Genomic DNA, 144,179 nt, shown 5'->3' with positions numbered 1-144,179 from the left:
ATAAATGCCAAAAGTATCAATGCCATAAGTCCAACACTTGAAAACGTCTCCACCTATCTAAGGACCTGAAAGTTGCAGCTTGCTCAAAATCGAGTGTACGCAGGGGGTGACATTGCCGACATGTGGGCAAAGCCAAACGTGCAGAACTTAATTAAATGCATTGTGGAAATTATCCATTTTGGTGGGGTTTTGACTGCGTTATGCGTTATGACTTAGCAAGGTTTTTATATGGGAGGTGGGCGAATGTGAACCACCCAATTTCTCACGCAAAAATTTAGACAACACGGAGAGAAATTGCCAGCCGGATACAACACAAGCTTTTGTTGATACGGCCTGCAAATACGCAGTACCCATATGTTGTAGATAATTAGCCCTACTCTCTGTTTTAACCCTTATTATTATCACAACCCTGTAATGCTCAACATATTTTTTCTACGCTGAGTTTGATACCTCAAAATTCGGATTTAGGAGCAGGGAACTTAATGCATAGCTTATAGTAGTACAGCTCATAGCAGTGTTATTGATACATTGGAACCAGTTTTCAGTTTATATAGTCCAGCAAACAATGACTAATTATTTACTACACCTAATTAACAAAATTTAATCCAAGAAATATTTCACTGTTATTTTCTACAAATGTACTCTTCATGGCCAGAAATAAAGGTGAACAAGTTTTTCTAACTTTTCTCGATGTTGAAATGTGTTTGAACACAGCAGCGTTAATTAGGACAGTACATTTTTCACATATTCGTAATCCCATAACAGAAAATTAAAAGCTCAAAATTAAGGAGTGACTGAAGCTGTTAAGATCACTCCAATATGGCCCATTACAAATAAGAAAACCATTTTCACACAAAATAGCTTTAAAAAGTTCTGTGCTAACAATTTCCGCACAACACAGAAGTTTCTCAAAAACTTTGTTCTCACTACACCATGTACGTCGGTACAACATTACTAAGCGCATAGTCAGCCAAACCACACATACTTGGTGTGAAACTTCACCAGGAAGCCCCTTTCATCAAAGTCCACAGCCAATGCCTCCTTGGAGATGCTCTTGACGAACAGTGTGACTGTGACCGTGTCGCCATTTGCCTGCGAAAAAAGAAAATCGACCAGCACGGCAACAGCGCATGCCACCATCAACACTTGCACTCTCAATTTGATCAGTAAACTGCTGTCAAGGTTACTATGATATACAGTTGAACCCGGATATATCAAACCCACATATAACGAATTATTGTGTATAACGAACAGCAGTTAAATCCCCTTGAAATTTCTTGTATAAGCTTTTTATTTTATATATCGAATTACCTATATATCGGACTTTTTTGTGATTCCCTTCAGATTCGATATATCTGGGTTCGACTATGCCCCCATTAAAGCCAACTGCAAAAGAATGTTGGACAGTGTAAAAAGACTGCACTCCGTTACATAGCAGGCGAGGCTGTGGAAGCTATTCAAATAGTGCAGTCATAAATGTCTTACTCCACGCATCTCGCAGTGCAGCTGGTTTCGGCCTGCGACATATCCTGCGGATTAACTACTTCATATATTACAACTACAACTTGCGAATGCAAGTTTAGATCAAAGCACAGATTACTTGTGCACATTTGTACTTTCTTCCAGTAGGCAACATGCCACGTCCTGGTCACAAGCGCAAGCGATGCACTGTGGCTGCTCGTCGCAGAGACATGAGAGACTGTGCATTTCGTAATAAATAGGTTCAGATCTCGGACGCCTTTTATATAATAAATACGTCGTATTCTGCGACATATAAGTCTACGAGATGTAATTTTACATCAACTTTAATGGCGTGTACCAATAGGCTTTTCTTTCAAGTGATGCACTATTTTTTCGTCGCAACAGCAAGCAGTAAGAGAAGCCCTCTCTAGCCTTTGTATCGTAGCCTGCAACGTATGAAATGCAGTACAGTTTTACATACATATAGAGCCGTCTCCCTGCAAAATTTTATGTCAGACATACAAGTGAATGCACCATGAAAAGTTCGCAAGAATGGATGCCTTTTCATACTGAAACTCAAGAATTTGTCATTACCTTTCACCAGAAATGACACAGAACACATTGTGAAGCAGTAGTGCAACCGGGCAACACTGAGATTGGGCAGTACCCGTTGGTGTACTGAAAATCGGATTTACATCCTACCTGCTAACCACCAAGGACATCTATCGTCTGCCTAGCTGCTATTAAAAGGTAACATAACCAGTAAATACAGTCATGAACCGGTTTTTTGAACGCCTTCGCGCCACCACTACGTAGCCCATATATGTCTGAAATTTCGGACACAAAACCCTTTGCCGCCCAAGTTCCCCGACTTTTCGCTGCGACTGCAGGTCTGAAACAGCATTAATCAAAGCCACTATCACGCCATTTCGATTATCTCGCAGCCTTGAACCAGTGCTCTCGCACGCCAATCTGCTGGCAGCTGTAGCCACCACTGTGGCGACTCTAGGCCTAGCTGCTATGGCATTCGCTACCAAGCTTGGTACTCAGGCTGGTGGCTGGTACTCAAGCTTGGTACTCAGGCTGGTGTCACCGACCAGCGAGGCTGGTCGGTGACAATGTTTTTCATTAAAACCAAAGCCTTGCCTTGCCTTCTTTTTTTTTTTTTTTAATGACGTTCACTCACATTACATTCCAGCGCAATCCATGTTGTCAAACAGTTCTACTAAACATAGCAAGCCACAACCCTGAGGCACTTCACAGCTCGAGTATAGGCACATCGATGTGCATTGTGGACAAGGGACGACAGCAAAAACGAGACACACAGGAAGGGCACTGTGTGTCTTGGGTTTCTACTGTCGTCCCTTGTCTACATTGCCCTGTAATTTACCTGTATTTGTCCAAGACCAACTAGTATTCACTGCAGCGGCTTAGCGGCTATGGTGTTGCGCTGTTAAGCACGAGGTCAAAGGGATCAAACCCCGGCCGCGGCGGCCACATCTCGATGGGGGCGAAATGCAAAAACGCCCGTGTTCCGTGCATTGGGGGCACGTTAAAGATTCCCCAGTGGTCGAAATTAATCCAGAGTCCCCCACTACGGCGTGCCTCGTAATCAGATCGTGGTTTTGGCACATCAAATACCAGAATTCGATTCAATTCAAGACCAACTAGCCCGACTTTCCCGTTGTGATCGATTTACTCCTCACCACAAAGTACAGCGAGAAAACGTAGGACAGGCTCACCCCACTCTCGTAGTAGTCGTACTTGGGATTGACAAGTTCCACAGGTGGATTCACATCTTTTGACTCTTCATCGGAAGACGGCAGCGACGCTGGCGCCCCTTCCACTTTCTGCAAGGCGGAAACAAAAACGAAGGTGAGGAATGAGAGCCAACATACACATTTCCCAACCTTAAGGACAATGGGGCAGCCACACGCTCCATTACTCGTTTTTAGTCATTCCACACAGCTGTGTTCAAATAGTGTTTTTTTCTTTTTTTAATTTCACTACAGGAGAACAGGATGGCCTGGCTCTATGCATTACCAGAAGTGCGCTTATAGGCCGGTTGTCATTATTTATTTTGTAATGAAGAACAAGAGCGCACGGACAAGTGCAGGCAGATTGTCTATTCGATGCCTGCAGTGCAATCACTGAGCCAGCCGGATTGCCAGTGCTTGACACGAGTGTGAGCCGCTCAGGCATCCAGTTATCCTTGCTCTGCGTCGCCCGACTTCTCGGTTACGCTTGATGCGACACCTCTTTACAATTTATTTATTATCTATCATTAGCAGGCATTGCAGTGGAAGCCATGCAAGTAATGCAGTCATAGAAGTTCCACACCGCATGTTTCGCAGTGGAGTTGTTTCTTTATCTGTAATGCTTTCTACAGAATAACTACTTCATATATTGCAACCACAACTTAACATTGCATCAAATGGTGTATTACTTGTGCACCTTTGTGCTTCCAGTATACGACATACTATGTTCAGATTGTGGCCACTCGTCGCAGAAACATGCTCCTCTGCTCGTTTGGTGGTAAATAAGCTTGGCTTCACGACCATCTATTTATTGAATTTATTCAAATATAAGGTGAGGTTTTTTCCCAGCATCCTTAGTCTCGAAGTAACCTCCTGCTTCATATGCTAAGAACAGTAAAGGCAGAGTGCGGGTTATATGCTAATTTTGCCTTTAGTTGAGCCTTGACGGCAGCGCGAATTTCGCCTTATAGTGTCGCTTAATGGCAGCGCACGTCGCAATGGCGTGAAGCCACATTATAAGGTGAAAATTCACATGTAACTCGCATTCCATGCGTTGAAGCTACTCCCCCCCCACCCCTATTTCATGGTTGCCATTCTGCCATTGGCTGTGTTAGTAATTCAGTATTTCAGGCAATCCCTGCCGAGTCTGAATAATCCCCAAACTGCACCCTAGCATTAGAATTGTGAATGCCTTTTAATACAATCAATAAGGGACATCATACTTTGTGACATAAAAGTATGAGACTTTATTTTATATCAAGTTATATGACACATACCTATGTCTTCGTGACACACTATTCACAGTCACGAATGCACGCAGTGAGAAAAGTTTCCCAAGTGTTTGTAACGTTGCCTGCTAATTAGTATAGCTGAGAGCGATTCACTTGCCTTGCAAACACCGAGTGTTATCTTTTTGTTGAAATTCATTGGTGTCTTTTATCCTCTATTTTTTCTATTAACAGTGGCATTTTGTATTGTGTGGCTGCTCTTTTTTTTTTTTTGGTGAACTGAAAATGACTTGAATGGCTTGCAGCCGGGAGGGAATTGAATGCTTTTGTCTTGTAATGTCTCCCCTCACAGAGTCATCTTTTTCACTCGAGTATATTTACAGCATTGACCTTTGTGTCACTTCAAGGTGTTAGTCGGAATGTTCATGCTGACCTGAAAACTGCATTACTTCAATTATGCAATGCCTTTGTTGACTTTGTACATACTTTTTTTTTTTTTTACTTTTGCGCGCTTCCTGTTACATACCTGCCAAATTGCAAACTTTAAAATTTGCATAAATCCTGTGGACACAATATCGATGGCGATAAAGGGTGAGGAGAGTAGATCTCATTTTTCTTTCAAGCCTGAGCATACACTGGCTTTTGTGGAATACATACACACTTCATATAAACAATGATTTACCATTAGCCGCAGCGCACAAGCAGCAACAGCAAACTAGAGACAGCAAAAGTTTGCAAACAACTTAGACACTGTTTTTAGATTACCGTAAAACACCGCGGAAGCGCACAATTTCGCAGAAGCGCCCAGTACTAGCATTTCCAAAACTTGGTGATGGGCTGAGTTCAAGAGGAAGGGAGAGAAGACTCCTAAAGCGAACCTCCGGAAGCCTTCGCGCCAAGACGTGCTGAACTTTGTGTCGACGGCTTGGGCTGCTGTGCCTGAAGAGATGGTCGCGCGATTTTTCAAAAGGTGTGACATCAGTGTCGTGTTGGATGGCAGCGAGGACGGGCACTTGCAGGCACCAGAGAGCCCGTGGTCTTTTCAAGTCGCGAAAGTGTCAGCAACGAATGCATTGATTCTCCTATTCTGCACCAACTCGGAAGAGTCGGTCATTGGGTTCAGCGATGATGAGCAGGCGCTAGTGTACCCCATCATTTAACATTTGAAAATAAACATGCTTTCTTCGATTCAGTAGCCCTGCCTCGAAGTTTTTCGTTGGCTGTCATCTTGATTTTTGCTGGTTCAACCAGACAAGCTCCCCCCGTATCTCGATTAAACCAATTTTCAGTGAAAGTGGGGTGGGCGCTTCCGCGGCATATTACGGTACAGTCACTTTTGTAGAAACTTTGCTGTTGCCGATTTTGGCTGCTTCATGAACCTGAGTCGAAATAAACTTTCTCGAAGCGGGAAGCGGGTATCGTTCTTTCCCCATCAGAAGACTTCCATCAGAAGACTTCCATCAGAAGGTTCAAAGACACACCAAACAAAACCTTTTCGCAACATAATTTATTCTCGTAAACCTTGATGCAACATTAATAATATTGTAGAACGAGCCGAACTTCGTAAACTATCCTATGAAAAATTCAGGAGCGTTGGCAGGTATGCTGCTATGTAATTTTTCTTGGGATTCACAATATAAGTACAAAATAAATAATCAATATAATCGAGAACACTTGGCCACTGTGGACCCTGGCCCCAATTCAGCACAATTACACAACACAAAATGCAAGACTCTGCCTACTGCTTGAGCCATCAAAGTTGAGACTCCTGGCCAGTTTGAACTTTGATCGAATACTATGTCAGGTATGATGGTCGACAGTAACATCCTCCGATTTTCACTTTACTACCACTTAGTATTTCCTGGTTTGTGAGCATGCTGTCCTTCCTGGGCAGCAACGCAACTCTATGATCGAGTAATCTTTCAGAAGTATAAACATCAAGGGCAGGCGTGATTATGCTGTCGAGGAAGACTTGAATGCCCGGAAGTGGAGGAACGACACGAGTGAACAGATTATGGAGTGAAGTCGAAGAAGCTCTTGGAAGGAACTCCTCCAAAGAGTGCTCCGCACTTACCTCAAGTTGCTGCCAGTCGATGTTGGGATCCTGCTTGACCATTTTCACCACCACTCTTTTGGATCTCTGAACCAGACTGGTACATTCGGCCACCACTGGGGCATACAGCTCACACTGCCACTGACGACCATCTGCGCAAGAACGCGCGCTTAGGGAAGACTACGGACACATTTTTTTTCACAGTTGCAGGATCTCCACCACGTTTCTCACGCATATAGGAACGATGCTCAGCAAATGTGAAGTCGGGTCTTGAAATGCCAGCCTGGTGTCATCGACATTATGACCACAGAGTTTCATACAATTAACTAAAGGTAACTGCGACAGCAATGCCTACGGGAGCTGGTGGTTCAGAAGGCATGGCAATAATAGTACATGAATTTGCCTAAACTTCATTCTTATGGAAACAGCTTCACGACTTTGCAAACTTGTCGTTTTCAAGAGAGTACTGCCTTATAAATAATTAAGCAAACGTTATCAAAATTTTTCGATGGCAGAATTGGAACACAGGATATCTAGCATAGAAGTCCGATAGTGAAACCAATATGCCATGGACGCATGGACAAGCGGAACCACTGCAATTAGCAGCGATCATGCGTGTTCACAAAGTATCATTGCCTTTTGCATTTAAAGAAAGTATAAATTGCTTAGAAATTCAGGCCAATGAAGGCAGATAAAATGTAATAAACGAAGCCACAAGTGCACGAAGATTACACAAATGAATGTACTAGCCATTATTACCATGGTGGCTGAAGGACTGCAGCACAAGAGTTCCCTCTAGTAATTATTGTAGGAAACTCTATGATTACAATGACACGCGAACCAAATTTGCTGACGTTGTGTTGCAATAAGACTAGGTATGACAGTGTTACTGATAAAAATATAAACAAAAATGCCAAGTGCGTTTTTCCAGGCTGCACTCCTGTGTGACAGCCACAGCGATCACAGGCACTGAACTAGCCAATGTCTTGACGTGACCCCCAGGGAACTGAACCCATAACTGGTTTGTAGAAATAAGGATTATAGCAAATATTTTAGACGCTGTGATGCTTGCCAGTATTATTTCTAAGATTTGGACCTTCCTTTATTGCAACAACAAAATAAAAGACAAGTCGAAAATTTATTGCAGGCTTCTTTCGAGGCTGCTGCTATCAAACCAAGGAGGTTGTAAATTCTTAAGGAGTGCTGAGGCGATGGGCACATGTATATTTATGGGTGAAAGAAAGTAATGCCATTGTGAGGCTCTGTAGAGTGATATTCTTCTGAAATTTATTTTAGATTATATGGGGTACAAAAACAGTTCTGACGGTTAAAACGCTTATTCTGGACAAATACAGTCATTGACCCAACGAATCGTGCACCAAAGCACTTGGCTGCCCACCACTGCATCACTTATGCCATCAATTTTTAAAGCAAGAAATTGCTGAAGATCGAAAAATTCAAGGGCACTAATGGTCATCAAGTTTACGATGCTAACTCAGCAATAAAGGATATCACAATTCTAGCAGACAGAATTGAAGCGGTATAGTAAAGCTGCAATTGGGGCCATTTGTTTGTTGCATTGTTTCGGATAAATGTACCATTTTATATCGGTATCACATGGCCACTTTCTATTGCGATTGAGCCTGACCTGGATCCAAATTCTAGATCGCGATTGGGTCTCTTGCACATCTTGTAGAAAGGAGCCAATTGCAACCAAGAAATTTGATCCCGATCGGGCTCGATTGCATGTGTCCTGACCCATTTTAATGTCATTCTTGTTTTTGTGCAAAACAGTGCATTCGTTTGAACCAAAATGATGTGGTATACACCGCTCTGAAATAACACATGAATAATGTAATAACTCCACATGAGCTCATAACTAATACATTATCTTTGTCCACTTCAGACATGGCCACTTCAGACGTGACTTGTTCTTGTGCTTTCATTTTCTTGGAATTTACCAATTTTCTGTAATTTTTACAAAGCAAAGCTTGTCGCCTAAGATTCTGCTCTTTACAATTTGTGTATTTAGCGTCCTTCCTCAAATGCAATCATGTTATTAAAACTCTTCAGTGGTTGTCTGATATGAGAGCATTTCGGAGTTTCAAATGTATTTGAATTAGGAAATCAGAGATGGCCCTCTTAAACACGTAAAGCAGGAAGTGCAATACCCGCGCATGAAACAAAAAACTACACCCTGCCTCATTTATTCATTCGCTCCAAAAGGCCACACCATGCGACGTCGCACAAAAGCCCGTGTGTGTGAGCGAGGAAAAAAAAAACTATTTAACACGGCCCCCTGTCCGGGGCTCGAGTTAGCGTGAAGTAAAACGCTGACTCACCTGGCAGTGTGACCGAACACTGGCAGTCTGTGCATTCAAGGGTCACTTGGTTGGAATCCACGGGAAAGCCCACATCCAACGTAGCGCTCACTTCAGCGTGCGTCTGACTCCAGTCGTGTTTCAGAAGACCTTGAACAAGTCAAACATGCAAACATTTAAACGCCTGCCGTTGAAAACGCGCTTCCGCAACTAGAGATGATGTCAACACATGGCCTGTTTGTTTTTCAGTGCAAGCGCGGATTCTGGCCATTCATTCGCGAGAAGGAACGTGTGCGCTCACGTTGAAACGCCGCCTACATTCGCTACGAAGGGCAGCTGCAAGATACAGCTGTTGAAGCCGTATGTCAACAAAAAGCACGTTTACGTCAAGACAGAGTCGGCACAAAGAATGGTGAACTCAAGCCTCCCGGAAAGGTTGTACTACAGCGCAACGCGATAGAAAACTCACGCTTCTTCTCAGCTCGACTGTCGACTTCCTTGCCGGAGTTTTCTTTTTCCTTTCGCCGCTTGTTCTCAAGTCGCTTCGCTTCCATGTTGCATCGAATCCGCTTGAGACGCCTGCGCGACGTTGTCCGAACGCACCGACTGCAGTTGTCTCTCGGCCAAACTTGTACGAGAAGGGGAAAAAATCGAATTTACGTGCAAATACGTGACCCGTAAATCGACAGGGTCGGCCAGAGGCTGGCTCACTTGTTCGCCCAATGATCGGAGGAGCAGAAAATTCTCGACTAAAACACAAGCAGGCAATTTTTTTTTTTTCCTAGTTTTCCTTCGTTCGGAGCTCAAGCACAACGCCGTCGAACGACCAGATGATTCTGTACATTCTGTACATTTCTATCGTAGAGCGGACGAAACTCGGCTGCAGGTGGTGATGATGATGGTGAAAGCGTAAACAGAGATGGACTCCGAGAGCCTGACCCTGACTATGGTTAAAGATAACGTCCGCAATCTGCTACACCCGCTCGAGTCGTTCTGATACAGAACAAAGAGACGCTGCCGATCGTATTTCAGCCCCACAAGCCGGGAACAATATTGGTTTGTTGCGATTTCACGTGTCTCTCGAAGGAACGAGTATCGGGACGCAGGAGGATGTGTGCTTTGTTCGCATTCCACATTCACACGCGCATAGTTTCTGCGGATGCAGGGACTGCTTTGATAACTGGGCCGGCATTCATTTATGAAGAGCATGCGGGATTCTGCAATGAATACCCAAAAACGTTCGTGGAGCATGTGTGTGTGTGTGTTTGATTTACAAGGGCATTCTAAAGCATGCTTTTGACAGTGCAGATTCAACTCAGTGCAGATTAAGCGTCGCAATCACTTTCAAGCATGTTTAACTGCCTTCGCGCATGCATGTTCGGGTGCATCGATCGACTTCAATGAGAATCGGAACCGACCACGTGACCCCAGCGCACACTCCATGCTTTGCAGCGTGATGCCTCCATTGGCGTGATGAGGGTCATATCGGGCCACATTCATTATTGTACTCAGGGCAAAGAACTACTGCGTACAAAATGCGTTCCCGCGGCTTGCAAATAAATAAATGAATACAAATACCATCACTTTCACCATATCTCACTCAATACCAGCTCAAGGACCTCAGGACAAAAACAATGGACAAATCGGACATTGTGCTCACGTGATCGATTGTGAGCCAATGGTGGGGAAGGTTTAATGCACGTCCAATCAAACCGCCTCTTTCATTACGTCCCTGACCGGGACAAGATGGCGGACGCAGGTACACAAACCGCTAACATGTGCCGAAATCGCTTGTTTCTTTGCTGTATTTACATCATCTATTTACAGACGACGGTATTGTAGGGTCTCCCAATGAGCCTGCCAGCTTTTCCTCTCTCTTACACATAAATATTTTTTGTCTACTAATTGCGGAGCCACTTTCGAGCGCGCTCGCCAGTTCGTACGTAGTAGTAACGATTTCATATTTCCTCAGACTCATTGCGAAGCTGCTGTTCGCCTTACGTGAACCGCAGCTGTCAAAACACGGCGCACTTTTTTTTTTTTCTTCTTCCACGTCACCGCGCCTTGCGGCGCGTTCTTTTCTTGTAGACGTAAAGCTGGCAACAGCTGCGCGAAAAACCGGCGATCGCTGTTCGCCTAGTAACCCAGCGCTTGCCACGATTTCCAGCAACAACGGCGAAGAAAACGAGCAAATCCAAGGGCCGCGGGCGCGGTCGGAAGAGCGCGCGCGGCCGCAAAGCCTCGTCCACTGCTGGCAAAAAGACCACCGCCGCCATCGAAGAGGAGGAAGAAATCGAGCAGAATCTGTCGGCCACCGAAGATGACGCCGAGAACCACGCAAAAGGCGAGCCCTCCCGGTGCAACAGTATGTCATCGCTGTCTCATCTCATCACCGATCGTTCACGGGCGTCTCCGCGCGTTAAATGTGTCGGGCCTGAGTGTCGCTGAAGTTTTGAAGCGCGCCGTGTTCGTCGCCTGGCGCGAGCTTGCTCGTGCCGATCTAGCTCGCGCCACGGAGCCTCTCTTTTCTTTTCTTTCTTCAGTACGATCAGCGCGTTGGTGCTTCAGTGTTCACGCGCTTTCATTTCTGTCCCTTTTCTTTCTCCGTGCATCGCCTGTGAATGTCGAACGCCGCGCAGTTCCAGCGATCTTGCTCGCTTTGAACGGGCCGTCCCGCGCTATGAAGCATCGTGCTGTAAACGCGTACCGCGTATGCTCCAAGGACCGCAGCGGGCATTAACGGCTACAATGTACTTGTACCGCACGCCGCCGCCGCGAAGATTCTTGTTTCGCGAGAATTCGGCGTCCAGCAGAGGTCAGGCTCGCGATGTTTACCAATTCACCACTGCGGGCCCGAATCGGCACCTCTTTTGTGGACTGCCGACCGGCGACGCGACTAGAGCGAGTTCGATACTTTCCCGTTACCACCACGCCACGAGCGCGGCGTGTGCTCCTGATCCTTTCAAGCGATTACGAAACTGCTTTGGCGTGATCATAAACCGACCGCATAGCAGGGGTGAGTGAGGTTGGGCTGGGTATCAATCACGGCATGCCCATTTTGTATGTTGTGCTCGAAAGATGTGTTATTATGCTGTTTGTCGCCTGAGACATGTGTCTTCCCTGAACACTCTTGCAGAGTTTGAGGAGGAAGATGATGAGCGAAGCCTGTTGGCCGACACGATTGAGCCCCCAACATTCTCTCCGTTGGGTCGAACGGGGCCACCGGAGCCGTTGCACCAGAACAAGAAGCTCAGATGGGACCACAAGGTGCGGGAAATGACTGCTTAAGGAAAGCTTTGCAAGGAATGAAATGCTGATGCCCGCGCTGAAGAACTTGCGATGTGCCGAAGGTCCTAAGCCGGCCCTATTTTTTGTGGATGCAAAGAGTTCTCGTGCAGTGCTCCTGGCGCAATGTGTGTGCTGGCCTAAACTTGTCGGAGAGTGAACTCGGGGGAAAATGTGGTGCGCCTGCTCGAGCTGGTGGAACACAATACGCACACCCATAATGATGAGGTTTAACACCCGTCAGCAGAGCCCTGGCTTTGAGAAGTGCCATAGTCTTGTGTTCTGGGTTAATTTCAACTAGCTGGAGTTCTTTAACATGACCTAAATCTGAGTAAACAGAGTTTTTGCATTAAGGTTCCATAGCCTATGACCCTGTGTTTAAAGACGGCACGCCAAAGCCCTGAGCCACCACAGTCGGTCGCTTTGTTAAGCAGTATCAGGTCACAGTTGATGTAGCCCATCATGAACTCCTAAGGTTTTTTTGTTCTTGTACTGAATGTCCTTGTATACAAAGTTGGCATTTATCCCTGAGTATGAGCTTGCATGTTGATGTCCTGTCCACCACATGTAGTTGATAGCACCTCTTAATACCTTGTGTAAGGATCATTGTGCCTTTTGCGCTCATTGCCTCGGTTCTGTTGCAGGTGAATCTGATCGGTGAGAAGCTCATCAATCCGATGATCCACTGCTGCGACAAATGCACCTTGCCCATTTTGACTTATGGTCGGATGGTAAGCGATTTCAGAGCGATAACTCTTCCATGAGTGCAATGGTAGGAGCGTTTACACTACAGAGGAAGCAAAGAAAGCAGCCTAGATGACACATCATGTGACGACATTGAAGGCACCCAGTCGTGTGAAAGTCGTGTGACATGCTATGTTAACAAAATTTAAGGCAGCCAATGTCGGCTCACCACGTGATCGTGTCATGTGAGAGCAGAAGAAATGGGTGAGGGACAGTGCGCAATGCCACACCTGCATGTTTGTGACAAAAATGAGCATGCTTTGGCAACAGAACAGTTCCGCAAGCATACCGTGAAAAGACGTGTACCGTGCTTGGTAGCTAATTATGCAAATTCGGTTAGTCAAACAGTTAATTAGCGATTGTCATGCAATGTCTTATGTTTCACATTTTCTTATGTAATTAAAAAAAAAGAATATTTCATGCCAATGCAATGGAAACCTGCATCGAATGCCAGATGAACTTACAGCACTTTCCTTCTCTTTCAGATACCGTGTAAACATGTGTTTTGCTATGATTGTGCTAAGAAGGCTGACAAGACGTGTTACAGGTACGTCAGTTTTCAAGCTAGTGTGCATGACTAGCCACATTACCTGTTCGTGGAGCAGGTTATGTGGTATCCACACACCATACTCTGCAATGCCAAAACATGGTGAGGTGCCTTTCAAAGCCCATTGTTTATTGTTTGTCTACAGGTGTAACGACAAAGTACAGCGCCTTGAGCAGAGCAACCTTGGGACGGTGTTCATGTGCACTTATGGTGGGAGTCGCCAGGGCAAGGATTCTTGTCGACGGACATACCTGAGCCAGCGGGACTTGCAGGTAAATGCTTGTTTGCCGAGTTGGCGGCAAGTTTGTTGCCTGGGGGAACTTCCTTTTCACTGCTTTGTAATGTATATCGTATTTACTCCATTCTAACACACACTTCACTGGAAGAATTCACTAGAATATGACATGCACAATTAACTTGTTTGGGCCAGAACTCATCACAGCTTATGCTTACATGTTGTTGCATTACTTTCACTCATGAAAGCAGGCTTGTATTGTTATATTGGATTTCATCAGTTCTATTCGGTTAGAAACAGTAGCTGATGATTAAATTATACTTGTTTTGTAATGACGCTATAGGCACAAATCTTGAACAAATGAAGTGGATGCTAACATCTGCTTGAGCTGTCAGGAAATAACTGTTGTCAAGTTCTGCTGAAATAGCCTGCTTAGATGCTACCTTGCAGTGATGTGTAACAGATAATGAGTGACACTGCTAAACTGCAGGTGCGGTAAACTCTACCTGCAGCCACAAGCTAGTTTACGTGGCGCTTACACTGTGGTGGATAGTAGGAGCCATTAACTCTCGCGATTGGCTGTGAGGCAGTGCAAATTGCATTAGTGCAACTCTGGTTGGTCAGCTACAGTGCCGCTTCTGGTGTAACTGCAGGCCCACATCACCCATCGCCACCTCAAGGGCGCAGCCTCGGCAGCAGCTGCCGCTGCAGCAGCCTCGCAGTCGTCTGCGTTGTCGCACGGCCTGCCCTCTCAGCAGCAGCAGCAGCAGCAGATGGCAGCAATGGTGGCCAGCCACCCGCCGCCACCACAGCATCTCATGGTTCGCGACCCCCGGCAGCACCCGCCACCGGTGTCACAGCACCCACCCCCGCCCCTCGAAGTGTCTCGCGCCAGCGTCCTGCAGCAGCCACAACAACAGCCTCAGCAGCAGGCACCGCCCCCACCCCCCCAGAAGACCCTTCCACCCGAGTACCGAGACATGCCGCCACCCGTAATGGCAAGCCAGCAGCCGCCGCCGCAGCAGATGGTGGCGCCGCCACCCCGGGCGTACCAGAGCCAGCAGAACCCCGCCGTCAGCCGACCCAACCTCATCACGGTCCAGATTCAGGACGACAGCCACAAGAGGGCTGCCGCAGCAGCCGCGGTGGCTGCAGCGGCGAGTGCCGCGACGACAAACATGCCACCTCCGCAGATGCCTCCCCCGCCACCGCAGTATGCCCCACAGCCACCGCACATGAGCCAACCGCCCCCACCCCAGCAGTCGTACCCGCCGCCGCAGGCTCCCGCGGCTCCGCCCATGGCCTACAATCCTTCGCAGCCTCCGTACAACCAGAGCATGCCGCCGCCTGCCACGTACAACGCCTCGGCTCCACCACCTCCGCCGCCCCCGGCTCGTCCGCTTCCGCCGCAGTTTGTGCACCAGCCGCCACCCCAGTTCGCACACCCGCCACCCCCGCAGCCGCCACGATTCACGACCGCCATGCCGTATGAGGAGCAGAGCCACCCACCCACGTTTCACTGGAGCAGCACGACCAGCATGCCACCTCCGAGGCCCTCGTCGGTCATGCCGCCCCGGCCCATCACCGGACCACCGCCCCCGTCGACACCTCCAGGAGCCATGATGCAGCAGCGGACATGTGCGGAGCCACAATTTCCTTACTACAGCCAGTGAGCACACACCAAGGGCTGTATGTTAGAGGTGTTCATTGATCCATAATGCCACTGCATATGTGAAAGGAAGCCATAGCTTCCCCGCTGGAGCTAGTGAGTGCGCAATTAAAAAAGCTGTATCATTCAGCGGTGCATCTTGCTCATTGGTGCCATTTTCTTGGTGAAGGCAGCGCTTTGCAGTACATTTTCTCTATTACACATGCAAGAACCTTTCTCTTAAAACGCATTGTAGTTGTTTCGTGAAGGACCTTGAATGCCCCGCTACGCTTGGAAGGACATGCTGGAAATGACCTTTGTAAGGGGCTTTGCGAACTTTAGTAACTTCATTCAAAAGACTTCTGTTTTATGCTTCTCATAGACCCATTGCAGACTTTGCCAAAGAATGTGACTTTCTCTTGGAAGAGCGTGCTTTTCTTTCAAGTGAACTCTGACTTGTGCTAGGCTGAGGGCATGAAAGTGTAGTGCATGGTAGCTGTTACTAAAATAGATATTAAAACCGGTGGGAGCATTCCAACACATTGAAGCGCCAGTGAGGCAAAACAGTGACTGTCACATCCTGCACACACACATGCACAAGAATGAATGTGTGATAAGAAAAGATGACCTGTTGCAAACAGAAACAAGGCAATTCAAATTGCAGTAACTGTTAATATTTGTTTGCATCCTTTACCTCATTGCCATCTGGTGTATGACACAGTTGCCATGAACTATTGAAGGTTGTATTTGTCATCACGGTTTTATCTTAAAATGGTGACAGTGTGTTTTATTTTTCCATGCACAAAGTTTCATTGTTGTAAAGCATTCGCTGTTTGGGTGAGTTGTACATAGCGCCCATAGACTGATGACGGACAAAATATCACGCACAAAGTTTTGTTGTAAAGCATTTTGCTGTTTGGGTGGTTTGTACATAGTGCACAGACTGATGACGGACAAAAGACCACTTTGTGAACACAAACAAAGGTATATATTGCTGTGACTTGACGATTGATGCAAATTGAAACACAAAGGTATGCTGTACATTCATGGCATGTGCATGCAAAGACTGGGCATGGCTACATTTGGGACAGTAATGGCTATATGGTGTGAACTTATGCAACTAGAGCTCTTAGATGATAGCATCAGTTGTGCTGGAATGTTGCAAGTGTGCAAGAACAGCTGCTAAAACAAAGAACCTAGAAAAGAAATGTGGTCTGAAAATCCCATGCAATTCTGTGCAATGTAAATAGGAAGCTGTGTGCTGTAAAAGAGTTAGCTGCAAGGAAAGATGTCTCACTCCTTTTTGGAACAACTTGCATGCTTTTAAATTCTTATCCATTCATGTGTGAAATTGTGAACAGACATGCATTGTGAAGTCCACGACGCCCAAGGTATTTGAAATTTTCAAGTCAAATCAAATGCTAGTAAGAGCGAAAGGGATCACGGACGATTATGATACTCCCTAATGCGAAATTTGACCGTAGCTCTCCATGTCTTTTCATTTCGCAATATATTGAGGCATCGCACCAATCACCGCACCGACTGGCAGAGCCGAGACTTGCTATAGATAGGACCGGCCACACAGCTGCCGCTTCCTGGCAACTGCAGCTTATGCAACCGCAATGTTTACCGGGAAACGCTTGTGCCGAACACTACGTGTGAAGGCGAGCTCTCTGGTACTTTTCTTTCGTTCCCCCCAATGGCCGGTGCTACAAAACCTGTGCGCAGCTGTTTAGATGTTTTAAATTCGCGTTATGTTGAGGCAAAGAGCAGAGGCACTGAGCCTCTGCTCCTGCAGCTTGTTTAGCCGCAGCGGTAGACGAAGCTCTTCCACCGGGTTGCATCGTTCATTGTTCAGAAAGAAAGAAGGACACAGTGTCCATGGCTCTTGTGGAGCGCATGGGGTCGGTGCAGGCGAAGTAGCGCATGCGCAGTGTGTCGCCGTTGTGGCACTCCCCTTTCCTCCTCGCGCTTTTGCAATGCTCTCCTCCTCCACTTTGCTCCTTGCACCCTCTTCGCTATCGCCTTTCTTTCACCCCCCGCTGCGCTCCGTCTTCGCTCTTTCATCCTTCGCTGCGCTCAGTTACGAGGGACGCCGAGGCGCGCCGACGCTCAATGCAGGAATGGGCGCCCAAGAGCTGCGCTCTAAAATAACCTTTGAATATAGAATAGGTAATCGAATATGTTCTTATTTTCTAAACAAAGTGAATTTAAGGTTGCATGAAGTACCATCTGGTTAAAAAAAAAACTTATTTACATAATTAGATGCATGTAATGATGTTCACACCTAAACTTTGGGTCAACGGAGCGGCTTGTGAATGACAAACTGAACAGATTATCGTACCTAGTGCACCATGATAATGACAGTAATAAACAGCAGGTAAGATTTCGAATAATCGAAGGGACACTACAGCACTACACATTGCCTCAAAGTGATGCAAACTTGGCGAGATGTAGAAATAACAAATTGGGCCTTGCCAAGAAAAAAAAAAATCGCAAGCTTGCCTAAAGGCAAGGCATCCTCGTTGAATGACCAGAAATTATTAAGCTACTCTATTCGTTTACTCAAAAACTGGTGCCTTTGCACAGCCACCATGATTTTCCTGCAGCAGAATTATTGGAGACAGTCGCCACTTGCATCTGGCTTTCTCACTGTTGGCTTCATTAAATGTTATTCCGTATACAGTCGAACATAGTTATAACTCCAATATAACGAAGTAATTCTAAAATGTTTCTCGCCGGTTCAAGCATTGTTAGTACATGCCTATAACAGATATAGGATGCAGTGGTGTTTTCATGTATGTGGTTTCGTCATGAGGGTTATGTTCAAACTGAAATTAATATTCAATAACTCTAAATAGCGAATTCTCAATATTTGATTCTTATTCGAATGCGAAATATTTGCACACCACTTATCTTTACGCATCTGACACAAACTCCATGCTATGAGCAAGTTTAGGATCTCTCTACGTTCTGAGCATGCACGCGCTTGCCTTGCGGAAGCCATGGTGCAGGTAGTTCTCGCCACATCTTCTGTTTAGGTTTCATGGCAGCCTTGAGGGCAATGCTGAGGTAAACAAAGTGGCTGAATAACAAAAAGAAATGACCATTCTGTGCGGCTAAATTCTTTAATACTGAAAGTGCATGGCAGAAGTATTACGCTCCGGAAAAAACATTCGGATCGCTTTCCCGGATAACTAAACGCACTTTTTTCTCATCAACTCTTCCAAACAAGCTTCATAATAACCCAATACAGTTCTGGAAACTTTTGAATCCCAATCGCTCACAACCACTGGTCCCATACGACAACCAAAACCAGCGTATTCTTGAGACTGCCGAAGCACTTAAATGCTCGTGTTTTTACTAATGAACCTGATGATCTACCTAATTTTCCTTCTAATGACCATCACACTATGCCCAACATCTCCTTTCGCCCTGCAGGCATCACAAATATAAATGATTCCATAAAGCTAACTATATCAGGTGTTCAGGCATCAGTTGAAAAATTCTAAAAAGCACATTCAGTGAAATCCTATGTCATCTCTTTCAATGGTCATTATCATTAGGAGTAGTGCCAGATGATCGGAAGGTGGGCAAGTTTATTCCAGTAGACGCTCTGTCATCATACTGAAGTTACTGCCTTATCTCCCTAACCAGTGTGTGTTCTAAACTAGTGGAACATGCAGTTTACTCACACACTATAAAATCTTTATTGTCCATGAACTTTTTCACTCCTAGTCAGCATGGTTTTTGCAATGTTTATCTTGTGACCCATGATGCTGTTCATTAACAACATAAGCTCTAACTTTGACCTAAACATTCCAGTCGACGCCCTGTTCTCGTGTTTCTTAAAAGCTTTTGACAAAGTCCTACATCAATGGCTTCATCTAAAACTTTCTCGTTTAAACCTTGGTCCTTCAGTCTTAGACTGGATCCCTAATTTCTTGACTAATAGAAAGCAGTTCGTTTATGCTAACAATCATTCCTCTGCTAGACGTTCTGTTCTCTCCGGGGTACCTCAAGGCACTGTCATGGGACTCCTCCTTTTTTCTAATTTATGTTAACGATCTTCCCACTACCATCTCTTCTAACATACTTTTGTTTGCAGATAATTGTGTCGTTTATTGTTCCACCTATAGTGACGACTTCCCATCACTCAAGAGGATCTCAATGAAATAACTGTTTGGTGTAGTCAATGGCTGATGTCACTGAACACTACTAAAATGTTACTAGTTTCTTTTACCCGCAGAAAGTATTTTGTCAACCAAAGTATGTCATTTGAAACACTCAGATATCTTCTGTCGACACATGCAAGTATTTTGGCATCACCCCTTTTAGTAATCTTTCTTGGTCCTCTCAAATATCTCTAAAGAAGCCAACTGCACCCTTTTGAATACTTTCGACAGCACTTGCATCTTGCTCCTCCCTCCGTGAAAACTACTAGCCCATCAACCAGTCCGGTCTAAGTTGGAATATGCATGCTCCATTCGGCTCCCACACCAATCTAACCTTTTTAATGCACTTGAATCGGTTCAATATCCCGCAGCTCCCTACATTTACTATGGTTGCTCCCATCACAACAGCGTTGCAAAACTAAAATCGGAAATGGATCTTGATAACCTGGACTTGAGGAGTCTTAGACACAGGCTATGCCTTTACCACAAGTTTTACCATTCCTCTCCTAGCCCCTCGTTAATTCTGCTAGCTCACTGTCCCTCCTGCTGCGCGAACCCTGCAAAGGCAGTCTACCCTCTGCTGATGCAGACTGCTGCTCACCTGCGCTTCTTTCTTTTGTGAAAACTGCAAGGGACTGGAGAACTCCTCCCAAAGGGGCTGTGCTCTACTTCGACTCGCACATTTTCATAATTGCCTTAAGACTGCCATCTAATCATTTTATCATTAAATAATGACCCATCCCTCATGGGTCCGTGGGGTAATTGAGGTATTGGTAAATAAAAAATAAGAATGCCATTGTAAGTTTTCTAGCAAATTACTGGATATGATTCTTTTGAACTCTGCTCCTATCATAGAAATTGGCATACTTTCGCCACAGGTGAGCCAGCCACAGGGCACCATCTGCTATGGATGTGCCAGCCCATTGGCACTGTGAAAAACCCGCCTTGCTGGGCTACATAGCCCAGTAGTTAGGTTAAACGACTGTATCTTTACAAGGGGGACCCCTGACCACTGGAAAGCCGCATACGCCAGCTTGCTGTTATACGCATTGAGGGGCGAAGCAATCGACCTAATCTAGGCCATTTTCCAGTAGAACCACAGGGGTTGCCTTTTATTTGTTTTACAGCAATAGCTGTTACGGGCTCACGCTGCTGGTCATTTTGATGTCCATCAGTGCTGTCCCTGGAATCCCGAAATCCCTTGCAAGAAAATTGCAAAGAACAAAAGAATTCTCATTTTGTTGCGAGTATTTGCGAGGATTCAAACTTATGAGCAAAGATTAGCAATCCAGGATTTTACCTCTCGGCCATCTGCCAATGCTACAGCAATAGAGAATCACTCGTCCTAGAGAGCGCGATCATGCCAGCAGCTTCCATGATAGACTAATGCCTGCTCAACATCTGTGTACTGGATAAAGCTGGCGTACATGCCTTCTTCCTGTTCTAGCTAACTTGGTGCCCAATTTTATGCAGATGTGCAACCTAATATGCAGGGGCGGATCCAGGTTTTTTCTGAGGGGGGGGTCAGCTTCTGTCAATGATGATGATGATGATGATGATAGTAGCCTTTCTTATTTAGCGAAATTTACCGTTTTTGCTCACGATAAACCCGCGTTTTATACGGCTAGAGCAACACCTGTAGCCCTCCGTGGTGGCTCAGTCAGCTCAGGCGTTGAGCAAGCGATCGCGGGATCAAATCCCGGCCGCGGCGGCCGCATTTCGATGGAGGCGAAATGCAAAAACGCCCGTGTTCTTGCGTTGTAGTGCAGGTTAAAGAACCCCAGGTGGTCAAAATTAATCCGGAGCCTTCCAATACGGCGTGCCTCATAATCAGAATTGGTTTTGGCACGTAAAACCCCAGAAAGAGGAAAAAGACCTGTAGCGAAGCCAGGTATCGGTTTCTCCGAGCTTATAGGAAAAGGGCATTACCCAATACAGCCATGTGCTTGGCGGCTGCGCCTGATAATACAAGGTGTTCAAAACTAAGCTTTACGGTTTTCTTAAAGTTAGGCACTGGGAGGCATGCGAAGACCACCTGCGCAAATAAGTTATGTGTCTAAGGGGGCACAAAGTGAGATGATAATTATCGCTGTGAGAAGCCCAATTAACTAAAATTGAACAATTATTTTTGGTTGACTGCAGTAAGTGGGTATGTTTGTATTGAAAACTTAGAGACAGTAGTGTTTCTAAACAGTATCAGTCGGAAGAATTATTCTAGCGTGTCCGCGTGCTCCAAGATGTCCGACTCCAAATTTCAATTGTACTGCGCAGAGTTATCGAGTCGACGCGAGAGCGGTTTATGCCTTGCGTTGCTGTGGAAGGGAGGCATTTTGGACATTTTTAGGGCATTGACATCTTGATGGGTGGAATGTTGTCATATTTGTGCACGACAACACCAAACTTAAAGCGGCAGTATGAAATATTCGTTAGCATAGCTAAAAAGGTTTCTGCTGTTGATGGTGCAGTTGTTGCTCTTGATTTCAAAAATGTCACAGTTTCGCCCTAAGGGCGAAGCAATTAATGCGATAGCAACACAGCAATGTCATACGAAGTAAGGTGAGCGGCTTTGGTAGCAACAACACGCAGAACTGTTGTCGACGCCATCGGCGTTTTGCCCGCGTCAGCTCAAAATGCGTGCGGCGTTGGTGACTGTTGCTGGAGCCTCTGATATAAATAGGCACTTGGTGCCGCAGCTAAACGTCGCCTCCCTTCCCTCCCCCTCCCCCACGGCCTGTCGCGCGTCCGAAGAAGGCGCGTTTGCTCTACATATATGGTGATTGTAAAGGAGAAAAGAGACGCCTACTTCTGCAGCCCTTAAGCGAGCACGGCGCAGAACGCGCGTTTGTTCTCCGCCGTGCGTTCACTCCCCGTGAAAGACGCGCCCCTCGCGCCCTTTCACTCGCACATACAGCGTTCGGCGCGCGGCGACGATTTCATCTCCAAATGACGTCATACGGAACCTCACGGCGACGGCGACGGCGACGGCAGAAATCTGCTTTTGAGTGTCCATATAATTGCTATCGCAATAATAAAACTTACAATACTTGGAAATCACCAGTCTCTTTATTTGCGTAGGCCAGACAAGGACCATGCCCGGTCGTCTAGTCACCATTACGCACGCGTACTGCCCTCCGGCTTCTCCGCTCGCGCCATTATCTCGGCATGACAGCTGCCGCCATCTTTACCGGCTGCGCGGTCGCGTGTTACGACAGCGGTTACGGGTTCTTAGATTTTTTTTTCATTTCGCCAGCCGTGAGGGCAAGGTGGACAGTTATTATCTTTGCCAATGCCTCCGCCCCGTTGTCAGACTAAACGCCGCACGCAACAGCCGCGTCACATCAGGGAGGAGCTTATTGCGACGATCCTCACTCTCTTGCATGCGTAATCATGCGAATGACAATTAAAATTTGGAGTTGGATATCTCGGAACAAAGACACGCTAGAAGAATTCTTTCAAGTGAAACTGTGTAGAAACACGACTGCCTCTAACTTTTGAATACAAACATACACACTTACTGCAGTCAATAAAAAGTTAATTATTCAATTTTGGTTAATTAGGCTGCTGACAGCGATAATTATCATCTCACTTTGTGTCCGCCTGGCCACATACCTGATTTGCGCAGGTGGTCTGCATGTGCTTCCCAGTGCATAATTTTAAGAAAGCCATAAAGCCTAATTTTGAACACTCGCTATATCTAGCCTGTATTGTTTCTTAAAATAAAAAAAAAATGTCACAGTTTCGCCCTAAGGGCGAAGCAATGAATGCGATAGCAACACAGCAATGTCATATGAAGTAAGGTGAGTGGCTTTGGTAGCAATATGAATTGTAGTAAACATGAGCTGATTAAGTAAGCAGGTGTGCTGCGGCGTAAGTAGACCGACATGAAGAGAGACTCGATGACCACGAGAAGGCGCGTGTGAAACCGTGGTGTTGATGAGAAGCGCTTCCCGTGGGCAGCGCGTGCGAAGGGACACACCTGTAGTGCTGCACTGCCGATCCGGGCAGCATTGCATGTGTAGCGTGCGTTGGAAAATGTGGCCCGACTATTACTAACTGAATGAACAAGCGTGGTGTGAGCGCGCACAAACAAACAGGAATAGATCACACTGAACGACTGCAGACAACGACTGTGAAAACGCTGGCAGTGAGCGTATATACGCCGCAGCGGGCGAAGGTACGTGCGGTCTATCGCTTCAACGGAAACTGAGCGGCGAATGCACGGTGCATAAAGGTCAGAGCCGTGTGGAGATAAGAGACGGTGCGGACGAGCGACGAGCGCGGTTGTTGGCAGCGTAGAAGTGCTCCCCCCCCCCCCCCCCCCCCGCGCTCCCTCCGGCGCTGGCTTCCCGCTTCCTTGCTTGCGCGTGGGTGATTGAGTGCGTTCGCTCTCCGTGATAGCGCGCGTCCCCACGCACGCTTCCGCTCGGGCATACGGCGCGCGGCGAAGATTTCATCTATAGGGAACCTCACGGCGACGGCGACGGCAGAAATCCGGTAGAAGTGTCCATATAATTGCTATCGCAATAAAATTTGGGATGATCTTTTGCAGGTTCGTTATAAATGCGTAAGCGCGGGTCCGTCTTTGGAGTTCTGTTGGGACACCTTGATTTCCTTAAGGAGATTCTTTGTGTTCGGCTGAGACACCTTCGTTTGCTTTGGAGGACTAACTTCCGTATTCTCAAACAGCCCTCGACTCGAAGCTCTTACTCCACTCTACCTTGTTGAGCACAGCGCCGCTTCTCTACTGATAAAGACGCGACCAGTCTCAAGAATTCCCGTGAATGATCATGAAGCTCAGTGACCACTTCTGTGGAGGGATGGCGGTGCCATCTTCTCTCTTGAGTTGTGGTGGTGTGTTGACTAGAGGAACGTTCTTGAATACGGGCGTAACGCTCCGCTCCAACGCAGCAACCACTACGCTGGTTGTTTACGATATGCGAATCACCGCGTCTGAAGACTCACGACGCCACCTACAAGAATAACGATGTGGTGTAGTAGCCGAGAGCGCGAGCCAGCGTCTTCATGTATTGTTTCCCACGCGACGTCATCCTTTTACACAAGGCGCGCATCTGCTCCCGTTTCTCTAACCACGCGACGCCATCCTTGGCCCGCGCACTAGCGTTGGCCGCTGACGTCACGCTCCCCCACTTTGCAGCCGCGGCTCTAGGCTTCGCCCCGCTCCGCGAGAACGCCCACTCAGATAAACGGATCCAGCGGGCTTGAGCCTCCTATGCTTAATGTAGGACAATATAACTGCGAAGTTACAATGAAAAACTTGTAGCGTACGAACTGCACTGTGCTCGTACTGGATATTGTCAACGTGTAACTGTGATCACAATGAGTGCTACAGTTAAAGAAAAGTTGCATATGCGTAGTTCTTAGTTTAGCTGTTAGTTATTATTTATATATGAACACTTCAGCGAGAGATCTCTTTCATTAGGCGGGTTGGTCGCGGAACCGATGACAGCCAATGAGGCAACCGTTGACACCCCAAGGGGAAACTAAGTTAATCAGGCGCGAAGGCACTCGAGCGGACCTTGGCGTGCTTGGCAAAAGGGACGTCCCATTGTTCATTCGACGCCACCGACGGGACGAGTAAGGCACGGCAGGCGCCAGGAGGTCCAAGGTGTTCATGAGAAAAAATAACTACGGCAACTTCCCGTCACCACATTCCTACGGAATACAACTAAGCTTTTGAGCGAGCTAGCTTTACTTCTACATAGCTGACACCACTGGTACTCGCGAAAAATACTTTTGAAGAATGCTGGTGGTCATTTTTTTTGCGACACGGCCATCCCCCTGTCAGTGAGGGGGCGATGCAGAAATCTGAGGGGGGGGTCAGGACATCCGGACATCCCCCCTGGATCCGCGCCTGCTAATATGATATTACGAGAGCAAGCTTCAAGCAAATTGTGTCATATAATTTCTGAAAAGTATTAAATTAAGTATCCAAATCAACGCTATCTATTTGTTTAAAATTCCTTACAGGCCTCGTATGAGGCAGTGGGTAAGGGGGGCGCCAAAGTAAAAAAAAATGTAAATGGAAACAGAGCACCTTGCATGGTATGACAAGACCAAGCGACATGTCAATAACGTGTCAAATAATTCTGAATCAACGCTATCTATTTGTATAAAATTCCTTACAGGCCTCGTATGAGGCAGTGGGTAAGGGGGGCGCCAAAGTAAAAAAAAATGTAAATGGAAACAGAGCACCTTGCATGGTATGACAAGACCAAGCGACATGTCAATAACGTGTCAAATAATTCTGAATCAACGCTATCTATTTGTTTAAAATTCCTTACAGGCCTCGTATGAGGCAGTGGGTAAGGGGGGCGCCAAAGTAAAAAAAAATGTAAATGGAAACAGAGCACCTTGCATGGTATGACAAGACCAAGCGACATGTCAATAACGTGTCAAATAATTCTGAATCAACGCTATCTATTTGTATAAAATTCCTTACAGGCCTCGTATGAGGCAGTGGGTAAGGGGGGCGCCAAAGTAAAAAAAAATGTAAATGGAAACAGAGCACCTTGCATGGTATGACAAGACCAAGCGACATGTCAATAACGTGTCAAATAATTCTGAATCAACGCTATCTATTTGTATAAAATTCCTTACAGGCCTCGTATGAGGCAGTGGGTAAGGGGGGCGCCAAAGTAAAAAAAATGTAAATGGAAACAGAGCACCTTGCATGGTATGACAAGACCAAGCGACATGTCAATTAATTCTGAAAAAGCATCAAATTTAGTGCCACATTTGAGGCTGATATGCAACCTAAAATGGCATGACATCAGCAAGGTCCATGTCAATTGTGTGCCACCTAATTTCTGAAAAGCATCAAATTTAGTGCCCAATTTGATGCTCATATGTGGCCTAATACGGTATGACATGCTCAAATTCATTTTAGCAATAAAAATGTGAACCCCAGCAGCCAAGGTCCATGAAACAATGGAAACCAGATTTCTTTTTGAAACATTTTTATTAGCAAAAAAAAAAAAAAAGAAACTTGTACAAGAGGTGGAAAAACATGACTAGCACAACTTGGGCAAAAAGTGAGCTGCTAAGGCAATAGAGTTTTGTTGTACAATGTGAAGAACTCTGCGAATAAAAGAAGAGCCTAGCAGTAGTAGGGTGATGCAAGTGGCTGTTCCAAGGTGGCATATATATTATGACTAGATAAAATGCAAGTTACATTGGTTCATGGACGGGCATTCTCCCTTGAAAGTACTGTACAGTGAAGTGCACGATGACGGGGAATGCGGAGTTAGAATTCAAAAGCTCCCTGGTGCTGCTTTGAACTTGAAGAAACGACCATGCGAGTTATTCTTTGCATGGGAAAGATACACACGTGGATAACCAAGCAATGGTCGCATAGTCTTGGAGAAAAAGAAGCCCAAGACAGTAGAGACTCTTTGACGTCTCAATTACTCCAAAAAACGGTTCCACAGAAAACATTTCCCGATCATATTTTTACCCACTTTATTCCATGTTTACTGAGTAATGTCGTAAATCTATATGATACCTAGTGCAAGTTTTTGTTTTAGCCGAGCAGGATTCTTCATGCTTGTACCATCCACAGAATCTCGTTCGCACGCACAATATGGCCAAGACGAATTTCAAGAATGTTAATTTCACCGTTTCTGGCAATTTCCAACAACGAAAAGTGATTTAACAAAGCGCGTATTACCTGTTTGCCTATAGCTGCGTCGTAGTGTTTGGAACGCTTGGCTTGAAACCGCAGCCTCATCACTGTTTCACAATCCGAGGTATACTTGCTCAGGCATAATTTTTCAAGTTGCGTGATGCCAAGCCTCAACCAAAGAGTGAGGAATAAACGTTGAACAGAATCGAGCCATTTCCTAGTGTATAAATGCCGTTAGCAGTAAAAAAAAAAAGAATCATTGCTTGAATAAATAATTGGGTTTTCCATGCAAATTGATGATCCACACTGTACAAGTAAAGGCCATGCGGAGAGGCATCAATGGACACAGTAGACTACGCTACAAGGAATTGTTACACCAAAATGGGTGTAGCTCTGTCACAAAAGGCTACTCGCCACATTTGACGCACCTCTCTGTTGAAGATAGTTGACGCATTTCACTGTATTGAGTGAAATGCAGCAGGAGGGGGTGGGTACTCTGTAAGTGTCCACCTAATCGACATGTCCATTTTATCTGCTGCTGAAGTTCTGATTGGCTGGGCTAGGGTACGCATCATAAGGAGGCAGGCACTCCAGCCAATCAGCACTTCAGCAGCGGACAAAATGGACATGTCCACCAGGTGGACACTTACAGGAAACCCTCCCCCCCCCATGACTACTGTGGGCAGTCCAGGATTATAGCAAGACACACGCATCCTTTTTATCCAACTCCTGGACTTTCGAGACTTTGCATTTGCCTATCGCTGATTACCGATTTTGGCTTGGAAAAGGTTGTCTGACCCAACGTGCAAGTGAGGCAAAGGATGCCATCATCTTGCACTGTCATCCACGGGAGGATAGCACAAAACTACAGAGAAACCCATACAGGTTTCTCTGAAGGAAGACATTGTGTTTCCTTTATAACTTTGTGCTACGTTTGGATGGACGACAATTTTCTTCCCCCTTCATGAAACTTTCTCTACCTTGTGGACTTCCACAGAACTTATTTGCTTAATAATAATAAAACTTTCTCATGAGCACAACTAGCACTTGCGTGAATCCTTCTGCCTGAGGCACATGCTGTGAAGGTTGGGACATTGTCAAGGGTTTGCAGTACAGTGATACCTCGATAATAACACAACAAATTATTAGTTATGTAAAGATGAAATGCACAAGTCAGCATAGGGAGTGAGAAAGAAAAACCAAACCAAACCATGCATACGGAGGGACAGCCTCTGGTCTCTCTATTACAGATATAACAAAGTCTAAAATTTGCTGTCAGTGTGTATGCTTGCCAGATGCAACTTCGTTGTAATGAGGCCCGATTTTAATTGCATAAATCAGCAAACACAAAATAAATAAGAAAGCAGTGCAAGAAAGAGGTGTAAGCTCAGTTGGTGGCGAAAAACGAAACACCACCCATTTTGGATGGCTGAAGCGATAGCATGCTGTTCTGCTATTTTCTGGAATGCGGCCGCATCGCGAATGATCATTTTCGGGGATTTGATCACTTTCGCGAGATTTCATGCAACTCATATTTCAACATCTTCGATGCCAAGTCAAGCAAAATCTTGCAATGATGATAGTATTCCCGAAAGACATTGCTCGAGAGTATTGCCCCTGATTACTGGCAATTGCCAATTTCCATGAACCTTTCTATGAATTTCCATGAATTCTGCAGGGCACACCATGTGGGTGAGACAGACATCTCACTGCATGGCCTTGTAAAGGAAATAGTGTGGCATTCTATCCACTGTACCAGTACGAGTGCACTACATAGGATGAAAAAAAGGCTTAGTACAAAATGTCTGGTGCCAGCAACACACCAATCTTGGAGCAACTTTCCTTTCTGCATCATACATTGAAATGCTTGTATAACAAAACACAAGCAAAACAGCAAAAGTTTGTTATACAGGTCACTTCATTATGGGAAAAACTTCCCTACTATGTCTGACAAGGCAAGGTGAGCGCATTGAAACATTGTACAGAGGTCATTTCATAGAACAGGTGTTTTAACTCAACTACACTACAGGTGGAGTAAGCACGTCTGGACGCACGGAACTTGAGAGCTTGCAGAGAACTGTAGAAATAGCTGTGCTTCGGGCGATGGGCGAAGTGAACTAGTTTTGGCCTTCAGTATTTCTAAAACCAGAGCATGTCTGTTCAACTAACGATGCTCTGCTGTTGTAGCCTCCAAGCAATGACGTGCTGGAAACTGCAGTTCAATCTAAAGGATCAACATTTCTATTCACTCCACAAAGGTTTCTCCCAGACTTGTTACGATTTTAAAGCAAGTGTGTTGGTCCACTTCCATCACAAGCCTGGAAACTTGGTTGGGTCCCAGGTAAATTTCCTTTTGGTAGTTATTGACAGTAATCTCATTACATTGCAATCACACCCTTATTTGGATGGTGCCACCAATGCAAGAAGAACTTGCTTGCAGTGTACATAATTCAAGGAAAAACATAGACATAACAACATCTACTGGCATTGTTCCGTGACAATAATTTCAGTGCAGTGTTTCTTACAGAAAGTAACAGTCTGCTGCAGAAACTCATCCCGACAACTCTTCTTAGAGTAAACACAAGCATGCAGCAAGTCTTGATTGAGTTCCTGCAACATCCACAGCAACAAGCTTGACATATTGATCAGCCATATGCCCCACAAATTCATTGCCCAATCACAGTATAGACGACTATAGCTAGCTTTGGCGGGGCTATTACACAACAGAAATACACCACCCATATGAAGCAACTGTCCTGTCGGCACCCAAATTCTAAGCACTAGCTGCTGGTACGCCAATAATATGTGTCGCAACATCTCTGCGGGAAAGCTTCACAACAGTTCAGATGTTGTGTAAAGCTGACATCTCCAGGGGCCACATTTTTGCAACAATTCTTTCCAATTTTCCAATCTATCTGCACTTTATCATTGGCTAATGCAAGGTGTCATAGGGATCAGCGACTTGGTGCAATGAATTACAATATTGATAGAACAGAATTTAAAAAATTGTTACAAAATTCAGCTGCAGGTTGCACACTTTGGTGGCTTATGAATACACATACATCAACAGGCACATTCGACTCACATTAGTTTAGCTATCAATGTTTGTGAATCCATGCAATTTGTCAACAGTGCATGAACTCATGTTTCAATCCTCGGAGAAAACAATGTCGTTTGCAACAGTTTTCAGTGGCACATGGTTATAACCAGAGTTTACTACAGATGGCTCGGTCCAAAGTGGTTTGCTATAAAGGTGCATTCTGCACAACCTTTGAAGATCGGCTCCATACAGCAATGCACGAGAAGTTAGCTGTACTAGTTAAGGTTAACACATCCAGTTTCTCACTTAAGCCAGCACCTTTCTCTGCCACTCAAACCACCACAAGATTTCGCGTGGTTACAAATATCACAGCCATGCTCAGGCCTAAAGGAATGCAATGAGTGTTGCACGGCAAAGCATTTAAATCTTAAAGGGCCACAAAGGACAAGCGCTAGGTGAGGCTAAACTGGTAGGCTACTACAGGCTTCCAATATAATTCAAACGAACCTCGAGATTTTGGTTGGCGGGCTGTATTTACAATGCATTTTAAGGCTCCTTACCACAGCTTGCGTCTCAGCTGAACAACTGTTCGGCTTTTCTGTTGAACTACAGAATGCTCATAATGTTTTAGAGCATTAAACAATCAAATTGCTTTAATCAAGCTTCAACATTTCCAACAGCTCCAACATTTCCAGGATTTGTGACATGTCAGGAAGTTCCTTCGGGAGTTGGAAAGTAATGTCACCATCAGTCTTTCACTTTTGCGCCTTATTCTGGCACATCAAGCTTCTGCTCTCACTGAAAGTAGTTGATTAATTTGCGGCATTTAATATCCAGAAGGAACAATGGGGCTACGAGATGCATCGCAGTGGAGTGCTGCAGATTCATTCTGACAACTCAGCATTTTTTAAACCTGCATTAACTCTAAGTGCGCGAGTGTTTCTGCCATTTGCACCTATTGGAATGCAGCAGTGACGGCTGCGAATAGAACCCTTGACCTCATGCTGTGCAGCAGGAGCACAGTGAAAGTATTCAATTCACTGTCTCACAAGCGCAGTCTACCATTCTATCCCAACCCAACACTGTCCTTTCGTAACCTTCCATGCATAACATTCTGCAGCAACATACAAAGGGCTCATTTGTGTAAAAGGCAAATGTGCACAGCAGATACAGCCAAGCTCTTAAGTGAATAAAGCCTGAACTTGTGAACTGCCTGGACAAAAAGAAGAAGAAAAAAAATGAAGATCACAATTAATCCACTGATAGTTATCAAGGGTGCACTAACTCATGGCTCCCTTGAACTCTGTGGCTTCAAAGCACAGCTGTACAGTCTAGCCCATTGTTAAATGGAACATCCACATAGTACTTGGCTGTGAACTACAGTTGAATTATAACGTGAAGGCATGCAGACTATATTTTAGTGCTTAGATGTCAGCCGAATATGTCCTATCAGCCGTTTTTTTTGTTTTTTTCTTTTTCCTCTTGATAAACTAGATGTGTATCAGTTATATTTGCTTGAATACCTGCTGGACGTTCACTTTAAAGAGGACAGTACTGTACCATCAGCATATATTGAAATGCGAACTCAAAATAACTGATCAGAATGCCTGTTAAGCGTAATTACATGGAAGTGTGACGTCTAATTGCTCTGTAGCAGGTTTCTAAGCCGAGAGTAGCTGCAAATGTACAATTTGGAATTCGAATTAAGCCACAAATGTAGATGAACCCGGAAACAAAACAACACAACGGAGTAGTTTCAGAGTTGTTTGCGTCTGAATTTATGCTGATACTAGTACATGTCTGATACTAGTACATGCCGGGGTGCAGCCTACAGCTGCACCCCGGCAATATGCAGTAATGCATAGAACAGTTCTAAGATCACTTGTGGTACGGAAAGCACAGCAACGTCAGTGCAACAAACTGGTCCATGCCAAAGGAGTCCTGACAATTATCCTTTGGGTGCCCTTACAATTTGTCAGACGTAGCTGTGACACAAAACCTCCACCACCAAATCAATGCGATGCAAGAAGCTATGGTAATTCTGACAGTGTTTGCAAAAATAGGTTTCAGCTCTGATCACCAGGAGAGTGTGATGCCGCGTGATGTCACATTCTCGGTTGAGCTGTGTTTTTCACTGTAATGGAATCTCGCTTAGCATGTTTCATGTGTTGCAGGTCATCCGACAATTCTGATTACTGGGGGCACAGGGTGCTTCTGCAGTCTTACAGCCTATTAATACCCAGATTAGTGCACAATTTTTCGTCAACTACTTCCATGAATGGAAGATGCCATGAAAATGTGCACGTCTCACTATTTCACAGACTTCCGTGAGTCGTTACGTCAGCACATGGATTCTCGCGCTGACCAGTCTACACAATCTACGAAATCAAATAAGCACGTTTTAATGCAACAGCAACGTTTGAAACGTGGATACTGAATCCTAAGGACAGCTTGACTATGATTTCTCTCATCAGGACTCCTTTGACACAGAATATATGAGCAGCAAAAGTGTACAAGGCAAAGTATATGTGTTGAGTCGCACATACAGATGTCGAGTTTACTACAAAAAATACTAGAGAGTGTTCTGGTGCTGTGTCATTAGAAGCTGTAAGTGCGGTGGTTCAGTAGGCAAGGGAGTGTGAGTAGTACGTAGGTTTACCCAAGTTTCATCTTTCTGGCTTAAAACGGTTTCATGACATTGCAAATCAATCATTTTCAACAAAATACACTGCATTATAAATTCAGTAATTTGCAATGATCATACATGTGCGCAAAAACCTATTGCCTTCATGTATTTAAATAAAAATATAACTGCTTGGAAATTTAAATAAGATAGAGTGCAATAAATAATACCAAAAGAATGTCGGAATCCAAAAGCATGATTACTAGACAAATACATGCACTAAACATCATTCCCATAGTAGACAAACAATGGCAGGGCCAAGAGTTTCCTCTAGAAATTTTTGTAGGAATCTCAGATATCAGAACACGAAACCGTGCCACCTGTGATGGCAAACACACGGCACTATCACACATAAGTTATGTTGCGCCATGAAAATGTGTTTGCGGTTTCCGGATTCGGAAGCAAACGCCTGCCCATTAATAAAACACACCCACACGGAGTGACCTCCAACAACAGCTCCAGAATGATTCACTTGCTCAGTAAGGATGGAATGTGAGGACAGCAGCTCCCAAAATCTCCCAATCTGAGCGCTTCGGCTTCCAGAATGTCAACAACACACAACGCATCTTGGAGGGGGAGGCACCTTGAATAAGTTTTCCAGCACTGACCGCAGCTAAGGCTAGATACAAAAGTCTGCTAACTAGTCTTTCATAGATGCTTGGCTAACAGGCCACACTGATCACTTTAGGGAAAGAGCTGAAATGTAGGTTCAATATATATCGTATAAATGTTGTCGATACGTTTTGGGAGAAGAAAAAAATTGACAGAAAGAAAACGACGATCTGGGAAACTTCGAAATCAGAATAAGTCATTTTACATGTTCACTGGTGTAAATGTTCAAACAAGGGAAGTCACACAATCTGCGAATGCATAGAGCTGGTTCTACAGTACTACCTCCAAGAATACCATACACTGCACAGTGCAGTCCACTGGTAAAAGGAACACACTAGCGAGTGGCTATCACTTCACTGGCCCTCTAGCTGCGAGTGCCAGCTGAAGCTATGTCACTGCACTGCATAGGTGTGTAGAAAGGCTCGAGTTCCACCTAACCACAAGTAACCTTCTGCAAAGTCGGGTGACAGTACACTTGCCAGAAGGAATGTGCTCTACGCTCAGGCGTTCCCTTCAACATTGGACCACACTGTACGTACTTATCTTCAATGTCTGTGGCTGATGTTAAAGGAAGCCACAAGTTTAGCACCGAAAAATCGCATCAGTCCTCTACAGTCATGAATTGACACCCCAGAGGACGTCCTTCACTGCAGTTATAGTCCAGACATTTCTGTGTGGAAATTGAAAAAAACAAGAAAACATTTCCTGTGCTTATGGAGGATGGAGTTGTTCTTCCCTTACAGATGTGGCCCACACTTGCAAAGCTGCACCACCACCAACAATTCCACTTCAGAAAGCGGAGCGCCGCCCTGTGTGCCTCCGGGAAATAAATTTGCAGCTGTGGTATGGACAGACAATAGCCAACAGCACTTCAAAACTTTCTGTAACCTGGCCACAGTGCTTTCTTTTTAATTCATTTGGCAAGCTTCTGCTTACCTCCTACTGCCTTTAGCTTATCTGCAAAAGCCTCTGCATTGCTTTCGGCATGCCCGCAGTTCATCTTTGGATTGAACCATGATGTAACTAACTTAGATACATAATGAGGTAAACCTAAAATTTGGTTTGAGGTAAACCTAAAATTTGGTTGGCCATGCCTTATTTAAATGAGTATTCTACTGCCAAAACGAAAGCGAAAATGCAAGACCCAAGACAATATCGGTTACAGCAAAGCGAATATTTGTTCTCTTGCAGCTAAAAATATTTAGTCCGGTAGCGAAAATGTCAAATACTGAGCAAGAGCAACTTTAAATGGCAAGTTCTGAATGCACGTGAATGTTTTAGCTTGCAGCTTGGCTTGGCTGGCCTGCAGCTGGCAAGCCAACAAGATCGTATCACACGTTTGCATATTAATGACGGTGTGAAGCACGTTTATAATTTAAAGTTGTTGAGGTGCCACACATTGGCCTGGCAAGTCGCTGGTGAACTGTCAAAATCCTGGCCTGTGGCTGGCCTGTGGGAGGCACCACGTTTGTGTTTATTTCGCATAGACCCAATATATTTATAATTTTATCAGCGCATACACTTATAACGAATATTGGATATAACGAAGGCACTTTCATACGAGATGTGACTTCATTATAACGAGATACTACAGAAAAAAAACTGCAACAACATTTAGACATGCTTCAACCCTGCTTTATCTACAATAGCTTTATTGTGAAGCAAAGGACCAGATATACAAAAAACACGAGATGAGCTCTAAGAGCGCTTGTCTTAATTGTGTGTCTTTGAATGTGTGGTCATCTGCTTCGCACTAAACTCACTGAAAGAAGTTGTGCTCCAACTAGCCCAACTATCAGTTCTTCTCAAGCATACTGCTTTACCATTCAACCTGCCATCAATTTCAAGTCCACTGAGGAGTTCTGTTGAAGCATGGCTTTACATAAAGACTGTATGAGTGAATTCCGTTGTCATCGAAGTGCACGCAAGCCTTACTGCATAGGCATAACAGGTTGCCAAAGGCATAACATGCAAAGCCTTGACATTTTACAACTGTACTACAAGCAAGTTATTTGCTCAACACTTTGGCTACTTCCTTTGAAGTGGGCTAATGAAGGGTGCAACTCAGCTGCTCTAAATTTTTGAGCTTAATAATGGCTTTGAAGTTCTCATTGGAATAACAACGTAAATGGCTCTTAAAAGCGTCAGCAGTTCCGACTCGCCTGAACCAAGGACAGAATATCAGACTAACATGACTCAGCAGAAGTGTCAGCACGAGACAAAGCACTGTCCAGAAACTTCCTTGATACTCTGGAATCCTCTCTGCAAAGAAGCACCAACTCAACTAGTTAACTACTTGGTTTCCGCAGGCCAGCTCTTTAAGAGTAAGTAGTGCACGTTTTCTTTCATGTGTCACTCTTGTGGGTTCACTCTCACAAAATATGATACAAAGTGTGGGGCTACTCAAAGTTTAGTAACCTAATCTGAAGAGTGATTACTTTTAACTTGACTCCTACCAGAAGCAATTCAATATAGACACGACTATTACCACAGACAGTTGAAGGTTCTACACGAAGCTGTACTTATCACGATCTATGACTGAATTAGTCACAATAAATGAAGTTCAACCAATGTGTGATCATTGTAGAACAGTTACCTCTTTTTAGCGCTATGTTAATGACTTCTGTAGAACCTAATCTTGTTTCAGTAGCAGGTTAGCAACCTGTAGCAAAAACAAACAGCAGCAGCAAAAACTGATGCAAACAGAGAGTGATAGAGATACCATCTAAACAAAGGGCCAGAGTTCCAAGAGTCGTGCATTCATAAAAGGCTATCAAGCCACGCATGTTGTTCCAAAAGGCAGGCAAGTGGAATTTCTCAATTGTGCAACTGTTCTTAAATTATTTTTTCTTTCATAATGTCAGTGCTGCCAAAGCTGACATAACTTTATTTTGGCACTTAATTATGCTACCTCCGGAGTCACACTTTGAATAAGTGTGCTTTCCTTCCAAAAGACTGGCCGAGTAAGGACTGCAAAAATTTTGCAGCTTTCAGTGACAGTAGTATAAACGAAAAAAGAAAGATACTCCCATACAGATACCACAATTCATTCGAACTTTCTGGAAAGTCACAGCCCACCTTACAGTTGTTTCCACGCCACTGGAAAAGCAGACCGGCCCTGACAGTGATGACAATCTCAATTCCCTGGCTAAAGTGTTCACGGGCACTTGGAGACATCAAAGTAGGTCATTCAAATAGCCACCCACGACGAGAATTTTTAACATCCACTCCGATGACATCAGAAACACTACGAGTCCATCTTTCCCGAGAAACATGATTACATGCACTGAAAGAACACAGGGCCTTCTCACACACAAGTGCGATACCTTGCACTGCGCAGGAAAGTTGCTACATTCGATGAACAATTCAGCGCTCAATAAATGCGGGCACAAGTCCACAGATTGACACCCCAAGTGACAATAAAGAAGGAGCCAGTGACACATGTGCTGTCATGATCAACAGCAGGCCAACAAGAGAAGCTTCAGCCCAGAGCCAACATTTTGACAAGGGATACTTGTTTTGGTCAGGGCCCCGGTGAAGACAAGCATAGGTCGGCACACTCACTCACGAGTACACTAATTCATACTTGCTGTACACTCATTTCATAGGTGAGCGATAGAGCATTAGTGAGTGGCGACTTTGAGTGAACTCGAGTAGGAAGGGGGGTGAGTGCCGCATAACGTAAGTAAAAAAAAAAAAGGTCAGTGATGGTGACTTTGAGTGGACGGAAGTATGAACCTGAGTGGCTGTCGGCGAGTGTGAGCAGACGTGAGTATGTATGTGAGCAACTGCCAGTGAGTGGACACTAGTATGAGCATGAGTGGGTGTTGGTAAGTGTGAATGGAAGTGACTATGAGCATGTGTGAGCATTGGTGAGTGAGTGTGAGCGAGTGCATAACCTGCAAAAATATTTCTGAGCGAGTGAGTATCCGCTCACTCTGCCAACCTACGACGGCAAATCCCCCTGTTTAGATGTTGGCTCCAAGCTGAGGCCTCCGTAGTTCGCTCACTACTGGCCACTCCAAGTCATCTTCCAGTGAACCCTCTATATATGTCAGCAACGCTGCAGACCCTCTGAGAAAGGTGCCAACTTCTTATTACTTTGTATAGAAACCTGAATAAAGGTTTCTCATAGCTACATTCCCTACTAAGTGCCAAGCATCTGAACTGCCGACTACAAAATCAGGGACTATGCAAGGGCTGCCAACCAGACTAGGCTTTCTCAAAATTACAGGCACAGAAGTGTGACTGGCATCATCGTTCTGACAAGGTCCCAGTCAAAATGTTGGCATTTGCATTAACGTTAATCCAAAGCGTGATACTTCCTCTAGAGTGCGAGCGAAGCCGTAACCTTCGTCTTCAATGCAACTTCGCTATTGTACAGAAACTCAAAGTTCATACAAATCTTTCTGTCTGACAAAGTCGCCCGCACCAATCAACTGCAAAGCTGCAAGCTTGGTGACAAGGACTGCTTGCTTTGAGTTGCCAGTGTGTAATGCACTTTGAAAAAGAAATGGCTGACGCCACCGTCTCTGAAGAGACGAGTTGAGAGATTTTCGTTAGCATTTTTGGTTGTTTGAAGGCATCTGCAACACTTTTTTAACCCAGCAGTCTTGTTCACTGTACAATACTATCATGAACCTTCGGGCCTATACAGTACAGTAGAATCTCAACATAATGAACATGAATATAACGAATTATCTACAATGTTTATTGCCGATATCAGCATGTAAGCAGTATATACTTATAACAAATATCACATATAACAAAGGTATTTTTGTGTTGGATGTGACTTTTTTAAATCACGTCCGACTATGTTATTCCTCTACTTGTAGCAGAGAGTCTACAATTTCGTCCAAATGACCCCCACCTGCTATTTCCTCTAGCTTTCTAGAATCTCCACCACTTTCATGTGTATTCCTACAGAAATTTAGAAGTGATGTTCATTGCCCAGATTTTGTTAGACATTATGAATCTGCAGTACTTCTGGCAGAGGCAAAAGCAGAAAAGATTGCACCACCAATACACTAGTGGCGTCACCTGGGGGAGAAGAACGATGCCACTGTGCTGACACTGTGTCCTCCAAGACAGGGCAGCGCTATGGAGGGTTACGCGACATAATCTTGAGGTCACGTTGATACAAATGCTTGGCATGTTCATGGGTGAAGCACAGAGGGCATGATTCTGCATCAGCATAGCGGCTCGATTTGAGCATAGTTCGAACGACGAAAAGGAGAAAAAGGTCGTGAGGGTGTGGTAGCAGCAGCATTACGACTGCCGACAGCTCCACCCATACAAGGCGCATTAAAGGACCCTTTGTTCAAGACGATTCGTTAGAAGGTGCCTTTTGATTGATGCCGCACACATTCCGTGCGTTTCATACAACACGCTGCAGGGCCCCTTTAATTGATGCAGAAAGTTCAGACCACAGTAATATCGTACAGCAGAGGCACAAGTGTGTGTGTGTGTGTGTGTGCAATTTCAGCTGTGGCATTGGACTGGTGATGACTGTACAGATAAGTGCACCATCTTTGGCCCGTGCTCATCCCATGTGTACTTCAGGGATGAATGAGTGTCAGCTCGAGTCTACATTGAAACCAAGGCCAACTGTTAATTGCACTCAACGTGCCACTATATGACAGCAAGGCCCATGTGAAGACTGCATATATACTTTCCTGCAACAGTAACTAAGCACCATCATTCGCAGATGTGACCTCAGTGTGCAAGAAGAATTAGAAAACTGCTTTGAATTGCTTTAACTACGTAGTTATGGCACAGAGGATCACGTAATGCACTCCGAACTACACCACTCGGCACCGTCAATTTGCGGACTGGACGGCGGCGTGCAAAATTCGACCGAGCCGCAAGTGCTCACGCTGGACTGCGACTGGACCCATACAGGCGGACGGGGCGGAACCCTGGGAGGCGGGGTCTCGACGAGAGGCGTCACAAAGGTGGCGACCGTGACGCCGGCGTCATTCTGAGGAGCGGTCGTGGCCACCGGCCCGAGAGGAGATGTGGCCTCGGTGTCGACGGGAGACGTGTCCGAGGCTTTTGAGGGCGGGCACGTTGATGTGCCCTCGGGAGGCGGAGTCTCCGCCTGCGGAGGGGACGAAGAAAACTCCGGAGGCGGAGAAGAAGAGGAGCCGGCAAGCGGAGTCAGCAGCTCGGAGGAACACGGTGGCGGCGGACAGGGTTTCTTGAGCACCAGTGGTGCGTGGCTGGGACTCAACGGCGGCCGCCGCTTGGCCCGAATGCCTCGCGGCAACAGGCCTCTGCAGTGATGTGACAAACACTGTCAGACACGTCATGCGCACACTCGCATTGCTCTACGGTGACCCTGCTAGGTGAAACACAAAGTACCGCAACAATGCTGAGCATGGGTGTTGCTGGTAACGCTAACATATTCTAGAAGTGTATCAAATAAACTGAGATTAATTGCACTCAGCTTCTTTCTTTTATTTTTCCTTTTAGAACAGTACTAGACAAAGACATGGAAGAGAAAAGGAAATGTTGTAGGCTTACGCTTTTTCGCTGTCAGAAGACTCTCCGCCATCACATGAAGACACCGATATAGATCGCGACGTCTTGAGTTTTCTGAAAAGGGAAACGATTGTCTGTGAGGAGTGTGCCTGAAAGATAGCGAATCATCAATAACCTTTTTTTTTTCTCAGTTTTCAGAACATTCTAATTAGCTATAAACATCTGTTTTTATGCTTCCGATAAGCACACAAGCTTTCCTCGAAATTTATAACAACACAAGTTCTGCGGCCTAACTGTTTGTAAAGTATAAAACATATGTAGGTTGCTTTAATCTCATATTTTATTAATAAAACTCTCATACAACAAGGGTTGTTATAGCTGCTCAATAAAAAAAATTATGGGGTTTTACGTGCCAGAACCACGATCTGATTACGAGGCACACTGTAGTGGGGGACACTGGAATAATTTGGACCACCTGGAGTCCTTTAACGTGCACCTAAATCTAAGTACACGGGTGTTTTTGCATTTCGCGCACACCAAAATACAGCCGTCATGGCCAGGACTTGATCTCGCGACCTCGTGCTTAGCAGCCCAACACCATAGCCACTAAGCAAACATGGTGGATCGCTGCTCAATAAATAAGCCCAGTGCATTTGAACTTGAGTAATTTTTTTGTCAGTATGGTCACTTGCCATTTATTACAGTGTACTTTCCCAAATATAACATGAGCTTACTGTTTCCCAAAATTACCAACTTTGGAAAGCACACCGCATTACATTCAGAACCATGCTCCAGATATAACGTGTCCTTTTTGCGCTTCAATATGGGGCACGCTCTGCAACCACGCAATTGATACTAGCCAAAAGAAGCCAACGTCTCTATGTCCTCGGGAGGATATACAAGGTGCACGAAGTAAGTGCAGAAAAATCAGTATGTTCAGAAAAGTTATTCTGCAACTTAGATCAATATCTCTGCACAAAAGTTTCGGCAGAACTGGGGAGAAAATATTTCTTACATGTCATTTTCTTTTCATAAAGAAACCCTCCTCCTTCACAAAGTAAAATAAATGAAACTGCTTACACCAGTGACCACATGTCTCTCAAGCCTAGACCTTAAAGACATGAACGTGCGCTTCTCTTGCCCCTTGGCCATATGGCACACCATTTCTTTATAAGGTCTTTTCAGTGATGGTGGTGTTAAGTTACACTTGCATAAAACACTGTCAGATTTCGTTATAATAACAATAATAATAATAATAATTTTTTCAAGACATCAAAGCTTCCCCACATATAACGATTTCTGAAGTTCAGAAAACTCTCAGCAGCGAAGGAGCATCTCCAAAAACAGCAAGCTGCCATACACTTTCTGTGTGAAGCCACGGCATTGTGTGTGAGACGCCTGATGTCCTTCACGGAATTTTCCTTCTTCACTGAATGTCACAGCAATATTCAACATGGATTTGCGAATGCACAAAAACTATTAACGTACCCTTTATTGCGATAGAACTTTTGAACATCTCGTAGGAGGTGTTTGGCAGTTGAGCTCAGGTTGGTCCTTAGGATGGGCTGAAATGTAGTCATCGGACATGAGGGCTTGCAGTAACAACATGCAATACCGTGGGTCACACAAATCAAGGAAAACAAAGCTGGAACTTGAACTCGTATGTACATTCAACTGCATTAATTCAAAATGCAAAGGGACGCAGATATATATTCAGTTAGTGATATAAAATAAAGTGAGCAACTGGCTGTCGACTGACTGACTGGCTGGACATCAGAGCTGCAAACGTATGACTAAACATGCAGCTCCTGCTCATACCAGTGCTTGTTGGCTAACACAATGACTCTGATAATGTCACACTGTAGTGACGTTGTTGAGCGCAACACCTCCACCAGATGTCACAACATAGGGACGATGAAGAAGCAAACACTGCCGGAACTGTTAGTTCAGGATCTAACTTTTTATTGGGTTAACTTGCGACTAGAAACACAACCTACACTCAAAGTATGACGATAGCAACAAGCACAGTCATCGAAATTAAACTTGCAGTTTAAGTACGTCCACCATTTATACAAGTTGCACTGAACATTCCGAAGTAATCACTGGTGCTCGCATACACGCATGTGAGAATGTGCTATACTACTCATGTTGCGCATGCAAAATGATTAGACAAGACTCTTTTGCTTGTGAATTGGTGACAACATCAAAGAAATTTCGGATAAAGTAGGTTGCACCAAGTGATAAATTGATATCAGTGAGAATCCAGTGAATATTATTCACAGGCAAAAAGTTCTCACAATTCACGCGTTAAAACATTCTCTTACTAAGCCATTTTTCAATCAATCAATCAATCAATCAAGTTTTTATGTGTTGCTCTATGTTTGAAGTGACACGTCTGAAACCAGTGGCTACAGCGCACCATTTGAGCTTCAGACCAAAACATAGCATGTCACATACTAGAATCTCATGGCTGCACAAATAATATCTGGGTTTGCACAGGTTCCTGGGACAAGCATTCAAGGACTTTTCAAGGACAAGAAATTTAAAGAATACCACGGCAGTGCACACATAAAATTTTTATTGCAGCATTACTACTTTTCTGAAGCATGCCACTTATATGCATGGAAGAAAAGGCTGCGGAGATCACTCGCTAACTGTGTGCGCTGCAACACTACAGCCAACATGTGAGAAAGAAAAATTCACCAATGATTACGATACTTCCTAATGTGAAATTTGAACGCAGCTCTATACGTGTTTTCATTTCGCAATATATTGGCGGGCACGGACAATCCGTCTTATGCAGCACATTCCGAACAGAGCGAAGTGCCTCGCTAATCAGGAGATTGCCAGAGGCAACGCATGGCTGACAGGTGAGCGCGATTCACAACAGTCGCGCTGCAGACGAACCTCTGCTCTTGCAGCGCTTTGGTGAACAAACGACACGTAGAGTGCCTCAATGCACGCGCACCTGCGAATGGAGCAGAGGTGAGCGAGCGCATCAAGGCACCCTAACAACGCACACTACTCTGCCGCCATCTCGTAGCCATCATCGCTATCATAGTCCGCCTTGCGCGTCACTATGCTTTTCTTCTCACGCTTCCGCCATACCCTCCTCCTCACACTCTCTTTGCTCTCGCCTTTCATCGCCAGCTGCGTTCCGCGTTGGCTATCATCTTTCACTGTGCTCGTTCTCTAGGTTACGCCGACGCCGACGCTCGCCGCAGGAACGGGTGCGTACGAGCTGCGCTCTGAAAAGCAACTACAATCCGGATCGGATACGCACACCGTGGCCAGCAGCTGATGCTCATGCTGTTGAGGCTGTAGCTTTTTTTAATAGGTCTGTTTGATCTGCCTGCACCACCTGAACCAGTTCGCGGGGTGCTGCACCCTGCCATTCATGTCAGGAATGCATCAATGGCACCCTCTGAACCACACCGGTCATTTCAAAAGGTGCAGAAACGGTGCAGGGCTGGTTCATGATTTTGCTGCACCCTCTCTACTGTCGGTGTCAGATTGGTGCAGACGTACATGTGCTAAGCAGCAGCGCAGCAGATGACACAGCCCAAGAGCCATTGAAATCCCGCTTACATGCAGGGTGTATTTGAGCTTCAGAAGCTGATCATACCTGTGGTTCAGGACCTCTCAAATTTACGCACTCGGTGCACATTAGTCAGACAAAACATAACGCTTGCACCACGTCTGCAGCTCGGCATTTGTTTTGAGTGTCACGTTGTGCCTGTACCGCAGAATTCGAGCTGCACAATTCAAGCGAAGCTTGTATTGCCTGACAAGTGTCGGCGCCATCAGCCGTTGTAGGTGTGACTGCAAAAAACCCGTCTCGCGCAAGTGAAGGAAAACGGCGGGGAAGGCTAAGAATACACCACTGGTGAAACACGTGAGGCACGCATGCCCGTAACACGCGACGGGAGCACCCAATCAGGAGCAGGCGTGCACCAGGGGAAGGACAAGAGAAGAAAAGGGTCTTGCGCGCGATGCGTTGGGTCTAATTTTCAGTGCACACTCGGCAAATGGATGGGAAGGCCTCGCGTTGTTCGGTTGGCAGCGGAACAGGCTGCTTTCGACAAGAAATGCCGTCAGCGTCGCCAGAAGCAGGCTCATGCTAGCCTTGCGGATCCTACGTTCAAAGGCAGCCCAAGCCCAGGCTCGGTTACAGCGACAGGCAGCAGATCCCACGTTAAAAGCCCGTCTTACCGAAGCCCAGCGTCAACGAAGGGTAGCGAACCCCCGAGGCCAGGGAACGCGACACCCTATTTTGAGCATACGACAAGCTTCGCGTGCGCCTGCAGTTCCCGGTAGGGGAAAGGCTGACGAATTTTTCTGAACTTCTCGTGCACCACCGTGAGCTGGTTCACATTGGTGCAGGCAATTGAATCGACTTAATGGGTCGACTTCTTTACAGGACTTCTTTCAAGGATTTCATGGACTTGTTTGAAACCAGTTTGAAACAACCTTGCATCCACAAGGTTTAGTTGCAATATATAAAGTAGTTATTCTGTTTAAACCATTGCAGATCAAAAGCAACTGCATTGCAAAATGTGTATAGCAAGACTTTCGTGACTGCACTAGTACAGTGTAGACCGCTTATAACGTAAGTCGCCGGAGTCACGAATATCCACACTATAAGCGGTACCACACTATAACCAAAACAACTATTTCATTGCGATAATGGACACTCCAGGTGCATTTCTGCCGTCGCTGTCACCGTGCTCTAGGTTCCGTATTCGCTTACAAAATAAATTAACAAGCACGTTGTCACGCATGCACAAGCAAACATGAATGCTTGTTGAAGCAAACACATCTCGCTTGTTGACCGCGGAAACGAACTGTCAAAATGCTAGAGTGACGAAGTGCGGCGAGCGAACTGACCTTCGTGCTATCATGCCTCTCGCTTCAACGCGATCTATAAGAGGCGAAAACATGGCGTGCGGCGGACTTTTCCCGTCGCAGATTGCTTTCAAGATAGGGCCAAGGTGATCGTATTGCCGAAAGGATTGCCGTAGATTAAGTCCTGCTTCGGTCCACAGAAGCCGTTCCGCATTGCTTTGCTGGCGACAATCCTCTCCTTCTGTTTGCGCCAGTCTCGAACGCAAGTTTCGGATTCTCCGAACGCCCGTGATGCGGCCCGATTTACGTCCGTCTCTGCACACATGATCACTTTCCTTTTAAATGCGGCATCATGATGAACTCGGTACTTCATGCTGATAGAGCAGACGCAGAGAACGTGAAGATAGACAGTAGACTATTGCCTAAGCACGTGTACTACAGCACATGGAGGAAACTAGGGTAACTAGGCTCGAGAGTAGCTAGGCTCGACGCGCGTGCGAGGCGGCCATTTTGAAATGCCGACAGCTACATGGTAACACAGATTTAGGGTCGTACTCGATTCTAATGCGCACGCAATTTTTGGACCTGTTTTATCGGAAAAAAAGTGCGCGTTAGATTCGAGTGAATACGGTATTTGTGGCTTGAGGGGAGCGTTTGCCATCTAGGTTGAATGCCGAACTACCAGGCAGCCGCATTGTAACCGGTATTTCGTGTCCCGCAACTGCACTATAAGCGGTTACGTTATAAGTGGTCTATACTGTATTTGCGTAGCTTCCATAGTGTTGCCTGCTAAATATGAAACAGAAAAGGTACTGTCTCAGTTTTCGAAGGAGTAACATAACAGTGCCTAGAAGCACTGGTCGAGCGTAAAAACAATATTCCATTACTCACAGGCACAGTGTGAGTTGTGAGCTCGCGTAGGTCGATATTGCGAAAGAAATCCAGCGTGGCAACCTACAAAAGAACAGGAGTGCTTGATTCACATGCAAACACAACACCAGAGTCCTCTGATAACATCTTTTCTTTCTCTGCTCTTGAAAGATCTGCGGGATAGCTAACTACGCAGCCCTTCTGAAAGTAGCCTTTCAGAAATCAGCTGGGGTAGGTGAGGATGCACACCTATTGATGCAAGCTATGTAAGGTTTCAATACTACTGTTTCAAAAGTCAGCACAAGAAGCGTTGCATTCAAGCAACGGCCACAAGTGGCCTAGTTTATGAAATCAAAAACTGCACTAAGTGTGAAGGTTTCAATTCAATTACTACTTGTAATCAACCATATGCATAATGTGGCCCACCCTATAATTGACAGTTCTCACAATTGAAAAGCTCTAGCAACATAGCACCAAGGCAGCGGTCTTTATGGTTGAAGTAAAATCTACACATTTAGCGCAGTTCTAGCAGTCTTGGATTTAAATAATTGTACCGCTTGTGGTCATTGACTGAACAAAACGCTTTTTTTTTTTTTTGCTGACTTCTTTAACACTGCTCTATGGAAACCCTACGCAGCTAGTCCGAACAACCGCGCAAGTAAACCTCCTCAACTGATGGCTAGTGTCCTCTAAACAATACTGTACTACCATGTTGTGGCTACATTGAACTCCATAATAAGCTATCTCGTAGAAGTTTCGTGAGCACATAAAAAGTTATCAAAGAAGTCTGACAACACTAAGTTGCATCCAGCTTTCATTCATGCATAATCCTCATTAAAAAAAAAACGAAGCTACACGTTACACATAATGGCCACACAAAACCACTTATCCACTGTCTTCCACAGGAACGTTCTCATAGATCAAGCCCCCCCCCCACATAACAACCTTTTATCCCTACCAGTACAACTGCCTACTGCTCATGTTTTCACCGTGTCATGTTAGCGTTAGTGTCACATGAGAGCATTCTCTGTTAATACATATTCCTGAGGTTAACATGATAATAAAAACTACTAACGCTGCAAAGTAATGTTCACAGTTTGTAACACAATACTCAGGGGAAAATGCGGAAACTTACCTCTTCTAGAGTTGGATAGTGGTGATTTTCATTCTCAAAGATGAACCTCAACACCTACACGTCAAATGAGACAAGAAGAATGCCAGGTTAAAGTACAATCTCCGCAGATGATTCAGCATACAAGCAAAACATAATTAAACAAAATGTTAGAGCATATTGCATTAAGTTACATTTGCATAATTTGAACTTTTTAATTGAGAAGCGCACGTCTTTTACTAATAACACCTTGACACAAGAAGCCGCATTTCTTCTCTTTAACGACACTATTACCTCATGAAAAAGCTGTTAACAAAACTGAGGAAGGAATGCAAAAGTCAGCAAAATGGCAAATGCTAATCGAAAACAGCAATTACACATGTCACAGCAATGACACATTGCTGATATGAGTTGAACATGAACAAGTGTGTGAGAGCACATTCACTTCAGGAATGTAAACATCAAACTGAGCTGTTGCTAACTATTGCATGTTAAATAAGGTGCCACACATCATATATTCATTCGTGCATAGATGTAGCCTAACCATTTCACTGCTTTCCATGCTTTTCTAATGGCTGAATGAAAGATGGTGGCAATAACGAAACTCTCCTAGCAACCAAAATGCTATGTCTGTTATGTGCAGCCATGCCTTTGCGCACAGCATGTTACCAGCAGGAATTTTTTATCTATTAGACATATCACACTGAAACACTTGATAATTTCGGCTTCCCCATCGCGTGGCACTGATAAAACACAAAACATGGCTAAATGCGCTTGAGAATTACCCCCAAGAATGTTCTGGCTGCTCAACGGCTTCTGCTTTAAGTCTATCACTGAAGCATGTACTCAGTCGTATCAGACACCATTCAGCATACCGTCGTAGATGCATTACATGCTTGCCCTAGCTTGCTATTATACCTACCGAGGAGCAAGACAATCGATTTAAAATTTAGGAACTTCACCGGAAACAACACAGAGGTTGCCTCTGTTGTATTTCTAATAAGCATTTCTCCCTGCCCCATTCGGTATGCTGACTGTGATGGTTTCCTTGCAGATGGTGTTACAGCTGGGCAAAACCGCCCATGAAAAGCTCTAGTGCGCACATCACTCCGAGATCCCCATCCTGTATGTTGTGTGTTACGTGTTTTGTGTGTGCTATGTGTCTGTCGTGTGTCCTGCCTGTATTATTTCATTTATCATTTAATTCACCTGGAGAAGCATGCTAGGCATGCCGGCAGGCAAATCCCACCGGTTTTCATTAAAGAGCCTCTCTCACTCTGAGACTGAAGAGCATTAACGCTAAACAGTGCCAAAATCATCCTTAGTTTTTATGACTTCAAACTATAAGCTATGCCTCTCTAAGCTCCCTCTGCAGACCATCTCGAGTTCAACAGGTATAAACTAGTGGTGTGCAAATATTGTCATTTGTGAGACCGAATCAAATATTGAATGCTTTTTGAATAATTGTCATATAATGAACAACCGTTTTCACCATTATTAATATGAAATGACTTTTACACGCTAGTACATTCACAGCGCTAGCAAGTTCCAGCCATTACACTGCACGTTATGAAGCATTGTCTATTAAAACACGAATGGAGCATTAGGACCAAATGGCAGATTATTCACATACTCTGGACTCATTGATGAGTGTGAATGATAGGCTATCTAGCTGGAGAAATCTGCCTCGCAGAGCAAAGCAGAGTTCTCCCCTATGTGTGTTTGTTGTGTTTTATGTCTATACTATAACCGCTGGGATGAAAATTATGGCACTTTTGCTCCAGTTTTATGCTTGATTGTGCACAGTTGGCAATTTGAAATATTCGAGAACTACTCGAATAATAGGTTATTTGTATTTATGAATACAGCAACAATTCCATTTGAAGACCAAATCAAATAGGGCAATATTCAATTCGTTATTTTTAAGTCTCGAATGTTCGCAGCACTTCTAGTACAGATCTGTACTGCAATACGTTGCATTCAATGGTAACTATGAGACCTTTCTATGCACTCAGTTCATCAATCACCCTGGCAACAGCATTAAAATATACTTTATCAGTCAGGTTCATCAAAAGCCAATACTAAAGTGTCTTTGACCGGAAGCAAACTGAGCTCGTCCGAGGCCTTTAAGAAGGGTGAAATAACAAAAAGGTTGCACAAACCTGATACACTTCGGGGCAGTGTTCAACATCGGCATAGTTTTTGTCTGTAGGCTTCGTTGTGGACATTTCGTAACCGGCAGCCATTTCAAACAGAGCATGACCTGGTTTTTGAAAGTACACAAAAACGCAGTTAAGAAACAGAACATGATATCTTTCTTTTTTTTTTTTTTTTTGCTTGCTTCTCAACAAGTGGGTGAGTTTCCTATGCAAGTCAGAGTTTCATTCATAGAAAGCACATATTTTTCTGTTGGAGGATACAGGATTTCAGTTCGCTACAGCGTATGTGTACACAAAGGGGGTGTTTACTTTAATAATCCGTGCACTGTGTTAATCCCCTAAAGCTGCCAGAAGAAAATGTCTGATAGCATACAGAGCTGTAGTCCAGCTAAACGTTGTGGTGTATGCCTAAGAGCACAGCAAGCGTGCAGCCGACCACAACTTTGGCATTGAGAAAAACTGCATACTTTGATGGTCCATAGGGAAAGAGCACCTCGCAGGAACAAATAAATTCGTTATGAAGACAATAGTGCTTGCTATTTTGGTACAGAGAGATCATGGGTATCTCACACGACCGGAAAACTAGGATGGAAATAGCCTGCCCCTGTGCAAGGGCCACACTTGGTCAAAATTGTGAAAAAGAAGTCTGGTCTTCACAACAGTATACACATAAATCTACAATTTGTCTGGCTGTGCTTTATTTCAGTGAGTACTCTACTACAACAACAAAACCAAAAATGCATGATATGAAGTGGTATCAGTTATAGCGAAGAAAATGTTTGTTTTCACATACGTAGCTGAAAATGTTACTAGGCAAGCCAGCGGCATAAAGAGCCAAAACGCCTGCAAAACTAACTTTAAATGTGCTCCTCAGTATGTTTAAGTCATTACACGCAAAAAAAATTAGGGGCAGCTTCACACTTGTCGTGCGAAGACTGGGCAAACAGCGAAGCTGGCGACCCCACCTAGCTTTATTTCGGTTCGGCCAAGTTTTTGCGAGGTTATGCTTCGAGACTCGGCCACGTTTTGCGCAAGATCACCCCAGACTCATCGACAGTCCAAGGAGTAACGAACACTCTGTCATTAAAGTATCTGGATGCGTCTGGACACTCAAGCGCTTTTGCTTGGTTTTGCGGGCTCGTAACTCCGAATCTTCTGCGAATCGCCGATGTTTTGCCGCCACTTCGGCGGCGCGATACTCGGGATCGGACCGAAGTCGTCTCACTTGCTCTCGAGTAGCGGCTAGCGTATTTCGCACCGCGCTTCCTCTTCTTCGAGAGTGATGCTCTTCTTTGGCTCCCCCATCTTCACGGTGATGTGCTTGGCGCAGAGACGGCGGGGCTTTTGTGTTACCGCGGCGGCGACACGGAGCTATATATCCTGTGGATCAGCGCAGTGACGTCACGACTTGGCTCCGCCTCTGCGCAGCCGCGGCAATCACTCCGCACGGCGCATTAACTTCATGGCTCGGCAAAGCTAAGGCAAAGCGATGCGGCATGCGCGATGACGTCATGGCTCACGCAGCTGTGGCGAGCCTCGGCGCAGTCGGTGCAGCTGGGGCGAAGCGTTGCTAGGCAACGCATGGTGATGTCATTGCCAGGTGGTAGTTTTGCAGTGTACACTAGACAGACCATCCTCGAGCTTAAACACCTTCGCTAGTTCACAGGGTTATGTGCCATTGCGCTTGGATCCTTTCTGCATTACCATCAGGATCGGCCCACATTTCGGCGTTACACCTGACAGCAAACGCCCAGGTTAAACAGCTTCGCTGTTAAAAGACATGCTGTGGTCATTGGCACCGTTAATGAAAAGCACACAGAGCTTGTGTTGGTCAAAAACTTGGCTCAGCCTAGCTTGGAAGTTTGCTTAATTCTGTTGCAAGGCCCAAACTGCAGATCTGTGGGCGACGATTTTCATTCGTTATTTTTTAACAACTGTCGGATATAACAAACAAAATTTTGCTCAAAATGTGACAGCATTGCAAACTGGTGTAAAGGAATGTTTGCACCTACATCAGCAGCATAAGTGTACAATAGAGACTTTAACAAGCAGTTGGACCGGGCTAGTTGGTACAAATCCGTGATGGTATGCAGCGCAAAGACTTACAGGGACACTGAACAAAGAATTAAGCACCACAGGCACTGTGGTGTTTTGTTCTTAGTTTAGTGTCCCTGTAAAGTCTTTGCACTGCCTACCATAAAAGAGTGAATTACTTGTCTGTCAGTGCCTTAGATAAACCGACACAAGCTGATAAGAGCTGATACAATTGAGCGACACAAGCTGATATCTGGCTATGTGCTAAGCCTTAATTGAGCGCTGACACGACATTCTTGACCAGTCATCTTTTTGCCTTACGTAGTTTAAACACCATAAACTCTAGAAAAAAATACTGGCATGCATAAGAGTGCCCTAAATAATTTACTATAACGCCTATTTCTACTAACTAGTTATAGTTTCGGAACACAGGAGGTGGGTTAGTCACGACGTCGCACCATGCTCGCTCGCTTAGTTCCCACGATTGCTGTGGCTGCCGCACACGAGTGCAGCTGGAAGTAATGTGCACAGCACCTCTTTCTGATTTTCTTTATGAGAAACACCATTAATACCTAACTTAATAAAAAAAAATTGTTTATTTGTAACCTTTGGGGTTTTAAATGCCACAACCATGATCTGTTTATGAGGCACACCGTAGTGGGAGACCGCAGATTGTGATTATCGAGTGTTCTGTAACGTGCGCCCAATGCACGGTACTTGGGCGTTTTTGCGTTTTGCCTCCATCAAAATGCAGCACCGAGGGCGGGATTTGATGCCACCACCTCGTGCATAGCAGTGCAATGCCAAAGCCACTACGCCACCACGGTGGGTGCCTAATGTTACTGCTACACACAGTCAACAAATTTTGCTCTGTGTCATGACGTCAGGCATGGCATTTTGAGACCAACTTCGAACATCAAATTAAAACATCTTATGTTTCCCAACCTTCATACTTGATAAGTGTTTTCCCTTATACGTGTAAGAAGCATGTCGAAGCGTTTCTACAGCATCAAAAATATGTGTCAGCACTTGAACGTTTCAGGAAGACAACTAATGTCATAATGCTTACCAAAGCAGACGGCGTCGACGACCTCCTTGTCTTCGCAAATGCGCTTGCGGATGAATGCTGAGACCCTGGGCACATAGCCCAGCAGGACATTCTCCAGGCCTGTGAGCCTGCAAAACACAGAGTGGAGTTTGATAAGCAGACTGTTGTGTATGTTGACAGGTGCCGTTATAAATCGGCAAACCCAAACGACAGTGATGAAAGTGACTTGGTTCGTGATCTCAGATTGCACGCGCTGACAGGTTTTGCTCTGGCCGTCCCAACTGGCACGCTCACCAGTAAAAAAGTTGGATGCAGTTGAATCATGCTACGTCTTGCTTAATTCACGCCCTATCGCGACGGTGAAATACACAAACGAAAGCAAGTGCCAACACCAGCAGACGACTTGTTCAAAGCTTTGAAACCACCTCACAAAATGACAAACATACATATAACCGGGAAAATTTGAAGTATAGTGCGTTTCCGGCACATGACGAAGTTTTGCACAGATATTCACTTCTACGTTCCCACGTGAACGTAGTGGGAGTAACGGCCAAGTACACTTGCTCGAAGTGTCCCTAAATGTGCCCATCTCCCTGGGGTATAAGATGACATCAAAATCTAGGACGTTGCATCAACAAGCCAACCTACCACAAGATGTTGCACACTCAACTCTGTGTTTAGGCTAAGAAAAGTGGCTTTTGCAACACGGAATGTGAGGAGATGGTTATGTACTTTTTCTGCATTTACGGAAATAACACCTTCGGTGCCTAACCAGAGTATTTAAATTTTAAAAAAATTTCGTTTTTCACATTTGTAACGTACCAGTTGGCAACAAGAACTGGCTATAAAGGTGATTACGTCTTTGAGTTGTCTTCGTGTTTGAGGACGACATTGTATTGAGTGTTGCATAAGTACGAAAGTAAGGTGTACATGGTCTGTCCAGCTAAACCGCTGGCTGATTCGTGCTTATATTTCACATAGAGACTCGTGCTTTGTAGTGGATTCAGTTTAATGCCACATTTGCAATTGTTATCTGCCTGTTTCATTCGCAATAAAGCCAAAATGCGTCTTATCTGTGGCAATGCCATTAAGAAATCATCGCTTTTGCTGTAACAGTAGTGCCATGTGGAACACACCTTTCACTGTAGTGGCGACAGATCGCACTGTTGCTCCACTGCAGAAAATTCGTCATATTTTTGAGCATCATCTCCACATACGACGTACACTTACACTCAGTTGTGAACACAGCAGGCAAATAATGCTCACAAACATTGTATAAGAGTAAAACCACATTGCAAGATTTGAGTTGGAATCAGTCAATGGTTTATCCCGAAGGTTCATGTACACCTTGCGATCCTATTACGCAACACTCAGTATCTGCAATGGCCCACGCTTTTGTATTGAACCATATTTATTTCGCCATTGAACAATTCAAGCTTCAGATAACTTGGACAGAAAAGACAAAAAATAACAGATGGAGTGGCAATACACACCTGGCCACGCCATTCTGAAGGATGACGTTGCCCAGGTGTAGGTTGTAGAATGCCGGGAAGTCCTTCTCGTGTAGAAAAAGCAGGCCCTCAACTATCTGCTTGGCCAGACGCTGCACCTGATCCTGTGGGAGGCCCGTCCCATGCGGACGGTACTTCTCCTGCCAGTCTTCGTTGTACTTGCTCTGCATGCAGGCAGGGGGCAGCACTGGTCGGGTCGAGATGCATGATCCCGAACCTAGGTGGCACTACCCTCTCTAATGCAAGTATATCCTTTTGCATGATGCAATGCTCAAAGCTCTGCATACCGCCCATGTTTTTAAAGGGACACTAAAGTGTAGCCATAAAGAGACGCTAAAAATAAAAATAATTTTAGCTGTATTAACAAATTACCTTCCAGCAACACCTAAAGACCGCTCTTATTATGAGCAGAGGCATGGTGAGCCAGAAAAAATGCAAATACTAAAGACAGCTGGCAAAGCTGCCTAGAGGTTCCCGCGCCAGCTTGCTATGACTTCATGTAAGCTGGCGTTGGAAAGGTAAGCTGTAAAATATTTATAGGTAAAGACTGACTGCACTGTATTTCAAGAGACCAAGGCTCAAGTTGGCAAGATTCAAAAACTTTTGCCGACCTACAACAGCCATGGTATGAAATAATTCATAATCCACTCTACTCCAGCGACAGCTGTGTATGGCATGGCCAAGCCCATGTGGGCCCTATCTTGAAAGCGATCTGCAATGTGGGCAGAGTGCGCCGAGTGCTGATAACTTAGTGTGCGCTGTGTTCTCGCCGCTTAGTTTGCGTTGAAGCGAGAGGCAGCACTAGGGCTAATTCGTTCACTGCTGCTGCCGTGCTTCCTCGCGCCAGCGTTTTTGACAGCGAGTTTGCACAGTCATTGAGTGAGATGCGTTCATGTTTGCCTGTGCGCGCCTGACGCCATGTTTGTTAATTTAGTTAGTAAGCAAATGTTTACAAGTTTATACGGCTGATAAAACTACTATCCTTACTTCGTATAGCTGTCTAATAATTTGGTATCGCAAGCAATGCTTCGCCTTTCAGGCAAACTGCGACTTTTTTTTTTTCAAGAAATAACGGTAGCTCACAATGTCCGATGATATTATTTACCCGATTTAATGCGCGCCTTCTTTTTTCCAAGAAAATTGGGCAAAAAATTGCCAGCGCAGTGCAATCTGATATGAAAATAAAATCGCCTTCACAGTGTTTGTATGCTTTACCGCATAACGCAGCTCTATTGCGGCAAAGCTGACATTAGAAAACCGGCCACTCTTGTGCAATGCAAGTTAGACCCTTGCCCATTTTTCTTGCTAAAAAAAACCGGGTGCTCGTCAGATTCCTACTTTATTTAGGAAGGAGCTTTAATGTCATTTGCAAGTTCGTTTTCTACTTTGTACACATAGTAAGCGGTCGTGCATTTCATTAGGGGGTGTCTTACAATCGGTCAAATGCTGCAAAATGAATCAGCAGAATTTTTTTCTGCATCTTGTTTGATTAGACCTGCAGGATAATTTGATCAATTTTGTCGGTATTGTCACGGTCGAATTAACGGATGTCGGCTGTATATGCTTATAAGAAATATTGGGTGTAAGTATTGGATATGTCCAATGCGACTTCATTATAAAAAATGCTTGATAGTACTGCAAAATTTTAATTTACTAATTCAGCTTAACTTAATTTCTCTAAAATGTTCTTTAAAACGGCTCTCCAACAGACTATTCTTTTTATGTTGTAAATCAGTTCTTTGTTTTTTGTCCTTTCTATGGTGCCAGAATGTCTGCTTATCCTGTTACTCATTATGGAAACCACCATTGGTGGACCTGTTTGAATGGTTGAGCAGACACCATTTACCAGCTCCAAGAGAGTTTGTTGTTGGGATATCTGATATGCTGGTAAGCAGGTATGATGTTTCTATACATAGTGACTATTCACCAGCTGATCAGTGAAAACTAAGAAAGTTGCAGCAGAGTTGTGTACAAATTGAAGAGTATTGCAAGTGTATAAACCACGAGATATTGCAACAATAAAAGGGTGAATAACAACTGAGCAATTTAATAAATCAAAGTGTGTGGGTGCGTGTGTGTGTTTGGGGTGGGGGGCAAATAAATATTTCAATAGTGAAACTGGCATTACCTTTTGTAATTTGTAAAGCAAGTGTTAAGTAACTATAAGAACAAAGAGAGTCCCATTTCTGTTTGCTTTTAATGCTATAATTATAATACATGCTCAGTAGTTACTAGAGTACTTTCAATTTCAAGTTGAATAAATCATTCACTGGTTCTGACTAAAACACTATAACTACATTTTCAGATGTCATCCATCAGCTCGAGTATCTGAGCTACTAGCTGACATTTTCCTCAACTGTCTCTTCATAACTCTTCCCGACACTTAAGAACAAGCAAAACTGCACTCACATGGTATATGAGATCTTTGAGTGACCCAACATCATTCAGCGGAGACACGACCACCACGTGTGGGCGTTCAGCCAAGACCTGCAAGTTAGAAGGCTTTAATGTCATGTTCAGATAAACGTGACTAATGCGCGTTGCAGGGCTAGTTGATCCATGATTTAAGTATAGCACAATGAAGACATGGATGACAAATACTGGTCAGGCACTAACTTCCAGCTGAATTTATTACGGGAAACTTGCATCAAAGTATACTTCATATGCATGCACACACAAAAACAGTCAACATACAAGCTTAGATATGGCTGTCTTATTAACAATGTTATGAAAACCAGCGCTTGTACGGTTGCTGCTTTTTGCGTGTCTGCTTGCGCATGTGTTCGCAGTTTAAGATGGCATTGGTTTCCTGTAATAAATTGAGTTAGAAGTTAGCACCTGTCCTGTCCTCATCTTCCATATCTTTTTTTTTTTTTGCGCTATTCTTAAGCTTGAGATTAACATATCCACGCAGCATCATGCACTGTCTCGGCAAAATAATTCTAGAAGAAATTCAGGCTTACAACCACATTTTTTTTTTGTTTCACCGTGCAACCACAACGTGTGTTGCAGTGCAGCCCAGCAAGAGTGCTGGGACTGCATTACTGATAAATGACTTTCACTGATACTTTCAGTTTTTACGCAGTATAACATCAGGCAACATGAATCAATGTTGCAATAGGCATTCGCTGATACTTATGGGGCACATTATATTAATGCCTCGGGCACATGGTATGGGACTGAAGGCTTTTCAAGGCACGCAGCTTTTGACCACAGCCTCATCTTTTATCCGTGAATGAAAAGCAAAATGTCATGGATTGTAGAATGTGCTCAACAAATGTGTTAAATAAAAGTGACCCTGACAGGAAACTAATGCCCCAGTCCACAAGTATCTTGTGTCCAAGGAGGATCATTACAAAAAGTGATATGCACAAAAACAAAACAAAAAAAACCCGGTTAAGCACAAGGCAGATACTGGATACTGGATTTTACTGCATATTACCTGCATCCAAATTTCAAGAAGCAGTACAAAGTGAGGGTGTGAACCATGTGTAAATTCACCTTCCAGTGGGGCTTCACAGCAATGTGTGGCGCATTGCCGTGAAGCAGCAGCGCTCTTTAGCAGAGAGCATTAGTACAATCTGTGATGACTAGGCATATCTAAAGAACACTATTCTTTAAGGCTTTGCTTCGTGATGCCAACAGATAGAAATTATTTCAGAATCCTTGCATGCAGTTAGCTGCTGGGTTATCCACATATTCTCTTCTCTTTTTTATTCCTTCCTTTTAGACACTTGTAGCTGTAAGTGTGCATAGGTTACGTGCAATACCGGGCTCTAAATTAAAAAAAAAAAAAAAAACTGTGTTCCTGAGACATTCTTGACAGATGACACATGGCGAAGTCATTCTTACAACTAAATAATATGGTTTCATATCTGACAGACACAATCTGGCCATGAGAGATGCCATAGTGGCTCTGCATGAATTTTGACCACTTGGTTTCTTTAACGTGTACTCAAAGCTTGGTACAGCAGCATTTTCCCCACAGCCTCAAGCTCAATAGCAAAACGCTGCTGCCGCCATGGCCTTCGACCCATTATTGAATATTCAAACAGAAAGCAATCATAGTTATTCAAAGCATGTGGACAAAGTACCTTGATGTCGATGTCGAGCACCGGGTGTACATAAGGGTGCTGGAGGTCAAGGAAGATCTCCTGAAGACCCGGCCGGACCTGGCAGGGCGAGTGGCGCAGTGGACACGCATCTGGAAGTGCTGTCACCGTCAGAAGGCGCTCGGTGCGCGTCGCACTATCCCGCACCACGAACCAGTGCCGGTCCATGCGGCTGCCTGCAGTGCACAAGCACCACCACTTTCTTTACAATGACAGCCCTATGCGGCCTTTCAAGTTGGCTGCTTCATGATATGCGCTGTTTGGCATGACCCATGCTCATTAATTTGGAATAGATAAGATAGATAGATACAAGAAAGCAGGAAGGTTAACCAGGTCAAATTCCAGACGGCTACAATACATCGGTTGAGACGGAAAGGGGAGAGGAAGGTAACGAGAAGGAAATAGCACAGAGTTCAGGCATGCTGGAAGTGTAAATGAACTAGAATGTTCTCTTTGGCAGAACAGTCCCGTTTTGTACTGACTGATAGACAGTCGCACAGTCCAATCGGTTCATGTTAAAAACTGCAGCAGAGCTCTGGTGGCTTTCTTCTGCCGCTAAGTGCAAGGGTACTGTCCCAAGATCCTGGCTTCATAGAAAGATGTCCCATGTTCAAAGTGTATGCAGAAGTTTTGGTGCAACCCCAACATAGCATGCTTCCTCTCGGCCACACTGCTCCTTCACATATCAAAGGCAGTAGCAATTACTGCACTGTGACTACCCTCCCCTACGAAACCTTTCTTAAAAACTGGGAAATGGCGTGAGGAAGCTATTAACAAAACTTTAACTTCCCACAATGCATCTAATTCATTCACACTTTCCCGAATCGCCGTCCCTGTCACTCCAACACCTAAAGTTTTCAGCACACTACATCTTTTGGTTCGTCCTCACGTAAGTACAGACATCTTTAAATGTTACACTTTCCTTGTTCTCGCTTGGGTTTGTTCTGGTTGCAATGACAGCTTCACTGTAAAAGACGAATCTGCAGCTATGATTCACTGCTTAAGCAAATTCAACCTTTATTTCTCCTTGGCTGGCCGCTTACAAATTGCCCAACTAACCCCAGTTACAAAAATGAAGTTAATGCAAGTCGAAGTGGTAAGGAAAACGTTTCCGACGATTAAGGCTGCCGCAGTCATTCTGAGTGTACTGCAGTTCGTGTAGGACTCACATTGTTCTGTTTTAATTTTCTTTTTCAGGGGAGCGCGGACATGCAAATTTAGCACACATTCTTTGGTGCACTCTGATTGAACGGAACGACACACAAGGAACAGAAAAAGTAGTAGCTCGCCACGATGGCTAGACTTCTGATATGTGCCCAACTCACCTATGTTGCAGAGCTGGTAACGAAGGAAGTACCTTGTTGAGCCCCGAAGATAGTACTGGCAATTGATCAAGGCCTCATCTGGGAAAGCAGAAACTCGTCACTTTTCAAATAAAGTGCCTTGAAAAGGCAGATATCATCTGTCTTTCAAAGATGGCAAACTTGCCATTTGTAATTGTTTCAGTTTGAGTTTATTTCTCACAACACAAACTTAACCCATATATGCCTAAACTTTAACAAGCTAAAATGTTTAAAGTATTTTTCGATAAAAAGCCTTTCAGAGGCTTCAGAATGTAGTATCATCAGTTTACTGGTAAAACAATTGTTTTGTATTTGATGATTTCGAGTCGTCCTATATATAGGACACTAGGCAAATCCCCACTACACCTCTGACAAATGTTGTCGTAATAGCAACGAGTAAGTTTCCACGCAAACTATCCAATGTCAATGACACTGATATGTCACCTTGATATGTGCTGCTACTAAGATAAGTAAGCAATTAAGTGCTGCTAACTAAAAGATCCTACTTTCACTGCAGCAATATCGTTGCTGCCAATTGTGGCAATTTACGATAGACACTTACTGCGATCGATATCACCACGTAGTTTCCGGCTTAGTTCAAGCCGATCTAAGATGAAGCTGCTTTCGTTGTCGAGTGCCAGGTACTCGTGTCGAGGATATCTGCATACCGAAACGACACATATCCGGGCATATGGTCATTAACCTGCTCAGTAATTTACTTTGATATGAACGCTGGAACCCTGCAAACGGGGTGCGTACGGTGTGCTCGGGGATTATTACACAAATGTTTCCTAAGAGCTGATTATTAACCTGCTCAGTCAGTTATTGCTGCACTTCAATTGATATGACCATGGGAATTTTGTTAATGGAGACTGCAGTATACTGGAGAATGATTATGCAATTGCACCCGGAGAGCTGGCCATTGATCTGCTTAGCTGATTTTCTCTACTTTGATTGAACATGAGAATCCTGATCATGAATGCAGAATACAGCATGCATGCGAATATTCACGTACCTGCATCGAAGTATTGCCCAAATCGCTATGGCAGCTAGTGCCATTACAGCAAATATCGCTAGAAGAATGACCTGCGTCAGATAGAGAAGAAAAAACGGGAGGGATATGGGTGAGGGGTTGCATATTTCATGCTTGCGAAGTTCACCGGAGGCAGCAGCCAGAGGTTTAAGTGAAGCAACATATCATATTGGGTCCGAGATACTACGAGATAAATAGATTCGTTTCGAACTTACGCACGTTCAGAGAGCGGTGCAGGTTCGTAATTGCGTGCAACAGGTTCCACACAGCAGGACCGAGCGATACCTAACTTGTTCTATATAGAATTTAGTTTACCAACGCCTGCATTTCAGCACACTAGATAGCAAACATGGGTACATTCTGTTGCACGCAACTACCTTCCGCGATGGGTTTTTTTTTTTTTTTTTTTTTTTTTTTTTTTTTTTTTTTTTTTTACCAAGCGCAGCTAGCAAGAGCATTGTGCAAGGCCATCGGGACTGCGCTTGCAAATCGGTGCGCGTGGCCCACCGCGCCCACATTTTGATATTTTTAACTCCGCGAAGCGAGAGAGATTCTTGTTGAACGACCAGTTTGCAGAAAGACGTGTGCTAAGTCAGCAAACCTTTTCTATTTTTTTTTTCCTTTCAGCTTTGAGAATGAATTGTCAGATGCCTAAATCCTTGAACTTGAAGATGATTAGTGATATAGGCGCCGTGCATTAACCGCGCTGGTGCCCAAAGTTGGGTGCAATTCAATGCCACCGCAATCGCTCAGCTTACCCAGTAGTACTCCCTGGCGAAGTCGTCCCACTGAAACGTCATGCTGAAAAACTTAACGCCGGGCTAAAATGCCGCCGCAGACGGCCCACAGCGACGGAAGCCAAGCAAAACGAAACTCAAAAGGCGGATGTTGGGAGAAACGGCGGAGGGGCTGTTGCACTAGCCGTCCTCCATAACTATCGGACGGCGAAGCGACGTAACTTGAGTTCTACACAAGAGGAAATGCATCTAGAGACTGTTGGGCGAGTCATCTTTTCCTACAACTTAGACATTTAAGAGAAAAGCGCCTCATCGCGCAGGCACCGCTCACGGGCCCACACTTGTTTTTAAAGCGGCGTCTCGGTATCCATGACGTCGGACTTGGCCCCCTCGTGAGCGCTGCGTAAATGAATTTCGAAACTTTCCTTTCTCCCCCCCAAAAAAAAGAAAGAAAAAAAAAAGAAAAGAAAATGTAAAAGGTCAACGCAATAAAAGCCTTCGCTTATAGTGAAGCATATATGTGGTGAATCAAGATTATCAGTACATTGATATATCTGGTATCTTATTAAGCTTTCAGTTCTGGTTTCGGTTTTAGTTTCTCACATGGCAGTTGTTTGGAAAAACGCGTGACATCGTTGTTTGACTGGGCCGTCCGGGGTTTTAATCGCTGACAGCTCAGTTAGTTCACGTCTCTGCAACAGCTAGCTTGCATCTCCGACGGTGATCAAGGTGCATGCGCCGCCGGAAGTTTTTCTTTCTTTTTTGGGACACGTACGTCAGATCAGTAAGGAAGCCGCAGGTTAAACTGAACGACAAGGTGAAAAATATGCGAGCTGTACCCTTGTCACTAGATGGCTTACTACGCGGCAACTTATGGCTCCTTCTATGAAACTTTGTCCGTGGCGCACTTGTAAGTTGGCTTCTCCACTGCAAGAGTCTGCGTGTGGTGAAGCACGCTTCTGGGTGGTAACATAAATAAGAGCGCCAGGTATACATTTGTCTCTTCCAACTACCGGTTGGTTCGCGCTGAAACTTCCCACAGGGGTAGTATTTTTTGGTGAGTACAGTTTATTGCCAAGGTTTTATGCATTAATTGCCTGTTCCGTTCGCAACAAATATAAATTGCGCATCTTCTGTGGCGACGCCACTACAAAAAAAAAAAAAAAAAAAAAAAAAAAAATGCTGACTTCCCTGCAATATTCGAACTGTGGCGCCATATGTCACCACTACGGTAAAACATGGCACTCGTCATGTGTATCTTTAATGTCTTCTGCTTTCAAAGAGCGTGGATCGTGCTAGTAATGGCGCCCAGTGGCCTCAGTCAAAGCCACTTAGCTATGTAAGTGGCGTTGCCTCAGTACGATGTATCAATTTAGCAATGCGTCGGCATTGTGCGCACGACAAGCAGTGTAGGCACGTTGTCCCGAAGAAAAAAAAATCTGTGACAATGTTCGCAGTAAATGCGTGAGAAATGCGTTAGCATTGCGTCACACCTCTTTAGTGTCCTCGATCCATGATTTACACCGCGATCACCACATTTCAAGGTAGTATTCAGGAGCTCACTCGACACATGTCCTGTCCGGAGCAGGCCAACGTAAGTTGCAATATATATATATATATATATATATATATATATATATATATATATATATATGTGTGTGTGTGTGTGTGTGTGTGTGTGTGTGTGTGTGAGAGAGAGAGAGAGAACGATGAGAAGGGAAACAGAGGGGCTCGATTGTTATTAATCAGACCATATAAAACCAGTATAGGCAGTGAAGGCCATGCAAATCATAGGGGCGATTAGCTGCGGTTGAGATTGAAATGTAGAAAATAACGAAGAAAGTTACGAGGAAATTAAAGTGGACCAATAGATAACTTGTCGCCGGGGGGTTACCGAACTCACGACCTTCGCAATACGCGAAGGTTCGGTTCCCACCAGCGACAAGTTATCTTTGCGTCCACCTTCATTTCCTCATAACTTTCTTCATTATTTTCTACATTTCAATTTCAACCGCAGCTAATCGCCTCCTATGATTTCTATGGCTTTCACTGCCTACCGGATTCATACATACATATATACACGCTCTGCTAAGCTCCCCCATTTCCTCTCTACCTCAACCACGTGACCGGCTTTCCACACTTCACGTACACAAATTTCTTCCACTTTGACACTCCTAATGCTAACGCAGCGAAAGAAATGGCGGACCAAACGATTCAATTACGTGAGATCGAGAACATAGAAAATGCGAACGAAAAACCGCATGTAAAGAGCAGGTACCTTAGCCACAACCTACTACGAAGTCACCTCCCTTATAGATATAAGTGCCCCGCTCTGTTCTGCGCGAAAGGAAACTTTGACAAGATCAAGCACAGAGGCGAGACAATGCGCGTTGTCTACCCACTGAGCGTTTATCGCATGCTCAAAAGAAATCATACACACTTCAAGAAGGCATGGATAACTGAAACTAAACAAATCAGGCGCAAGACGCTCGGAGGCTAAACTCAACCCTATAGTGTTTCAGTGAAGCATGCCCACCGATTACCGGTCAAAGATTTCGCAAAGTCACTGCTGTGGTACCTGCGTCACAGATGTCTGCATGGTATTATTAGATCTAAAAAAAAAAGAAAAGAAAGGAAGATTCCTTGCTACATACGCCTTGTGGCAAATCTCCAGAAAAACGAGCCTGTTTGATCTACAGATAGACTTATCTGGGGGATCAGGTGGTGATGATGAAAGCATGCGCTTCGTGCTACTCTAGCTGTCTTTTTTTTTTTTTACTAAAGAAATCTGATCAGCATCGAAAACAATATAAAATGGTGGATGACGTGATGTCACAGTTACGCTCAAGGTTAAAAAAAAAGGACAAATAAAAATAAAGTTGAAACGCACGCACACAGCACTTTCTTTTTTTTTTTTTTTAATTTGCCCGCTTCACCGCCCCTATCCGGCTGACAAATAAACTTGGTTGAACACACAGCAGTGGCTTGTTGCTAGCGCCATTCGTGACAGCAAGGGGGAAAACTTAGTAGAGTTAAAGTCAAGCTTGCCGCCCTTTCCTCCTCACCGCTCGAAGTGGTTTATATAAACTCAGCGCGGGATCCCATCACCGGTTATTGCACGTATAGAACGCACGCGTGCCGGTACAGCGGGAGTTCCAAGATGGGCGTGTCAACTATTTTATCCGTACTTTTAGCGACGCTTCTCGCGGGTTCCGTAACCTGCGGCCGCGTCCGGCGCACGGAATACGGACCCGCGAAAGAGGCCGGTGCTTCGGAAGTATCCTCGAGCCACGGAAGAACTTTCGTGAACTTCGACAGTTCCCCGGCCTTGACGCATCTCGAGTTCAACGGGGGTTCCTCGAACGCACACCACCGCGGCGTTCACGGTGTTCCCGTCTTCCCGCCTAAGCCTGCAGAGCCAAGTTCGGAGTTCGGCGAGTACGACTACGCAGGAGTACGATCAGAACTACCCCCACTGGCATCAGGTTCACTCTTTTCACGAGCACAACACAGCACCGCCTTTATGGCCGGATTTTAATGAACTGCAGCAAATGACAACGACGCAACCTCCGAGCGCACACTCGACAGATGCCGTCAGAAGGACCGTCGACCTCTCCGAGTTCGACCCTACCCACTCGTTCTTCGGTAGTATGTTCACGGATTCATCGGACACCGGTAGAGGTACCAAGTCCTCTCCGCCCGTGGCTTCCACTACCCAAGCTATCGGCTCTTCTGCCGACAAGGATTCGCGAAACAAGAGTACCACACCCGGAGAAGAATCGCAGGCTGTTTCGACGACGTCTGCTCAACATGAATCCCATGGGGACCACGGAAAGGCGCTCAACGACGGCGCGCCATTCGCGACTACGGTGATTGAGTCTCTGCTGCAGCAGGGCGTCGGCAGCACAGCGACTCCTACCCTAGGTTCGCCGACAGTCGGTAATAAGTCGACTGAAACAACAAACCCCAGCGTTGTGACGACGTCAACAGCAATGGGCGTCGCTCAAGGCTCTTCGGAACCACCCACTAAACCCGACACCCCAAGAGAAACGGGCTCTACCCGGGGTTCAGCTGCCGTGCCGGTTGTTTCGAGGACCACCGTCGCTTTCCGAGAGCCCGGTTTCACGGATACTCGTACGAAATTCAATGGAAGCGAAGCTGCCCACACTGGTGGGACGTCAACAGCCACTGGCACAAACAGTAAATTCACGTCTTCGACTGTCCCTGCGCCACCCGCGGACTTCGTTGCTCGCCAGGCTGCCGCAGTAACGGTCGCTTCGTCTTCGAAGCCCACCGGTGGCTTCGCACGGCTTCCCACTCCGCTCGAAGTCGGCGTTGCTGACAAAATCGTGGAGACTACTACTGAACGCGCATTTCCCAACGCGACAACCGGAAGCCGTCCTCTCGCGCCCCAGGCGTCCGCCAACGAAACGGAGATCCCCGCTAGGCAACTTGTCTTCAAAAACACTCCTCCTGACAACACGTCGCAGACTTCGCCTTCTGTACTTGAAAGTACTGAACCGTCTAAGCTTGCAACGTCCCCACGAGAGACACAAATCCCCGGTTCAACATGTCGACTTCAGAAACGAATCTCCGGACTTTTCTGACTTCCCGGCTACTACGACTTCATTCGCAGTCCTCTGAAATCGCCGGACTGTCCAACCGCACCGAGACGACCACCCACCCTTCGCTTGCCACGAGCACTGCCCCCGACGGGCGATTGCAGAACCGCACTACTACACCTTTGACCCGAGCCCCAGTAGAAGACAGCAACGAGACTTCCACTGCATCCCAACGGCCCGTCGAGCCTTCGACGTTACGCCCAACCTCCCCAGCGATAACTGCTGGCGTGCGTCGACAAGCAACCACCACCACCACCTCGAGCCCCACAACCACGGAGCCGACGCGAGTCCTTCCAACCGCACAGGGAGGCCAAGTTTCGCCGGCACAACCTACGCTAGCGAGGAACGCGGCGTTCAAACAAACTCTTCCGACGCCTTCGCGTCCTGTTCATCCTGCGACGACTGCGAGTCCGCCCCCGGTTACGGCCGACGCTTACGTCAGACCGATAACGCAACACGGCGTGCACGAGTTCGTGCCTCAGCGTCACCGAGACGTGGAGGATTACTTCTACCACCACCAGTCCGGCCGCGTGGAGCACGACGACGCCCATTTGCGTAGGAGCCCGTGTGGAAAGTGCCAGCGCACGCTCCACTACTGCGTGCAGAAGTGCTTCGTGCACCATAGCTGCGAGGCAGAGACGAATCCAGGTAAGGCTGCGTTCTGGCACGTCTGGTTTATCGATAGCACGTCTGTGTGTTACCAAGACAGTTGAGCTTTTACTGACCGCAGTAGCTGTGCCCATGGCGCGTTCTGCAGCGGGCCCCAATGGCATTGTCGGAAGGGGCAGTTACCGACCGGCAGTAATTTCCTCCGTTTTGTTTTCTAATGACCAATTACTATACTGTTCTATATGCTGGAACGCACTAAGCTAAGCTTCTCCAATCACCACTGCCTACGGCTTGTAAACTTGTAAACAAATTTTGTAAACTTTCTCTTTGCAGAGCTCACCTGTCCCCGGATCAACGCCCCCTGCATGCCTCCTTACAAGCACGAGGTGGACCAATGCCGCCACAGCGCCGACTGCGAGAGCGCCAACCACCTCTGCTGCCTGGTAGGCTGCTCCCGCCGCTGCGTCCACGGCGTGCCCACCCAGCACTAGGCGTAGTACTTCGACCACGTGACCAACACGTACCACCTTCAACCGCACGCGTGCGATCTTACGTCCACTCATCACATACACTCGCTGATCTTAAACTGACAGTTAATATATACTGTCATGCGCCTAAATATAAAGGGGCCTACGCTACGTCGTAGGCGTTTTACTCGTTTTTTCAAGAAATAAAATGTTTTATCTGCGCTGTCTGGCTTATTTTATTTCTTCTTTGGCTTAGTTTTGATCGCAAGTGTGCGGTGCTGGCGAGTGAATGCCTCTTCGTCACAGCAAAGCCAGACACAAGGTGAGGGCGAAGGCTTTCTGCTAACGGCTGTCTGTGCACAACCCGTCATGGCTATCGATATTGTGCCCCGAAAGAAACTTCGTAGATGTACCGACTCGCAAGCATTATAAGGCGGAAGGCATTCCTTTCCGAGGCGGAAAGAAATGCGAACCGTTCATGTGGCCCCGATCCCGCAAACTTGGAACGTTTCACCGGAGCAACGGTCAATCGCCACATGCACAGCTTCGCTGGTCATCCACCTTCAGAGAGTGGAATGCCACTGCATTTTTTTTTAAAGGAAGATGTTCATTCTAAAAGCACGGTTGTTTCTTCGCAGTTTATGACCAAAAATCAGTTGATTTTTAGCTCGCGTACGCAGATCCGATCAATCGATTAAAAGAAGGGTTGCCTCGTCTTGCAGGCAAAGCAGGCTGCTGCGTGAGGCGCGGCACTTCGAAAAGCGCTCGGCGTACTTCGTTGCCCCATACCCAGATTTCCCAGCAGGTCAGAGAGAATGTTAGATTTCGTTTAATGCAAACGGCGATTCCATTTCGCACATCTTATTCACTCCATTTTTACGGTTGACAGTAACATACGGTACAATGAGCTGGTGACCCGAAAACTTGCGGGCTCATTTTAAAGACGATAGTCTTTCTTGGGGAACTTAAACGCTGAAAATTTGGTCTGTCTGTCTGTCACCCGATTCAGCCACCCGGCCAAAGTTGGACCACTTGCTTACCGCCCACACTACTTAAACTGGTACGGCTGTTCATACTTGTGAACGTTATCGATCACAAAGTAAATATTACGCATATCTGAGGCGCAACATCACTAGGTAAGTATTAAGAGGTGTGTTCCTTTAATAGAAAATACATAGATACGTAACTCTACAGACCCTAGTTTCTTAAGCTGCGCTGAAAATGCCATGCTATGCGCGCCGACGAACGACGTTCCCCGACTGCGCGCCGACGAGCGCCCTCTGCCATGGAGGAAGGAAACCCTCTGCACAAGCTCATGTTTCCCGATGTATTGCCAGATGGCGTCCATGTCTCACGCAGCGCCTCCTCAATTTTATCAATGCCAGCCAGATGCGGCCGATTCAACATAAAGGAAGCGCTGTCTGAGGCAGGGCAAAACATAAATGGCCGCTTGATGAAATAATGCGGTAAAATGAAATCTGTTCAAACAAACCTTCATGCCAGGACGGAAATGGTACGAGAACAGCATCACGGGTGGCCGCGGATCAGACCAGCACTCATGTAGTGCGGCCGGCAGAAGACTATCGTCTTTCGACGACATTTGCAGCGAAGCACGCAAATACGCGGCAAATTTTTTTCATAAAAGTAGACGTGACTACCTACTACGACGACTACTACTACTACATACTACAGAGGAGGGACAGACCCACACCCTAAGGAGCTTCGCCCCTAAAAGTGTACCGTTCGAAGTTACATCCTTTAACCAATAAGTAGTGTACGGTATGGGTTACATATACTTATTTAGGCCGAGGCCCTTGGTATTTGGAAAGTACACAGACGCTTATACGGAATAATGCAAAGTCAATGACATCTGTAATCTTTACAATGTGCATAAAGAAAGATCGTCAATTCTATAGACTTGTGAAAGTTTCAGTTGATGCCGTGACACATTGCAAACGAGAAAATCTTTTAAATTTCACACTCTCATTGGTGCCGTTTTTACATACCGCTACTAATATATGCAATCTAGAAAGGCCTCCGTGACTGCTCTGGGTAAGCTGCAGTTATCCTTTGCCTATGTAGTTAGAATCAGGGGTAACTGCAACAATCAATTGCTACTCTAAAGGTTATTAAGCTTCTATCATGTCTTTTTAGATAACGTCGTGATGTAATGTAAAACAAAAATTTCTGCAGAACCCATCCGACGATGAATTTCTGCGTTAGTGCGGTTTGCATTGGAGTGTTGTAGCGCCACACGATATTGGCGCTACTGAAACTCATTATGTATGAGGCGTTTATGATTACGGCTTCCTCTCTCTGTTTCCTCTGGACGCGCTGCACCACCTACTGTGCCGCTTAGAAAACAGCACATAGGGCGTCTTTGAATATAAATTTAAACAAAACGTTTTGAAAATGTATGTCGTGGGTTTGATTCCACCACACACCCAAAATTTTGAAACATTATTTTTCTTTAATTGAACAGGTAATATTCATAAATACATCTTAACGTGAAGCCCATACATGACTTGACCTGAATGACGCCTGGCATGAACGTGCCCAGGATGCTCATTGCGTTTCCTTCGGCGTGTTCACGACAGGCGTCATTAAAATGAAGTAAAGCCAATTTTCCATGGCAATTACTAACGCCTCGCAAAGCGAACTTTAAATTTTCGGTATTATACACATAAATCTGGTACTAGAGTGGGACGGGGCTCCAGAATTTGGCTTTGCCTGGGCCGGCTAAAATACCTTGAAACGCCGCTGTAAATAATAGGGGTAACATTTTTAGTCGATGCCCAGCCGTAACAAGCCGGCTTGCAGTATAAGAGGGACTTGCTTTTCTCGGGGCGCCATTACAATGTTTACGTAGTTCGCGGTTAGAAGTAAACGTGGAAACTATGAAGAGCCCGCCATGCATGAACCAGAATCGCAGTGCTTCCAAGGTAAATTTGTGCTTCTATAGGGCAGCCATCTTTTTCCGCGGGCTGCGGGAACTGGCGAAAAATAAATAAACCATAGAACGGCGACAATTAATAACGGTCAGCCTATTCGTATCGCGTGCTTGCCGCCAGTATTCGCTCGTCATACAGCTTTGTCGTCAGCGGTTACGTCATCAAACCTGCAGCCGCGCGCCAGCCGTGCTGACAGGTGGCGACAGCTAGGGGCCACGATTAAGTGCACTTAGTAATGCGAAAACATTATATATGTCCCATGAGGCAGAAAATCCGGCGTTAATTGTTGACCGCAACGAATGGTACAAAAATCAATGTGACGTCATCAGCGTCTTGTATGGCATCGGTAGCAATACAGGAGATAGTAAAGGTATAACAACGGTAATTAGTAGTAATTATGCGTAACCAATAATGTATTAAAGTGGTTAGAGTGAAGTTAAGTGAATTAAAGTTAGAACAAGTTATAGTTAGGTGACTTAAGGTGCAGTAAAGTGAATTAAGGTTTGTAAAAATTAGAGCAAGGTGGATTAAAGTGAATTAAGACTGTTTAAGATAGTTGTGAAGGAGACTTGAGAATGTATGACGTCACATATCGTGGACGTAACCAATTAATTATCGCAGTCGTCATGCTTTCGCATTCAAACCATGTAAGGATACCTAAATGACTGTCAATTCATTTCTAAATCGGTGCGCGTGAGTAAAAAAAAAAAAAAAAAGAAATCTGGGTTTATGATGCCGGACACTTTTAAGGAGACACATTCAGCGAAGTCAGGCTTGCGTAACATCTATCTGTCGCCCTCGCCCACGAGAGACGACAGCGATCGCGTCACGAAGTGTCCCAGCTTCGCGACGACTGCAGCCGCAGAAATCCGCGTTCGGGACGCGTCCTCCCGGCTGGTGAACGCGCTGTGCGCGAACTGGGCGACGCTGGGGAACCACGGAAGCTGGAACTTCCACGCCTGGAACGCGTCCCACTCCGCCTTCTCCTCCTCGTCGCTGCTGTGGTGGTCCACCGCGAATCGTTCGGCCAGCTCGCGGGCCACGTGGTAGGCGAACAGCACGTTCGTCCTCGGGCAGTGGGCACCCCAGTCGGCGCTGCGCGGGTCGCAGCAGCAGTGAGTGCGCGTGACGTCACTTCACACCCCCTATGGTGTATGGGGACGTATATGTCTGGGCAACGCCTCCTAAATATAGGAGGCGTTGGTCTGGGTAAACGTCCAGAACTGTGGGATTGCATCCTGGGCCGCTATTAGCGTTCGTGAGTGGTCAAGCGAAGACCCTCCCGGGGCGGAGCGTCGAACGCGGCCACTCCCGAATGCGAAAATCTCTGAAAGGCATTAGCATCGAAAAAGGCATCACTACACTAGAGCGGCCGTTAATATGTTCGCAGCGCGCACATATATACTTAGGAAAAGAAACAGGCAGATTGTCCCTTTTCCTAAGTACGTGTGCGTTGTTAACGTATTCGAGATGCAACCGTTACCAACTCGACCAACCTTCAACCCTTTACACTCTGGGATTGCCCGGGCAGTCAACGCGCATCACCATCATTTATTATATCCAAAGCAAGGAGAAAGGGCGGGGCATTACGTAACAAAATTGAGACCAGGAAGAGTCGGCCCGACACACGTGGTCACGTCGCTGTAAGCTTTAGCGCTTTCCATAGAAAAGCGCTATAGCTGCGCCAACGCCTCCTAGACGGCAGGCCTGTGCTTTATGACGTCATGCTACCTGAACCGAAATTTCCATTGACAAGCGCGCGCGGCGCGTCGAAAGCGGTGACGTTGAAATCACCGCGACTTACTCGGGAGCATTCCCATTAGATTCTATGGCAGTCCGGCAAGGCAACATGACGTCATGGATCGAATTGCACAAGCCTTGTGCTGCTATCTAGGAGGTAGTTGGCTGCGCTCAGCGCACGCTCTTCCGAGAAGACAACGGATACGACAGCAACGTGCGGCGGCCACAGTCGCACTTTGCAACGAAGACGATAAATGTTATACGTTGAAATAAACGACCGAAGTTGCGCAAGCATTATTGGGATAAAATGTGCACAGAACGATTCGAAAAGCAAACCGAACAAAATGTGCATCGATTCAAACCTACCGGGAACCAAACGAACTTGATCGAGACCGCGCCGAGCTCACGGTCACATGTTGGGCCGACTTTAAAGGCACGGGAGAGAAAGAGTGACATGGCAGTCGGCGCTCTTACCTTACTTCAAGGATGCGACGTTATATATATATATATAGCTACTAGTTTTTCACACACTTGGCAAAGAGAAGACGCCACCACCATATGACTGAACATCAATCATTTATCGTCATTTAACAACTCACAGCCTGATTTTTTTCTGGCTGAAGAAAGACATCTGCATTGCGCTTAGCAATACTTTTAATGAGGTTAGAACGTCAGAAAATAGTTTAACACCAAGCCCCGGGTGAAATTTTCGGGCTCGTTCTGAAAAACTGAAATGGGTAACGCCTTCATATATCCGCACATTTTCGCGCTGTACAAGCTCTGAATTGGCAGGCTAACCATCCCTCACCCTGTGGCAGCCTGTAAAACAGTCAGTATTGTGGGGGATGACTCCCCTGTCTTGCACCTGAATGGATGCGTCCATTCAGGTGCAATCTTAAGGTGCACATGCACCCTCGGTGGAAAATCGCTCTCCGAATCAGCGAAAGTGGTAGTCGTTGCCAGATGGACTCTATACATGACGTCGCAATCGGGCGTTATCTCTCTTATGTACAAGCGTCACGTTCAGATTTATAGGAACTCACACTCGGTATGTCACGAAATCGCGACCACAGGCTAGCAGGGACAGGGAAAGGGTCCGGAATACGAACCCGGGACCAACGCCTTTCCGGGGAGGTCGCTCTACCATCTGAGCTAACCAGCACGCTAGCCGATCGCTGAGCGAGGACGAATTAATCGACAACTCGAGGCACTGAAGCACTGAACATGAGCACTTTTTTTTTTCTTGAACTGCGAGGCACTTTTTTTTTTTTTTCTTGAACGGGTTTCCTTTGTAGAGGATTTCAATTTTCCCCTTTCATGTACTTTCCTCACAGAAGTGATTTGCCACAAGCTAGAAGGGGGTTTAAATATCATCAACTCTTATTTGGAAGCGCGAACATATCAGCGAATGCAACGGTGACGTTCAGGACGATGTCCCTACCTCATATCTTCCCCGATTATCCTGTGAATGTCCTTCAGCGTGCCGTCGTTGTCGCAGTCTTTCCAAAGCGGTTGCGGATCAGTAAACTCTGTTTCTCCGTCTGCGGGGAAGATGACGCCCGTTACACGAAGAGACAAACGGTATAATCACTCCGCTCTTGTTTGAAAGGAGTACTAACACATATTTTAAAGTTATCGACACTCTACCAAACGCTTTTCGCAGGCGAAAGGAATGACACCAAATTTGAAGGTTCGGAAACGGTTGTAAGATATTTTAATTTGAAACTATATACGGTTGGTGTCGAAATGCCACACCTCGTGACACCCACATCATCGTGACGTCGTGATACAAATCAATATTTGCTGACGTCACGTAGCAATAAGGCCATAGGTGTTATGCCGTTGCTCATAAAAAATAACAAGATTACTGCTCGCGTTTCGTGTAGCTTTCGGGTATCGTAATCGTGGGTGAATTTTTTATGCACGCACACGTGTTTCGCGCTTCCCACTCGAGCCGAAGAAACTTCTTAGGAAAAAGCGGAAACCGATTGACAGCATGACCTCCAAAACAGGGTGGCACGTAATCGCGCATGGCCCGGTCTCAGAGGCTATATTCTAACAGAAGAAAAATTTACCTATATCCACGCGGGCGGCACTAAAATCGGCGACGTATGCGACGACTCCTCGGGTTGGGACGTCGAACCACTTCCCGTCTACCTTCCACTGTACGATTTCCCTCGACGTACTCGTGATGTAAACGCTGTCGAGGCGAAGGTGTCGGTGCTCGAAGTTGAGTCCGGCTTCGGCCGCCGCCAGAGTGAGTATGACCTGCTGGAAGACGCTGACCGCCTGCCCACTGCTCAGCGCCTGTGGACGGCAGATTATATTATATTACACTAGACTAGACTAGACTAGACTAGACTAGACTAGACTAGACTACTAGAGTAGACTAGACAGTCTCAAGAAGACAAAACAAGACAAGACAAGACGGGCGGACGGACGGACAGGCAGACAGACAGACAGACCCTGGAAAATCAGGGAAAGTCCGTGCGCAACTAACCACACGCCTGTAACCAAATGGTCATTATTTGTTCACAGTTGCATCCCTTAGTGTCTTTTTCATCCACAACATCTTGCAGACAACCACGTGAGCAGTTTGAAAACAATTTATTGACACCAGTGGGCATGGTCAAACCATGCAATAGCACTAAAAACCAACTGAAACTTTATGCACGAATCTGGGTAATATCTGCTATAAATATGACCAGGTCCTCATGTTGCAGCGGCGAAACAGGTTGATTCCATCCGTAATATGCAAATCACTAATTTTTCAGCTAACTACCGCACACGTCTTCGCTTTAGCGTTGCAAATTTTTCAGCAAGAATTGGGCACATTGCATTAGCGAACACCCAGTTGCATTTCCGACAGCTGATCAAACAGTAGCAGGGCGGCAGAAGCAGTAATGGTTTCGTATTCGTGCGCATTCGCTGAGGCAACGTATGGCGCGCCGCCGAAAGCGCCATCTCGTTCCTCTAGAGCAAACTGCTCCGCGAAACGGGTCAATAGGTGTTCTGTGCTTCTACTCTCTGAAGGGGCAAAATTGGAGTTGGGGAGAAAGCGTTATAAGCTCGCTTCCACAAAGGCGGCGGTTGCGTTAGCCAGTTTCGCGCCTAACAAAAAGGGTAGACGTGAGGGGTGCTTCGCTCGCCGCGGACATCGATGGTCACCGTAGCGCCCTCAAAAATTTCAAAGTGCCGAAAAATCGCTGTCGAGGTATCCCTGGGTCCACCACTGACATAGATAGATAGATAGATAGATAGATAGATAGATAGATAGATAGATAGATAGATAGATAGATAGGTAGATAGATAGATAGATAGATAGATATATATAGATAGATAGATAGATAGATAGATAGATAGATAGATAGATAGATAGATAGATAGATAGATAGATAGCCCCCGGAAAGAACGTGAAGTATCCAAAGAATGCGAACGCATGAATACATGCGAGCCGCACACGTATGTAAAAAGGGCGACTCCACGCTGGCTGTAGGCTCGGGATGTAGGATGGATGGGCTTTCGGCAATTATAAAAGATGCCACTCACGCAGGAGTAAATGGCTTGGGAGTCAAGCAAAAAAAAAAAAAAAGTGAGCAGTGGATGCATGCGCTGGTTCCCCGAATCAAAACATTGATCCGCGGAGTCGTTGCGCATATTCCGAAAAGCAACGAGGCTTTGCGATTCTGTAGAAGTGGTGGAGGTCGGATCCTGTTTGGCCACGCTGTTCATATGTACCGAGTCATAATGCTCCTAGAGTAGAACCCATTGCACAGAGAGCACATGCGTGTGGGACGCGTTATCCTAACCCGTGGGGCATAGGATTACAGTGCAATGGGGGCACGTTGCTTAAACCTATTCCATTTTGCATCTTTCCTCAGTGCGACCGCTGAGGCACAAACTTATTTTCCTTCCGGTGGCGCGCTGCGCTCTTCCTCGACGCCAACCTGGGACGCTCACACCAACGACCTTGATCAGAAGTCTGCCATAGCTGAGCCGCGTGTTAAATAACGGCACGCGATCACCGGCTCTGGTGCAGTGTACACATCCCTGAGGATTTATATACCAAGTGCATTCACGTACAAGAGCTATATATGCAATGGTCACACCTCGTTCGACCAGCCATATACGCACGACGAGATTTTAAATGCCATGCTTTTTGTGGCAAGTTAGAAGAGCATCTATGTGGTTATGCACCCGCACGCAAATATGGATACATACACGCTAGGAAAAGACTGGAAAAGAGCCCTTGGGGCCCTTTTGAACACGTGCTCCGTGTTCCAGCTCCTATTGAACGCGACTGTACATCAATTCATGGTAATGTGTTTTTGATATTTTTTTTTTTCACTATCTTTGGAGGCTCCTTTTTTTTTTTTTTCGCTTTGACGGTCTGCTCTTCGAGCTACTGAATTTTCGAAATACGACGTATAATGAACGTCGTTGCTGTCGTGTTAGATGTCGTCGTGGATTCGCAATAATTAAGGGTTACTGTTTATTTGCTGTTTTAATAACAAATTACTTCGTTTCTTTACCTATTTTAGCTAACGAACGTACCGTTCCTTGTCCGCACCTGTCGTGACCAATTATCGGCTAAACAGAGAGGGTCACGTGACGAACGCGTCTTGCAGTCAGCGCGATGTACATACCTGCACCGATGACAGTGGAATTCCGGCGTAGTCCATCTGCAGCACCAGGTAAGGCTGAGGCACCTCACGATAGGCTGAAAGGGGACGCAGGTAGAGAGCGATTGACTAGCTTATTAAAGCAGTAGAAGCAACGTGCATTAAGGCAAACGTCATAATAACGAGGCTAGAATGCTAGGTTAGCCTTGCGGTACCATCTTAACGTTTGCTTTAAGGAAAATAAGAAAATGATTATTATCAGAGAGAAATGGTACGCGACGATCCCCCCTCCCCCCCAATTCCCTCTTCCCAATAAAAATGATCCTTTGAAAATCGAGACGGGGCTGACGTCAGTGAACACCCCATATTTCGCGGTTCATTAAGACATTTGAACGTACCGTTTTTACGCGCGAGGGAAGTTTGGAAGGACGTAAGGGAGAGAAAGCAAGGCAGGAGGAGAGAGTCAGGGAAAGGAAGTCGCAGGAAAGAATATAAAAGGCAAGCAAAATGTTATGCAGATCATACGCACTGTGGGATTAATCAATGCATTCAGGGATGGAAGAGAAGAACTATCGAAGAGTATAATGCGAGATAATGTAGTACTATCTTTCTTGCATTATGAATCCTTATCAACTAGCTCAGCTTTCTGTCGTTCTAAGATAATGTAGATATGAAATTAGGGATAGAAATGATAATGGAAGGATAATTAATAGGGAGATAACTGATGAAAAGCGAAGGAGAGGAGTAACGTTTGTTCTTCCTCCCCGAAGTTGATCAAATCTCTTTAAGGTGATAATCGGCGTTGATGAAGCAGGTGACATGTTTGGAGGTAGCAAACTTGGAGACATATATCCCAGCGAAAATATTTACGCAGTCAAATACAGAGTTTCCAGAAGAACGCTGCTTCCCAACCCTTGGTGACGGTGTCATCGCTCCCACATTCACGGGTATACTCACCCCTGCATTCGAGCGTTTCGCGCACAGTCAGTTACCGCGCAGAGAGAGAGAGGGCCGAAGAAAGTGCTTGTATGTTTTAGTGCACCACGTCGCCTAATCGAGCACGTTTGAGAGATGAGCGGCTTTACAGAGGGAGCGGAGGGAAGAATTTAGGTATACAAAAGATAACGGAAGAATGAACGAAAACTGGGGAAGAGAGCGGGTGTATTTTGGGGATGGAGTTATGGGAATGAAAGGGTCGCGGGAATAGGAATCTTGGAGCAACAATGCCTTGATTTGGGCGAATTGGTTCATCTTGGCAGTGTTCATGGAACGTGAAACGTTCTTGAACGGATTGACTATACAATCTTATGTATGAACTGATTGACTTATATAATCTTTTGCATGATTATGCGTGCAAGATGTACCTGATGCGCAGAGCATAAAATAGATGATCGTTTGAAATAAACGCTAGTTGGAAGCTCAGCGCCCGTCCTGTCGTACGTGTTTCTTTCGGCTTTGTTTTTAGCGCGTTTTACAGGTATGAACACTGTCAACCTTGAAGGCAATGTTCATTTTTTGTCCCTAATCCTCGGTTCACTCCCTCACCGATGATGTGGTCGACGCTCCTCGGTCTGGCGTCGTGGCAGACGACAGCGGCGAACTTGTGGCAGGCGTCGCTCAATTCCCGCGGGTAGCCGTCCCATACGCACATAGCCCTGTTTGTCCCGAAAACGGGGAGTCGAAATGAGCATCCATCGCGTGAGCGTACGTCCACGTGTACGTTCTCATTCATTATGCATGAAACTAGCTTTCTTACGCAGTTCGTTCAAAAGCTTGATATGGAGCATCCACCAAAGCTGCCGTGAGATTTGCATGTATTTGCCATCATCCATCCTTTCATCTCACGCCACCCAACTTATACTGTGTTCCATTCTATCTCATGTCATGCCCGTCTTTCCGCCTTGTGCTAACACTCAAAGGTCGACATGCTGTATTTTTGATCAAATGAGAGTTTAATCACGTGATAACAATTCTAATTGCCGGTAATAAACGGAAAACATGCGCGGTCTTCAGATTCAACAGCATGCAGATGACACGTACTTACCGCGTGAAAAGAAGGAATCCCGTGGTAAAATTGTGTGCTCTTTCGTCGGTTAGGCGTTCGAGAGCCCTGCAAGAAATGAGAGTGGTGTCGTTATGTCAAAAGTTATGACATCCGTCATTATGTCAAGAATTAGCAGGTCCGTGATGTTTGCGTATGTGTTACAGAATGCCAGTGACGACGGATACGGAAAGCGAAGCAGCAGGTTGGGGGGAGGGAGGAGAGGGAGTGGTTGTCACATCGATCCAGGCCGTTTCACTAAAGGCCGGAACAACGAATTGATTGATCTGGCGGACGAGCTATACATATACAAACTAAACAGAGATCCCTCATACTCACTCACAAAATATACATTCAAGTTAGTGATCACCCAGACTCAAACTCACCAACATCAGACTCACGCAGGCTCCGACTCACACAGACTCATACTCACTCGGGCTTACTCTGATTCACGGAATCACACAGACTCACGGAATCACCCAGACTAACGGAATCACGGGATCAACCCCACTCGTGGATAAAGAATCACACTTATTAGGAATTGTGGAGACGGATTCCCATGACCTCAAAATAAAGGGAATCGCATGCGATTCAGACTTACACGCGGATATTCGGACTTGTACAAGCTCCAGTTCACCGGAGTCTGACTGCAATTCACGCCGACTAACTCCAATTCAGGATCCCATTCACACGGATTCACCTCGACTAATTCAGACTCCCACTTGCTCGGTCTCATTGTACTTGCGTCCGATTTAATCGGACTCGCTCAAACTCCGACTCGGGTGGCGCCGAGTATGAGTTAAGTATATGAGTGAGTCGACTCATGAGCGACTTCACCGAGGTATGGAACTACTTTTGTAGTCGTATACAGTCATGTTAGAGGTGACAACCAAGTACTAAGCCACGAGGAAACAAACATACACCAGCAGAGCTGGTCGCCATTGAGGTAATTACGCACACAGGCTCGTGGATTGCGTCAAACTAAGCTCGTGAAATTCACATGACACAGCGTGTCGTGCGTTTTCAGCAAAGTGCCATGTGTCTTCTTTGCTGATGTCCGTCGCCACGAAAAAAGTCCTATCAGCCCCGATACCATATTTCTATATGGCCTCACGGGTTAATATGGGAACATACCGGCTCTTTGTATAGGATCCCATATAATGACTTGAAATTATGGATTTAATATCATACGGCTTTACATTGGGGCCACACGGATTTTGTTCAGGAATTCATTTGATGATGCGAGATTATGGATGCGAGACATATGGGGCACATGGGTTACATATGACACATACTTATATTGGAATGACATCGGTTTTGTTCAGGATCCCATTTAGTGATATGGTATTATAGATGTGCGGCATGTTGGGTAGATCGAATTTATTTATAAGTACGTTCTTGCGTTGGAAATCGTTTAGCACAACTTTCGACGTGCACCACCTCACTCTGCGTGGAACGTTGTGTCTTCTTGCGCACGCCGAGGATGACGTCACGCTCCGAGACCGTAACGGATCGTTACGTCACGCTCCGAGACCTGTCTCTACTATCGTGCTTCCACAAAGTGCTCGTAGTTCGGCTCTGCAGCGACTGGCTCGCGTAACGCCCGCAAACTGGCTTGCTTTTTGACAGCGAAGCTGTTAGCCTCTACTCGGTCGGGATTTTTCGTGGCGCGATCAACCAAAAAACGGCAGGTGCACAAGGGGTTTGTGTTTGAGTTTCCACGTTAACAGAATTATGTTTTCTCGTATATTGTAACAACGATCCGAAGCTATCATGTCTGTCGCTTGTGTGCAAGTCGTACTTTACGCATTTTGTGCCGGAATTTATTTTTAAACATTAATTTAGTTCAATGAGGCACTTGCGCTTGGCGGACTGCCTATGGAAGAACGAGGATGTATGCGTCACTTCCGCACACGTGCGGGCGCGCGCGACGTATGTCGCTTGTGGTGGTGGTGCTTGAGTGACGTCGTCTAATTCGTCAGTTGGGGTGAAGGTACTTGTCTACCGTTCACACGAGCTTCGGTGTACGTACACTTTCACAGAGTGGAATGGAGGCGGATTGTCTCTCTCTCTCTCTCTCTCTTTTTTTTTTTTGCACACAGAGGGCGCGAGAGTAATTGCGTGCTCACCTGGCTACAAGCAAGTGGTTGCAGAGCTGCCTCGCGTAACGGTCAATGTACTCGATGTGCAGGACCTTGAGCACGGCGATGCCGCCCGGCGTTCTGACCCGAAACACGTCCGAGTGTTTTCCCTCGTTCATCATCACGATGTTGCGGGCACCCCTGCGGCCGCAGTGGAATAGCCTTAGCCACGTATTCACGAGCGAGCCTCAAATCAACCTCTACCTCGACTCCACGATGATGACGATGATGATGATAATGATCATGATCTTCGCTAATGGCATCCCCTTATCATCGCGGTGGCGACAGTCACATAGCTTGTGTGAGTAACTTACGCTTCACCATATCGTATTCTAAAAGTTTACTTATCTGTCCTTTCCCTCGTAATGCTAAACATGTCTGTGAAGATCCCCATCTTTACCCTGCGTTTTTTTTTTTTCACTCTAATCGTCGCTTGCTGATCTCCACCATTGACCAGTTAACGCTGTCATCAGCTTCGAAGCCCAGCACTTCGGGTATGTGGACGTTTTTTGCTCCAGGACCGTTATCCCGTTACGTTTGATGCACTGAACTATAATATTTGCCCAATAACTGTTGTAAACTTGGCCGCGGGTATTCACAATGCCCTCAGTGAAAATTCGGGCCAATTAAGCTTGTCGACGCTTTTTCTTTTTTCATTTGCGCCGAATGTGACGACGAGTGCCGCCGCATCTATCTTCGTGACGTCACGTTCTGCAGCCTTGTCTACGGGACGCAGAGAACACGAAAAATTCAAGGGGCACTTACTCGTAGTTATCCCAACGTGGATGAATGCGAAATCAAAGGGACCACCAAAGGTCGTCCGTTCGACTCCTGCCAAAGGTAGTGGGTTTGAGTGTCTTAATCGACTATATCTTAACTGTGCCGTAATTAACTCCCACCAATGGTCATGGATTCGATTGCGGTAATGAACTCTACCCTAATTAAACCTGCATTATAAAACTTTGCCTTATTTGACGCCATCAACTGCCTCGATTGGCTCACTTGGACCTTTTGGAGTTGGTCACACCAACGCCGGATTTTCCGCCTCATGAGCCATCCAACGCTTTCGCATTAATAACCGAAATAGATCGTGGCCCACGTAAACAGGGAACTCACGTGCGGGCTAGGACGTCGGCGAACGTGGTTGCCGACAACTGGCCGCAGGCTCCGAGCAGTTCGCCGAACAGCCGCGAGGTGCCGCGCGTGTCGAGAGCCGGGTGGGACGCCTGCAGGTTCTCGGCGAACGTGTCCAGCACCACCTTCACGAGGTCCGATAGGCCGTCCTTTGGCCGAAAAGGGGGGCAAACGGGGAATATATTTTTATAGAAAGGTCGCCGTAGTGAGGATTCTGTAGCAGTGAGGATATGTTTAGGTATCGTTAGTTGTCTCATCGCGTATTTCCGCAGGGAGAAGAGCCGCTAACGAGCACATATCTAGCTGTAGTATAGGTTGCTATACATATAGGCCGACTCGTCATATGTGCGTTGTCTCCAGCCGGGGAGCGCCGACGTGCAAAGTGACTGCCATCCTCCTCTCCCACCACCTCAGCACCCTCCCCGTAGTTGCTACAGGAGGAGAGGGCGGCGGGAGAAGAGGAGGGCTAGGGAGCCTCCATAACGGTACATGGAGGCTCCCTAAGGAGGGCTGCCCTTCCCGTGCGCTCCAACACAGCGTTTAAACTTCCAGACGCCGCAAAAGCACTCGCGCGATAGCGCGTGCGTCTGAAAGAGCTACTACAAGTGGTGTCCAAGTCCACGCCTCGCAGGGTGGCGCCCTCTGGATTTAAAATGCGGATCTTAAAGGCTATGCTTCTGCTCGTTGAATGCGGCGGAAGCGATTTTTGGGGAACCGGAAACACGTCATAGGCGTCGGGTTTTGGAACACCACCCTAGCTATAGTCGGCGTTCGGCGACGAGCGCGCCTCGCAACTCAATTGCGATGCCTTTTGCGCCTTCGTGAGCCTTTGTGCTGGTGGTGACAGCCCGACCACAGCCGACCGCCACGAAAACGAGCGAAAGAGCCCAAGAAAACTGTTCGCTTTGAAAGCGCGCGCGCGTGCGTTTCTGAAATCTGGCTTCTCCTTTATGCTAGTCTTTATGAGGAGCAGCCCGCTTTACGTGTTACTTTCGTTCCACGCTGGAAATATTGGCGCACGTGTGCAGGCCCGGGACGACACCAGCATGAAAAGGACCGAATTACCGAATTGTTGAAGGGTTTATTATTCGAAAAACGCAGGCGAGGGCAAGAACACACACTACATACATACATACATACATACATACATACATACATACATACATACATACATACATACATACATACATACATACATACATACATACATACATACATACATACACACATACACACACACACACACACACATACATACATACATACATACATACATACATACATACATACATACATACATACATACACACACACACACAACGCAGAAACACACACACGTACAGCACTCTAATGGCACATTCAACTGGTTCCTACTGCGCCCCAATTCTCTCGGAGCTCTCTCGAGATGGGAGCCAGAGAACGCCTGCCCCACCCGAAAGTGCTAGCTGCTACCAGAACACTCGGAGTGGCCCTGTGATCGAGTTTTTTTTTTTTTTTTTCGAATTTCTGCAGGCTCCCACACACTCTCAGGTTTTGAAGGTGGGATTGCCTCCGAGCGCTCTGAGCTGGAGCGGCGCGCTCTGTGGTTGCGCCGAATGAACCAGGCGAATGCGTTCCGAACGACTGGTTTCGACTATAGCCGAATGCAATCCGCATCGCGAGAACGCTCGAAAGCCGACCAGTCGAATGTGGCACATAAGGAATCGCCGAAAGCTGAGCGGAACTGAACTGAACTTACGAGCGAGGATTCTTCCTGGTCACTTAGCGCGTCTCCGTCCAAGAGGTCGTCGCTGCTATCGTCGTTCCGTTGCACGGGCCTGCCGAAGGCCCCGCCCATGGGTCGCCTCTCGCCGGAATTCCTCGAGCGGTCGCTTTTCATCGGGCCTACAACCAGTGTCGTGGTCATTCAAGGCACCTTAGAAACAACATCCGATGCAACAGTACAATGATTCAATAATTCATTGTGCCAGTATAATGATTCACTTCATTTCTTTGTTTTGAAGCTAAACATTTCGACAGAATTACCTGTCTGTTTGGGAAAACTGATTAGGACCTTGAAAGTGACTCCAGCCAAATAAGGGAATTTATTTGGTTGAAGTCACTCTCGAAGTCCTAATTCCTTCATCTTGCCCTCAATATATGTACATTAGAAAGGTCTAGGGGCATATTATAAAGTCAGCAGCAATAAAAATAATTAAATTATGGAGCGTAACGTGCCCAAACCACGATCTTATTATGAGGCACGTCGCAGTGTGGGGCCCAGAATCAATTTTAATTATGGGGTTTTACGTGCCAAAATCACTATCTGATTATGAGGCACTCCGTAGTCGGGGACTCCGGAATAACTTGGACGAACTGAGGTTCTTTAACGTGCACTTAAATCTAAGTAGGCGGGTGTTTTCGCAATTCGCCTCCATTGAAATACGGCCGCAGTGGCCGGGATTTGATCCCGCGACCTCGTACTCAGCAGCCCAACACCATATCCACTGAGCTACCACGGCGGGTCCCAGCAATGGCTCTCTCTGGATCACACAACTGAATCTCGAAGGCCGCGCTTCTTGTTATTGCAAGCGCCAAAAACGATAAATAATGTATTTAGTAAGAATAGCGATTTGGGGGCATGTTGGTCAAGTTGATGGCGTGACTTTTGCCGCACGAATCCCTTAACTGCGGAAACAAAAGAAAAATAACGAAGGGTTAGCGATGGTGTCCTTCCTTCGTTAACCCTCCGTTATTTTTCTTTACGCACTTCAGTGCTTCGCGCAAGCAAAAAGTCACGCCATAATATGGCGTATATGACGTCATACCGGTTCCGCAATCGCTTTCGGTCCACGCAGTCGGCAAAAGTATACGGCCTTCAAGATCCGCGCTCGTCTTTGCCCAGAGGGAGTCGTCGCTGAGGCGTGGCTACAATTGACCGCATACCTTCGCAATACTTGCCGCAACCATCGTCGGTTTCGTCGACGTCCTTCTCGTCGGCATCACAGGCGACGTTCTTGTGACCCGCGAAAGAGAAAGGGTGCGCGAAGTCCTTCGCCGTCGTGGTTTGCTCCTCCAGCAAGGACGCGGCCAGCATCCTCACAGACGCCTCTGCGTAGGACACGATGGCCAGCACCAGCTTTCCCAGCAAGCAGACGACGACAAAGCCGCAGAAGACGTAGATCATCGTCAGGTCGAGGTCATCTTCGTGCGCGCTGCTGTTGACAGCGAGATCCTTTTTGTGAGACATCGACCTGCGAAAGGCGATAATCGCGCCGTGTGCAGTGCACAATACGTGACTTGAATTAGCAAGCATTAGGAGTTGCCTAAGTTATCACCTTAAATTAAAATTCCACCTTAATCCACCTTGCTCTTATTTGTACCAACCTTCATCAACCTTAATACACCTTGCTCCAATTTGTACCGACCTTAATCAACCTTGCTCTAATTTGCACCAACATCAGTCCACTTTATTCCTCCTTAAATACGTGATTTGAATGAGAAACAATACGCGATTTGAATGAGAAAGCATTAGAACTTTCCTAAGTTGTCACGTTAAATTAAAACTCCACCTTAATCCACCTTGCTCTAATTTGTATCAATCTTAATCAACCTCATTACAACTTGCTCTAATTTGTACCAGCCTTGATCAACCTTAATCCACCTCGCTCTAATTTGTACCAACCTTAATCCACTTTAATCCACATTGATACAATTCTGGGAGTTGGCCACGGCGTCCGTCCGACGCCGTGGCTGTTCACCGTGGGATTTCGCAGTGCGAGCCGCAGCCAGCCGCAGCAGGTCCAGCGGCGGGGACGTGCCATCATCACTCGGTCACGTGGGTTTTGGTACCATCGGATGGCAACAACGGACACCGGATTTTCCTCTTAATGGGGCATATAATGCTTTCGCATTAAAAAGTGCAACGCCTAACAGCCTAATTCGACTACTTCGGGCAGGTTGAATTATGGTTTCAGCTGCAAGGCGCAGCGTTAACAGTGACAGCATATCTTACGTTTGCGTATAGACAACGGCAAGACGTCGGGGCTTTTGTCGTCGTCGAGTCGGACCGCGACAGAAAGTTTAATCACACACACGCTCGCACAGTGTGCAGTGCTCATAAATTCTAACGCTCTGAAACTGTACTGCAGTGCTTCGTTTCGTTACCAGGTTCGCCTGCATTTGTAACGGTGACTTAATTCACTCCAAAGCGCACACTTGAGACTAACTACTCCGTGCTTAGAAACCGGTTACTGAGCGATTAGGCGTCGCACTTCCATGTAATTACGCATAAAATGCGTTCCTTGCTGTTCGCGTTTCAATTTTTCAGCGCAGTGTGAGCGCACCGTATAAGTTAAATTATTAGTGCCTCGAGCGGCTAGTCGCGCGGCTATTTTGCGTGTATTCGCGGGCTGCTTTCAAGCTTGGAAGAACACTTCATGTAGCACGTATTGAGCAACAGGAAGCTGTATCGGGAGTTTATCACGTTGCTCTACAGTTTTCTCATTGACACTTTTAATCTAATTTGAGAAGTTGATTAATTAATCAAGACTAATAATGTAATTAGGCGGAATGCAAGAAAATAATCTGAGTATCTCCAAGCGACGGCAAACAAAATTACCTTGGTTCTGTCCAGCTACGTGGCATTTGCACATTTTTAAATCTTATAGTGCATGATATAGTTGGGACACCCCCTGTACATGAACAGTTGGCGCAACACTAAACCAGTCAAGAATATTCCTTCCAAACTCTGTATTCGTTAACTTGATTATTTGTTTACTGAAGTGACGTAAAAGGAACGATTACTATTGGAGAAAGCGAATGACCCAAAATTCCCCTTTCTTGAATCTCGCGCCGAAATCGCAGCAGCGGTACGTCAGTGAGACGCGGCGGATTTGAAAGTATTTATCTCGTGTACTTGCGATACCTTTGGGCGTCTCGAAAGTTGTTAGCCATGCACTAGCTTTAGAATGCAATGTATTCCTTTCTTTAATAATAATAATAATAATAATAATAATAATAATAATAATAATAATAATAATAATAATAATAATAATAATAATAATAATAATAATAATAATAATAATAATAACTAGACCACGCAGAGTAGGTGCTGTAAAAAATTCACGACGGCGCCAAAAGCTAGAAGCGTGAGTGACTGGGCTTGTTGGCGTCTGTATGGCGTCTTTCCTAACGTAGCCAAGTCTATTGTCAAGGTAACAGTGGCTGTTCTGCCATGGCAAAAGGGGTAATTAGCTAACCACTTAGCCTTTTTTAAATAGTCCCCTAAAGGGGAACGTTAGTGTCCCGTTAAAGAGACACTGAATAGTTTAGCTGTGTCGATAGCGTACGCCTCTGCACTCGCATGAAGTGTCTCCTGGCCGTGGCACGCGGTTTCTAAGCAGTTACACTTGGCCCTCGTGTTGAAGGTTTTGCCAATTACACGAGTTGGTTGCAGCTTTACCTCTTCCTTTGCAAACGCCTGCTGAAGACGCTTGGCGACGCTGTGCTTAAACGCTGCCCGAGACCAGACGGGACTTCCGGAGACCAGTCGGGAATTCCTTTCCCGAGACCAGACGGCAATTCCAGAGATCAGACGTGACTTCACAGTCGTCAACGCATCCTACGAGGATGCAACGTCTGCTTCTTCTTCCTATGCAAAATGTCCCCCTCTACACAGGTGGTGTAGAAACCACCGCCCCATTACTGTACATCCCAGCGAAGGCTCACTCATGAGCAACAGGAGCGAATTCAGAAAGGCTATGCTTCTGATTAGATTTGACTCTCACAAACAAGTACACCCGTGTGGATGATGTGGTACATTGCAAGAGATGGAAACACGTCGTGGCTCGCCATGTTTTCCTCATTGCCTGTATCCCACTGTGGGCGCATGAAATGTTTCATCATCATAATAATCATCATAATTAAATATTTCTGGATATGGTTTCCTTTCCTTGCTAAGTAACTTAGCAATATCTTCATCCTCCCCTCGGAGCCAGTGTCGTCCGCCATGTTCTTCCTAATGCGCATGCGCAATGCGGCGAAGTACACAACTTCGGGTCACAACTTCGCGTCGTTGACGGCCGTTTCTACATCACGATACATAACGCGAAGCAAAAAAAAAATAAATAAAAATAAAAAAAAAATTAATAAAGAAATTAGACAGTTACGAAATAGATCGGGAGAAGTGCAGCATTGTGCTGCCAAGACCGAGGACCGATGTTTGTGGTAGCGGTAGTCAGAGAAGTGAACGGTTCGTGTCCAATCTCGAGGCATCATTTTCGGCGAGGAGGGCTCTGTCTCGCCCGTGCAGCTGGGGCCAATCGACGACAGCCGAAATGGACAGACCACTAGGTGGACTCTTACAGAATACCTCCCCCCCCTTCCCCTGTATCTGATACACATTCGTTATCCTGGCCGTGCAATTCCATGTCAGCAGCTTCGGACCACGTTAGGAACAACTCAGCGGACGGAGAGAGCTTTCAACCGGACCCTTATGAAAATGTGTGTACATTTAATTGACATCCTAGAGGGAGAAAAGGAAACATCCCCTCTAGCGCTGATGAATATAGGATGCGTCGGCGGCAGTTCGAATGTTCTCGCTACTTGTGGGGGTGTGCGAATTGAGGTTTTTGAGACCGAATCGAATACGAATCGAATAGTGCCAGGAGCGAATCGAATCGAATAGTTTTCGAATAATGAACAGCCCTTATCACGATTAATATAAAAGATGTTCACATCCTAGTATTCTTAAAGTTAGCAAGCTTCTGCCACTACATAGTACGTTATGAAGCGCTGTTTATTAAAAGCACAAATGGGACATTAGGAGCAAACAAGCAGTTTTTTTCGCTTGCGCAGGACTGTTCAGAGAGTGCGAATGATCGCTGTATAGCCTGTAAAGTATGGATTCATAAGCAACCTAGCCTTCTCCACTACGCAAGTTCTCATGTTTTATGTCTATGCTATGCCTGCGGAGGTGAACACTTACCCGTACTTTTGCTCCAGTTTTATGTTTAATTGGGCGCAGTTGACGTTTTGAAATATTCGAAAAATACTCGCATTTACGAATATAATGACTGTTCGATTCGAAGGCCGAATCGAATAAAACACTATTCGGTTCGTTATTCGAAAATTTCGAATATTCGCACACCCCTACTACTAAGGTTTAAAAAAAAAACGAAAAAAAAAAACATATACGCAGGTACTCCAATCATGATGTCAATGCTGATGTTGTGGCCAAGGCTTTTTTTTTTCTGTTTCTTTACCTTCCTTGTTTGTGTCCTGCATTATATAACACATACCACCGAGGGGCATCGACCACACCGTAAGAACACAAGATTGGTCTTATAGTGATAAATAACAATGGAAAACAGGAAAAAGTACATAAAAAAAAGGAGGAAAAAAAAAAAAAACTCACGAGGGACTAAGAGTAATTATAAGCAACGAGAAAATAATTATGCAGATGTAACGCGCATGTTGAAATCCATGCGATGCGTAGGCTACGTGAAGCGGTTAATTAAGTGTTGTGCAAACTAAATGTGACGTGCCTATAACAGTATTTTGTTTCATGCTTTGCAACATGTAATGTCACGCAAATGTTTACGAGTACACCTTTGACAAGATATGCAGGAATGCAAACATTAAATAAGGCGGATGCACAGTGTTGGACGTCGATGCAGCGGCGTCACGTGTGATAAAGGCGTTGTATCACGTACAGGCAAAGAAGTTTTGCTTAAAAGCATAAAGAAATATCCAATGACTGCATAAAACCACATGAATCCGCATGACTTTATGATTGCTCCATATGGGGACGATTCTGCGACGATCACTTTCGGCGATAGTACCGCCGTGAGGCGCGCGCTGATTGGCTGGCCGAGCAAAATCGAATGAGCTGATTGGCTAGTTAAGTACTACGTCACGGAAGGCGAGTGAGTGAGTAAAAACTTTACTGAAAATAAATAAATAAAAGAAGGCACGCTGGTTGGGGCCCCTATTCCAGGGCTCCACTGGCACGAGCGGGTTGGCACGCGAAGCCGATAGTATCGCCGAAGTGATCATCGCAGAATACGTCCCATGGTTCCAACTAACAAAAAGCAAATCGTGCTCTCTGTGTCTTGGTACCCCTTATTCTTGCTAATGAGTGATGTGTCGGGCTATACTGGCAGTTTTCCTAAATGTCACCTAGCGAACCGTCATCACCAATCTTACCTTCCTGTCCTTTTCTTTCGCCTTGCCCCGCAGTTGCGCTGCGCCGAGTCGATTCCCAACACTATCCTCCGCTCCTCCAGTTGCGAATATGCACTCTCCTGCGACATTCACGGGCAGTTCACCTCGATGTGTTCTTCACATCTTTCTGTCCCACGGCAGCAGAGACTACGCGCCACTCGCCAGTGGAGTTTAAATCACCCGCCCTTACTACAAAGCCAAGTCAAGGTCGATTCCTTGGCCAAGTGACCACGTTATTACATTTAAGAAACGAAGTCAGCATTCTCTCTAGTCCTACTTGTAAGTTTAAGCATACCTAAGTTAATAACGTTGGTGGTTACAAGCTTTAGAAACTTTTCATGTTAGTTTACACAGCAAAGCAGTAACGCAAACTGATCTTGAAGGTCATGCTTTTGAGAACTTTTAACTAGTGCAGGCACCAATACGTCATCGCCGCGCGTTATTATTATTGTGATGTCAAAGGCGATAGCCAAACACAAGTCGGCGCAAGACAAGCCGCCTTGGCTTTGTTGACATGCTCTCGATGCCAATGACACTTCTCGAAACCAGCTGCCTGCCTGGTTTCACCGGCGTTGTGTTTTTCGTGTGTGGCACGTCAAACATGTAGCAGCTGTTGGCCGCCTCGTCCATTGCGGTCAAGCGACGTTCTTCCAACCGAGACGTCGACCCGGGCGAAAAAATGCCACCACGCGTGAGCAGAGAAAACAGACTGCGCATCGTCGAGTTGTCCAAACAGGGCAAGCCCGTGCGCGCCATCGCCGCCGAAATCGGCTGCGCTGTCACCACCGTGCTTCGCGTCGTCCACGCGTACCGCGACGAAGGCCGCATCGCCGACGCGTCGCGTTCCAGCCGGCCGCGTGTGACCGACGACTTCCAAGACTTGATGATCATAGCGGCCGTAGTCGACGAGCCATTCCTCAGCGCCGGCGATATCAAGCAAGCGCTGGGCATTCCGGTCAGCGAGCAGACCATTCGCCACAGGCAAGACGGAATTAGAATGGAGTCTGGGTGGTTGTATGCGGCAGTTCTTGTTAGTTTCGGGTTTGAATTGTTAGCGTTGAGCTGAATCCCATATTAGAAATGTTTTGGGGAAGTAGCCGTCAAGCTGATACCGTGGCGGTAAATAGCCCTCGGAAGTGACGGGTGGATCGTTTGTATGTTAGTAACAAGACAAACATGGCATCATAAAACAATGCAAGAATACACCCACACACACATGAATTCGGCATTTGTGAACATTTGCAGGTCCTTTCTTTGACTAATATGATCTACCCGACTAGTGTTCATCAACCTTTTGACTATGTGGATATCAATGACCTAATACACACAAATGGTTTATTATAAAACTGGTAAGAATTTAATCAGTGCACGAAACATGGACGAAAAAAAAAAAAGGTAAACTGTGTAGCCTGAAGACCTCAGATTGCTCTCTGAGCTATGTCAACCTTAAGTTCAGCTGCATTAGGTCTTTAAGCATGACACAGCGCTAGGCTACAAGCCCAGCTTTATCGAACTCGCAAATTCAATGCGACCCACAAAGTATACACTGAGGTCCAACGCTTAGTGGGTAATCTCTTATCTTGCTTGTTACATCATCGTTCCAATCCAGTGCTTTTTTGTAGCGTTCTGATGTAGTGAATCTAGTTGAGGTTAAAAATAAAAAATAAAATTGGACAGACTATGTGATGCACAGAGCGGAACTGGCCAAACATTTCTTAGTGCACAGGGAACCACGGATACACTTCAGTGATAAGACAAGCCACAACCACAAACTTCCAACTAAAGTTTGATGACCGAGAGCATGTTATTTATACGCAAAGAAGCGATATGTAGAACCTGTATCGCTCACATGAGAACCCATATGTTCTCAGTAACAAAACTTTAGTTGGAAGTGAGTGCTTGTCTTATCCCTCTCGGTGTCCGTGGTTTCTGCACGCTAAAGACGTTTGGTCATGGTATACTAACTAGCTCGATCTCTCTCATTGTTAAGCAGAACTGGTTGTCTACTGGAGTAATTGATTGATCCATGGGGTTTAACACTGGGGCAGTGAGAGATCCTCTTGTGGAGGGCTCTGGAATAACTTTTACTACTTGCAGCTCTGTAATGCGCGCCTGTATTTAAGAGCACAAGCGTTTTTACATATTTTCGCCATTTAAATGTGGCTGCAGCAGCCGGGATTCAATCCTATGACCTTTTTCTCAGAGGCAGAATGCCACAGCCACTGTGGTGGGCTACTAGTAAACAAATAATTGGGTAGCATACTGAGGAAAGGGAAGTGCAGCCGACAATATTGGAAAATTCGGTGGCATGATGAGATTAGGAAATTTTTAGGTGTAGCATGGAGTCGGCCGACGCAAGGCAGGAGTAATCGCAGATTGCCGAAGGAGGTCTTCATCCTGCAGTTGCTATAAATTAGGCTTCTTCCTAGTGCTGATTATTCGAGTGGTCTACTTTCCATTTATAGCCAACCGCTGCCCTATTCGTGCGTATGCTTCTTGTCGCAGGTTGCATGAAGCAGGTCTGAGCTGTATCAACAGCAACACGAGGCGATCACTGAAGCCTGAATTTCGAAATGCCCGTCTCCATTTCGCCAGCGAGTACAGCAGCTGGACTGCTGACCAGTGGCAGTCCGTGGTGTTCACCAACGAATCCACAATCTGTTGCAAGTGGGACAAGAGCAAACGGTCATGGAGACCTCTTCAGAATTGGTAATACTTTCTTGCTTGTTTTCTAAATGCTCAAAGGCCGACAGTTTGTGGGAAAGGTTTTCAAGTTGTGGTTCTTCAAGTTGTGAACTTATAGAATTCCTTAAGTGCATTTGTCTGTCCTGCACTTGTGGCAAGACCACTGTGCACTTTACTAGTTCCACTAAATAAACTGGCTTCATGACGAGTTCCACTACACCACCGCTGCTGCAGAGCATGCTAATAGGAGTTGGTTTTAGTGGGCTGAAGAGAAACTAGGATAAGAAGCTTGATACGCCATAAGAAACCCACTTAGCCCTCTACATCAGGAGACAAAGAGGTGAGAGTAAAAAGAATGTACAGTTGGAGTGGGGGTTGAAAAGACGCATCCCCCCCCCAAGATCCCTTGGAAAAATTCACTGTGGCATTCTCCTCGGCATTCCTCGCAATGTTGCCTGAAGGCTAAGCACAGCGAGCGACGGCTATTGTAATCATGCTGCCAGATACTTTCTGAATGCGGTGAAATGAGTCTAATTGAACGTCACTACAGTTACAAGTGAGAGTTAACTTTCGTTTTTGATTCTAATGATACACATTACATGAGCACACTCAAAGCATTCTACTTTCACTGGTCTGTGTTCTGCTAAAAAGTTGCATGAATAACATTTTCCTGTAAACCTGAGTGTCTGTCTCTGTCATTCTTGTTGTGCTTTTAAGTCGGCGGATTCTCAAAATCAAATTGCATGCCTTCTGTGCTCATATGAAAGAGCATTTGGTTTGTGCAAGCTCATTGTGCCATTTGGTCCTGCAATGATAAGCACTATCACGCTTGCATTGATGCATGCTACATTTACTTTTGTATGTGGGTGTGAGTCTGCATGGTGCTGGCGAGAAATTATGACCGCTCTCCAAGCTCTAGCCATCTGGGGTTGATCGGGTAGAAAATGGGTGGGATTACAAGGCACATTAATTTGGTGAATGATATAACTGCCAACATCAGGCCTTTTTCCTCAAGAACTTTAAGCACTGAGTCCAGAACATGCTTGAAATGCATCTGGTGCATTTGCCTCTTTGCACCTTAGATTTTGGGGCATTTGATAAAGCTGATGAAGTAGTGACCGTCATACACAAAATTGAGAAATTGCAGAACTGTGTGGTGGATCTTATGAAGCATAAGCATTGTAATAAAATTAAGCATTATATATCTGACGTTAGCATACACAAGACTTCCATGGGAACAAATCAATTGTACAGAGAAAGTTTCCTCTACATTGTTAAGCTAGGCACAGTGAATCAGAGAATTACAAGTTCTCCTTAATAAAGTGCGTCCATAGAATCGGCCAGTGCAGAAGTGTTCATCATGAACTGCTACTTTGAATGACAATATGTGATGCAGAAGCTTCTACAGCAGTAGATAATGTCTATCAGATAATGCATTTCAAGGTTCTGCAACTGGCCATGTGATGACAGAGAAACCTAACAAATCACTATTGACATATTATGCATAGTGTGCATTTACAGAACTGTATTGTGAAGAGAAATTTGGCATCGTGTAATTTTTTTCACACGTGGCATTCACTCAAATCAAAGTTTTCATTTCGTTTCATTCAGCTCAAGTACACTTCAGAATATCTTCAACTATCCAAAGGGTTTTATAATTGGATAGATGGAAAACGAGCCAATCTTTCTTGCAGGGGTATTTTTATTCAACTTATTCACTCACTTGTGTTTCTTTAGCGGGCCTTTACTGTAATTTAGAAAGTTTGGTCTTCTCAACCATTTTATTGTAGACACATGGCAGACATTCCAGTTACTTATTCTGAAACCTCTGCGCAGGAATGACCCATTATTTGTGCGTCAACTGGGTGCCAGCAGCCACCCGTTCATCAACGTCTGGACTGTCGTCACATACGAGGGTCTTGGCCCCATCCACAGGGTTGAGAGAGGCTCGTTAACGCCCGACGACTACCTCGATGTTGTGGACCGTGTGCTCTTGCCATACCTCCTTGATGGGCCATTTCGTGACGGCGGCTTTCTGCTACAGCACGACCCAACACCCACCTACTCGTCAGACCAAGTCCAAGAGCATCTTGAGGCTCACGGCATCACCCAGATGCTCTGGCCACCCAAGTGCGAAGATCTCAACCCCATCCGAAATGCCTGGGCGCTCCTGAAGGAACGCCTCTGCCGCCGAAGGCTGGCGGACCCGTCCCCCGACAACCTGTGGGCTCTCGTGAAAAAGGAGTGGGACAAGTTGAGAGATATGCCCAACCTCGTGTGCGCGTTCTACGCTTCGCTTCCGGAAAAGATGCGAGAGGTTGTCAACAGCAAGGGAGCGCTCATCACAGCGAAAGAGCCGGTTGCCAACGGCCAACCACAGAAACACCGAAAACACTGTGACAGTGGGGAGAAAAGGCTTCTGTTGGAGGGCGTTGAACTGGATGATGAGAGTGGTGACAGCGGTGGCAGTTTGATCGTTGACTGTGATGCTACTGCAAATTAAGCAGGACCGTTTGCATTCTAGGGGCCCACCGTTTGTGAACATGGTTTCTCCGTGAAGAAAAGTTCCAGGCATCAAGGAACGAAATCGCTCGGTTTTTTTTTTCTTTTTTGTTTTTTTGCATGTGGTTTTGAACCCATGAAGACAATTTCTCATATTTTCGGCCAAGTTACGAGTTTTGGCCTCATGATAGTGCATAGCATCGTAACTGTGTTTGCAAGATGCAGTGATACGCTGGGCTGTGAGTGTCTTCCAAAGGTACTGAACTAGCCCAAAACTAAACTGTCTATAAGCTGTTACTGGTAATTTGTGTTGTTTTGTAAAGGTTACTTCTTCTATTTATGTTTTGCAAGTTTTGCAAAAGAATGTCAATAAACCAAGCATTCTTGTTCAAGGTTATGAATGTGTACACCCAGCCAATGCTCTGAATGTTCCCAGCAACGTTATGAATGCTAGTTTAAAAACATCCATTGGATATAACATACCACAATTGTGTGGGGCATATTTTTACAAAGTCGCATGTTTAGGACTTGCGTAACACAGTAGCCAAAAGAGATAACTCCGTTTGCTTTGGCTCACTGCTTCATGTTGAGGTTTGGTTGACCGGGATAGAAGTCACTGGAAACAGCTTAATGTAGGGAACTGGCAGTTGCAGGTATGCTGGATATCATGTCACATGTATCTGTCTAGCCAAATTGCCTTCATTTTAGCTTGCTTGTCCTCATTTTGGGGTATGGTTGAGTCACTGAAAATAGCTTCGCGTGAGAAACTGACGGTTGTACTGATGCTAGAATACATGTTTATCTGCTCCAGCGAAAGTGAGCTTCGTTTGGTAAACGATGAACTGCCGGTCATAGAAGCTGCTTCCTGAAATGACCTGTTTGATTCATTGTTGAATCTCGCGTGACAAGAAATAAGGGAGGAAGCTATTATTTCTGTTCGTTACCCTAGACAACAGCCAAAACTTGGAGCAGTGCTTCAACTCCTCCCCCACCCCTCTCCGCCTCATTTTACTCTCTTTCCTCCGTGTGCCACTTTTTTCTACTTATTCGTATGGCATCACGGCTGGCAGCATATCTCCAATGATAGGTATTGTAACAGTATCGAAATGCTTAATTAAATTCACCTAAAAAGGCAACATCATTCCAAATAATGTGAGACTCATCTTGGGTGTCCAGTGGAAAACGAGAGACAAAATATGCCTCATGAAAAGTTACACCTACATTTGCTTATCTATGTCTATCTATGTATATCTATTTGCTATCTATGCACAGGATGCTGAAAATGTTAGTCGACTTGTCGGTTTTACCTCTATTTTACAAGGTGCTGCTGTAGGGCTTGGAGAGAGGGCCGAGATGAATTAAGACTATGAATAGCTAAAAAAAAGTGCGTGAGAAAGACAGCACAGACATTGTTGTGTTTCTCATCCATGCATTTATTGCGCTGTTCTTAGGCAGAATTCATGAACGAGCTAAGTGAGCAGTACGTATTGGCTGTGATGAAATATACATGTTTACATTTTCTTGAAGACGTGAGACTGATAGTCGTTGAGTTGGTGTGAGTGTGAGTAGATGTTTTCTCATCGCATATAGTGTAGGACTTCGAGGGTGACCTGCGTGCTCTTTGTGTGTTTGTTGTTGTTGTGTGTTTATACTTTTCTCAACTGTGTGCGCTGAGAGAAAAGGCATCATGCAATAACATAAGGCCATAAGATGGAGCACGTCAAACTAAAACACATAAACATAAAACACAGTCATAAAACATAACCCCCCAGCAAGCATGAGGCCCAGTGATGTAGTGTTATGTTGCCTAGATCTTTTGTCCTCATGCTGTTCTGCAGTGGCCTTACCTTCAAGTACAAACCAAATAGCCTTCAAAAAGGTTATTCTGCATTGAGTATTAAAACCTCAATCATTTTCACTAAAAGCAGGCTCGTACATACTGGCTTAGTAACACATTGCTCTCTGTCACTGCTGTCAGATCTCAGTGATGGTGTGCATCTGAGTTGTATATTCAGGCAAAAAGTGGATACTGGTGAATTTAGTTGCTGTAATTTTACAGTGAAGCTTCGCATTGAGCCTAAGAAGCTATTACAGTCTTCGATATAACTAAGTGTTACTTGCAGTGAAAAACTTTATATCAAGAATTTCGTTATATCGAGATTTAGTTAATTCAATAAAATTAAGATTGGGAAATAAAAATACTTCGTTACATCGCGAATTTCGTTCAATCGAGGTTCGTTATATCGAGGTTTGACTGCATAACACACAGGCAGCTTGAAAGCAATTTTTGTCTTTGGATTGACTACCAGCTTTTTAATTGTCAAAATATGTCTCAGTGGCCCTCTTGGAAGTGGTACCCATGTCCCGTTGAGCTATTATGGACAAACTGAGTAAGTATGTAGCCAGCCTACATGCTAGCAACACTTTTGTTGTGAGCATGTAGCATGAGAAAAAAAAAAAAAAACTACGTTTTTTTTTTTTTTTTTTTCGCTGTGCATATATATTGCAAGAAGTGCAACACTGTGTTTGGGTGGATGTAGGTGCACATATCTTTAAGCTTGCCATAAAACAAAACAGACTGTTTAAAATATATGAGTCCAGCACTTGTAGGAAGTTAAGTGCAGCACAAACACGACGCTGACGTAAATCTAGTACAACTGTCAGTTCATCTAGTCACCTCTGGAATGGCACGAACGACATACTGCTCCACGTTTCGCGAGCATAAATTGAAACGCGAACAGGAAATCTGATCAGAACGCCGGTTACGCTTAATGTAATTGCATAGCAAGCGACGTGTAATCACTCTGTAGGCGATTTCTAAGCATGACGTTTGAAGTGTACGTACTGGAGTCTGGATTATTGCGGGTGTCACACGTACGGCGCACTTTCGATACTTTGCGAAAACTGGGGGGGGGGGGGGGGGGGAGCCATGCAATTGCGGTCAAGAATGCCGACCCGAATCATGCTCTATCGCGATCGAAAGTGGCGTGTGGAAGTCGCCGCTACAAGTGAACACGGAAACGGAACAATTCGCATTGGAGTCACACGGGGACACTTTCGATCGCAGCTGGAACTGTTCAATTGACCGAATTTCTCTTGCGCAATTATGAGCCAATCGCTATTGAAAGTGCTCATGTGACGCCTGTATTATCAAACTCGCCCGAGTTTGAATTTACGACGACAATACATCTCGAAACTTACCGAAGCTGGAATACCGTGCATTGCAGCCGTTTACTTAATTACGAACTTGAATCACAGATATAATGTCCCTTAACAAGCGCAAAAAGTTGAAAAGGCCGCGCTTTTGTAGTGCTGGAAAAACGCAAGCGCAAATAAAAAAGAAAGCCGGAAGTGGAGGTTCACATGACCGGAAGTTGGGTGTCTACTGCACTTTTCGTTCGTTTGCTTGAGTTTAGTCACCCTACTTGAGTGAAACACTTGGAAATACACTCGTTTCTGCTTATCGCATCGCTTGTTTCGTTCGGTGTCTTTAATCCTGTGGCGACTTGGAAGGCCGTTCGGTAAGATACCGGTGTCTTTGGGAAAATATGCATACGTAACTACATCAAGTTCCAGCGTCGCGTCGTATTGCGATGCCGAGACGCTTACGGCGTCGCGTCAACCTTGATGCCAACAGCTACTTTCAGAGGAGAACATTCAAGTTTGTAATGTTAATGCGAGGTGAAGCAAGCTTAAATGGCAACTGCAACTGTGGTTTAAGTAAGTTTAACGATTGTGGAAGGCGCGAAACGCAATCAAGTGCATGCACTATCACGTACTGCTTATGCATGGTATATAAAATTCCGTCATATATCGGCAACGGTAATTAATCAACAGTATGTCAAACCATCTTTGTAGCTAGATTATCCTTCGGTATTAGCGTCACCTGCGAGGCCCTCTTTCTGTTCTTGGTTTCGTTTTTCTTGGTAGTCATATATATATATATGTCAGTTTTGGTGTTTGATTTAGTTTGGAAGGTATGGTTAGCGCAGGAAGATAAGGAGATTGCAAGAGGGGCTTATTCGTGTATTCGACTGCATCGAAACATTATAACGTCGCGTATTGTCCGCAGATTAAAAATAGCAGCAAGATCAGGTCCGCTTTTTTGGACATCCTACGATGGTGAATGCATTACACACAAAGTTCTGGCTCTTGCAAATTACCGTGTTCTTGATTGTACGCGGTGCACTTGCGTGCGTTGTGGTATACTCACTGTTTTCTCCTTTTCTTTCCACAGCTTATCTCTGGTTTTCTATTCCACGATCTGGCTGATAAATTGGTCCGGTCACACAAAAATGACATACTCCATGAAGGATACACTAGGAAAATTGACATCTGAATGTACAGCTGCCCTCCATGCAAGACTGCATGAGAAACTGTTGTGCAGAATGCACGTGCATCGGTGGAATGTCTGTGCAAAGGCACGCTGCAGTACGTGAACTTCATTTTCATCACTTGCGCATGATGGCTGTGCGGAATATTCATAACCCGACTCCTGATTGTGTGCTCTAGTCCTTGACTTGGCTATTTAAAACAGCTGCACAAGAGTGAGACAAGCCATGCCACGCATTAGTGAAGAAAGGAGGCGTCAGATCATCAGCCTACATGAGCAGGGCTATTCTCACCGTGCCATTGCCGCCACTGTAGGCTGCACTAGGTCCTCGACACTCCGCATAGTTCATGCTTATGTCGAAGAAGGGCGCATTGGCGATGCATTCCGTTCGGGTCGGCAGCGAGTGACCACAGATTTCGAGGATCTCATGATTGTGGCCGCCCTGGTGGACGAGCCCTTCCTCAGCACTGCCGACATCAAGCGGGAACTAAAACTGAAGGCCAGCGAAAATGTCATCCGACTCCGGCTGCAGGAAGCCGGACTGGCGTGCTGGAATGGCAACACCAGGTTGAGCCTCACTCCAGAGTTCAAGGCCATGCGGCTCAAGTTCGCCAACGAACACAAAGGCTGGACTGCAGAGCAGTGGCAAAGAGTGGTGTTCACGAATGAGTCGACAATATGTTGCAAGTGGGACAAAAGCAAGAAATCATGGAGGGTCCTGCAGAACTGGTAAACATCAGTGCTTTGACGTGTCTTTGTGTTGTGCTTCCAATGCTATGGAGTAGTCGCCCTCAAACTTTGGCTGTCATTCGAGAACCACCTTCTAAATGCAGTTGACACCAGTTTAACTAGCATGTCAGAGGGAAATGAAGAAAGTGTTCAGTTTATCTGAAGTTTGATTTAGGTGGTAGCGAAAGACACAAGAAAGCTTGGTAGTATTTGTGATGCTGATATCATGCATATCTCATATATGCCCATACCGAAAATAATTGTGAGTGAAAAGAATTTCGCCCTGCTTTCGTCCTTTTCTGGCTTCTTCTTGTGCCTTGGTTAGCCACTTGAAAAGCTACAACAATGCTGAACAAATCTCACACTTATTTTGCATTGCATCATTATGAAACATGGTTACAGTGCTATGGTAGCTGCATTACGATGGGGGCGAAATGCAAAAACGCCCAAGTACTGTGCATTGGGTGCATGTTAAAGAACCCTGGGTGGTCAAAATTAATCCGGAGTCCCTCACTACGGAGTACCTCATAATCAAATCATGGCTTTGGTATCTAAAAACCCCACAATTTAACTTTCTTGAACAATGCAAATGGAGTATAACTGAAAAATAAAGAACCAAGAACCATAATAATTGGACATGTAATGAAAAGAAAAAAAGAAAATTATGCAAGGACAATAAAAATACCCTACTCTAAACAGCATTAAATTCAATATTCCCAGCATTCCTTCCACACTCTGGTCACCTTCACCTCACCATCATTATTATTTTTCATCCTGAAATTTGTTACTGTTGCAAATAACATTAATAGCCATTGATTGTTCTCTTGTACGAAATGGTCAGCTAATGCAATGAAAAATCAGGTTTACCGAATACCACCAGTTTTTGCATGTCACCTTGTGAGAACTGAAGAGTTTAAATCGGCTCCCTGTCATTTTCACAGCAACACACACAACCAGTTAATTTTCTGTACAGCTATGCTTGTGCAACCTGCCATGATAATTAAAATGCATCCGTGGCACAAAAAGAGCCAACAAATATGCAAAGTCATTCCGAATGTTGTTTGGTTTGTCTCTGCTGAGCAAGTTTGGGAATGTCTTTACTGTAGACACATGCAAAGACGAACCAATTTTAGTGCGCAACCTGTCAGAACATGGTGATCAAGTGAGCAGTGCATTGCAGACTTATGTGCACATACCTTCTTTTTTTCCAGGAATGACCCCATCTTTGTCCGGCAGTTGACTGTGAGCAATCGGCCGTTTATCAACGTCTGGGCCATGGTCACATACCAGGGCCTGGGCCCCATTATCCGTGTTGAAAACGGATCACTCACGCCTGAAGAGTACATAAAACTGATGGATAATGTCATGGTCCCTTTCCTTCTCGACGGGCCGTTCCGCGACGGCAGCTTCATCCTCCAGCAGGACGCGACATCCACGTACATCTCGTCACCGGTGCTCAAACACTTGGAAGCACACGACGTCCAGCAGCTTCACTGGCATCCCAAGTGCGAAGACCTCAATGCCATTAGGAGTGCCTGGGGACTTGTGAAAGAACGTCTGTGGCGCCGACGCCTGCGCGACCCGTCGCCCGACAACATGTGGGCTCTCATTGAGAAAGAGTGGAACAAGATTAGGGCCATGCCGAACCTAGTCCGCAGCTTCTACGTGACGATTCCCGAGAAAATTCAGGAGGTCATTGACCTTAAAGGTGGTGCCATATCACAGAAGGAGCCTGTTGCCACCGATGAGTCACTGGTTGGTTTGGCGAATGCGGATTCCAGCACCGAAGTGCTAGATATGAGTTCAGAAAATTTTGACATCCATGCTAGTTCGCCTGACAGAAGTTCAGCAAATGCAGACGGTTCTAAAGGCTCTGTGGAGACAGGAGAGCATCACCTTATATCACTTGATCCATACGATTGCATCTATGAAGACAAAACTTGAAATCCAAATAGAGAACAGTGCTTTTTTTCTTCTACTTTCAAGCTGACCTTGTGAGTGACAAGCTGCATGTGGAAGTACTTGGATGACAAGCCCTCAGTACTTCATCCATCTTTTGAATTATAGTGAAGTATTTGAGGCATACTGGCCCAGTGAAAGTGAACAGTGCTGGAATGAATCAGCTTGCGTGTATAAATGCGAGAACGAGCACTTTGTGGTCACTTTCAAGTTTAACCAAAAAATGTACAAGACGGGCACACATGTTCCAACTTGTAAGATATTGGTAATTGTGCTCTGACATGATTCAAAGAACTCCATGTGTATTGACATGTTCATGAGGTTTCTTTGTTACTTTTGAGGACAACTGCAAATGAAGCTGTGCATATGTAATGACTGGTGAAAGAGACGAGGATATATTGTTGTAACACGTTTCAAAGGTAACGTGGAGCCTGGAAAGTTTGCAAAAGACTGATTTATTATCACCTTGTCGCACACTTTTCTTCTTGTACCTAAGTCATATGTTTATTAAGCAGTGGGAAAGCACCAATACTTCTGTGAAAGTCAGTCTGAGTTGGCTAGTATTTCTTTCATTTCTAGTATAGGTAACGGGAACAAAATGTAGGATTTGTTATCACGCGAAAAGTGAATGCTGTGGTTTGATCTCGGTGGTCCTGGCATGGGAGCAATGAAAGAAGTAAAACCTGTTCACCTGTTGCTTTATTGACCGTGCATGTCGTTGACCAGTAGGTAGGGCGGTATTTTTGGTGGATGAATTGCGGGGTTTTCGGGGAGAAGAACGCGAAAGTGACTATTCCCGAAGTGACTAAGGATGCAGGCTCAGGTCCCACTCCTCTCTCTACCATTAGAAGTTGTCGCTACACCTCCCTCAGAGTAATGGAAACAAATGTTGAAGGCAATGTATATATGGGGTTCTGGATATTTCGCTTAATAGCGCGTTTGAAAAAAAGATTTGCGGTTATCGCTGCACTGTTCATGCAGAAATTTTGCCGAAGGATCACGTTTTGGAGTCCATGTCGTTCAGTGTAACACTTGCCACAGTTAATTTCCTGGTTTCTAAGAAGAAAAAAAAATTGTCGCAGTTTCACCCGAAAGGCGAAGCATCAGTTGCGATAGCAAGTTAGTAGAGAGCTGTACGGAGCAAGCATAATAGATTTATCAGCTTTATAAACTTGGACATGCAGCAGCACCAGCAACGCGCAGAAATGTCGACGCCGTCGGCGTTTTGCCCGCGTTCGCAACGCGCGCGGCGTTTTTATATAAATACGCATTTGGTGCCGCAGCTAAACGTCGCCTCTGCTCCCTCCCGTCCCCCCACAGCCTTTCGCGCCACGGAAAAACTCGCGTTTAGAGAGACGCTTAATTCTGCAGCCCTTCAGGGAGCACGGCGCAGAACGCGCATTTGCTCTCCGTGAAAGCGCGCGTTGACGTCATACGGAAACTCACGGCGACGACGACGCCGACGGCAGAAATCCGCTTTGGAGTGTCCATATAATTGCTATCGCAATAAAAGTGCAAATTTGCCTTCGCTTACGGGGAGGTGAGCTGCTGCCGTGACGGCGCTAGCACAAACTGCGTGGTCGCCTTCCGGCAGCTGCAGAAAGCGACGTTTCAAGGAAATGATGCCGCGTGTTCCAGGTGCGCGCAACAGGCGGCGACCCTCCCTTTATCGGCTGCTTTCTGTAACTGCCGGAAGGCGGCGACACAAGTTTGTTTGCCTAGTTGCAGCAGCAGTCCGCATAAGCAAGGGCAAATTTGTGTCTTTTTCTTAAATACCAGGCAATTAACTGTGACTGATTCTCACACTGAACGACGTGGACCCTAAAATGCGACCCTTCTGCTAAAATTCAGCAAGAATGGTGGAGCGGTACACGTTTCACGTCGCACTCCCTCAGAGTAATGAAAAGCAATCTCGAAGGTCATACTCCCGCCGCGCTGCCAATGTTCAAATTCCGCGGCAAAAAAAAGAAAAAAAAGACTGATGACGTTTTGACTTCCATTTTGTAAACGTCGAGCCGCGATGGAAGAGTAGTGAGTAGAGTCAGTGCATAGAGGAGGCACTGGTAGAGTGTACTAGATAATGGTATATTCTAGTACACTCTAGTAGTGAGCCGAGCCATTGCCGGGCCCAGTCGAGACAAAAGCATACGGAGAGCCACATCAGACCAAGCTTATCCAAGCCTATCCGACGTTTATTGGCAGACGCGCGGGTACAGCTTCACAGCTGGCGCTTGTTGACCGAAAACAGTGTTTTAGATGCAGATACCAGTTGCGGGCAGTAAGCGGAACAGAAACAGAGAAGCATGGCTCGTGTGAGTAAAGAGGTGCGCCTCCAGATCGTGCATTACTGGAAGGACGGTCTTTCCCAGCGAGCCATCACGAAATTGGTGGGCACGACATGCCAGACGGTGAACCGCACCATACAGCGTTACCGCGATGAGGGCACCGTGGACGACAGACCGCGCGAGTACAGGTCGCGACTGACTTCTGAGGAAGAGGACAGGCTCATCATCGCAGCCGTGGTGGACGAACCGTTTCTCACGGCCAACGAGATTCGCAAGGAGTTGGGTCTGCAATCACTTTCGTAGCACTATCTGCCGTATTCTGAAACGATCCACTTCGGCGATACTATCGCCTCGGCGACAATATCGCCGTTAGGCGCGTGCTGATTGACTTGATTGGCTAGTTGAGCAAAATTGAATGACGTCATGCTCAACCAGCCAATAAGTTCATTAAATTTTGCTAAAACATCCAATCAGCGCGCGCCGTTAGCCAAGGCGATAGTATCGCCGAAGTGGATCGTTTCAGAATGCGGCCACGCACAAACAAAACTATACAAGCTTGTAATAACGCTAAGCTCTCAACAGCGCAGAGCAGAAACCAACGTTGGGAGTTTATTGTCATTAAAGCAGCGTTGCCAACTTCTTGTATCTGAACCTTGCTTTCTAAAGTCCACTAAAACATCGTTCGTAGCTCGGAAAGTGCACGCTTGACAATTTCAAAGCGTAAATGCATAGCTGTAATACGCACACTTTGATGTCCTAGTATGGCCTGTAGTACAGCCATTGTATCAAGTTAGAACATAAAACTGCGATTATGTTATGCGCTCATTTTCTTTACAAACGCTTAATAGTGCAGCGCAACCTGCATAAGTGACATCTGCATATCAGAATGAATTTAAAAATGTTGCGAGGAGTTGGTTACGCATGCGTGATTTCTCTCGAATTTCATTTTTTTGCACGTTTTACAGCAGTTGTTTAATTGCCATTGGATCGAATTTGATTGCACAGCCTAACTTTCTGCTGTCGTGGTGTGCTGCCAGCTTCAAATGCAAGTAATTTAAGTAAATGTAACAACTCAGTATATGCATGAAATAATGATGTGTAGATGATTCCACCCTGTATTCTAATTATTGAGACGACAGCTTTGGTGCTGTGTGCTTGGCACTTGAATGCCTGCCAACTTTTACGATTTTAATGTAAGATGACCCATTTTTAGAGCTTGCTTAATTTTTATCAGAAGACGTAAATAAGTTCACTTTTTTTTAGTGTGTGTGTGTGTCTACTTTAGGGAAAGATTGATTTCAAAAGAATACAAATACAGTTCCTGATGGATATTCAGAGGCTAATGTTGATATACTTGCAGCACTGCCACATAATCTCTTGCTTGTAAATAATCATTTTTAGTGCCTGTTTACAGCACCCTACAGAACAGTGTCCGTGAATAAATTAATAAACAACCAGGACAGTGAGTAACAAAATTATGTTCAGTATGCTTCACCAGAAATTAGTATTTTGTATATTAGTATAGTAGCTTCGTCTACAGTGTTCTTCAAGTTTCAAAGTTGGCATGTTTGTTATACTGATTTCTGAGCATCGGAAAGTTATGATAAGTATGTTTTTGTTGCTCAAGTTTGATGCTGTTGTGATATTTCAGACCCTGATGGCATGAAGTTTAGCACAATAAGTATGATGTACTAGGCCACAGAGCTATTCTAGTACACAGTGTAGTGTAAACCTTTTGCTTGCATCTATGGTAGCCCATTTTCTTGATGCAAAAGGCTGCCAACTGTGGTTGTGATTGTGCTAGATTTCTTGTGAAAACGTGCTATACATTCAGACAAACAGTACAAGTGTTTCCCAACTCGCAGACGCAACATAACTAACAAAGAAAATTATTTGTACAGGACTATATGGAACATACCTGCCAGTTGACACCGCAACCTGAAAAGTACTTGCACTTTAACTAAAATTCGTGCCAGAGGAGCCAGATGCTAACTCCCTCATTTGACTTGGTCTTTAATTCAGTCTGCGTGCTGACACCTGTTACCACGAAGCAGTTTTTCAGTTGTCATTTCATACATTGCTAGAAAATTGGCAAATGCTTGGTGGTCAGGTTGTTCAACTGGCGATATAGGCGGAAAAACTGTCAGAAAAACAGGACAGGTGGGAACTTTATGTATACTTCTATCTCCATCCTGCAGGGCTGAAAGTAAGTCCAAAGATCATCCGGCAGCGACTTCGGGAAGCCGGCCTAATGTGCTTCAGCAGCAACATGCGGCGCGTCCTCACCGCCAGACTCAAGGAGATTCGGCTGGCGTTTGCCGCAGAGCACGCTCATTGGACCGTTGAGCAGTGGCGAAAAGTGGTGTTCACGAACGAGTGCGCAATGAGTCTCAAATGGGATCCCAACAGGCGAGCGTGGAGGGTTGTGCATAGTTGGTAAGCCATTTAATTACAACTTTCAAATTGTTATTCACGTCAATGTTTTCTTCTTTAATTTGACGAGAGAGTTTTAGCTTGTCCGTATATGTATTGCCCTTCACAGAATGTACTGTATTACCAGAAATGTGTGGTGGCAGTAACAATGCTGGTAGCGTCGTAGTGTGACCCTCTGGCCAACCACAGCACATTAAAAAAGTCTTTGTGCTATGTGGGTGTTCTCACCAAAACAATAGTAAAAAGGGCAGCATGGTAACGACAGTGTCACTGCTGTTGCTTTGCACTAGCATCTATGTAGTGGAATATGGTTGGCCACTGCAATATGGTTCTGTGTCCTCTCTGGTTAAACTCTGTGCCACAAGATGGCACCACAAGCATGGTTACTCACTTGTATGTTTCTAATAGCGTTGTGTTTCGTAAATGGTAATGCGCATACGGACAGGGGCCTAACACTCTCTACTGTTACATCGGAATTCAAAAGGTGGTAGTTCAGAAACTGAGCTCATAGCCACCATGGCTGTTGTAGTGCTCACAGTCGTCACAGTGCTCACGTAATCCATACAAGACAAGGAGATCGCAGGAAGATGGAGACATGATCACGAGTGGCCGAATAAGAGATGCCTCAGACTGTAGCCAACATTTCAACAAGGCCACTTGTCTATTTTGTGGGCCGTGATGAAAACGGCTCAAGACTACAAAAAAAAGAAAAAAAATGCATACAAGAAAGAAAGTGTCTTGGTACCTACATGTGCTGCCCTATTGTGGCAGCTCAAGATGGAAGACGTGCACTTGCACTAAGCAAGTTTTATTCAGGCAAGATCCTGAAGCAGGTGGAATCCGCAATAGCAAAGAAAGAGAGCAAGGATGCATAGAAAGGCAGGGAGGTTAACCAGAGGTAGTTCCGATTGGCTACCCTGCACTGGGGGAAGGCGTAGGGTGATAAAAAGAGAGAGTGGGAGGGGGAAAGAGGGAGAGAGACGGGCACAAACAAACCGTGTACACTGTAGAGCAGTAAGGGGCGGCATTCTTAATGTCTATCGTCAAGGCCCGTAGACCGCAGGAACCTTAGTAACACAAATAAGGCCTTCAGCACGGATGTTCTTTCGAAGCACTGACCTAAAGCCTTTAGCTCCGATAGTCCAATTGGTTCAGCACTCTGCACAGCACTTGTCTCTCGGCACTATAGCTTGGGCAGACAGATAATGTGTGCGAGCGTCTCATCGCTGTTGCACGTGGGGCTGTTGGCCATTCCAATAAGGAAGGCATATGAGTTCGTAAATGCAACGCCTAACCACAGACGGTATAGCATGGTCTGTTCATGTCATAGTAACCCAGGTGGTAGATGCATCCGTATATCCGGAGTCAACGAATGCAAACAACACTTGTATGTTTCTAATAGCGTTGTGTTCCGTAAATGGTAATGCACATACGGACAGGCTAACACTCTCTACTGTTAGAGGCAAAGTACATTCACGGGACATCAATCACAGCCCAGCACCAGTGTCTGTTCGCTAAAGTGGAATCAGGACACATTGACCACTTTCATGTGCAGATCAGGCGGCTTCATCAGTGTGGTCATTCCCGCTGATGTTGCAATGTCTTGGAAGCCATTGAAAGATTATGTTGTATCCCTTGTCATGGGTGCGATGATATATCTCTCGTATTTCTGAGGCCAGTTGTTCATTGGGTCCGTGGTGCAATAGCAAAATCACTGAAAAAGTCGATGCAATCTAAAAACAGTGTGTTGCTTGTCAATCTCTGCTGTTCAATGTCGGCTCTGCTGTTTTTAATTGTTAGTTGCCTCTAAAGGTATATTATTGTTAATAAGACATGTATGTGTTCTACAAAAGGTGTTTGCTCCAGGCAAACTAATAAAATGCCTGCTATTATCCCCTACCCCTCCCCCCAGTCATGTCCGTGAGATCTTTACGAATATTGGAGAGCTCAGGTTGGCAGGTATGTAGTATATGCAAACTCATTTTAAATGTGTGCAAGATGTACTGGATCTTGCACATGCCAAGTGGTAACATTAAGAGCATTGCACTGTATTGTTCTGAAACAGCATGCTGCTACAATGGCACGCTCTTCATTGTTCTAGGAATGACCCTGCATCTATTCAACAACTCGCCACAAGCGGACACACATCCATAAACGTCTACGCCACGCTGACTCATGCTGGGCTAGGACCGCTGGTTCCTATCACCGGCAGCGCCACACCGGAGAAGGTCGTCAACATCATCAGCAACACCCTCGTGCCGTACCTGTTGGACGGGCCATTCAGGGATGGCGATTACATACTGCAGCAAGACACCACACCAGCCTACACGTCAGAGGAAGTGCAAGACTACCTCGAAAGGCTGGGCATCTCCGGGATTGACTGGCCACCACAGAGCGAGGACCTGAACCCCATCGAGAGCGTCTGGGACGTGGTGAAAAAGCGCATCAGCCGCAAGCGCGTGTCGGAGCCCTCGCCCAACAAGCTGTGGCACCTCATCAAGAAGGAGTGGGATATTCTGAGGAAGACTCCAGACTTCGTGCGGGGCTTTTACACATCACTGCCAAACAGTATGGCTGATGTAGTTAGGCTTAAGGGGCGCAGTCTGAACGTTGCTGAGCCACCACTGCGGCAGGTAAAGCAAAGCTAGAGAGAATCAAACAAGGTGATTCGCTGGTGCATACTATATATACACGTTTCCCTGTCGCTACCTGTAGGTATGTGGTTGATGTGAAGGAAAGGACCATTTTCACACTTTGCAAACTTGTACTACTGCATTTTCTTTTTTAAAGCGAACCTTTCTTTAGACACTCTACCGGGTTTGCATGGTGGTTGTGTGGCACATCTTGAGCACAGTGCACTCACGTGAAAATCGCATGTCTGGCGTCTCTCGAGCACAACGCGCACAACGCATACAAAAAAGCTCAAGCATGAACGCATCAATCATGCTAAGCGATGAGCTCACATGGAAGTCTGGCGTCTCTAGAGCACAATGCATACGTCGTGACGAAACACTTAGTCAAACACAGTAGACTCAAGCATCAACGCATCAATCTCACCAAGCGATGCGCTCATGTGGAAATCTTTACGGGCAACTCCAAGTGGTGGTGAGACGAGACTACCAGAGAAACGGAAAACCAAAAGAGATCATAAGCGTTATGCAGCAAACAACGTCAGGCATTAGCATCGGGCAACGTCTGTCCAAACGCCTCAAAAACTTCGCATTCTCATGGTTTCAACACCAGCGTCGGCCCTGTGCAAATTTTTTTTTTCGCATAATTCATTTAGATTGTTGCTAGACTAGTCTGCTATTTTTTTTATTTTGCTATACTAGGTGAACTGTGTTTGCTCTTTATTTTTCTGTGCTGCTATTATACTCGCGGACAACTTTCTGTGGCTATGAAGGGAAAGCTTTGGAGCCAAAGCGTGCATAAGTGAGAGCGCTTCTGAAAAGAGTCCCAGCGTTTTAATCCACGTTCGTTTAGGCTGGGGGGGAGAAAACATAAGCACCTTATTAGCAACAGTTAAATAAGATGGAACACACCACTAAGTGTAAAAGTTCACTTATTTTGGAGCTTTTCCCTTCCGCGTCTTGGCAAACGCGAAACAGTCGCACGTGGAAGCTGCGTCGATTCAGCGTCTATTCCGAGCAACCAAAAGCACTGTCAAATGCTGCTGGACTACTTGGCGCGGTAACACATGTGCAGCAGCCACTGTGCCCGTAGCTAAAGTGTTCTAGAAGGAGGGTAGTGGGCTGACAGAGGGCCGCCCACTGACATAGTTTATGTCTCACCCGTGAAGATGGCGCCACCATCGTCTTCAATGTAAGCGACCGTGTTGCTGCCCTTCGCGCATCGTTCTTTGGGCATCGTTCTGGCGCCCATGATCAGCGGGAGCAGAGCGCAAGGCATGCTGTAAACTACCAATTTTGTATTGCGGTAGTAAGTTGTCACTTCGAATAAAATACAGATCTCGTGGTTGTACTGCCTTTAGAGCAAACAGATTGGGTATCTCCATGTCTGCTAATTTAATAATAAGCAACAGGGTGGCATGGTAACGACTCATTTTTCTCCATGAATATGCTAGCATTTGTATCCAATAGCAGCTTATGCGAGGTCATGCTCGTATTAAATAAAGCAGTATTATGACAAAATTGAGCATGTTATGCCCTCTGAACTGTTATATTGTCCTAAAAACTGCAAATTTCAGACTCAGACAGCACACAATGCAGAATGAAAAATGAATAGGGGTACATTGCAGGAAAGGCTGTCATATGGTGTCAGAAACCTTGCCCAAGAAATTTGAGAATGAAGATATTATAGTTAATCTGCGCACTTCACATGCAGTCAGATTTTACCATAGTAAACTTAGGACACTTGCATGCTGTGAATTACATTTATGGGAGAAATTGCCCTGCAAAACACCACTATCTGCTGTGCGCAAAATTCCGTTAGCAATTCTGCTGACACTAATATACCTTAAATGTGAATTTGCATTCCTTTCTACAGAACTATTTCTGTGCACTCGCTTTTATTTGGGAAAAGGAATATGCAGTGAAGATGTGGAAAGAGGTAGACACCAAGTGTTCATAAAAAGTATTGAGAAGTTCATTTGGTGAAGCACCACAATGCTCTTAACTCCACAATAGGCATGCACATTAATCAGTCACTTTCATTTCCATCTCAAAGTGAAAAGAGGAGACGGGGCAAAAAGCTGAAACAGTTTGAAGAGAGGTCTTGCCGCCTTTTACAGTCAACAGCACGTGTGGCAAATGGTATCTTTCCTAAAACAGCCTAATTAAACCTTCTAGAACACTTTAGCCTAATAGACGTTCAAAAAATATTGACAAATAAGAAAAAAAAATTTTTTAAAGCGACGCAAAGAAATTATTCATGGCACATTGGCATAGCATAAATTAAAGAATAAGTTTACAAAAACACATGAATGCTGAACACATTATTCATACAATAAATAAGGACACTGAACTAGTAGAAATGCTAACAAAAGTGACCAATAAGCGGCACGTAAATTGGGCTTGCATATTAGACACACATTGGCATTCAAATAGCACATGCATCTTTATTCAGGTACACTGATGCTCTGGCAGATCATTTTAATTGCAGTGTTGTGCAACATAAAGGCTTAAAGTCATCTGTGATGAGTACATTAAGCAGACAGGGCACTTAGTCAATGATTTCTTGGTTTAGTATGCACGGGAAGTGGGAACATGCCATTTTGGTTTGTCTCGTTTCCCAAATACTGGTATTTTCTTGTATTTGGGCCAGTGAATAGGCAACAGAATGTTTACATTTCAGAAAGGATTAATAGCTCAATTTTAGCCTATACTTATACAATGCAAACACAGGAATGATATAAATTTTAAAGAGAGATCCTTTGTTCGCTAGAAAAAAAAAAATGAGAGAGCAGCGGCTTATCTTCAAGTGCTTTGCCTTTTGCCATTTGCCTGCTTTGTCTACGTTTAGCCCCGTAATTTAAAAATGAAGTCGTGTAACAACATAGAAGTGTATTATTTCTTTTAGAAAGAGTTGAGGCATGACTTGAGCAACCGACCTTTTGCCAAAGCCTGGCTTTCACAACTGTCGGCACATCTAAAATGCTGTCTGCATGGAGCTCTTCACAGGAGAAGCAGCCCTTGAACAAGTCTTCAAGCTTCTTTATAAAGCTAAACAAGCGACCACTTGGGTAGAGGAGCCGCCCTTTGTCACGAAACAATGTCAACCTTGCAAGCTGAAAGTTTTCATCTGGGGCAGGCATAGTAAGGAGCAACAAAAGATGCTTATAATCTCTTTTCAAAATGCACTTTCGTGCGACGTAGCCAGCAATGTAAAATATAATCCTTGAGCCACTTCAGCGACATGCTGGCTGTGGCTCTGGGAGAGTAAACTGAGATCTGTGTGTTCACTGAAGAACTCGGAATGCATGCCTATTGCATTCTGTGCAGTGTCTTGTATGCCATCAACTTCCAAAAGGGAACTTAACATGCCCTACTCACAGTTTCCTTCACTGACACTTTTCACTAAACCATATAATGACAAGCAATTCACTGTAATCGAAAATTGAGTCAGTGTCAGATGATCATTACTGCCCGATAATACCTAAAGGTATTCAAGAGGATCCTGGCTAGTTTTTGAAGTCATGAGGTATTTAAACTCAATTATTTGAGTCGGGTAGTCGAGCAAACCTAGTGTGCTTGAAATGGTCACACGTAAACCAACTGCACTGGAATCACTCGGGAAACCTCCTCCACCTTTTGCGTGCTTTTCCCATCCGTCGAGATAGGACAGAAAATTCTGCAGCATAGCTGTTCATAATGAACATGGTCAGAGAAGTTCAGCAGGGAACCACAATGTCATCACAGAAATCAGCTGGTGGATTTTGCTGAAATACATAAAACAGTGGTTATTCACAATTTTATTGCTTACATTGCATGTCTAGCTAAGACATAATTTTCATTTACAAGCGGAGTATGTCAGATTAATTTACATAATTTTAACCGTCATATGACAAAACAGACACCTCACCTGAAGAAGTCTTGCGTTGCACCCATCCTTCCAAGAGTTGCTTCTAACTTGTCCTTATATAAGTGGAAAGGAAAGCTTGGAGGACTTTTGTTCCAGAAAGCTGGAAAGCGTAACTGACCCTTAATTTTTTAAACACGTTAGGGTCAAGGTGACACCGTGTTATTCCTGGCATCACTTTAAGGGTCACATTGCAGGAGTCTATTTTGTAGGCTTCCTTTGCATGTTGCATATCAACCTACAAAAAAATTAAGTGGACCAGTTAAAATGCACCTTGTTAAGCTTGGAGATAAAGTAAGCGTACAGGGCTCGTATGAAAAGTATTGGGAAAAGTTTTGGAAAAATAGATTTAGTAGAAATATTGCTACAATGCCTCAAAAGTCTTAAAAGTACATCCCTTGAGCGTCGACGGTACTTTTGCCAACGGCTTTTCCACGACTCGAAGGCTCCTCGGAGGTGGGCGGATTCTGGAAGGTCTTTAAGGGCACACGTACAAGCTTCTTTGATGGACGGTTCCATTGTGTTGTCCTTTGAGGGAAGATTTCACTTTTGGGAATAGGAAATAGTCTGCCGGTGCCAAGTCGGGACTGTGAGGGGTTTGGGGAATCGTCGCGATGCCGTTTATCGTCAAGTAGTCACTGACCTTGGTGCGGATGTGGCTGGTTGCATTGTCGTGATGCAGTTTGCAATTCCGGCGATGGCTGGCTTTACCCGGTTGACCCTTCTCTTCAGTTTTCTTAGCACTTCTGGGTAAAAAAACACCATTCAGAGGTACAAATTCGTAGTGGACCACCTCCTTTGCGTCGAAGAAAACGATGAGCATGGCTTTCACTCTGTATTTGCTCATTCGAGCCTTTTTTAGACGAGGTGATGCTGGAGTATGCCATTCAGAACTTTGCCGCTTTGTTTCCGGGTCGTATTCAAATATCCAAGTTTCGTCTCCTGTGATTACGTTGTCCAATACGCCGGGGTCTTCATCAACGTGTTGCAGAAGGTCTTCGCAAGCAAACACTCTCCTCTGCTCTTGCTCATTTGTCAAGACCTTCGGGACGATCGCCATATTTTCAGTGATAATTCTGTGCACTGTCATTGTATCAATGCCAATTTCATCTGCTGCCATTCGCACACTTAAACGACGGTCTGAATTCAGAACTTCACGTACACGTTGCACGTTGTCGTCGGTTGTTGACGTCAACGGCTGTCCTCCACACTTGTGCCACTTAAAAACTGCAGTTTGTGACATGCTTTCATCCTTGAACACTTGGCGAATCATGCCGAACGTCTCCATACCTGAGTTCCCTGGTGCAACACAAAATTTCATGGCGTACCGCTGTTCAATCATTCGCTGCATTTTGCATTTGCGCCCAGTCACTCGACAGGAGTCCACTAAAAACATGATCTAGCCTGAATGAGCGCTCGCAAGCAACTGGCGCTTGGCGCATCTTGAAGGTCACATCGCACATGCACGGTGCGAGTTGCGAGGTTGTTAAACCCAGACTTCAGCAGTGAGATGCGTAAACATTTGATGAGATGTAGAAAGTCAGATATAAAAAATAGGTGTCGTGATGCATCACTGGGGTGTTGGACTCTACAAGTAGTAGAGTCAGCTGTCACTTGAATCCCAATTATTTTCCACATTCTTCTATTCCAACTTGCACCATCGCAGGTAACAAAATCCACAAAGAGTCCACTTTTTTCGGCTAATATGGCTGCTTCAATGACAACCTTGGCGAGTGCATCGCCTTTCATGTTTCCACGAGTAGCAAAATAACCAATAACTTGGCTCCATTTACCTTGAAATGGGACGAAAAGGATAACCATACCATGGTCGCATGGTACACCTTTGCCCTTGGAAATTGTAAATGGGCCTAAATCCACAAAACCCTCAATTGTACCAGAATTTTTCAGTGATAAATGCTCTGACAGCTTCAGCTTATCGATGATCAATCCACCGTGCTTCTTCCAAACATCAAGTTCAGCTGATTTTTCCTTCAACTGCTTTAGTACTTTTTCACTAAAGCCAAACACAGTGCGGTATGCATGTACATAGTGCTTGAGGGTTGATTTGCTTGAGGGCTCTTCATCCTTTTTATTAGACAATCTAAAACCCAGCTTTTCGTATAATGCAAGACATTGTGTTTTACTTTCGAAGCTGCAAAGCGCTGTCGAACAGCTTCCTGCTGTCTGGGTGGGAGCTGTGCAATCTGCACTTCCAAAGCCTCTGCTTCTATGGCAGCATTTCTGCTTCGCATCTTCGCAAGCTCCTCTTTCGCATCTCCCAAGCGAGCAAACAACCTCGTGTTCCTTCTTGCCACAGCTCGGTACTTCAGCGCTACATGTAGGCAGCTCCTTGTGACTGTTCGCTTCACTCGGGCTCGTCGGACCTGCAGTGCTCGTTTCAAATGGCGGCAAGACACATATTGTGTACCTTAAAGAAAGGTGCAGTGAATTGGGTTTCCTACAGCTGGTAAGACTTTTGTAGCGACAATAATTATAGCTGTCAGACTAAAAAAAAATGCACATTATAAATGCCTTTTTTGACAACCAGGCCAAGGCATTTGATGAAGTACATTTCGTCGTGTGTAACCACGTGGTCTTTTAGCTTCTTACTAAAAAAATATTTCTTCATAATCTTTATCGGATATTGCCCCAACACAAATACACATACAATCAGTTGTTTTCAGCACTTCTTCAGCCTCCGCCTTTGTTTTCACAGTGCCTTCTTTCAACAGGATACCTCTGGTAAACACTTTGCAGTAGCTCGCAATAGGTGACTCAAAAAATATGACCACTTTTTCTGAGCGCACTTCATTTCTCAGTGTCAACACGGACGTGCAGTACGTAATGCCTTTGTGGCCAGGAAAGCTGTGCTTGATCCAGTACAGCGATGGTACCTCAAGGCAGCTAAATAGCGATGTGGATTTGTGGTCATACCCTGGATATTTCGGAGCAGGAACTTCTACATCGGCACCCAGCTGTGTGTTTTCTTGCCTCGACGCTGCAGCGCCTGGCTCCGGAGTATTCTTTACAGTCCTTGTGTGCAGCACCGTCGAGTTACCACTAGGGCACAGTCTGCGCTTCACTGGCGACTCATGGCTCTCAGACTTCCTTTTTCGAGGCGGCCTTTCTTTCACTACCTTTTTTGTGAGATACAATGGCAAATTTGGGAGGATGGTAGGAGCTGCGTCACTGCTCAGCATAGGCTTCCCGCGTGGGATTCGCACTTGTTTGCCATCAATGGTGTGTACATAATCGCGAATTATGTACCGAGGCTCAAAATGCAGTTCACGCACTGCGCTTGTGTCTTCGAGTGGCTTGTCCGCACGGTGTTAATTCTTATTCCCACAGTCTTCCGAGTGTTTCATTCTTGGGCACGCCGAACAGTGATGGTTTTGGGAGCACCTTTCACATGAACATAGCCCGTCTGGCATCCGGGCGCATAGCAGTGGTTCCGACGATGTGATGTCATTTCAAGCGAAGTATCGATGACCACGAGGCACTTACGACAAATCTACAAGATTATTTACAACCATGAGAACTGAGAAATGAAACGTATCGACGAAACAATGCTCAGCTGAAAGCCTGCAGTGACGATGAAACGGCAGTATCATGGCGAGGGCTTCCATTGATGCTGACGGCAGCGGCGCCACGCGGGCCCTCTCCAGAAGAGTGAGCTCACTACCCGCCCTTCTAGAACACTTCATAGCCACAGAAAGTTGTCCACAAGTATAGTTTATTATTATCAATATTTATTAATTTTGTTCTTCAATTGCATCTGTTAGCTTATTTAGCATGAAGTAAACATATAAGCTCTTATAGTCATGACTATCTTTTATTTATGATGAGGCTTTTTACAATGCTCTCTTTGTTTGTCTATTTTGTGATGTATGTCTTCTTACTGGTGCTTTAGAGGCATTATTTACATTGCCTTCAATTTTCAGGCCGAAGCAGAGTAATATTGATGTTGAAAGCAGTTAAATGAAGAAAATCAGTTATGTGGTGTTATTCTGTTCTTGATAGTTAGTGGCAATGTTTGCCGCGTTCCTGGAAACAAATCTGTTTAACATTTTTCTGTTCGAGACTTACTCATACGCGCTGCAAGTGTGAACATTGTGTGTTATGCCTGTAGTTATCTATTGAATATTGTTGATAGAGCAGGCATCGATTAAATTTTTTGTAGTTCCCACTTTTCATAACAGTATATTCAGTTCATAGAGTTCATGACTGCATACAAACACTACGAAAGATTGTACACACTGCTATACATACATGCCCCCCTACACGACATATCGACAAACTCTTCTCAGCGTGTCCTTAAATGCAACCGCACCAGCTTAGAGTCATTTGTGTTATGAAATGCGTGTGCTCATCACAATGCTTTCTGCACTTTATGACTCTTGCTCCACACTTTTGTTTTTGCTCTAAGGTACTTGGCACCATTGTCAAGCTTTCTTGCATACTTGTGGTGACATCAAAGAATGGCATAGAATAGCAATATTACTAAAAAATTTCAGTTCACTTGGGCAAATGTAAGGTGCAGTTGTTTCATTAATATAAGAGGAAGCCACTCTCTCTACACTTCACAGAATTGATATCCACATACATCATGTGGAATCATGCCAGTTTTGTAACACCTGTTCCACTGGCCTTGTGATTTCATCTCCATTTTATTTGTTTCGATTTTCTTTTTTGAAGCCCTAGTTTTTTAAACATAATACAAACACACCGGAAAGTCAACTGAATATCATCTCGGCAGTACTCTTCATAATTTTCTTTGATGCATGATGTGTGACCCGTCTTAAGATGCTAAATATTGCTGCCATATTTTGAATGAATTTAGTCTGTTGTGCTGAAAAAGTAAGCCTTCACTATTTTGAAAAGTATATAGACTGTGGTACAATCCGGTGTGCACTAAATGCTCAGAAACGTGCGATTGGTCTATTGACGAGAAATTTTATAGCGAGAGTAGTTGCATCTGCACTGACAGGTGCTACTTTACTTGCGTCAGTAGTTTGTAGGTTGATGCTACAATGCCACCTATTGGTGTCGAATGCAACTTTTTTGGCAATAAATTGTTTTTTTTTTAATTTACTGAGAAATTTTACTGCTAGAATAGTTACATCTGCACTGACAGGTGGCGCTTTAGTTGTGTCAGTATCTTGTACAGCTAAGGTCGATAAATAAAGAAGTTTCAAAGTTTCAAGGCCATTCTTTCATCTAGCCGCCCTTCTCCTCACACTCTCCCCGCCGTCGCCCATGCAGTCACACGGTACTTCAGCCGGTTAGCGGTGATGGTTATATTCAAGCGAAGCTTGCATACGCTAGCCTGCGCCGGCGATGTAACGCTAAAACTCCGGCTTCAGCGGAGGCTCGCCGGCGCCTGAGCGTGCGTCATTAGGCGCGGTTGCCAGCTGCGTAGGCGCGCGCTCACGCCACGTGCGTAGCCAATCGGAGCCGTTTCGGTTCCGCTGGGAGGGAAAAGGCAGGAAAGGGTTTCGCGCACGTTGCGCCCCACTTCGTTTCCGTTCAGTTCAGTCTCGGAAAACCGATGGGACGGCCCCGCATTGTGCATGCCCCCGAACAACAGGCAAGCTCTCGCCGGGTGCCGACGGGAGATCGCCCGTGAAAGGGCGCGTCGTCGACGGGCCGATCCTACGGTGCGAGCCGCTGAAGCTGCGGCACTACTAAGTGGTTCGTTTGGAAAAGGAAAGGTTGGCGCTATCTTCTGCAGCCCTTGAGGGAGCACGGCTCAGCGCCAACGGGGAGGGGAAAGTGGGAGAAAAAGGAGGTAGGAGAGGAAAGGTGTAGATGTCGCCATGGCAGGAGCGAAGCAGACCGGCAGGCAGGAACGGGGTCACGCCGTCCGGGGGTAGGGCCTTGTCATCTGGCGTCTGGCCTGGTCAGCCAGTCCAAGGCCGGGTGGTGGGGCAGGGCTGGAGAACCTGCGGTGAAAGGAGCCAGCACACATGGATGGCCGCGAGGTCATCCGTGTATGCTGGCGGTGTTAAAGAGTTGTTGAGAGCCCTGACGAGTCCAGGTACTCAACTACGCTGAGCAGGGCCGAGAGGTGATTTCGGCGGGGCGGCGGCACTCCGCATACACAAGGTGCACCCAGGACAAGCTTCACCTACCCCCATTTTCCGGTAGGGGAAAGGCTGACGGAATTTTTAAAATGCGATTAGCATTCTTTGGGAACTTACCATAATTTCAGGGGACTACCTGCCTTTCTATGAAACCGTCTTCCCACCAATTTGGGTCACTGTAATCCATGGTCTAATGGGCCCAGCATCGGGCTGCTCTGCTAAGCGAACCGGGTTCGAAACCAGCGGTAACATGAACTTGGGTCACTGGGTATGTGCCACTGATTAGGTGCCACAGTCAAACCTCGATATAACGAATCTCGATTTAACGAAATTCGCGATATTGAGAGAAGTGAGATGACGCTTTCGGTGGCGCGCCGCACGTGGCCTTAGCGACAGCGCACAAATACAAACCATTACCACTTCTACCTTAGGTCTGTGCAATCAGCTGTCGGAAATGCAACTGAGTTTTCGCTAACGCACTGTGCTCCAATCATGCTGGATTGAATCATGTGGATTGGAGAAGTGTGCAGTAATTGGCTGCAAAAATAGTGACTGGTATATTAAGGAATGTAATGAATCTGTGTGGCCGAGTTCGCGGACCGCAGCTGAAACTGTCCGAACGTGTTACCGGCACTTTGAGATGTACCGCTTTCTTCGAGGATACAGAAATCTGCTCATCCGCCAGCGTTGTATCGCTAACATTCGAAGAAAGGGCTTCAGCCCCAGAACGTCGGCGAGAGTGAGTACCACTCGTTAAACAATAACAAAGGGAGTAGCACCACTTCCTGTCATAGTATGTTTCGCGTACATTATCTATACACATCTATCCGAACTGGCAGGGAAACTTACGCCCACTCTATCGCCGACGTATCATGAACAAGTGAATGGGCACACACTTGAATATGTACGCACTACATACGCACAATAAATGATGGACTACACCGATAGCGCACGAATGGTCGAAGCTGAATGTTTCGTGACGGCCCATAAGAGTAAGCGAGTTACTAGGGATAATATATATTTGCTACAAGGTATTACAATGTTCAAAACAGCTACGTTTCAAGCCTTGTGCGCAGCAGGCGCGAGCGATTAGGCAGAAAATAATCAGATAGTGACCGCGCCGAGGAACTTCACTGACTCAGAAACTGACAAGGCGCTGCTTCAAAGTATTCGCCAAATAAAGAACGCAGAGCAAAACACACAAATCCTGATACAATTAATTCGCGGAAAGTTCGGATAGCTTGGAATACATATTTAGCCCCGCTTTTAGAACAAGCACCATATACGCTGCTCGCGCCGTTTGGACATAGCTTAATCAGCTCCGAAGACGCTTTTGCATGTTCTCTGAAGCTGCGGCTAAAGCTTCGTGTCGTCCACCCAGTCACCGTCTACGATATCTCCCGAAACGGAGGTTTTCTAAACCGCGCCGGTGTCGATTGTAAACAAGGAGGCAGTCGAGGCAAGCAATGGACGCGTCACCACGTGATCAAACATGGGAGCGCCCACGGGATCGTCGCGAAAAGGGTCAATAACGAAGTTTTTCGCTGCAAGCACAACTTCGTTGTATCGAGGTTCGACTACGCCAATCTTCAAGGAATCTCTTTGATGCCCACTTCACTGGTCACTGGGTATGTGCCGCCCTTCAATGACGCATATATATATATATATATATATATATATATATATATATATATTTCTCCGGCGCTGAGCGGAATTGAATCCGCATCATATAATATAGTCAGACAATTTTGTCTCGATATGTCTCGATTTTGTCTCGCAGCAGCGATACGAGACGCGTAGTCAGCGTGAAAGGAGCTTGGCTGCTGTGCATGTCTCATTCATAACGGGTCTGTGCAGTGGCAGTATGGTGTGTCGCTGCGCTGCTTCAATGCTAATCGCATTAAAAAAAATTGATGGGGTTTTACACGTACGTGCCAAAACCACGATGTGATTATGAGGCACGCCGTATAGTGGGGGACTCCGGTTCAATTTGGACCACCTGGGGTTCTTTATAACGTGCACCTAAATCTAAATACACGGGTGTTCTCTGCACTTCGCCCCCTATCGAAATGCGGCCGCCGTGGCCGGGATTCGATCTCGCGACCTCGTGCTTAGCCGGCCAACACCATAACTACTAAGCATTCTAGTCGCATTATAGCCGGCGTTCATCGTAAGGTGGGTTCTGCCGGAACTTTCAACAGCGGAGCTGTTAAAGATTCTCTAGACTCTAGAATCTAGATTCAGCGCGAACGAAGACCGCGCGCGCTTCCGACCGGCTTCCTCCCTCACGTGCGCGGGATTAGGCTGCGGTTGCCGGCTCACCCTCGCACGCTTTCACTCGCACACACAGCGTACGGCGCGCGGCGGCGGTTTTATCGCCGTTGGACTCTATACGGAACCTCACGGCGACGGCACGGCAAAAATGTGCTTGGGGTGTCCATGAAATTGCTTTCGCAATAAAACACCTTTTCTCAACCTTGTGCCTGGGTCCCAGGTGTGACAAGGGCAGTTCAAGGGCGCGTTACAGGTCCCGGAGCCCACCACCGGCAGTCCGCAGGGGTATGCGCCATTGCGATTGAACCCTTTCCGTGCTATCATCAGTATCGGCCCACATTTTTGCTTACGGAGTTGAAAAATCCGCGGTACCCTATCCATAAACAGCTTCGCTGTAAAGAAGGCAAACTGTAATTTCTCATGGCATTACCGCAATGTATCTGTGTAATGCGGTGAAGCATACAGCGTATTGCAATGAAGCGAAGTGAGAATTTGCCCGCGTACTAAGTGTAAGCAACATGTTATTATAAGAACTGGAAACCGAATTGGGTCGCGGTTCTCAACTTCATCATTATCTCAGGTGCATACCTGAGGCCTCCGTCTGCCGGTATTATTATTATTGCGATAGCAATTATATGGACACTCCAAAGCAGATTTCTGCCGTCGGCGTCGCCGTGAGGTTCCGTATGACGTCAATGGAGATGAAATCGTCGCCGCGCGCCGCCGAACGCTGTATGTGCGAGTCAAAGGGCGCGAGGGACGCGCTCTTTCACGGGGAGTGAACCCACGGCGGAGAACAAACGCGCGTTCTGCGCCGTGCCTCCTTAAGGGCTGCAGAAGTAGGCGTCTCTTTCCTCCTTTACAATCACCATATATGTAGAGCAAACGCGCCTTCTTCCGACGCGCGAAAGGAGGCGGGGGGGGGGGGAAGGGAGGTGACGTTTAGCTGCGGCACCAAGTGCCTATTTATATCAGAGGCTCCGGCAACAGTCAGCAACGCAGCACGCATTTTGTGCGAACGCGGGCAAAACGCCGACGGCGTCGACATTAGTTCTGCGTGTTGCCGGTGCTGCTGCATGTCCAAGTTTATGCAGCTGATATAGCTACTATCATTACTCCGTATAGCTCTCTAAAAATTGGCTATCGCAATTGATGCTTCGCCTTTCAGGTGAAACTGCGACCACTTTTTATTTTCGCTTGCTATGTGATTTCACCGCAATAAATACAAGTATTGTGGAGAAGGGGGGATATACGCATTTCATGATGGTGAATGTGCACGTGTGTGAAAAAAACTGTCAACCCTTCCACTGGGGTGGAGATGGAAGACCAGCGAAGCTGTACTAAGGTGGGAATTATGTATTTGCAATTATGACTATTAAGATGTGATGGTGTAATTGGTTATTTGAACTATTAAAGGATGAGAAATATACATGATCCGGTGGTTTTCATTTATTTAGTGACCACAGGGACCATGGCCTTATGGTCGCTACGGTACATCGCCGTAGGGCGTACGGAAAAGGTTGGCACGTTCTTCATAAACACGTCACCAACGCCGGGGCGTTCGGTGCGAACGCAGGCAAAACGCCGCCGCCGCCGTCGACAACAGTGTGCGCGTTGTTTGGTGTGACCGCACACAACCGCTGTCAAAACGCTGGCTACGTGACGAACGGCTAAACGCTGTTGTCGACACTGTTAGGGGAGAGACGGGCGAGAGCCCAGAGAGAGTCAGCGGCCAATGAGAGTTTTTTTTTTTTTTTTAACACGAAAGTGTTTTATGCCGGGGTCCACCAAGACTTCACTGACGTATTTCCGTCACGGAAATACGTCACGGAAATACGGAATGACGTTCTTACAATGTACACGAACATAATACAAAGAAAGAAACCAGAAGAAAAAATTCCACAAACATGCAAAATTTGGAAATCGAACCCACGACCTCTCGGTCCGCGACGATAGATCGCCGAGCGTTTAACCCATTGCGCCACAAACGCATTTGCAGAGAGCTACACAGACGCGCCTTATATATCTAACACTCCTCCGTGTACCCGCGCTCTTGCTCGGGGCGGTGCCGCCGCCTACGAACAGAAAAGAGAAGTACTGCATTATGACACTAACGCGCACCGACAGTGAACGCTTCGGTGGTCTCAGCACAACTGTGGCGACCACAACTGTGGCGACCAATTCGCATGGCGAGGTGACGTCATGGCTAGGCAGGTGATGCGATGTGGCGCGCGCGATGACGTCATGGCTCGGCTCCGCAGCTGTCGCGAGGCTCGGCGCAGCTGGTGCAAGGCGTTGCTAGGCGAGGCATGTGACGCAATCGCTCGGCGAGGTTTTTCGGCGTACGATCTACGGACTAACCTCCGGCTTAAACAGTTTCGCTGTTAAAAGCGCGACTCCATGCTGGCTGCAGGCTCGGGATGTAGGATAGATGGGCTTTCGGCAATTATAAAAGATGCCACTCACGCAGGAGTAAATGTTTTGGGAGTCAAGAAAAAAAAATGAGCAGTGGATGCACGCGCTGGTTCCCCGAAACAAAACATTGATCCGCGGAGTGCAATGTCGTCGCGCATATTCCGAAAAGCAACGATGCTTTGCGATTCTGTAGAAGTGGTGGAGGTCGGATCCTGTTTGGCCACGCTGTTCATATGTACCGAGTCATTATGCTCCTAGAGTAGAACCCATTGCACAGAGAGCACATGCGTGTGGGACGCGTTATCCTAACCCGTGGGGCATAGGATTACAGTGCAATGGGGGCACGTTGCTTAAACCTATTCCATTTTGCATCTTTCCTCAGTGCGACCGCTGAGGCACAAACTTATTTTCCTTCCGGTGGCGCGCTGCGCTCTTCCTCGACGCCAACCTGGGACGCTCACACCAACGACCTTGATCAGAAGTCTGCCATAGCTGAGCCGCGTGTTAAATAACGGCACGCGATCACCGGCTCTGGTGCAATGTACACATCCCTGAGGATTTATATACCAAGTACATTCACGTACAAGAGCTATATATGCAATGGTCACACCTCGTTCGATCAGCCATATACGCACGACGAGATTTTAAATGCCATGCTTTTTGTGGCAAGTTAGAAGAGCATCTATGTGGTTATGCACCCGCACGCAAATTAGGATACGTGCAAGCTAGGAAAAGACTGGAAAATAACACTCAGGTGAATCTATAAGGGGTAGAAAAATATCAAAAGTTTATTTCCGTTTCTGGTCTTATCCTACAGACTCTGGAGGAACGCCGTGGGTTACACCATCTTAAGATGCTCTTTACCATAGGCGCCGACTATACGGGAAGGAAAGAGGGGTCCGATCTCCTCCATTTGTCACCTATAGAGACAAGTATAAAGTGGGCATATTGCTGCATTACGCACTACTCTGAATTGTAGCACTAATTTGTGGGTAGGGCATTTGTGAACCTCTCATAAACGTGATTTCAATTAAGCTGCATACTCTAATATTTGGCCGCTTCAGATGGTCTAACATATGCAGTTAAGATAACCGTTGCATCTTTTCAATGTGAAGCATTTCTTTATCTAGTTGGAGCCAAGGTCAAACGCGAGGCCGTCCAAGGTCATACAGCTTGTCGCCGACGCGCGCTCACCCACGCGCCCGCTCGCACGCAGCTACTCGCTTGGCACCTCCTCTCCTTGCTCCAATCGCCGGTACGGGCGTGTGCGCCACAAATAGATGCGACTCGATTGCGCTAGCTGCGCTATGTTGCGTGTAGGTCACAATATATTTGCACATAAATCAATGGGCCTTCGAAAGTATCATGCGGAAGAGGAAAAAAAGGGCTCAGGCTCTGCTGAGACTACATATCTATGCGACGCGTACCGAAGCGGCGAGTCAGGAGGCGAAGCGAAGGGCCAACGAGATGCGCACGGCCATAGAACAGCCGCGCGCCAAGCGAACGGCCTCTATACCGCTGAACAGGCCGCCACTTGCGGGACGCAGACGCGCGTATTTCAAAAGGACTTTCCGGGGCTATCTATCTATCTATCTATCTATCTATCTATCTATCTATCTATCTATCTATCTATCTATCTATCTATCTATCTATCTATCTATCTATCTATCTATCTATCTATCTATCTATCTATCTATCTATCTATCTATCTATCTATCTATCTATCTATCTATCTATCTATCTATCTATCTATCTATCTATCTATCTATCTTTGTACCTAACCGCTTTCCCGCCTACCTGGGCCATTGGGTAATCCGTGGGGGAGTGGGTACTGCGTCATACTGCTGTGCAGGGGGCACAGAGTTCGAAACCAACCGATGGACGAGCTTGGGTCACTGAGTACGCGGCAATGCGTACATACGTGCCGGTCTTCAACGAACCTATTTTACGCCGATACGGGTCACTGTAGATGCGGGTCTGGGTAGGTACCGCTTTTCGAAAAAAACTCTTTGACGTCTACTTGGACAACACCTCCCTAAAATTCTTCAGGCCTGCGCATCACGTGACATGAAGTCAGCTACGTCATCACTCCCTGTACGACCGGTCGTGCGGCGGCGCGCCTCTTCAAGCCCTCCTCTCGCTGTGAGGCAACTGTGTGGCGATATCCCACGCAGTTACGCGAAGAAATTGGTCACAGCAGTATTGTTTTCGCTTGCGTTTGACTGTCTTCAAAGCAGACATAGCGTAGGGTATTGCTATATAGCTTACACAGAAAAGCGACGTGGAAATGTGGCAGTAAAAGTTACTTTGTTCAATATTTGCACACGAAATAAAGAGCACAAGGGAATACCTCGAAAATACAAAGACATAAAAATAGAAATGACAATTACAAATGATACCGGAGCAATTTATTTTGGAGCAAACGGTTCTCAATTTTCGTGCTTTTGCAACAGCTTTTGCAACAGCTTTTGCATCAGCTGTAGCAACAGCGGCAGCGTCGTTCCTCTCTTTGAAACAATTATTTAGCGTAAGGTTTGTTGCGCATTTTATCAACATAATTATCGCCAAGCGTTACAGACATATGATAGGTTGCAGGGATACTAGCCCAAATTGTGGATACTGTCAAGTACGAGAATCACTTGATCATATATTTTGCGTTTGTCCCGCGTACGCGTAAGAACGACAGAAACTGGTCTCTTCCATTGAAAATGTTCATAAGAGGCCGCTATATACACGAGTTTCTGTTAGGTCCTTGGCGCAATGCAAACAGCGCAGCCCTGATAACCAGTGCCGCTGTAGCCTTTCTACAAGCCACTGGGCTGGACGCACGGCTTTAGAGATGCTATATACAACGTTGTGAACTTGTATTACACACCTCCTCCTCATATCATCATCACCATCATCATTCATCAGCCCTTTTTCTCCGCGTCCCTTTTCCCCAGTGTAGAGTAGCAGGACAGAGCAAGTTACAGCTCCGGCCAACCTCTCTGCACTTCTGTAAATAAATCTCTCTCTCTATCACCAAATCCGGTTCGGGCCCTTTTGCACAGGTGACCAGTTCCTCAAATCCTGGCAGGATATCCTTCACAATACGTTGAACATGTTTGCCTGTGCGCGCGTGACACCGTGCTTGTCTACTTAGTAAGCGAATGTTTACTACTTTGTACGGACCATTAAACTACTATCCTTGCTTCGTATAGCTCTCTACTAATGTGCTATCGCAATCGATGCTTCGCCTTTCGGGCGAAATTGCGACTTTTATTTTTTTTCATTAATACCAGTAAAAATGCAATAGACAGTTCTGATATATTTTGGAGAAAAGTTAGCGCGATATAGCAGGTCTAAAATTCCGCACTTTTCACAGTTTTTATTGCGATAGCCATTATAGGGACACTCAAGGCGCATTTCTGCCGTCGCCGTGATGTTCCGTATAAAGTCAAAGGGCGATAACATCATCGCCTCCCACCGTATGCTGTATGTGCGAGTGAGAGCGTGCGAAGGTGAGCCGACGATGGCGGCTCAGTCTCGCGCGCACGAGGGAGGAAAGAGGGGTGGAAGCGCGCCGTCTTCGGTCGCGCGCAAGGCACCGGGGCGACGGGAGGAAGGCGAAGCGTTCTACTTCGCCGGCGGCTGCGTATAGCGCGGCCGCGCGAGGCCCTATCTTGAAAGCGATATGTAATGGGGACAGAGTGCGCCGAGTGCTGATATCTCCGTGCGCGCTCTGTTCTCGCCGCTTAGTCGGAGGCAGCACGAAGGTGAATTCGCTCGCTGCTGCTGCCGTGCTTTCTCGCTTCAGTGTTTTGACAGCGAGTGTGCGCGGTCGTCCAGTGAGATGTGTCCATGTTTGCCTGTGCGCACGTGACACCAATCTTGTTAATTTAGTAAGTAAGCGAATGGTTACAAGTTTTACGGCCAATAAAACTACTATTCTTACTTCGTATAGCTGTCTTCTAACTTGCTATCGCAATCGATGCTGTCTTCTAATTTGCTATCGCCTTCCGGACGAAACTGCGACTTTTTCGAAATTTGTCACCACAGTTAGGTGGTTAAGGTGTACTTAACTTTCAGTATACAAGAGCGTTCTTGCCCTTCACTCTCTTCGAAATGCGACCGCCGCGGCCGGGATCGAACACATCGAACCCACGACCTCGAGCGCAGCAGCGCAACGCCACAACCACTTGGGCTGTGAGGGCAAGGATTTTTGACAGCGCCTACTACTATCAAACACTCAACCTAGAAATTTCGAGAGCTTTTTATGCATCAAAAATGGCCCAAATACTAGGTCACAGTCTGAAATTCCTGACGCCACACTGTCAAAGAGGCGCGAAGTCCAAGTAACAGGGTATACCGTGACCTTGGTTTTCTCCTGCGAGATATGAACCCCTTTCCTTGAAGATAACTGAAAATAGACATTTGAAGTAATGCTTTATTAGTTTACATCGAATTTACCTCCGTATTCTAGAACGTGTCTTCACTCAACATTCCACCTCGACTCGAGAACGTGAATGGCCGCGCAGCCCCTGCTCGACAGAAGTGGTCACTACGTTACGTTGACACCCCGCGACAATTCCCGAGCATTGCCTCCAAAATTTGAGCACGCCGGCTGGAGAAAAAGAAAGACCAGCCGGCGCACGCATATCGCGGAGCCCATGTCCCGAGAATTGTAGCGCCATCTTCTGCCAAGGGGAGGCGCTGTGGTTTCAACTCTGGAGTGGATGAAGGGCTAGTAGGATTATGGCGTCGCTCATTAGTGTCCCTTAAGGGATCGAGAAGTTATTGTCTTGTTTTTTTTGTTTTTTTTTTGACGCCGTGTGCATGCTACTGTTACGAAATATATAAACAAAGATTCGGTTACTTTACAAGTTTTACAGGCTCCGTGGGAGCTGGAAATTGACAAGAACCAATCGAAGGCGCCCAGATGGATTTTCCTTTTCTTTAACTTTTTTTTTTCCTTTCTAAGTGTAGGCTCGAGCAATCCGCTACCGAGGCTTGGACTGCTAGACGCCTAGCCGCGGAGCTCAGGGCTGGCGAATAACAGCATCTCCCGGCGCTGTTCCGGGCATGGTCGGCGGCAGCCATACAACCGGCGGTGGTGGCACCACCTCCAGGGGGACCAAGGGCAGCAGCACATTGAGCGTGGATGGGGCCTCCAGTGGCAGCACCGGCGGCGCGGGCGTGCTGTAGCCGCGTAGTGCGAGGAACTTCTCGTAATCGCGACGGGTGTCGGGGTCTCTGGGACCCCACGTCGACCTCGGCTGCAGTGCTTTGGTCAAGTCCTGCGTTTGGGAGCCAGGAGTCATGCCTTATACGGCGCTCAAATTCTAACGCCTTTGTCACAGAAACGTCTATCCTGAGGCACATTTTGGTCAAACAAGTATATAAAGTCGAATATGTTATCCTGCGCATTGTCTTCGACCTTAAGACCGTTTTTGGGTGATTCGCTGCTCAACCAGATATGGTGAGCGCGCTGTTAATTACTTCATACGCCTCATATCTCAATGAACTGTCAGCAAGTGCCTTTCGCGTGGAAACTAAGTGTAAACTAAAGCAAAGTCTTCGTCGCATTAGTCTAATATTCTAGCCCTCGGGTTTTCCTTCCAGGTTCATTGCAATCATACATGACTGTCTGGTTTGAGAGCCTTAAGAGGACGACATATTGTTATGGCCACTTCATTTCTGACGTGTAAGGATAGACTCTGAAGAGAGTAATGTTTTGTTGTTTTTATTTTGGCGTCCTGTACCCTGCTGATATATTGTCACGGTGCCACGAGAGAGACAAAGAAGACGATCACCTACAAGACGAAAAAGACGATGTAATAGGGCTAACCTAACGTTCCGCCATAACTGGTTGTACCAGCCATATCTTCTGCAGAGTAAACACGGTCCCATTAACCTTATATATATTTGCCCGTTTTAATATGTATACTCTCCTATCCCGATTTTTCCTTTTTTTTCTTTGTTGTTTGATCTTCAGATGTTATTGCGGCTTTAGAGCACGAACAAATCGACGGTTTTTAGTATGATATAACTGCGTGAGTACTATTTGGTTGTTTTGTATTATAAGTGCTACCTCACACTACGTTTCCGCCTGAGTTACGTGGTTTGTTTTTATTTCATTTCTCGCCTCATTGCTGTTAGGGCTTTTTTATCCTACTAAAAAACGTTCCTACATATTCTGTGGTGTCCGCGATATTGCCGTTTTGTAAACGCTGCCTGTCGGCTGAGCTCTTCAAGGCCAATGCGGCTTTAATTGGCAGGCCTATCATGTATTGGTGCTGATGAAACTCTTATGTTAATCAAGCATTATTATTATTATTATTATTATTATTATTATTATTATTATTATTATTATTATTATTATTATTATTATTATTATGCCGTAGCAACGTTTCGTGGTCGTTTTCCTTTTGTATACGTTGTATCCAATGATAAGAAACTTATTAAGCTATTTAAACGTCCAATAAAATCATACATTGTCATCGTGCATGTAATATGTTACCGAATTCTCACGTTATGCTAACAATTTACAACTTATGCCCTATTGCTTGTCACTATACTATAGTAACTCTGAGGAATCCGCCTTGCATTGCTGTATGTGAAAGTTGTATTGTCTATTTTGACTGTACGGGTGTGTATCAGGGGCCGAAAGACTCGTCATGCAAATCTGTGTGCCGGTGCCGCTGCAGATTTTTGTAAACTGTCCGAATAAACTACTATTCCATCATCACCAGCATCATCATCATCATCAGTGCTTAATGTCAGAGGGGGGGGGCGCAGGGGGGGGGGAGGGGGGACCCGGCTCCCCCTCTGTTATTTAAGGAGGGGCTCGGCCCCCCCCCCTCGGCAGGTCAACTGTACCACTGCGGCATCCATTTGACAAGCGCTGGAGGCGATTTTACTACCAGTGGTGCTTTGTGCGGCGCATTTGTAGCTCTCCAATTTTTCGATTAATAATTTAATCGCGATAAGTCGGTTGAAGTGCTCATATCATAACGACAACGTGACAACGTGATCATGCCGACAATTGCTTCATTATTGTCGTTATGATAGTGCACCGAATAACTTAAAGCAGCCGTTTATAATACAGAACTTGCTCAGTTGAGCAGATGTACAGTAGGGAACGGCATTACATGCAAGTTTGACATATAAGATAAGCACAAGCAGTTCTACATTATTTTTAGGTAAACAAATTCGGGGCTTTTACGTGGCCAAACTACGATATGATTATGAGGAAACCGGTTTGGTTTTAACCACATGGGGTTCCTTAACGTGCACCTAAATATTAGTAGACAACTGTTTTATTGCGATAGCAATTATATGGACACTATAAGCGGATTTCTGGCGTCGCCGTCATCGCCGTCGCCGTGAGGTTCCGTATAAAGTCCAAGGTCGATAAAATAGTCGCCGCGCGCTGTATGCTGTCCCACTCAACCTTATTCTAAGTTACGGGGTTTTACGTGCCTAATTCACAATCTGATTATGACGCACACCGTAGTGGGGGACTCCGGAGTAATTTGGACCACCTGGGGTTCTCTAACGTGCACTTAAACCCAAGTACACGGGTGTTCTCGCATTTCGCCACATTTAAATGCATCCGCCGTGGCCGTGATTTGATCCTGTGATCTCGTATTTAGCAGCCCAACACCATAGCCACTAAGCAACACACGGCGGGTTCAATCTTATTCTAGAACAATATAATTCAGACTCCAAAACGTACACTTCAGACTGCTCCATGCTTGGAGCGATTAGGCATCGCAATTCTATGTAATTACGCATAACTGGCGGTCTGATCAGTTATTTCCTCTTCGTGTTTAAGTTTAGGCTGATGGTAGAATCGTGTTTCGCATTTGTCACACGAAATGGCCATACATTTGTGTTGGCAGCCTTCATTCTTGTATATTTTCTGTATGTATTCCTACGCGCATAATACGCTTTTTATTTGGGTTCCACTATCTTCTTTGTGTTTACCTATTCGTGGTGTGAACTTGCACGCATAATGCTTCTTCGTTTTAGTAATTCCGATGAAATATTTGTCTGTACCATAGAAATTTTGTAACGTAGTGTGCGCGCTGTACTGTCGATAGTTTGTGTGGCTGCAGAAACCTCTTTCAGGAATATTCACTGTCTTTATAGCCCGCCTCCTCTAGAAGTTCTTCGGCATTTCAAGAAAACAAACTCTTCCGCCTGCAAATCGCCGCATTACGATGTCAGGGATCCCCGAAGTGCAGCTTGCGTGGGCGCTCCTGAAGCGGCCGTGTGACCAGGGCGTTGGTGATTCACCATCACTAAGAACAGCAGGCAAACAGACCGAGAATACTTTTGGCGAAGGTTGTGACAACTCGCTTATACAGTTTCGATGTCTTTGGTTAATCAGTTGCTCATATCGTTTCCCCGCCAACTTGGGTTATTGTGGTAGTCCATGTGGTCTAATGGGTAGCCATGTAGTACCCAGTGTACCCAGACACTACCCAACACAGCAGGCCGATATTACTATGCTGAGGGAACCCGGTTCGAAACCCACCGTCGGACCAACTTGGGTCATAGGGTATGTGCGACTATATATATATATATATATATATGTATAGAGCCCGGCTGTAGCACACGCCTCACACATGGCGCGTTTCGGCGGTGGCCGTAAGCTGTGTCGCTACATTGGTGCAATGCGAACCGCATTAACGGCGCCAGTTATCCTAAGATGGTTTCTGTCGAAATTTACGGTCCTCGTCCGCAACGTGCTACGTCTACTGCTTGCAATGGATCCCGAACACGCCAAAATTGCCGTCCTTATGAACTTATGAAGTTCCCTTAGCAGCCATTCTAGAGTGCAAACCCCCCGAAAGTTTGCCTACGAGCGTGGAAAACTGCGTGAAGGTCGCGTGCTTACCAGTCCGCAGCTGAGCAGGTGATGGATGGCGATCGCGACGCCGATGATCACGGGTCCAAGCACGAGCACGACGGCGACGACCTGAGCCCAGCGCGGGTACACGTAAGTGCCGAACGTCATCGGCGAGTACGTGAACAGCTGCGTCGTCAGGATGACCTGCGTGGGAAGTGCGCGGATAGAATGTCAGAGAGCTTTGGCTGGTCTGGGCTCGTCCGCAAACGTCTCGCCACTCACGCAACGCCGAGTGCCGTTGTCGTATGCGTGATGGGGATAATGATAAATTGCGGCTGATCGCGTTTTAACGGGCGGGCTGCTTTAGAGCTACCTAGCCGGAGAAAATAGTATATACATGACGTTAAATCAAGGGGGAGGGGGGGGGGGTGGGAGCCGCAGTAGCGCACCCAGGATCTCTGCCAGGGGGGGGGGGGGGTTGACAGTTTGCCAATACCATCTAAACAGCACTAATTTCGATTATTTCACGGGAAATTGTCAAAAAATGCGCTCTTTGCGAGTGTGCAGTCGATTGCGCGTCTTACATCTTAGTTGCAGCACTCAAGTGCGTAAGGAAAGAAAGGGGGTTAAACAAAAGGGGGGGGGGTTAAGTCGGCCTCAAGGGGGGGGGGGGGTTACAACTCCCGAATCCCCCCCCCCCCCCCCCCCCGTCGGTGCGCCACTGGGGAGCCGTCGTCGTCGTCATGAGGTTCCGTATAAAGTCCAATGGCGATAAAATAGTCTCCGCGCGCCGTAGGCTGTATGTGCGAGTGAACGGATGGTGGAGAGCAAACGAGACGTGTTCCGTCGTGCGAAAGGCCGTGGGGGGATGGGAGGGAGGGAGGGGAGGCGACGTTTAGCTGCGGCACCAAATGCGTATCTTGCGACCGGGTGCAAGATACGCGCAAGATGGTGACTTAATCTCCCATGCGAAAGGAGGAAAGCAGGAAGGCAGCGCGGGAGGGAGGGGGCGTGGCTTCTACTCTGCCAGCAACTGCGTAATTTACATTGCGCGGCTGAGGGCCGTCGCGCGCCCGTATCATGAAAGCGATTTGCACACGGCTGTTGCCTTTGTATGCGCTGTGATTTCGCCGCCCAGTTTCCGCTGAAGCGATAGACCGCACGAACTTTCGGTCGCTGCTCACGCCAGCGTTTTGACAGTGGTTGTCTGCGGTCATCGAGTGTGATCTATTCATGTTTGCTTGTGCGCGCTGACACAATGCTTGTTATGTCAGTTAGTAAGCGAATGTGTCCAAGTTTATGCAGCCGATAAAGCTACTATCCTTACTCCGTATAGATGGCTTGCACTGACGTCGTTGTAGCCGCCATGTTGGTGCACCAACACGATGATAAGCTGGGTCCGTAACGTCACGTGAAAGCTTTCAATAAAATGAATTGGACTGAAGCTAGTGCTCGTAGTCGCCATGCTGGTGCCCCAAAACGGTGATAAGGTGGATGTGTGACGTCACGTGAAAGCTATCAATAGCTCTCTACTAGTAAATTTGCTATCGCAATTGATGCCTCGCTTTTCGGGCGAAATTGCGACTTTTTTATGCTGTGTCATTGTTTGCCCAGAAAAGAAAAAGAAAGAAAACGAAATTAGTAGCCCCTCTCCTGTCGAGGAGAAGGGGGTAAGCGAAGCTTGTCGTGTGTTTCTTCTATGTTCCTCCGAACGAATTGCACCGACGAGTACCACAGTCGGTCACACGCACTGTAGCTGGCTCCGAAGTTCCGGTTGATAAACTCGCGCTGAAACCTGGCCGTCGCAACGGGGAAGTTGGCGTTAGCGTTGCCGAGGCATGCACCACCGTTGTCGGGTTCTTGGAGGGCAAGACGACGCTGACGTTTGGCCTCAACATCGCGCTTCCGCAACTCAGGGTCCGCGGCTCTTCGCTGACGTTTCGCCTGAACTTCGGAAAACCTCACGCTAGAATCGGCACGTCTACGACGAGCCCTCTCCCGAGCGCGCTCATTCTGGATGTATTTCCATGAAGTTTCTTCAAAATTAAATCTGTCCTTTACGTTAGACAATGAATGGTTCATACCCCCTTAAGCAATACAATGGCTCCTACTCCCGTAAACGCGGCCTCCCCATTACGACGACAGAAAAGAAGTGAAATTCAACGTTGGAATGATTAGCGGCAACGCAGCCAGCTGTGGAAGCAGACGACGACGACGAACGCGGGAGAAGTGGCACGAGCGCGTGCCGACCACCGCGCGCTGCCTCTCGCGATCTCCCGATTAGCGAGGAAGTCGCGCCACACTTCGCTCCGTTTGCAACGTGCCGCACGAGACAGATTGTCCGCGCCAGCCAATATATCGCGAAATGAAAACAGGTATGCAGCTACGCTTAAATTTCGCATTAGGCAGTATCGTAATCGTCGGTGAATGAATTTTTTTAAAATGTGACCTATCCGGCCACACAGTAGCAACAGCAGCACCCACCCAGCAGCAGGAAAGCCTGGGTAAATAATGTTTCGCTTAAAAAAAAACGCGGAAGCCGATAAAGACAGCGTTTGTGTTGTCTAGCTCATATACGTGCTTTCGAACGCCTGATTTTAAACTCACAAACAAACAATATCGGCCCCTGACTACCTGTTGAGCTCCAAGGCCAAGCCGCGTTGCTTACACTTGTATTTCTTGTGGTAATAAAGATGGTTAAACCACCAGAAAGGTTATAAATGGCGAGAAATACGTATCTGTCTATACGACTTCGGAAGCGTGTGCATTTTTTTTGTTGGCATGGTGATATGGGGGTGGGCCAACCTGAATTTGAGGGTGGGCCCACTTGAAATTTGGGGTGGGCCAACAGGGAAAGAAAAGTACAAAGTAGGCTAAACATAGGGAAAGAAAAGTTCGTGCCGAGGAAAAGAATGCTACGCATTCGGTGACAATTCTCTTAATGACAGTATTTTTTTTTTCTTTTGCTAGCGTAACACTGGTATTGCAGAAGGCCATGTATGCTTCCCTGTGTTAGATCGCTGGCTTTTCCGTGGCCAAGCGTCACTCAGACTTAGAGGCTTAGAGCGGTAGGATAAGCAACATAGACTGTGTTACGGTTCGCCTTGTGCTCCCGCGTTGTGCGACTATTATAAAGGCAGCTAAAAGCGAGCATTAGCCAATCATTTAAACGCTGTTACGTGCCCGGATAAAAAAAAAATATCCCCTCAGTCGGTAGTGTGCGAGTGTGGTTGGAATTAATTCAGTGCCATTACGCTCTCCTTCGCAAAAGTTCCTTGTGCAACGTGGTCACGGGGCACCCAAACCCGTTCTCACTTTAGTTTGACCGAGGTTCAACTTCCGCGAGCTTCGATATTGCTCTGCCTGTAAAGCGTGCATCACCACGTAAGCGAGCGCACTGCGGCGAAGCCAACAACACACTCCACGTACGCGTTTGTTTTTGGTTGCGTAACTCGTTGCTTGTATATACTTATGCGATAATAACTAAAGTGAAGTTTTCTTTGGCTCTTACCCCTTGTCGTGACGAGCCCGTGGCGATCACTTTTCTTTATATTCTTTGTCCTTTATTTTATGACATATCAAAACTCCTCTCAAGTAAGTAGCTGCCGCGTTGTTATTGCAGAAGCGTAATTTACTGACAGAGCTTAACCTAATATTCCTGTTTTGTGTCCATTTATTGTCGTTCTAATTTCACTTTCGCACGACGCGTCAGCGTTCTTTCCCAGGTCGGTGAACTTACGGTTAGGACTATGGGACAGACAAACTGCCAGCAGAACCTGACCGCCGTTCCCGGGACCCTGTCGAGCATGAACTCGATATCCAAGGACAGCCGCTGGACGCCTAGACGAGAAAAGGAAAACGAAAGCACTCTCTGTCATTGGTTGTTGGATTAGAAGTGCACGCAGATATAAACAATCGCTGCCCGAAACGCCCAGCGCGTTCGCACTCAAACCTCCTTCGAGGGATGACAGTCAGTGGCTCAATTGCACTACAGAATCTTGTTAACACGAAACTCGGTTAATGTAAATTCTCGGATACGCTGAACAATGTGTTTTACGATAGACCAAATGGGAAAACTACGTAAATATTACGCACTGTGGGAATCATTGTTACGCGAACCATGAGCTCTTAATAAGGACTCGGGGCCGTGCCAACGACCGGCAACCTGATCACCGAGTGAATCCCGATATAGCTAATGATTCAAGTTTCTGAGGGTCTTGAGCACTGCACCATGACCGGCGGCCAGATAGCCAAAGTCAGTAAATTGGATATAACGCGTACGTCACAGCTATCGCTGTTTGACACCACAGAATATACACACGCCTTATGTTATCACATTATTATCGCAAACTACACAAAGCGCAGTGTGTCGGCGAAAAGTGCGAGATCCAGCTGCGCGGACAAGCCGCTACTGGAAAGCAATGCGCAAACTTGCGCACGCAGTGTGGTCGCATGAACTGAACCCGTTTAGAGGCCTACGCTACCATGACGAACAGCGCTAGACCATCGCTAGACCATGATACACCATCGCTAAACCATCGCTACCATGGCGAACAGCGAGAAAGGAAAACGGAACAGATTCCTTCTCCTGTCGTCAGTCGCGCTGTTCGCCAGGCTATTCAGAAATCAACTAGCACAATTTCGTGCTCTCGCAAATAATTCCTGACGGCAGGGCATAGGCGGTGTGTATAACGTTAAAAGTGAAGTCTATACCACCCGCCTTACGGTTTTACGTCTTTACTGGTGGAAAGCAGCTGACTGAAGCTGAAAAGGAAACCTCAGCCGGCTCCCGAGAAAGAAAGAGTCGCAGTGGAGCCGAAATTTACTCCGGGGATGGAATTTGGCACCACATGCTCTCCTCAGCAGTCAGTGTGTATACCTTTTCAGATGACCGGTACGCCATAGTAGAAAGAGAGCGAATTAATTCATTGTCTGACAGAAAGACACATCCCGAGTATAATTACTTGCACAGGGCCTATCTGGCGCATAATAACACACAAACACGCACGCACACACACACAAAAGAAAAAGAAACTGTCGAGAGCATGGAGAAAGGAAAATACAGGAGAGGCCCCGGCCAGCACGGACGTGTTGAAGAAAGCGTCGCGGAAGTCACGTGTTGTTTTTCGCAAAGGAGCACTGGGACCGTACCCCAAACGTCAACGTTGCCATAGCAACTGCGCTGCTGAAAAACTCGCTGCTGCTTTAGGGCTGTGAAATGTGAAACAAGTTTTCCGGCCCGTGTATTTCTCGCAGCACATTTTGTTCACGAGAAAAGCTGACTTTGGAGTGTGGTGTGTGTGTTTGAAAGTTGTGTTTTGGGTTGTGAGTGTCACCCGGCAACAGATACGCTCAAGCACTCACAGCGCATGTTTTCGTTGTCTTCTTCAACGTGCCACGGAAATACACAGGAGCGCGTATGCTTCACTAAAACTGCTATACGGAAGTTTCGTAGGCTTTGTTTTGACGCGCGTCGGAAGCGCACACTTCCGGCGGCTCGTAACAATGCAAGTTCGAAGTTCGGTGCCCATCTGCTTCGACGAGCTGATTGGAGGCGCAGAGGTAGATTGCACAATAACATGGCTGCACTTCCGGCTTCAAAAACGTGACGTCAGGGCTTCTCCTATTTTGTTTCTTTCCTCCATGGTTGAGAGTAATATTTGCATCCTGTCCGTTTATTTTCTTTAGTAGTCTGTCTGTGTGCGTGTGTTTGTGCTCACTTAATACGTGAAATCATGAGTACACACAGACTGAGCAAACGCCGTCAGTGAAATAACGTCTTCCACGCACCGTAAATCAGGGACACCGAAATGGACTCGAACACCGCGATGAAGAAGAGCATCTGGCCTCCGATGTACGTGTCCAGGAGATTCAGGATGTACATGCCACCCTGCGTGCGGAAACCTCGGCCTCAGGCTACGAACACCCAGGGTACATAGCAAGCAGTTATACTACGAACACCCAGGGTACATAGCAAGCCGCTATACTACCTTATAACCCGCCGGGGTGGCTCAGTCAGCTAAGGCGTTGCGCTGCTGAGCACGAGATCGCGGGATCGAATCCCGGCCGCGGCGGCCGCATTTCGATGGAGGCGAAATGGAAAAACGCCCGTGTGCTTGCGTTGTAGTGCACGTTAAAGAACCCCAGGTAGTCAAAATTAATCCGGAGCCCTCCACTACGGCGTGCCTCATTATCAGAACTGGTTTTGGCACGTAAAACCCCAGGAAGAAGAAGTATACTACCTTTTAATTATCGTTAAACAATAATTATCTATAAACTATAATAATTCTTTACATTCAAGCGTAGTTTTTGCAAATCTCTAGGGAAAGGCAGCGCGGTTGCTCCTTCTCAGACGGATTACACATGAAGCCCCGAATGACATTCAACAAGACAAACCGTAACGGTAGAATTATCTGACAGACCTACCTCAGACCCCATTCAGAATTCATGCGTGCCTGTCGTGACGGCGTCATGATCCGCCGGTGGTCTTTGCCGCTTTTCTGCTTTATTTGGGTTCGAGGTAACGTTGAGCAGAACACAGAGGCGGACTTCGTTACGTATTCTGCGACATGACCTCCCGAGATTTGCGGGCGCCAGCTGGCGAGCCGGCGCGCGCAAATCTCCGAGGCCATGTTTGCCGGATAGTTTCATAAGTAAATCACTACAGGGAACCCTGGCGCTGGTGTCTACGGGAATTGCTCGCACAGAGGTTCAGCCGGCACGGAAACCATGGCTAACCACCCTAATGATGGGCAGTGTATACGGAGTCGCCTAAACTTCGTCCACGTGGCTTCAAACGGTTTTGTGACTCTGCAAATGGATAATTTTTCATTGACACACCATGGGCAACATGACAATATGGGCAACAGTTCACCATAATTACGAATGCGCGCAGAGACTAATAGATGTTGTCCAAAACATGACGGCAATGACGTGTTTTCGGCTTCTGAAATGACTTTCGGCGCACGCAGCCCGTAAAAGCATGGCCTCAGAGATATTCTGTTAAGGCTGTGTGGTGTAGCGCGAAGCAGGACGTGGGACACATAGAAACGAGTACAAGCGCTTACTGCCAGCTAAAATATTGTTGTCTCATGCAAGGTTTTATATGGGTTATATGGACAAGGTTATATATGTTCTCGCTTCACTTTGTCGCTCATACTGCTTCACGGTACACCACACAGCCTCATGGAAAACCAGTTAGCGCAAACCATCACCCTTCTGTTAAACTAGCGGGAAAGTGGTCGCTGAGGGTTGGATTTGTACACCAGCTATTGCCTTGCTGTGTTTAAAAAAAAAAAAAAAAAAAAACATGGGTGCTTGGAAACCTAGAAAGATAAGAGCGTAATAAACGACGTCACAAGAAAACTCCAAGCCTTAAATACAAAGATTAGACAAAATCTAACTACTAACCATCATTCGCATGGTAAATCCGTGGCATCTGAACTGTGGATATGATCTTTGAAGTACGTTCCCGAAGGGGGGCGCGCTCTGCGAATTCACCGACCAGCCAAGCGTTGCCTGGCAACGGGGACTCGCCTCTTCTGTACATCTGTATAACGTTTTGCCCCTTTAGCTATTGCAGTGCATGTTCTTTTTTTCCCTGTTCTTCACCACAAGGCCTGGCAGGGAGGGTTCCTGCCAAGGGGGGCCGAGTACCCGGCGCGCAGCGCTGGGAGGAGGTTAGGTATGTACAAGCCGCTTTAGCGGGAGCAGACCAACGAAAAATGACACGCTGTAACTGTCAATTTTTAATTATTATTGTGAAATAGTGATTTGGCTGGTTATACGGAAGTTCGTGTTCCTGGCTTGGCGGAGCGTACGCAGAACGTACTGCAAAGATCACTCCCATCTGAACTATCTGCCACGTTGTGTAGGACTGCTGTGGGGAAGCCTACTTCCGCGGTATTTCACACATCCCCTGACTGCCAGCATAACTTGCGCCATCGATGGCGCAGCGAAACTGATCTTGAAGTAGTCCATTATGGCAAATTAGTGCAAATCACGCCTGCGGACAAAAGTGTTTAAAAAGAAAAAACGGCCTGCTCGTAACGCGTACTCTGGTGGTCATGGGAACGCCCAGGATGAAGCCCAAGGTGCAGATTAAGAATCCCATCAACGTCAGGTGCTCCTGCATGACAGGATAAGCATCCTTCAGGGGCGTCAGGACGCCCTCCACCAAGCCGAACTGCAAAGGGGAAAGCAACGAAGGAGAAAATTAGGCAGGTCCAACTTATACACGTCTTGGAGTATATGTGAAGCGAAGCTTTCGTGAAGCCGTTAATTAAATGTTATAAAACTAAACGAGATGCGTGTAATTGCTTTTGTTTCTCATCCTATGAAACAATATGAAACGTGTAATCTCGTGCAATATTCGTGTTTATGTACTACACCGTTCACAAGATATATGCCGCAATGCAAACACCAGTTGATTCAAATGCGCAACGTAAGACATCAAACGCAGTGATGTCACGAGAACGTAGGCGATGCTTGATGTTTGTCGATGGAAGAAAGGTGAGAGGAGGTGTATACGAAAGGCAGTGGTAAGGCTGAGTGTTATTGGCCCGTTTCATTCCTGCGTCCTTCGAAACCGACGTACGTGCACGTGCTCTTTTTGGCAATACAGAAGCATCCACAGTCAGCAAAGTCGACGAGGCTTCGCAAAAGAAGGCTTCGCTTTAAAGGAAGAACATTTAGACTGTCTTCAAGATTTTTGGGCCGTCTGTTATTTGGGCCGTCTGCAATCGACTGCAACGAAAACGTAAACGCACACGTTCTGGCGCAGTGACACGCGTATATGTGGTCCTCCTATGTGGCCCATAGTATACGTAACCTACTGTAGTGGCGAGTCAAAACGTGAAAAGGGGGAAAAAAAAGAAGAAAAAGCAACCCAGTTTCATAAAACGCTATCAGGCCTAAAGATGACGCTTTGTCTGTTTTTCCGCATCACGCGGAGAGGCAGCAGCGTAGACAACTCGGTAACTCCCGTTGAAACTCAGAGTGTGCGAAACAGACTATGAAAAAAAAAATAGCTCAAATACCATTACTTCTCTGTACTATATTTTTTTTTGTACAAATGTGGTTTGAATGACCAGTAGTCAAGGTGATCAAGTTCTTTTAATTTTCCTCGGTGTAGAGCTGCGTCTGGGCATTACAAGGTTAAGGTATAGGTGGTTAGGTTAGATCAAGTTAGCAAGTATGAACTGTTAACAAGTGTGAACTATTAGAACAAAAGTGAGCACACACTGTGCTGCTCAGGGCCGTTGCAATTATATGCTTTGCATTCATCACTTCTAGCAGCCCTGCGTGCCGCGATTGCGCTGTACCGAAGGTAATGGGCGACCAACTAAGTCAAACCCCGATATAACGGACTATTTTTATTTCCCGATCTTCGTTACATCAACGAAACCTCGAATGAACGAAATTCGCGATATACCGAAGTTTTTTCTGCCGCAAGTACAACTTCGTTATATTGAGGTTCGACTGTATAACCCAACAGTCGTGGGTTTCATGAAGGGGCAAGCGCACCTCAGAGTCCACGGCGAGGAAGAAGAGCATCGCGAAGAAGGCGATGGCCCAGAGGTGTGGGAACGTGATCAAGGTCACGGACTCTGGATACGTGATGAAGGCCAGAGCGAAGCCTGCGTCGGGAGCGGTATTTGGAGCAGGCAAAAAAGGCAAGAAGAAAACAAGCACGACTAAAAGAAGAATTGTAGTAGGTGGAGGAAGAACGCTAGCAAGGAAAATGTATTTAAAGCAGTACTGACATAATTTACAAGTCTCGGAAACTCTACCGCATACTTGTCGTACGTACCCAAAAGGATGAAACTTGGCAAGTACGGAGGTTAGGAAGCACGTATAAAATAATGTAATTTGATACTAAAGAGAGAGAGCAAGCGAGAGAGGAAACGCAGGGAGGTTAATAATTTGATACTAAAGTTGGTGTCAAAGCGCCGGACATGACGTCGATCCGACTTCAGTTCGGCCTGACCTGATGTCATCGACGTCAGGTCAAACGAAGGGTGTAAGGGTGCGAGTTATAGACCTATTTACACCCTTATTCACTTTAAAAACTATTTTACGGTTTGTGATTAGATTTACGAGTACGTTAAAGAAAGACAGGTGATCAAAATTAACCCGGGAGTTCCCCACTACGGAATGCATCGTAATCATGTCAGGGTTTTGGCAGGTGAAACCCCAGGATATAGTTTAATGAATTTAATGTATTTTCCGGTTTTTCTTTTCCTCATAATTTCTCAATTTCATTTAAAACATCGTTAATTTGCCTTGTGCGTTCATTGGCTTAATTATCTGCTGGCTTTGCATACATGGATGCTCTTGATATATGATGAAATATGGCAGCGCATTTCGAAACAAGGCCGCAACACCGAGCAAACAAACACGAGCGCTATTAATAGCGCTCGTGTTGTTGATTAATGAACTAGCTCACCAGCACGTCTTCCGCTTGATATATGTTTTTTTTTTGTGTACGATTCCTGGGCATCAATCGCGCATAAAGATGTAATGGCTTCGCAATTCATTATTTTATTTGAGCAACAGTACATGAGCTAGAGCACCCACCTGCCGAGGCGACGTCGGAGACTTCCTCGCCGAGAACGTACGCCATGTTTCCCAGCACGGAGAACACTGCGATGCCAGCCACGAAGCTCACCAGCAGATCCGCCATGGCTATAATGTACACATCGCTGCAGGGCGAAGAGTGACGAGGGAAATTATTATTAGTCAACTAACAAACAAAACGATGCATTCCGTAGAGTAGTATACGCATTACGATGGGAAATTACATTTGCATTTCCTGGCCGAAATAGAAAATTGCTTATTGGCGGGGAAAAGCGATGGCCAAGCCTCTCACTTTGAACTTCGCGCCTGTAGGTATTGAGGAATGAGCCGGCGCCATTGCGTGGGCTTCACCTGTTCTGCCGTCCCCCGCCTATCCCCGTCCGCTCCCAACCGGCTTCAGCGGTGGCGCTCCACTCGCGGTGGTTTGCGGTGGGGGCGGCCGCGTTCGGCTGCGGGTTGATGAGCGTGGCTCTCATCTCCGGGACCAGCGCAGGGTACGTACATGCTTTCCTCTCGTCCGCAGACACCTTTGTGACTAGGACTTGAGCTCGTGCACGGTGCCCGCGCGGGGGGCGCGTACTTTGTGCTGATCCTTTCCTGACGCTAAGCCGAAGAGCGGTGCCTATAGTGCTCACGCGAGGTCGTACCACGCCGAGCCGCACTTGCCGAAGGAGATTGTCCGAGCTCTCGTGAGTTGGCCCATTGGTTATCACCAGAGCAAGTAGCATAGCCGCGGGGACTTTTCTCTAGCGGCGTGTCCCAGCTTGAGCCTCCTCGCAGCGACCTGCTACAGGCGCCCGTGTCTGTATTTTCGCCCTTGGTGGGGGACCCCTTTGGCTCCCCGCCGCCCGGGCGTTTGTGCAGTGCTGGTGCCGCCGGATTCAATAAACGGTTTCTGTTAACTCGGCGCAATACTGTGTTCTTGCGTGCGTCGCTCGGTAGCCCCTCGTGGCCTGAGCTCGCGCGCAGCGGTGCTGGAGGCGACGGCTGACGCGGCCCTGGGGCTCGCTAAGCTCGACCCCGCGGTGGTCGGTCTCCTGTGAGACACTAAGATCCCACACGCCTAAAACTGCTCTTTCGATAACGTAAGTGCGACGGCACATATTGTTACGTTTAACTGATGCCCAAGGCTATGTGCACTTTATTTACAGGGAAGATAACGGAGGCCAAAATGGCGACGTTATATCAAGCGGGAACCCGTCGTCTTCCTTCTGCTCAGTGTGGCCACACTGTGGCGGCGACTGTTCCGTGTCAGTATTTCAGTGTTTCGTATCGGCGTG

General features: G+C 46.0%; 6 protein-coding genes and 1 long non-coding RNA gene across 7 annotated transcripts in view; 3 read left to right on the top strand and 4 right to left on the bottom strand.

Moving 5' to 3' along the window:
• LOC119430922 (ubiquitin carboxyl-terminal hydrolase 19-like) overlaps positions 1-9,679 on the bottom strand; it is a 29,840-nt gene extending 20,161 nt beyond the window's left edge. The window contains exons 1-5 of the mRNA XM_037698385.2: positions 9,291-9,679; positions 8,843-8,971; positions 6,522-6,652; positions 3,204-3,311; positions 986-1,092 (exon numbers count right to left, since the gene is read on the bottom strand). Of these exons, the coding sequence (XP_037554313.1) occupies positions 986-1,092; positions 3,204-3,311; positions 6,522-6,652; positions 8,843-8,971; positions 9,291-9,375 (560 nt within the window). The 5' untranslated portion in view covers positions 9,376-9,679. The remainder of the gene's footprint in view (positions 1-985; positions 1,093-3,203; positions 3,312-6,521; positions 6,653-8,842; positions 8,972-9,290) is intronic.
• A 61-nt stretch (positions 9,680-9,740) lies between these two features.
• LOC119466427 (E3 ubiquitin-protein ligase Hakai) lies at positions 9,741-15,443 on the top strand. Its single transcript, XM_049657493.1, has 7 exons — positions 9,741-9,811; positions 10,918-11,186; positions 11,958-12,088; positions 12,751-12,837; positions 13,336-13,397; positions 13,543-13,669; positions 14,286-15,443. Exons 1-7 carry the CDS (start codon positions 9,741-9,743, stop codon positions 15,303-15,305), a joined length of 1,767 nt encoding a protein of 588 aa, XP_049513450.1. The 3' UTR covers positions 15,306-15,443.
• A 9,966-nt stretch (positions 15,444-25,409) lies between these two features.
• Positions 25,410-28,137, top strand: LOC125940536 (uncharacterized). The gene is made up of 2 exons (XR_007463740.1): positions 25,410-25,637; positions 25,797-28,137. It is a non-coding gene; the product is annotated as an uncharacterized LOC125940536 (long non-coding RNA).
• Positions 28,138-28,234: 97 nt separating this feature from the next.
• Positions 28,235-61,075, bottom strand: LOC119465901 (slowpoke-binding protein). The gene is made up of 14 exons (XM_037726374.2): positions 60,740-61,075; positions 59,964-60,034; positions 59,511-59,608; positions 58,931-59,008; positions 57,588-57,781; positions 55,903-55,980; positions 53,476-53,657; positions 52,004-52,110; positions 48,904-49,004; positions 46,766-46,819; positions 45,652-45,714; positions 41,404-41,480; positions 39,958-40,029; positions 28,235-39,707 (listed from the first exon to the last, which is right to left on the bottom strand). The coding sequence occupies exons 1-14, from the start codon at positions 60,779-60,781 to the stop codon at positions 39,215-39,217; spliced, it is 1,710 nt and encodes a 569-aa protein (XP_037582302.1). The 5' UTR covers positions 60,782-61,075; the 3' UTR covers positions 28,235-39,214.
• Positions 61,076-63,819: 2,744 nt separating this feature from the next.
• LOC119430920 (salivary glue protein Sgs-3-like) lies at positions 63,820-66,637 on the top strand. The gene is made up of 2 exons (XM_049657228.1): positions 63,820-65,988; positions 66,283-66,637. Exons 1-2 carry the CDS (start codon positions 65,289-65,291, stop codon positions 66,438-66,440), a joined length of 858 nt encoding a protein of 285 aa, XP_049513185.1. The 5' UTR covers positions 63,820-65,288; the 3' UTR covers positions 66,441-66,637.
• A 3,515-nt stretch (positions 66,638-70,152) lies between these two features.
• On the bottom strand, positions 70,153-84,274 carry LOC119466153 (serine/threonine-protein kinase haspin). Its single transcript, XM_037726650.2, has 10 exons — positions 83,971-84,274; positions 82,784-82,929; positions 81,028-81,194; positions 79,900-80,052; positions 77,774-77,839; positions 77,275-77,384; positions 75,754-75,827; positions 73,183-73,414; positions 72,549-72,648; positions 70,153-70,462 (listed from the first exon to the last, which is right to left on the bottom strand). Exons 1-10 carry the CDS (start codon positions 84,272-84,274, stop codon positions 70,153-70,155), a joined length of 1,662 nt encoding a protein of 553 aa, XP_037582578.2.
• A 44,229-nt stretch (positions 84,275-128,503) lies between these two features.
• LOC119430918 (sodium- and chloride-dependent glycine transporter 2-like) lies at positions 128,504-143,028 on the bottom strand. Its single transcript, XM_037698383.2, has 7 exons — positions 142,900-143,028; positions 141,847-141,959; positions 140,378-140,506; positions 138,112-138,211; positions 136,061-136,161; positions 132,370-132,525; positions 128,504-128,761 (listed from the first exon to the last, which is right to left on the bottom strand). Exons 1-7 carry the CDS (start codon positions 143,003-143,005, stop codon positions 128,504-128,506), a joined length of 963 nt encoding a protein of 320 aa, XP_037554311.1. The 5' UTR covers positions 143,006-143,028.
• Between the last annotated feature and the right edge of the window lie 1,151 nt (positions 143,029-144,179).

The sequence above is a fragment of the Dermacentor silvarum genome, chromosome 10 (assembly GCF_013339745.2).
Source record: "Dermacentor silvarum isolate Dsil-2018 chromosome 10, BIME_Dsil_1.4, whole genome shotgun sequence".
Lineage (NCBI taxonomy): Eukaryota > Metazoa > Arthropoda > Arachnida > Ixodida > Ixodidae > Dermacentor > Dermacentor silvarum.
The sequence above is the reverse complement of the archived record's forward strand: the minus strand, read 5'-3'. Positions and strand labels throughout refer to the sequence as shown.

Excerpts from the sequence above, each read along its gene's own strand:
- LOC119430918 (XM_037698383.2), bottom strand. The coding sequence starts at position 143,005 with ATGGCGGATCTGCTGGTGAGCTTCGTGGCTGGCATCGCAGTGTTCTCC. Across the intron at positions 138,212-140,377 it reads GCGTTCCCATGACCACCAGA|GGTGGCATGTACATCCTGAA; the intron begins GTACGCGTTACG and ends TTCCGCACGCAG. Across the intron at positions 132,526-136,060 it reads TCTGTCCCATAGTCCTAACC|GTCATCCTGACGACGCAGCT; the intron begins GTAAGTTCACCG and ends CTTCCCACGCAG.
- LOC119465901 (XM_037726374.2), bottom strand. The coding sequence starts at position 60,781 with ATGACGTTTCAGTGGGACGACTTCGCCAGGGAGTACTACTGG. Across the intron at positions 53,658-55,902 it reads TCAAAGATCTCATATACCAT|AGCAAGTACAACGAAGACTG; the intron begins GTGAGTGCAGTT and ends GCCTGCATGCAG. Across the intron at positions 46,820-48,903 it reads ACTGCCCCGAAGTGTATCAG|GTGTTGAGGTTCATCTTTGA; the intron begins GTTTGTGCAACC and ends TTTGACGTGTAG.
- LOC119466153 (XM_037726650.2), bottom strand. The coding sequence starts at position 84,274 with ATGTCTCACAAAAAGGATCTCGCTGTCAACAGCAGCGCGCACGAAGAT. Across the intron at positions 75,828-77,274 it reads GAGCGTCGACCACATCATCG|CCTATCGTGAGGTGCCTCAG; the intron begins GTGAGGGAGTGA and ends GTCCCCTTTCAG. Across the intron at positions 70,463-72,548 it reads ATAATCGGGGAAGATATGAG|CGCCGACTGGGGTGCCCACT; the intron begins GTAGGGACATCG and ends CGACCCGCGCAG.
- LOC119430920 (XM_049657228.1), top strand. The coding sequence starts at position 65,289 with ATGTCGACTTCAGAAACGAATCTCCGGACTTTTCTGACTTCCCGGCTA. Across the intron at positions 65,989-66,282 it reads CGAGGCAGAGACGAATCCAG|AGCTCACCTGTCCCCGGATC; the intron begins GTAAGGCTGCGT and ends TTCTCTTTGCAG.
- LOC119466427 (XM_049657493.1), top strand. The coding sequence starts at position 9,741 with ATGGACTCCGAGAGCCTGACCCTGACTATGGTTAAAGATAACGTCCGC. Across the intron at positions 12,838-13,335 it reads TTTTGACTTATGGTCGGATG|ATACCGTGTAAACATGTGTT; the intron begins GTAAGCGATTTC and ends CTTCTCTTTCAG. Across the intron at positions 13,398-13,542 it reads GCTGACAAGACGTGTTACAG|GTGTAACGACAAAGTACAGC; the intron begins GTACGTCAGTTT and ends GTTTGTCTACAG.